Here is a 144,179-nt window from a genome sequence, read left to right as displayed (position 1 = left end):
CCAAATCGATTTCACAACTTGCTAATGGGTTCTAAGCAGCTGTTTAGAAAAACCTATTCTAGGTATTGTGAAAATCAGCCTTAATTTGTTTATTCTAATCTGGGTGAGAATTCTGTTTTTCTTCTTGTATGAGTCTCAGTCACTTTGCAGATGGTCCATATCCCTCTGCTGCTCCCCCATCATCCCCCCCAATCCTGGTATTCTTCTCTCTGTGTAGGGGTCTTTGCTTGTTTCTCCAAATCAGATTAAAGTGACCAATATGTGTTTTGGACCAGCTTCAAGCGTGCATCATTATCTTGATCCCAATCAGCATCGAAGGTGGGACTAATTAATTTAAACTGGTGGCAGGAGCCACTTAGCTCCCTGTTTATTTAGATTATGTTTGAATGGGAGGGTGACTTTTCACATAATATGGGGACAGCAGGAGTGCCTGTGCAGGTCACGTGCCCCAAAAGGACGAGAGAGAGGTGGGGAAGATACCCCTGTACATTTATTGTTCAGAAACGCAATAAATGGTCAGTAGAGTACAGCTCTTTGCATCCAACGATGTAAGTAAGAGCACAGCCCCATGGCGGCGACCATCACTGTTGTCATTGTCCTTATCATTGACATTTCCCTGCCTTGCTGCTGCTTCTGCTTCATCTTTTCCCCCTCTTTGTCCTTCATTTATTAAGCATTTGTCAGGTTCAGTAAAACCAAGTTGATCTTAAGGTGCACTTGAGTAAGGCTTTGAAGAATCACACATGTAACTATAAAGGGCAGAACTCTGAGTATCCTGGTCACAAGATACAGAGGGATAAGGATCAGCCAACACCTTTGAGGAAGTAGCTGTTTGGCTGGCCTTGGAAAGAGGTACCAATTTGATGTTATCATTCGGAGAGGTATCTATATGTGTGTAGGCTGTGGAATAGGCAACATTCCAAAACCAGGGAATGGGGCAAGTAAATACAAGATAGTTGGCTTTTGTTTGAGTCAAGTTGTAAAAAATAGAGTTGTACATATATTTTTAAAAATAAATTTATTTATTTATTTTATTTTTGGCTGTGTTGGGTCTTTGTTGCTGAGCACAGGCTTTCTCTAGTTGTGGTGAGCGGGGGGGCTACTCTTCGTTGTGGTGCGTGGACTTTTCATTGCGGTGGCTTCTCTTGTTGCGGAGCACGGGCTCTAGGTGCGCGGGCTTCAGGAGTTGTGGCACGCAGGCTCAGTAGTTGTGGCTCCTGCTTTAGAGCACAGGCTCAGTAGTTGTGGTGCACGGGCTTAGTTGCTCCACAGCATGTGGGATCTTCCCGGACCAGGGCTTGAACCTGTGTCCCCTGCATTGGTAGGCGGACTCCTAACCACTGTGCCACCAGGGAAGTCCCAGAGTTGTACATATTTTTAATCACTGGAATCAGACTCAGTGCCTTGAGGTGTAGCTTCTTGGAGAGGCCTTAAGACCTGAGACATCTCAAAGGAACAGCAGACTCATGTCTCTGAGTTTGCAGTAATTTCCAGGCCAAAGTGTCCTGAGTAGAATGGCCATTGCTGTTTAAATGGTTATATTGCATACCCTCTCTCACTTTTATTTATTTTTATTTTTTGCCAAGCACATATGGTAATTCCTGGAAGTTATAAAAGTTCAAAGCTCTTTGTGATGCGATTGGCGTACCTTAAAGTGAGAGCACTTTAGAAGAAAACTTGGAAAGGGAGATTCAGAGCCAAATTATGGTTTACTTTGAATGTCAGACTAGAGGTTTTAGACTTGATTTTTAAAGAGCAGCAATAAGATAATAATACCTGTGAAGGAGGACCTGATCAGGCCCCTACTTGCATTCTCTCATTTAAGGCTCATACAGCTCTGTGAGATACTTCATCTTATTATCGCCATTCTACAGCAGGAGAGACTGAGACTCAGAGGGGTGATGGAGGATGTCTAAGGTCCCACGCCTGAGTTTTAACCCAGGCTATACATCCCGAAGTCACCATGCTTTATAGCAGAGGTTGAAAACTAGATGGCCCGTGGGCTGAATACACCTCAGAGTTGTGTCCTGTTTGATACTGCATTCAAAACATTTTTTTAAATGGTTGCCAACATTTAAATATGGGGAAATTTCCCACAAAATGTCCAGATTTCCACCTACTCCTGTAAAATTGAAAGCTCTGGCAGGAGCAGGCCCATACTCCTGCAGGAAACCTGTGGTTGTGATTGTGTCTGTCTGAGGGGACGTGTGTGCTGTGTTTACCGCAGTCCTGGCTCATCCTGTTCTCCTCCGGGTACGGAGGCCCAGCATCAGTTGCTGTTTATTCTTTAGTTCTTTAGACTCCTAGTCTGCCTCACCACCGGATGCTAACTGCATTGTCCCTATAGGCATATGAGTGTGAGACCCCTCTTATATAGCCTTCCGTTGGCAATTGGTGGTTAGTTTAGTGGTGAAGGTAGATGGCCAGCACCTAAGAGGAAATGAAAGTAGGTAGAATTAGGGTTTGGGGCTGGAGAAGCTGTAGAGTGAATGAATCATTTTTTGTGAAGAGAGGGAGGGATGGGTGGTGGACAAACGTATCTGACTTTTGGAACCTGGGTGACTAGGAGAACGGTGTTGATCTTAAAAGAAAGCAGAAGGTTGGTAAGAGGGGCTGGTTTGAGATAGGGCATGGCACTAGCATTGAGGTTCTGGTGGGACACAGACATAGAAGAGGGCTTACCTGAGTCTAGTGAGTTGACTGGAACCCTGTCGAATATGATACTGGAACCCTGGAGATAAGGGCTTGGAGCTGTGGAAGAGGATGGAAATGCCTTTTGGAAATGGGAAGAAGTGGGCTAAGGTCTGAATGATAAAATGAACCAGGTACAAACAGTTCAAAGTCTCTTATTGACTTTTTTGGGTCAAGTTCCCTGTCTTGCAAATAAACCAAATGTTTATCCTGACAAAGGAGTACAGTAACAATCTTCAACTTTTAAACTTGGGAACTAATGAACATCTGCTCATAGAATCAAAGGCAGGTATGCTTTTTGATGAGTGACACCTATAACTTATGTTTATGCCTATTTTGCTAAGCCTTATTTAGGTGAAAAGGATTCAAGCAATGACTTTTTCTTTTCTTTTTTTTGTTTTTTGGTACACAGGTGATAGAAAATGTTCCTGAGATGGGGGGAAAATGTCAGAGAATGGTTCAGTTTAGAATGGAATGTCGTTTTCAAATTCAGATGAGGTTTTTTTTGTTTTTTGTTTTTCCTTCTCTTGGCTTGTTTGTTTAGGATTCCCTCCAACTCATTGTTACTTAATCAGTTTAGGTCCACCTCAGCTACTCTCCTTCTTCCCTGGTTCCCTTTTAATCCCTAAGGGTCTTATTGTTTTAGGACATTCTAAGCACTGGTGGAGTGAATCTTTTTCAGATGTGGATATTGAACATGGAAATCTTCCAGAAGGACGTTTCTTTCGTTCTCATAAAGACTTTTATCTTGGACATTTCAATCTCCTTTTTGGGCCATCATACTCTTAAAAAATTTTTTTTTCAAATTGGTGTTTTTATTTCTAATACACACATAGCTTTATTTCATTACATATATATGTTAATATGGGTTCTTATAAGTTTTTTCTTAAAAATCATATATATATATATATATATATATTTTTTTTTTTGTGGTACGTGGGCCTCTCACTGTTGTGGCCTCTCCCGTTGCAGAGCACAGGCTCCGGACGCACAGGCTCAGTGGCCATGGCTCACGGGCCTAGCTGCTCCGTGGCATGTGAGATCTTCCCGGGCCGGGGCATGAACCCGTGTCCCCTGCATCGGCAGGTGGACTCTCAACCACTGCGCCACCAGGGAAGCCCCATATATTTTTATTCATTAAAATATTTTCTGTTCTAGAAACGAAATTTATGTTATGTTACATGTGCTCAAGGCAAGACTTGAAGTATAGGAAGGGTATATAGTGAAAGGTAACTTTTGTCCTCCAGCCTTCTACTTTTACCTTCCTGGAGAAAAACCAGGATTAAAACTAATTGTGTATCCTTCCAGTGATAACTTTTACATTTACAAACACATACTAATGTGTTTTTCCTATACATTGTATCATAATGTGCACATTTCAATTCTATACCTGACTTTTTAAATTTAATTTATTTTGGAAATGTTTTGCTATCACTACTGTGGAGTTTCCTCATTCTTTTGAAAGGTATTTCGTTGTGTGGATGTATCATAATGTATTCAGCCAGTCTTTCGCTTGTTATTTTAGGTAACATTATGTGTTACAATGTTGCAGTGACTATCTTTACATTTACTACTATATCTACATATTGATTTAGATATAGAGTATATGTAGATGCATCTGTCTTTCTGTCTATCTCCTGTATATCTGGGGGTAAATATCTAGGATTGGAATTGATGAATTAAAGGGTATTTACATTTGAAATTACGGTATAGGTTGTATCATGAATTGGATATTGGGTTGTGTCAGTGAAGCAAAATGGCATGGTGGAAATGAGGAAGTAACCCATAAGACTCAAGCACTACTCTGTCCTCTGGTGTAAACCAATTTTGTGGCCCAAGAAAGTCACTTCATCAACCTTTTTCATTGTGGTACTTTTCTTTCCTCATCTGTGAAGAAGGGCATATAGACTCAGCTCTTTCTAAAGTTTGATAATTTGTTGATTCTTTCAGCCTTCCTCCGTTTTGGTCCTTCCAGTAAGTGGAGCTTGGTGATTTTTTTTTTTCCCTATGCAAGTTTGAGTCTATGAAGAACCCTGGGCTTTGGGAGCCTTGCTAACCACAGCTTTACTTTGATTGTTTTAAAGCACTGGGTCTGGTTTGTGCTTTATGTTAAAAGCAGAGCTTATATGGTTGGTTGTCTCTCTCTCTCTCTTTTTCTTTCTTTTCTTTTTTTAAAATACGGTGAGTGGTAAGTAGACATTAGTGACCAAGAAACCCATATAGTCAGCTTTCTATTATTGATCAGGAATAGAGGCAATGGATTTTTAGACTTAGGGAAAAATATTTTATTTTTGTAATAGCTTTCTTAAAAAAGCAATAGGCCTATAATAGACAGTCTTTAAGAAACAGCAACATTTTGTTTTTGACTTTGGAACAGACCAGAGCAGACTGCTTTAGCTCTTTCTTTCAAAGTATTTTATAATATGAAGAAGGTAAAATAGAGGATTATTTAATATTTTGAGGTACTTAACTGGTATAGATTAATAAGATGATTGGATTTCCTGGTGGTTACCAAATTAGATGTATTTAAAAATTCAAAACCAAGTAAATAAAATGTAATATAAAATTCATGCTTATTCCCTGTACTGCATTTTTTTCTTTGGAATTGGTTCCCCTAAAATTAAGCAACATGCTTGGATTTTTTTATTTGAAAGACTTGGAAATTTTGAGCTGCTAATATAAATGTAATTTTTCTGGAAAAGATTTTGAGCCCTTGGTTACTCATCAAAAAAAAAAAAATCACTACAGCTCTTTAAGTATACAAATTTATTCAAGTCTCTGTAGAGTAGCGAAAAAGAAAAAAATGGAAATGACTTAAATGTTCTACAATAACCTGTAAAGGTTAAGTATGTATACACAAAGACTGTGTGTGTGTGTGTGTGTGTGTGTGTGTGTGTGTGTGTGTGTATGTATACTGTTAGTATATCTGTGGGGTAAATATTGAGAACAGGGACTATGTCTATCTATTACTCCCTGTGTGTGTATCCTGTCCCTAGTTTACTGCCTTATCCATTGTAGGCACAAAGAAAATTTTGGAATGAATAGAATGACCATGGAGGTTATATAAAACAACATTAAGTAGAAAAAGCAGGACACTAAAACAGTATAATTCCATATACATAAATTATGTACAATTCCATAAACATAAACCATAGTACAATTCAGGTTTGTAGTTATATACTATATGGATATAGAGAAAAAAAGACTAGTAGGAAATAAACTGGAATGTTAATAGTTATTATTTCTGGGCTGTGCGGGCCATGCATAATTTTGAAGAGAAAATCTTTAAATACAAAGAGGTGAAGTAAGTATTGGAAGATTTTTGTCACCTTGATAATATATTTTACCCTTTCAGCATTAAAGGTGGTCACCTTACCTAAAATGATGTATTACAATACTGTGGCCTTTTCTCCTCTTGAGTAAAATGTACTTTATCTCAGTAGTGTGACAAGTTTTATATCTACTTTAGAATTAAATTATGTTCTGAGAGTTGGATTTTAAAGAAACTGGTTTTAATTTCACATCAGTTGAAGGTAAAGGGCAGTGAAAGTATATTAGATCTGGTACAAGTGTCTAATTATAATTATTGACACATTTTCAAATGCTCTCTTTCTTAAGTGTGATACATAGCCCGTGATTTTGACAGCTGTGACTACATTAAACCTGCTCGAGTACTCTTTTCACAAAGGTTTGTTTAAACTTAGAATTGTCAGAAGGATTCTCCGTAAAGTAGATGGACGCAGATTTAGAGGTCAATGGTGCTGCATTTTCCACTGTGCCTGGTGATTTTAGTCTGTTAAATGTTAATCAGAAGATTATCTGGGTTTCGTTTTCACTTTGAGAAAATTGGGAATTTTATTGTTTTGTATCCTATAAAAAAATAGGCGATGATAGTCCTTTGTGGTTTGACTGTGTGCAATGATAGCATAACGATTCTGCTTGTTTCTCTTGCTGGAGATCCTCAACCACAAAACTCCAAACTGAAAATTGGATTCTGTGTAATAACCTCATTTTCTAAAAGTCTTCCCTAGACCAAGTTCATGCATTTCTTTTGTGTAGCCACTCCTTCCTTCTGTATAGATTTGTTGACTAGCTACCGTGTGCCAGGCCCTGGGAATATAAAGACAGAAAGGCTGTGAGAGAGCTCAGTTTGGGAGAGACAGAAAAATAGTCAAGCTACACCAGAGTGAAGCACCAGAATGGAGCTGTAAACATAAAGTTGGAATGTGCAGTTCTGTTTGAGAGGGCAGCAAGGTCGTCATCTCAGGATAACGATGTTCTCAAGCATCTTTGAGGGATGAGTAGGAAGGCATCGGGTGGGAAAAGGGCCTTCGAGGCAGAGGCTTGTAGGAAAGATAGAATCCTTTAGAATTGAGTGTGACCAGAGCCATGCTACTTAAATGTGGTCCTTGGATCAGCAGTAATGGCATCATTTGGGAGTTAGCCTCACTAGAAATGCAGAGTCTCAGGCCCCCCCCCCCCCCAGTACTACTGAATCAGAATCAGCACTGCAACACTGTCTCCAAGTGATTTGAGTGCTTCTAAAAATTTGAAAAACATTAGAACACAGGAAGGGAAAAGATGGGAGAGCTGGGAAAGTAGACCACTGCCAAGGAGTTCGGCCTTTTTTTTTTTTTTTTTTAAGCATGAACTTGATAATGAGGAAGTGACATTATCAGATTCACTTTTTTCCCAGAATTGCCTGAAGTTCAAGTGAGGCAACATTTAACAAAAGGTTTCTTGAAACCTCAATCATATAGTGCTCCACAAAAAAGGTCCTCATATGAGCTTGAGAAATGCAGGCTATGTCCTTCTCTCAGACACTGTAAATGACCAGAGTGCACTGGAAGTTCCGAGAAGCTGGCGTTGAAGAAAACCATTAATTTAATCATCTATCCTGGGATATCCCTGGGGTCTTTCAAGTTTATTCCACAGTGGAACCCTTTCTAGCCACACAGCTGTTCACACCCCAGGGAGAGTGGATGGTATTTGGCTGAGCATGTTTTGGGAAACGCTAGCACTCATTCCCAAACTTCAGAGGCTGCTTCATCTGAGCAGCGTGACCAGCTATCCTAGCTTGCCTGGGACAGAGAGCTATCCTAGGATTTTCAGTGCTGGAATCCTGGGCAAACAGGGGTGCCCTTGGGCACCCTTCCCATTTGTTTACCATACCTTTGACTAATTACTTCATTTTTCTTTAAATGGGCACAGCCTTTTTCCGTAAATACCTGTTTCAGGCTCATTCTAATGGAGTCATTCCCAAATTCTCCGGCACATTGGAAGCAGGTGGGAATTTCCAAACCTGATGCCCATCCCCCTGCCCAGGGGGATTTAATTGGTCTGGGATGTATTTTGAAAGGTCCCCAGGTTATTCCAGTGTGCATGGAAGTCTGTTCAAAGCAACTATCCTTGTGGAAATGTGGTCTCGATGTGCACCTTAAGAATTTATTTTAATATGTAATAGGAAAAACATTAACCATTGGAAAGAAAAATAAATTAAGAACCATGACCACCAGTAGAACATGTCCCACACTTCGGGGACACTCACGTGGAGGCAGGGGAACAGCAGTCTGGTCAAGAAACAGTGACAGCTGTGGCTGGAGAGGACAGTAGAGATTTCAGGGCTGTTGAGGGAGTTGAGCTGACTGATCTCTTTGTGGTGAGGAGGAGAATCTCAGGTTGCAGCGGGGGTGGGCAGCGATCACAGAACAGAATAGGGAGGCGCAGGGGATGCCAAAAGGGGACAGGCTCAATTTGACAAGTCCTGCTTGAGCGGCTCTGGGACATCCAGGGGGAGCTGTCAGAAGAAAAGTGGTAATAGCTCAGGAGAAAGGGCTGGGCTGGAGACCACTGAGAGCTTCTCCAGGTCTGGGCATGAAGTTCAAGGTGGGGATCAACCTGCCTGGGGAGAAAGGCTGAGAGGGTGATCTGCCCCGGGGTCCACGGGGTGAGTGCAGGGAGAAGGGCCGAGTCTGGGAATTGGGGGAGCGGGAGGGACGTCAAGGGGAGTGTCTTCTTCATCCACCTGGAGGAAGGGGAGGTTCTGTTCTCCCAGGGAGTCTTGTGACCCAAATGGATAAGGGTTCTCCAGGGCAGTTTGTTTTGGTAATTTAGGGTGGCATTAGCCCTGTTTGTGTAAGTTTAGCATGAGGGAAGAAATGAGATTAGAGTGGGTTGAGAGGGAGGAGACTTGCTAGAGCAAATGACTCTAGAAGTTCTAACTGCAGAAAAAGCCTGGCATAGCATGGGGCCTTAGGGAGTAAATCTGGGTTTGTTTGGGGAGTAGTCATCTTTGTGGTTACTCATGGACGTGACTTCAACAAGGAATAACGATTACAAGGAATATTCAGATATTCACAGGAAAATTGCCGGAATTCTCTGGAGCCCCATGAAACTGCTTTACTTTCAAGTCATAGCCGTAAACCTTTTCTCCCCTCCTTTTCTTATTATTCCCTGGACACAACAATGTCAAGTTCTGAATTTATATGTTTATAAATGTTACTAACTTGTTTTTATGGGTGATGATAAGGCAGCATGTGATCAAGTATTCAGCCTTTGTTCCTACGTAGCTCACATTTGTGGAGGGCTTTGCAGTTTACCAAAACACCACCACATCTTATGTGAGCCCCTAAATAACCTTTGCACAGAAGGCAGGGCCAAGATTAGTATTTTTCCATTTTACAGGAAAAAAAAAAAGAGAAAACCCTGAAGTTTAAATGTATTGAAGAGAACCTGCCCAAGATTAAAGACTTGGTGATGGATCAGTCAGTGATGGATGCTGTATGGAATCCTGGTCTCCTGGTGCAATACTTCTTCCATTATATTTGGAGAGGGATGGGAGTGGAGAGTGTGTCTTCTTTTTTTTTTTCCAACTAGTTTGTAAATTCCTTGAGGACAGAGACCTTATGTTCACTGTTGAGTTGTTTACTGACTCTTCCACTCACTGCTTTGTGGGGACCTTGGGAGGCGGTGGTGGACACGAGCGCCCATTGGTCCAAGCGTCCACTCTCAAGGGCCTTCACATTGGTCTTGACATGACTTTTGAATGATAGAGCCCCAGAAATATACCAACAGGATTGAAAGGAGGCATCCTGGATCATACAACTTTGGACTTGTGTCTCATTACTGGACCGTGTAATTATCTTGAGACCAGCCCAGTAATATTGCCTGGCATGTTTTGTAAATATTTAAAACATGCACAGTTTTTGTCACTCTGTCTTGACATTTCTTTACATAATACCAGAAGTCATCACAGTGGAAGAGGCCCAAACCTCTGTGGACTTCAGAGGGGCCCTCCTTTATGTATGAGATGCTCTGATGAGCTAAGTGGAGGGACGTGGGGATGAATCAGCTCCTCTCACAAAGCTCACAGCTTTGTTGAAAGCTGATCTTGTTTGGTAGCCCTTACAGGGCACACAGTGGGCCCTCAATAAATACTTGTTATTTTGAATCAAGGGAGCTGTTATTTTGTGTTACGCATTCTCTACCGTATCACAGTGGACCACTGTCAATTTTTTTTTTTTTTATGATCTTTTCCATGAATCATTAAAGATCCGGTGTTAGGATTTGGGGAAGGGGAATGATGAAAGAGAGTAAAGAAATAGAATCAGCAAGCTTTAGGACGAGAGAGGAGAGGCTTCGAGTGAGTGGTGAAAGTTGAAAGCAGGAAGGAGTCGCTCAGGGGCAACTGGACAGATGTGGAGGCTCTTTTGAAAGAGCACACCCAGGGGAGATGAGGACGAGACAGGAGTCATTCGAATCTGATGATGTCCTAGAGGGGAAAACCGAAGGCCTTTTCAACCTTCATTGTAGCCACAGGACAAAAGCATATTAGAGCACTTTTTTTTTCTACCTGTTCTAAGGGCTAGTAGTGGATAATCTCTTTTGTAGAGTCATGTCTAAAAATCTGCTCTTCGGATTACATTAAAGTTTATTATTTTTTAGGGTGTTGTGGGTTGAGGAAGAAGCATAAAAATTTGACTCCCTTTCTTGTATTTACACTACAGTTTCAAGCTACTGGTTTATTATGAAGCAAGGAACTTTTTAGTCATTGAGCAGATTTCAGCGGATGAGTTAATGTTTGGTCATCGGAAAATGTATCATTAGAGCTTGTTTCTCTTGAGAGGAGAAAAAGGCAAAATATGAGTCAGATGCAGCATCAAGTCATTTCCCTCCTCTTAATTAAGCCACCCTCCTGCCGAAGGACCATCACCCCGCAAGGGTAATTCAGACGGTAACAACCGCTGGCCTTTGTAGTGGACTTTACAGTTTATAAAGCACAGTTTTGCTCTGACTCCTGTATATAAAGTTGGCATTTCTGATGAGGGAGGCTCAAGTGAGTTGTTTTTCTAGGGAAGATGCTTTAATCAATTTATACCTAAAAGTGCCATCTGCAAGTCTGAATGAGATGTTTTGTTTGGTGAGGGGTCCACCAGTTGTTCATTGGCATTTATGAAAAATGTTAAAAGGTAGTAAGCTAACCCGTGACATTGGGAGAGTGTAAAGTTTGTTTTACAGATAAACACTCTGCTGTGTGTTCTGTGTTTGCCTATCCTATTCATTCTCTTCCTGTCTCTTTGATCTTGACTCTGTAGTGATTTCTATGTTGTGTTCCATTTTGCTGGTGACTGAGATAATCACCAAAACTTTGTGCAGATTTCTGACTAACTAGAAATATGTCTGTGGGAGACGTGAAATGTTGGGAATAAAAAGTGCTTCCATCTTCTTTCGTTTTCTTTCTTCAAACTCTTTTATGGTCTATTTGATCCATGTTTTTATCTGTTCTTTTTTTTTTTGGAATACTGACTGTGTGTTAGGTCTTGTGCTGATGACACAGGGACCAAAGGTGCTATTCCTGGCCTCAAGAGAATTCACAGCTTAGTAAGGGAGACACATGAATCAGCGGTTCAAGTACAGCTTGGCAAGTGCTGTCTATCACAGAGGTGGGCAGGAGATCCAGCAGTGAGTCCAGAGGAGGAACACCTAACTCGCTTTGAGGGGAAGGGTGTAGGGAAGGTTCTGACTCAAGGAGGTTATTAAGTGCACACTTTAAGAATAAGTGCAACTAAGCCCGGCAATGTAGAGGCGGAATATTCTAGTGTAGGGGACATTCAGTCTAAAGGTAGAAGGCAAAAGGAGAGTGTGGTGCATGCTGGGAGTGGCAGGTAGTTTAGTTTAACCATAGCTTAGGGTACATGTGGGAATTGATATGACATAAAGCTGGAGAGGTGAGTGAAGACTACATCGTGAGGACTCCTTATTCTGTGCTGAACAATTCAGATCCTACTCCCAAACTATGCTAAGTATTAGGGAATTTTAGGGAGGAAAGGATCTGGTTAGATTTGGATTTTGGAGCAATCACTGGCAGCAGTTTTTGAGGATGATCTTGAAAAATGTTATCTATCTGTGCTCTGGACTGAATTACGTGTGTTTCCCCCAAATTCATATGTTGAAGCTCCAACTCCCAATGTGATAGTATTTGAAGATGGAGTCTTTGGGAGATAAGTAGGGTTAGATAAGATTATGAGGGTGGGGCCTTCCTGATGGGATTAGTGCCCTTATAAGAAGGCACACCAGAGAGCTTGCTGTCTCTGCCACATGAGGACACAACAAGAAGGCAACCATCTGCAAGCCAGAAAGAGAGTCCTCCTCAGGAACTGAATTGGCCAGCACCTTGGCCTTGGACTTCCCAGCCTCCAGAATTGTGAGAAAATATATTTCTGTTGTCTAAACCAGCCAGCATATGGTATTTTGTTATGACATTCTGAGCAGACTAATACAATCTATTTTATGTATTTGGGTAATTGTGAAACTAGGAACAGGAAGGATATTACAATAATTCAAGCAAGTAACAGTCATTTGGCTTAGTCTGTTTTGGAAAATATTTGACTGTGGAACTATTCATGTTAAACTTAAAAAATCTAGTTTTGAGATATTATTGTTAGAACATCACTTCTGTGATAAGTCTTATGGGAGAATTTTCTTAAACATCTCAACGTACTACCTTTTATTAAAGTAATCCACTCATGCCTCGAATTTTTTTAAATTGTCTTTTATTTTGCATATTGGTACAGCCCAATTATCAGTACCTAATGCCTCAGGGTTAAGTCTGTTGGACAGTCCTCCCCTGCTTCATCTAATTTTGATACTATGACATTTGGACTATTTTAAAGGAATCTTGATGTTTGTATGGTTTTAGGAATTCCATGCAAGATTCCATGATCTTCTATCATTTAGAAGATCATGGAACTATGGCAGACTGTGATCTTTGTTGTAAAACTGGTACCAATCTTGGGTGTGTTTGCATAACTATTTAAAAGAGAATAATTTTAAATACTTTTGTTTGTACGTGTGAGGATGTGTCTTAAACATGTTATCCAGCACTTAACTCTGTGCCAGATATTTTCAGGTTGAGTCTAGTCTCCTTTCCCAAGGTCTTGCTCTTTATTTTTTCTCTGCCCTTTCCCTCCAAGCTCCTTCAATTTATCCTCTTTGTTGGCTTTTTCCCTTGAGCTTAGAAATAGGCTTACGTCTTTCCTGTCATTAAAGAAAATGTTTTGAACCCTATGACTTTCATAAGCTGTTTCCTGAGGAAGCATTTTAGAAAACGAATCTGCATTCATCGCTGCTGCTCCCTCTTCAGCCCTGGCTGTCTTCTCCGAAATATAATGTCCTTTCTCTCCCTGTATTCTTCTCAAGTTGCTCCCATTCATTAGATGTTTCTGAAGAGATTGTGAGTGTCTCAGGAGTGTTAATCCTTTTCCTCAGTGGCCTCTTCTTAGTGGTAGAGTCACAAGGTTGGGAGGAGTTATTTAATCCAACCATCCAGGGTCTGCAGTGCTCTGCATCATACCCTCTGAGTGAACCCCCAGGCTTCGCAGAAATTCTGCAAAGTTGAGGGATGCAGTTTCTACTACGAGCTCATTCTACCTTTGGACAACGCTGACTGTCAGAAGGTTGGGTTTTTTGGTCTATAATAAGTGCAGCGTCTGTTTATCTTTTGGTCATAGTTCTTTTTCCAGCTATAAGTAAGAGAGTACAATACTATATTTACATATTTACATGATTAGACCTATCACGTTCATCCTGATACTCTTTTATCTGAGCAAAATCTCTCCAGAGCTTTCCAGTGGTCACCGCCATCCTGCCCACCTTTTTGCCCATGCTTCTGTTTGGTTGAAAGCCTTTAAAAATTGGTTTTTAGAACTGATTGCAGTATTCTTGAGGGGGTTTTCTCTCCTCTTAATTTTTTTTTGACTTCCATGCTTGTACGCATGGAAACTGCTGTATTTCAGAGAACCACATTGTCCTACTTACTGAGTTGACTACCCACAGAAATCTCAAAGTTTCTCATATCATATCTATCTCATATCATAGATGCTGCTGTTTTCCTCACATTCTCCTTGTCTACTTGTGTCCTTGTCTTTTATTTCCTTTACTATATGTAGGACCTTAAATTTACCTTGATTAATCTCTAGTTTGTCAGGTCTCGCCCATAGCACTAGCCTGTTGAATATGTTGGATTCCATTTCTATCACGTTGGGAAGAGATGAGTTCTCCTTCTGTACCCTTTGAATGCAGTAACTCATGGATACATTGGCTTATCTTTTTGACCATCTTGACCACAGATATTTCATAAGATACTTTGTCAGCTGCCTTGCTAAAATCTGTGTTTCCTTGCACTTCTAGTTTGGGAATCTTACTGAAAAAGGAAGTTAGGTTCATCTTGCATGACTTGCTCTTAGTATTGAGATCCCCAGGAATTATCTCTTGCTAAGTGTTTGAAATGCATTCTCAAATTCGCCTGGGACTTTGGTCTATGTCTGTAGACCTTGACATTTTCCCCTCACTTTTATTTTTCCAAAACATCTATTGATCACTTAATCCTTTCTGACTTGGTTTTTGCTGACTTCCTTTCCTTTTCCTCCCAGTTTTGGAATTTCCTGAGATAGCTTGTTTATCTCTTTTTCAATTTCTATCCTCTAAGGTTCTTGATACTTGCATTGCCCAGGAGGCAGCCCCTAGCCACAATCTACGTAAAGATTTTATTGGCTCTAAGAAAACTACTGACTGCAAGTTGAAAGCCAGAGCAGGAAACGCTGACACATGGAGTAGAAGGTTAAGGTTGACTATTCTGGGAATCCAGGGAAGAGCACACGGAGAGAAGAGGTCACGATTTAACCAGTCGGACATGTGTGTTGCTATTGCCAGGTTATACTTGTATAGTGTGTTCGTGGCCCGACGACTGCAAACAAAGATTCATTTTGCGAATAAACGTTGATAAATTTTTGTGTAGAGTATTTTTTAAAATAAAATCCTATGTGTAGTGTGCCAAGAGATAACATGTTTTGGAAGCAAAATAAGTCCTTAAATTGGCTATTTTGACATGTGATTCTCCATAGTGCTGCTAACCTTGCTAGGTTATTCAAATACTATACAATAATGTTTGCTGCCATTATCCAGTGTCTGAGTGTTTTCTGTATGCTTCAGTTTTTGTAAATACTACTAAGCATTCTTAGTTAAACAATTTTAAAAAGATACTCACAACAGTAAAGAGTGAAGAATGTTGGTAATATTTTAAAAATGATTTGTGATTTCAAGAATTCTCAGGAATTTTATTTTCTCGTTCCTACATCCCAAAGATTGATATCTGTAGGGAATTTGGAAATGGTAGCCCACAGTGCTTATCCCAAGAGGTATTTGTATCTGATCTATTATGTGATAGGTACAGAAATCGGGTTTATGTGTTCAGAAACTGTTAGGGCACTTTGACATTGCCATGATTTAACATGTGATCAGTGGACCCAACTCACTGGACAGGGTGTTTTACAGAATTATTCTTTGATTATGGATGGTAAATTTAGTTGGATAATCACTGGTCTAGGTGAGAGATAGTGATGGCTTGGACCAGGCTTGGAGTTATGAGAGGAAGTTGGTGGGAATCAGGATATATTTTGAAGACAGAGCCAGTGGGTTTTGCTACTGAATTAGATGTCAGATTATTCTAGATGATCTTCACCTCTCAAGCACTTCATTTGTAAAATGGGGACAATTAGGAGATCTACACTTAAGATTATCGTATCTATGTCAAGCGTTTCTCTGAGCTTGCTGGAGAAACTGCTGCTAATATAACTTCCTAATCCAGTCATATAATTCCCTTGACCTTCAGCCCTTCAGCTGCTCACCAAGGCATATAGAAGAAATTTTAAACTGTTTAGATTGACTTCAAGATATGTGGCATCTTCCTTCAGACTCTTTTCCATGGTTATCTTCGACCACGTCCTCTTATACCCTTGACTGTACTGTTCTGTTCCAGTCGATCTATTGCTGCATGGTAAACCGCCTCAAATGTAGTGGCATAAAACAAAACCCATTTTACTCTACTCACAGTTTAGCAAAGCAGGGATTTGGAAAGTGCACAGCAAGGACAGCTTGTCTCTGTTCCACAGTGTCTGGGGCCTCAGCTGGGAATGCTTGAAGGTTGGGGGCTGGAATCGTCTGGAGGCTCATTCAGTCACATGTCTGGCTTGTGATGCTGGCTGTCAGCTAAAACACCTACATGTGGTCTCTCTACATGGGCTATTCTGAGCTTCCTTAGAGCATGGCGGCTGAGTTCCAAGAGCAAGTGTTGCAAGAGACAGGAAATGGAAGTTGCTAGTTGCTTAAGGCTTGGTCCTGGAGACTGGTACGGTGCCACTTCTCCTGCAGTCTGTTGGTCAAGCGGTCACAGAGCCCAGATTCAAGGGTGGGGGGGAGGGGCACACAGATCCCACCTCTTTTCTTTTTAAATGGAAGTACAATTGATTTACAATGTTGTGTCAGTTTCAGATGTACAGCAAAGTGATTCAGTGTATATGTGTGTGTGTGTGTGTGTGTGTGTGTGTGTGTGTATTCTTTTTCAGATTCTTTTCCATTATAGGTTATTACAAGATATTGGGTATAGCTCCCTGTGCTATACAGTAGGTCCTTGTTGTTTCTCTATTTTATATATAGTAGTATGTATCTGTTAATCCCAAACTTCTCATTTATCATTCCCCTGCTTTCCCCTTTGGTAACCATAAGTTTGTTTTCTACGTCTGTAGGTCTGTTTCTGTTTTGTAAGTAAGTTGATTTGTATCATTTTTTTAGATTCCACATTTAAGTGATATCATATGATATTTGTCTTTCTCTTACTTCACTTTGTATGATAATCTCTCGGTCCATCCATGTTGCTGCAAATGGCATTATTTCCTTCTTTTTTAGGGCTGAGTAATATTCCATTGTGAGCGGGCACGCGCGCGTGTGCCACGTCTTCTTTATCCATTCGTTCATCTGTCAGTGGACACTTAGGTTGCTTCCATGTCTTGGCTATTGTAAATAATGCTGCTATGAACATTGGGGTGCATGTATCTTACCGAATTAGAGTTTTCATCTTTTCTGGATATATGCCCAGGAGTAGGATTGCTGGATCATATGGTAACTATTTTTAGTTTTTTAAGGAACCTCCATACTGAACTCCACAGTGGCTGCACCAGTTTGCATTCCCACCAACAGTGTAGGAGGGTTCCCTTTTTTCCACACCCTCTCCAGCATTTATTATTTGTAGACTTTTTGATGATGGCCATTCTGACCAGTGTGAGGTGATACCTCATTGTAGTTTTGATTTGCATTTCTCTAATGACTAGCATAGATTTCACCTCTTTTTTTTAATTTTATTTTTTTTAAACATCTTTATTGGGGTATAATTGCTTTACAATGGTGAGATTCCACCTCTTGATGGCAAGAGAGCCAAAGAATTTGGGGGCATGTTTTGAATCTGCCACAGCCAACTATTTATTTGCCAGCTTCCTCTGTACATTTTTGTGTCTAAATGCCTCAATATGTCAACCGCTTTCCCCCTCTACTCTCTACCCTCTCCCCAGTTCAAATGCCATTTCTTTCTCCGTACAGCCTTTGTCATATCTCATCTTCTGGCTAAAAGCAGTTTCTCCTTCCTTAGTGTTCCCACAACATTACTGTTTGTAATTGCTCTGTATTTTTCACTTTTTTTTCTTTATTGGTAGATTATAAACTCTTTGAAGGTAGGGATTATATCTTGTTTACCTTTTCATATCTCATAACGTATAGGTTCATTGAATTGAAGATTCAATATCGAATTGTCTCAAAATTGGGATGCTTATGGCTGGGACTTGGCAGTGGTTAAGAAGAAAATTATTATTTTTTTTAATTTTATTTTTTTTGGCTGCATTGGGTCTTCGTTGCTGTGCGTGGACTTTTCTCTAGTTGCTGTTGTCTTCGTTGTGGTGCTCGGGCTTCTCATTGCGGTGGCTTCTCTTGTAGTGGAGCAAGGGCTCTAGGCACGTGGGCTTCAGTAGTTGTGGCACACAGGCTTAGTTGCTCCACGGCATGTGGGATCTTCCCGGACCAGGGCTTGAACCCATGTCACCTGCATTGGCAGGCAGATTCTTAACGACTGTGCCACCAGGGAAGCCCAAGAAGAAAATTTTAATGAGCGTATTAAAAACTTTCCTTTTAATACAGATTGTTTCCTTTTTTTTTTAAAGCTGACCTCCCTTTTCTTTACCTGGATCAACCCTATTTATTTATTTATATTTGGCCACACCATGCAGCTTGTGGGATCTCAGTTCCTTGACTAGGAATTGAACCTGGGCCACTGCAGTGGAAGTGCCGAATCCTAACCACTGGACCACCAGGGAACTCCCAGGTTGTTTCCTTTTAATACAAATTGTTTCAAAGCTTTTTTTTTTAAATTGGCTCTCTGTTGTAAAGTAAAACTTTTAAACTTTTCTCCCCTGTAGCCATAAAATTAGAGGAGAGTTGCCTTTTGATGTTATCTTCCTGTCCAGTTGAACTCCTGCTACCTGGGCCTTATTGTTTTTGCAAACTGGGTTGCAGTCTATTACTGGATCAATTTACTGAGTCAGACTCAGCGTTAGAAATAAAAGTTTTAAATAAAAACTCATGTGTTGCAATGGTAAGAAGTACTTCATGAAATTTTAATTTCAGTTTTATATATGTATGGGTGCAATGAGTTGAAATGTAACATTTTTTACTACAGTTGGGGGTCAAAAATTTTTGGAAGGTACTTCTATGTAGATTCTTTCTAAATGCTTGGTATTTCTAGTTCATTTCTTTTGTTTCTATATTTTTAGTTTATTCCTTTTGATGTCCTTTCTAAGGGCTAATCTGTAGGTCCTTTCTGGGGACCATATATACACTTTCTTTTGTTTTTTTTTTGTGGTACGTGGGCCTCTCACTGCCGTGGCCTCTCCCGTTGTGGAGCACAGGCTCCGGACGCGCAGGCTCAGCGGCCATGGCTCACGGACCCAGCCGCTCCGCGGCACGTGGGATCCTCCCGGACCGGGGCACGAACCCGCGTCCCCTGCATCATTAGGCGGACTCTCAACCACTGCGGCACCAGGGAAGCCCTACACTTTCTTTTATGCTCAACTTTTTCTTCACCCATCCAGCCTCTTTTTAAAATAAACCTCAGTGGCTCTGTGGGACAAATGTTTCTTTCCCTCTTCTTATTTGGAGACTTTAAGCTTACTCTTCCTGCCCTCAAGAGGAGAAGAGGTGGAATCAGCTTTTTTTTTTTCTCTTTTATGTTTTTATTGAGGTATAGCACACATACTGTAAAATACACAAATGTAAACCTACAACTCAATGCATTTTTTCATCTGTGTTCACCATATTAGCATCACGCGGATGAAGATAGAAAGCATTTTCATTGCCCCAGAAGGAACCAGCTTCTTCTTAAATTCCTTCTGGAACAAGATGGGTGGGTAAGTAAATTACTAGGTTCTCTCCACCTCCCTTGTAGGGCATATACTGGTAATAATGTTGAGCTGTCAAGTACACAGAAGTCTAAAGCAGCTCAGGAGGTGTTAAAACAGAGGATGCTGAACGGGAACTTCGGAAGAATAAAATGGGACCAGCTTGGGTGAGCCGGGGGGAGAAGCAAGAAAGGGGAAGAGTTCAGGGGAAGAAAGGTTTATCTGAATTTCATGGGAGGGAACATAAAACTTAGTTTGCTGTTGCCACTGTGACAAGGCATGATACACTTTTAATATCTTGAAACAACGTAAATTTATCCTCATAGTTCTGGAACCACTGAGGAGAATCTGTTTCCTTTGGCTTGTAGCTCCTTCCTCCAGATTCAAAGCACGTGGCTTCATTGCCTTGTCTCACACTGTCTTCTTTCTGCAGTAAACCTCCCTTTGCCCTCTTCTTAAAAGGACCCTCGTGATTACATCCTACCCGCCCCCCCCCCATAATCCGGGATAATCTCCCCATCTCAAGAGCTTTAATTTAATCACATCTGCAGAAGTTCCTTTGTCATATAAGGTAGCATTCATAGATTCTGAGGATTAGAGCGTGGGTATTTGGTTTCTGTTCTTCAGGAATCTTTCTTCACAAAAGGATACCCTGCTGGATATTTGTTTCTAGTTCAGCCTGCTTTTTAATATTAGATTAATTTTCCTCAAACACCACGTTGTACATTTTATTCCCTTGCTCAGACGTCTTCGGTGACTCCGCTATTAGCTAATAAAATTAATATGACCTAGATAGGCATTCAAGTTGCTGTTTCATCCAAGTACATTTCAGGCTCCTCTCTCACATTGTTCCTCCACCCGTGGCTTGTCTCTCTTGCCGTGTACGGTCTCTCCCTCCTGCCTGCCTGCCTGTAGGTCCTTGCCCCTGCCCTTTAAGGCCTTCCCAGCGGCATTCCCCTCACCATCTGTATTATATTCCTAGGGCTTCCATAACAAATCGCCACAAAACATGGTGGCTTAAACCAACAGAAATGTGTCCTTTCATGGTTGTGAGGACCAGAGTCTGAAATTAAGATGTCGGGCCTGGCCAGGCCCTCTCAGAGCGCTCTGGGGGAGGGCCCTGCCTTACCTCTCTGGTCCAGAGTCTGCTGGCTGCAGGCATTTCCCGGCTTGCGCCTGTATTACTCCAGTCTCTGCCTCCATCTTCACATGGTCTTTCCCTCTTCTTTCTGTGATTCCTTTGTGTGTCTCCTATAGGGACACCTGTCATTGTATTTAGGGGCTACCGGGATAATCTAGGACAGCGGCATTTCGGGATCCTTAATTTAATTATATCTGCAGAGATCCTTTTCCCAAATAAAGTCACATTCACAGGTTCTAGGGGTTAGGATGTGGAAGTATCTCTCGTGGGTGGGGAGGGAGCATCATTCAACCCAGTACAGCACCTCAGTCATCAGTCATGGTTTATTTCTTTGACCTCGTGACATCACTGTCATAATTACATAATTTGGAACCCCTCATCTCTGTTCTCTTATTTTGCATGGCCAGACTCTAAGCGCTTGAGGGCAAGAAGGCTCTTTTGCTATGCAACCCTTAGGTACTGGCAGGGTGCTTAAGAAACCGATATAAAGATTTTTTTTTTTTAAATAAAAAGTGGCATGTAAAAATGTTGGCATAGTGATTATCGGGATACTGTTTTGAAAGTGCTTTCTCACCTCAAGTTTTTTCTTAATTTCTGGTACTCTTTTTGGGGGCGCTTTTTATTTCTCAGGAACCTTAAGTGAGTAGCTGGGAGAGAGCAGAGCTGATAGTGGAATTGCAGAGCTGAAACAGAACAGAGAAACGCAAGGGCAAGCCTAGTGGGCGACAGTGGGATTGGAGGTCGGCCAGGGAAAGCTTTGAGGCTGATTGTGGCAGATATGTCTCTGTTGGTTGGGTCTGCCTGGTCTCTTGGAAGTGTTGCTCTCCACCGGAATCCTGTCCCGTGGATTTTATAAACCTGGAAGACAGTTCTTATAGGCACCTGAACTTGATCTTCCTCGGCACAGTGGAGGGCCATGCCAAGGGCAGCCCCCAGCCTTGCTTTCCCTGAGGAGATGCCTTCACAGGGTCATCGGCCCTACAGGCTCATTTCTCCCTGGCCTTGCCCTGTAAGCATAGCTGCGTTTTAAAGCGTAGCAGTGAGCACAGGTCTTAGGCTGTTTTCCCAACTGTTTTCTTCATTTGGCTTAATTTCAAGGTTATCTGATAATAATCTTTTTTCTTTCTCTTTAGTCTCAGTCTTACCTTGAATGGATGCTGGCAGTCTAACCCTATTAAAGTTTGAGTGGCGCTCTGATGTTTTTTGTACTAAACATTTGAAGGTGACTGCTTTTCGGCCTTTTTGGTATTTTCAAGCTGGTGATACCTTCATCTGGAGTTTTATTATATCCACGAATCCTAATAAAACTGCTTGAGTCTGTGAAATGTAGCCATTGCTTTTAGTGATAGCGTTACATAGCAGGATTGCTCATAAGTTGCATGTTAATCTTCTCCCATGATATCCTGGCTGGAAAGGAACGCAGAGACTTTAAGGTAAAATGGTTAAGAATGGCTGGTGGTGTCAGGCAAGTGTGGGTTTCAATTTCATTCTGCCACTTTTCCAGCTTTGTGACATTAAGGAAGTTACTTAACCTCTCTGAGCTTCAGTCTTATCATCTGCAAAATGGAGACAGTAGTTCCTCTTTGTATGGTCATGCATGCTGGGAGGATTAAGTGTGGTCATATGCATGCAGATGTCTAGTATAGCAGTGTCTGGTACCCGAGAAGTGTTCAGAAAATTGTGGCTGCTGTTATTATTTACTTTGCAAGGAAAATCAGGACACGAGTGGTATTGAGGAATGTTTCCATGTTACCCACAGTCAGATTCTAACTCTGCAGGATTTAGTAAACAGTCCAGCATGTGGCGGGGAGGGGGGGGTAGTGTAGCATTGAATACGTCAGTCATTGCAATCTGTATGGTATTGATTTGGCTGGTTTGTGGAAAGAAAAATGACAGGAATAAAAACACACTTAGTGACTGTATTCCTGAGCTGACACTTTGATCATGTTTGCTCTGTAAAGCTACACCTCTCAGTAGTTTAAGGCTCCTACCTCCAAACTCAATGGGAGGATAGAGTTTAGAGTATGGTTTAATTAGTATTAAATTTGTATTTTTAGCAATAATTTTGTGACTGTTAAGGTCTGAGAAGTTTATTCCGTATCACTTTATCATAGCGATTACAATACCTTGTTTGTACTAGGAAACCTTGAATTCATCTGCTGCCTTGCTGGTTTCCAGACTGAAGAAAAGAAATCATAGTAGATGAGCCTTAGAACAGTTTCCTGCCCAGAGGCAATATTTTGGATTAAAATTCCTTCCTCTAAGCCCTTCAGTGTATCAGATAATTTCAGGGCTGGTGGGTGGGTGGGGGGAAGATAGGGCACAGAATGCTACAAATAGAGTAAATTGGGCCATCAGCTGACATTGAATATTGGTTTTGCGACTAGAAGTCAAAGACTTTTGCCAGAGTTATTTGGCTCATGAGTTAAAGTACTCCTTATATAGGGGCATGTGTTCTTTTTTTTTTTTTTTTTTTTTTTTTGCGGTACGCGGGCCTCTCTCTGCCGTGGCCTCTTCCGTTGTGGAGCGCAGGCTCAGCGGCCGTGGCTCACGGGCCCAGCCGCTCCGCGGCATGTGGGATCTTCCCGGACTGGGGCACGAACCCATGTCCCCTGCATCGGCAGGCGGACTCTCAACCACTGCGCCACCAGGGAAGTCGGGGGCATGTGTTCTTATAATGGAGGGAATCTTCTTGGATTTAGGGCCTTATAGCAGGAGATACATGGTTACATGCATGAAAGAACATCTACGTGGAGTTTTCTGCCTGAATGTAAACTGCACGAGGGTAGGAACTTGGTCACATTTGCTGTCATACCTCCACTGCCTAAAACCGAGCCTGGCTCCTTGTAGGTGCTCAGTACCTGCTGGTTAAGTAGACGAATGGCTACGGGGAGGAAAGGCAGTGAACTTGGTAGGGTTCAGAATGCCCTTTTTACTCTATGCAGTTTATTTCTAAATTGGCCTTTCCTAGGGGTCAAGAAGTTGTTTGGAAGAGAAATCCCTCCATGCTGGGGGCAGTTACATGTTGGGACACCAACTGTGTGCCAGAGCTGGGGAGGAAATGGTTCAGAAGACCTTACCGGGATCTTCTTCAGGATTTGCATCATAGTTATGGTTTCTGTTTCACAGCAGTGGAGGTAACAAGAGATATTTCCCTAGAATGACCGCTCCTAAAGCACTGGGGTGATGTCTGCGTTCAGGAGATTGGACAGATCTTTAACCATTGAGCGTAAGTCAGTCCTGAGAATTTTGCTCCCTGAGAAGCAGCTGGGTAATTGTGGTCATTTATTTATTTACATGATTTCCCTGTCTTAGTGGCCTTCTGTGCTTTTTTCTGCTCCCCCCCCATCCCCTGCCTGCCCCAGGTGGGGAGTCAGAGCAGGTTCATCCCTCACCCCTATCCCGCCCCCTTAGATCCTCAGATAAAAGAATGAATGTAAGGGTCTGGAATTCCTTAATGAGCTTACGATGAAAAGGGAGTGAGAGTGAGTTGGCCTTCTTATGCCCTCCCTCCCTCCCTCCCTCCCATCACAATTTTGAGCCTGTGTGTTCTACAGTTTTTTCTGAGCACCAGGCTGAGATCTTACGTGATTTTCAGCTTTAAAGTCTCCTTTTTTGATCTCTGGGGATCAGAAGCCAAGTATGGACAAGAGCGGGATGGGAAACAAGGTTTGCCCAGGGCATTGAGTAAGCTCGTTTGCACGTTTCGTCGTTTTTGCCATACCTGGTTGGTTGTGCTGACTTTCTTGGGGGAAAAGGCCTGCAGTTCTTTTACCAACAGGGAGAAGGCATTGTGGTTGCTGTCGGGCGGACAGCCAGGAGGATATTGATAGTCACAGTGAGTGGCTGTGGACCCACCATGGTTCTGGATACGCCTCCTGCCTTAAAGTTCCCGGTGTTCTTGAGCTGAACCCTGCCCTTGTTGGCCAGACAGTGGTTAATGATAAAACGGACGGCTGCAGGATGTGGTGCGCAGGATGACCTGGGCGGCTTACAGCCTGCAGGTGCTGGTGCTTTGACTGACCTGAACCCTTAGGGGCAGAGCTGGTGTCCCCCTCCCCCTTCTGGTCAGGGCTGCGAGGGGTTCCTGGCCTTTCCCTGAGTTGGCTTCATTGACGTGGCACTGATGCGACCATTCGCTAACTAGAGTCCACTTTCTCTATGCCACACGGGCCAGGTCATGTGAAGATTTATGACACCAGAAGAAATTGCGGATTGTGATTTTAGCTTCCTCATCTCTCCTTGAATTCAGGTCAGATATTTAGACTTGCCTTGCAGAGGAGGCCAAAATCAGGTGATGCTTTGCATGTGTTAGCTCACATTAGGGTATAAGGACTAGAAGGGAGACGTGAAAGAGTAAGTTCTCATAGGAAATGACCAAAAATGCAAATTTTTTTCTTGTTTATGTGGTAAGGTATAGCATAAGCTTTTGTGTTCACTCGTGGGTGTTCTTAGGATGGCATTGTGGTTCATCTATTAGTTTGCATTTGCGAGGGGCAGAAAACAACCGAGGTTAGCCTTAGTAAAATGAAAATCTAATGGTGGCCATCCTGGGGAGTCTAGGGTAGGGTAGGTTTTAGATCTGGGTTGACCCAGGACTCCAGCAGTGTCCCTGGGACGCTGTTATTTCCCCCCTAATTCTTCTTCATCAGTTCCATTCTCAGGCAGGCTCTCCCTTCTTGATAGCAAAATGACTATGGCATATTCTCCGAGGTTCAAGTGTAATGGGAAAATCAAACTTTCTTTTCTAGCAGTTCCCGTAAAATCCCAAGAGTCACTCTGATTGGACCAGCATAAGCCACATCCCACACCTCAGTAGAATGCAGTGTGCTGGTCGGTCTAGTCGCCCTGCTCTACCATCCTCTCAAAATAGGAGGAGCTATATCCCCAGCCCAAAGTCAGGGGTTGTTGCTGGAAGGCGGGAGGCGGTGTGGACAGAAACTGGGGAGGCAAACAATTCCTACAAAATGCTTCTATAAATCACATATTGGGGGCCTCACGGAAGAGTATTGTTTTTCCATCTCCTGGATTGTTACTTGACGGTTACCACCTTCTAAGTTCTGGGTGTGTTTTCTAGGTAAGTCTCTGACATCCCCTGGAAGCACAGGGCCAGTGATTTTGCTGATGCCCCAGGGATGCTCACTGCAGGGTATCAAATTACAGTAGGTCTTAATGGATGCCACACTTGGTAGTTCTATGGTGTGACATTAGCACAATTAGCTTTCCCTGTATGCCATTACATCAAAGATTGTAGCTGGACAGCCAGTCTTGACATATGTTTTGTTTGTCCCTGAAAGCACGTGTCCTGTTTCTCTCTGGCCATTCACATTCATTTTGGGTGACGGCCTTGTCAGCTCAGAGCTGGGGAGAAGTGAGGAGAGGCTGCATTTTGGCAGTGCTTCAAGCCCGGAGCAGCGTCCTGCAGCCAGGCACCATAAGCTGGATAATTTGTCCACAGAGGCCTATGCATTATAGAAATGAAAATTCCTTCTCTGGCAGCATTCACTGCTTAGCATGCAGCAATTTGGCTGTCAGAAACAGCTGGCCCTGCAGGGTGGGACAATGGAAAGGCGAGACCCGAGAGAGGCCAGTGCTTACTCAAGTCTCCCACTGTGAGAGGATCAGGTTACTGAGACTGTCATTAACAGCAGACTGCCAGGGGCTCTAAGGCAAAGCTTCCAGTGAGCGGGGAGCCTGCGGCTCAGACAGTTGAGTGATTTCCTCCTTTTTGCTGAATGGAATGAAAAGATAAATTAAAAATAAACTATTAACCTTTGCTGACACTCAAATTTTGGTTTTCCTTAAATGTTCTGTTCTGATTGTGTCTTCTCCTTGGCGATAAGCAAGTCTGGGGAAGTAAATCCCTTCTAACCTAACTAGAGTTGTTCTTGGTGCATTCTAGAAAACTCAGAAAGGAGTAGGGGTGAGGTGCATGATGGGTTGCTAGACATCTGCATATTTAGGTCTGTAACTTTTAGGTTGTGGTTATGTAGAAGCAATGCTGGAAGGACCACCATTGGAGACCCCACGAGGCATGTTCAAGCGTGACGTAGAAAGCGGGTGTGCATTTTCCCCAGATGCACGTGCCAGGGACAGGAAAGGGACAGAGGAGCTGCGGGGGCTTGAACCTGCTCTATTGTGTGAATTTGCAGTGTGGCTGGCTCTTGTGCATTTTCCTGTATTGATTCCACGACGCACGGAGCATGATCTAAGCAAAAAACGCACTTAAAGGACAGAGGAAGACAGCTGTCTGTTACAGGAGGACATGTTTTCTGGCTTTAATGGCTCCAGTTTTTTCCTATTAGTTTGTATACTAGAGATGTACTCACCAGTAATGTCTCATAAAGGGTCTTTATTTTTTTTTCCTTTTTGGAAAAAAGTTCATTCTTTAAAAAATTATGTTCTAAATGTGATTCTTTTATTTCACAAGTGAACTTGAGGAAAGCAGCAATAAAATGTTCTTTTTCCTTTTTTTTTTTTCAAAGCTACATGTTGGGAATTCCCTGGTGGTCCAGTGGTTAGGACTCGACACTTTCACTGCCTTGGTCCGGGTTCAATCCCCGGTCGGGGAACTAAGATCCTGCAAGCCTCGAGGTGCAGGCAAAAAAAAATTTTTTTAATTTAAAAAGCTACATGTCAAAATGGGATATTTTCCATATAGTGCAGGTCAAGAGGAGGTTTAAAGTAATGTGGTGGAAAGTACCTTGCCTTTTGAAGTGAACAGTGTTTTCAGTGATAATAGGTGTCTCCAGATAAGCTTGGCTGTTGGAATTTGGTTGTTGTTCAGTGTGGCTGGAACTGTACTGCCCCCCACCCTTTCCCTCTAAATCTGTTTCCCTTTTATGTGATAGAGGCTAGAGTTCCCAGATGTTGTTTGGATTAAAGAGTGTGTGTGGAGAAGGAAAAAAAAAGCTTTCTTAATGATAATAACAGAGTCAGACTGGCTGGTACTGTACTGACAGGAAAATGGAGAGATAAAAACTCCATTAATGGTGTGTGCACTGCCTAAGTAGCCAATAAAACAATGCTGTCCTCACTGGAAGCTGGTCCCAGACTGGCAGCACTTCATGCCAACTGCGGGAGACAACAGCTGCAAAGAGGGGCAGAAGTGTTCAGTCAGGAGTCTGTGTAACAGGGCTGGCTTGGGGGCAGTTCTTTTGTTCTGTTCCTCCCCCTCCTCCTCCCCCCTCCTCCTCCCCCTCCTCCCCTCCTCCCTCTCCTCCTCCCTCTACTCCCCTCCTCCCTCCCCTCCTCTCCATCTCCCTCTCCTCCTCCCCTCCCCCTCCCCTCCCCCTCTCCCTCCTCCCCTCCCCCTCCTCCCCTCCCCCTCCTCCTCCTCCCCCTCCTCCCCCTCCTCCTCGCCCCTCCTCCTCCTCCCTCCTCCCCTCCTCCTCCCCTCCTCCTCCCCTCCTCCTCCCCTCCTCCTCCCCTCCTCCTCCCCTCCTCCCCTCCTCCTCCCCTCCTCCCCCCTCCTCCCCTCCTCCCCTCCTCCCCTCCTCCTCCCCCTCCTCCCCCATCCCCCCACCCCTCCTCCTTTTCTTCCCACTTTTGCCCGCTTTCTTTGAGGAGCCCTTCTTAATGCTCACTGTTGCAGAAATTGAACCGCAACCTGATTAAAACTTAATGGTTACTCACAGAATGAAGTTGGCTGGTAGTTTCCAGGCCTGTTTGTCTGGGCTAGTTTGGGTTTGTGACAATAGAAACTTGTTAATTTATATAAAATGCATCTAAGTGTTATGATCCTTAAAGTTTGAGAGTTCTACTTAAGAACCAGGAGAAGTCCTTGGTCACAGATGTAATGCTCTAGTTTCCCCACAAGTATCTTTGAATTTCCATGCTCAAACTTAGCAAAAAATTAAAGTAAAAAAAAATCTCATTTTGGAGAGTGGCAGAGACTTGGTTTACTTACATTCATTCTCTGTGTACTTTCTGAGCCCATTCTCTGAGTCACACCCTCTGCTTGGACCCTGGGCCAGGCAAGGCTGCGAGCAGGAGACCGACTTTGGGCACTTACTATCCCACAGCCATGTAAGCCCTGGGGTCTCCAGAGAAGCGAAGGAAGGAAGTGCTATGTGAGTGGTGTAGAGAGCAGCTCTGAAAATTCAAAAGAAAAGTTCCGATGCCCTAGTCCTGTCTCTGTTTCCTGTGAGTTTGAAATCTAAGTTACTCTGACTCTTTAATGTATGGTGTATGATGGTGAGGGAACAGATATTTAGGTGTTTACTTTTGTGCCAAGTCTTATGCCGCAGACTTTACATGTGTTAGGAAGTTGATATCTGTAGCCTCATTTTACAGGTGAAAGAAACATAAAGCTTGAGGAATTAACTTCCTTAAGGCTGCTCCTGTTCTTTGGTGCAGCTGGAATGAAACAAATTATAAAGAACCAGTGATTTGGTATTTATTGTGTATTGCAGTGGGCATCCAGAAGAGGAGCTGGGGTGTTCTTTATCTAGACCTGTCAGAATGGGGGAGGGTAGGGGTATACAGTGCTTTTAAATCCAGGAAAGCTCCGTGGAGGAGGAGTGACAGTCAGTTATTTTTTAGCACACTTCCTTGACTGCATGCCCTGTGCCAGGCACCATGCCAGGGCCTGGGGACTCAGAGCTGAAGAAGGCAAAGTCCTGCTGGCAGAGGGTGGCTGTCGCTTCCTGGTGGGCAAAGCCAGGGCAGGGCACGTGTGTCCAAGCACCCTGGGGGGAGTGAACCTTGACAAAAACACCTGGTGATGGCTTGGCTGGGAGTGAAGCTTGCCCAGGTTACCCTCCTGAAATGGAGGGCTTTGATCGCAGAGTGAAGATGTTGGGTAAAATGTAAAGGGAAGAGCAGTAAGTCATGGCTTCAGGTGCCACCTGTGTTCCCCTTTTGGAAACTCTATGTGGATTGTGAGTGGTCTCAAGGTTCCTGGCTGTAGACCTCTCCCTCCAGGCCACTTCCAGGCCACACGAAGTGGCAGTGGCCATAGTATCTCAAGTATGGTTTCTTCTCCTGTGACTAAAGTAAGATCCACGGGCAGACTATGTTCTTTTAGGTAAGCCTTCATGTTAGGCATTTTTTTAAAAAGAAGTGTGTGGTCTCTCCTAGTATAGTTTTTATTTAGCTGGCAAACTAGAGAGACCATTTTGAGGAAATACGATTCCTCAGTGATTAATGCTAGATATTGAACGGCCTTTATTTAACATGTCATGCTTGCACTGCTGCGCCAGCTTGTCTTTTTCTAAATGTCGGGGCATCACTGTGTTAATTTTATATGTTTGAAGGACTTGGGTAAGTTCCAGATGTGACACTTTTGTTTTCATTTTTAGATTTTATAGTATAAATGACTCCATAGTGTTCTTGATAGATGTTCACCTATGCACCCCTATTGAGTAGTACGTGTACTAAATTAAAGATGTCAGTTGGCTGGTTGGTTGGCGGTGACTTGCTTTTAGTGATCTCCTCACTAGATAACCCTTGGCGGATGGAATCTGCATATTCATTGTCAGTGTGAAGGTTTCCCTTTAGTCTACCAATAAACGCTATTTTTAGAGTTTGAGGGCTCCTTGGACTTAACCATTCGTTTTCAGTCCTGCCTTGCAGCAGAGCTACACTGCAGTTCATTGTGAGTATTGCAGGATTGTTCTTGAGGTCAAGAAGTTCTGATGTCCGTTAGAGCCATTTCAGTACCACCCTCCCCTGTGCATTCTATTAATGTCTTGCAGAGTGAGAGAAGACGGGAATTCAAAGACAAGTCAAAGTCTTTACAAGCCAAGTCAGAGTAACACTGTTTTTTAGTCCTTAAAAGGTAAGAACTATTGAGAAAAACAAGGAAGTGAATATCACAAAAGTCAAGATTCTGGTTCTAATAATAAGAACAGCATCAATAATAGTGATGGCTTACCCTTTCACGGTGCTCCTGGTTGAGGTTCTGCCCTGAGTGCTTTGCATATATTCATTCATTTAGCCCTTACGATTATTACTCTGTGAAGCGGGTCCAATTCTTTTTATCTTAATTTTACAGATGAAGGAAATGAGTTATGTGCCTAAGGTGCTAAACGTAGCAAATGGCAGGGCCTGAAATCTAGCTCAGGCAGTGCGGCCTCCGTTCCAGGTTTTACCCACAGTGTAGGAGAGAGAAATGATGGAGGATACCTGAGAACGGGGTAGGGCATGGAGTGCTGGTAATTTCCTTAAAAAAAAAAATTAGAGCCTTCACTAAAGGTTGTAGTTGCATTTTTATTATATATGGATTGATTATATATTCATATAGTATGTATTAAATGTGGATATATATACATATCCATGAATTCATAGTTATTTGAGAAATGACAGTAAATGTGTATGAGATACTGAGTTTCCTTAACAGTCTTTTTTATTTTTATTTTATTTTATATTTTTACGCATTATGTGGGCCTCTCACTGTTGTGGCCTCTCCCGTTGCGGAGTACAGGCTCCAGACGCGCAGGCTCAGCGGCCACGGCTCACGGGCCCAGCTGCTCCGCGGCATGTGGGATCTTCCCGGACCGGGGCACGAACCCGTGTCCTCTGCGTTGGCAGGCGGACTCTCAACCACTGCGCCACCAGGGAAGCCCTCCTTAACATTCTTGATGTTTGATGTACAATAAACCTCAGAGTTGGGAACCACTCACCTCTCTTTAGAGAGAGAATATATTCACATATAGAAGCTATGGAAGCTTTTCCCAACCTGACAGGCCCCTATTTCTATGGAATATTTATATTTATTTGCTTTTTTTTCCCCCTAAATTATCTTACGTATTGGATCTTGTCTTTGCTAATGGCATGAGGAGTTGACTGCAACTCTGAAGTAGCAGTTAAAGCATGGTGTGTGTGTGTGTGTGTGTGTGTGTGTGTGTGTGTGTGTGTGTAGGAAAGTTCACCATACAAAATTATGTTTGAAATAAAATAGCTTCTAGACATGTATCTGACCCACTCTTCATATGTCCGAAATGAAAAACTGTGGAAGGACACCTTCCGGTTGTGTTAAGCCCGTCTAAATTTGGCTATAAATCTAGGAGATTCAGTTGAATGTATGCTAGAATGTGTTGTCTTAAGATAAACCTGACTGCACAGCAATGCTAGTAGAAGCAACAAAAATGCACCTGAGACAACTGAAATCTAAAAAAAAGAAAGGTTATTATCTGAGAGGTCCCTCCCCTAATACTTAACACTTTCAAAATTAGAACTAACAGAAGCTAGCCTTTTCTTCCTTCCAATTTTAGAAACGAAGCCATTCTAACACTTATAGAACATTATCATTTCCCTCTGGGATTTAAAAAGTAAAAAAGCAAAATCAGGAGACAAATATTTATGAAATGGACAAGGGTTTAGTGACCTGAAAAAGCTCAGTGGAATGTTTCTCAGAATTGTTGACCGTGTGGAGGGTAAACAGAGACAATTACTAATGTTTGGTTTTTTTTTTTTTTTTTTCATACTAATCTCCTGGCGCCTTAAAGTGCTGCTGAGGAAGACTAGTTTGTTAACCTGTTGGTCTCTCGAGCAGCTTGGAGTGAAAGAATTCAGTTGGCTGTGGTGTAGGCTCTACTTGCGGGGAGGACAGGACAACTTGCTCATCTTTTTACCTCTTCTGGAATTGCTTTTCGATGGTAGAAACGTGTGGCGTAAAGTTTATATGTTTTTAAAAAATATATATGTGTATGTGTGTACATACACATGGACATATATACACACTATGTATATATGTATACATATAATTTTTTCTTTTAATTGCCGCTTGGCAAATAGTGCACATTTTAAATGAGAATGATGTTATTAAAACCACTCTAAAGACTTTCACATTAGAAATTCTGGCCCAGTTGGGAATTTGTGTTATTGATGGTAAATATAGATTGTTTGTATTAATTGTCAGGTGAGTTGCTTCTTAAGAGTTGCAATACCACAAATGATGGAAGAGCTGAAGTTTCAGCTTGTGCTGATGTACGTTAATCACAGGTGTGGAATCTTGAGGCTTGCGATGAAAAGACTGCTAATACACTCAACTTCAGGCACGTTTTGTTGTATAGAATTAATCTATAAAAAATGAATCCTGGTGGAAAGCTATGTGTTCTAATTAATAGCAACGCAAATCAAGAGGTTATAATTCCATTAGTGGACTGAATGCTTAATGACACGTGAGGAGATGAAAAGTATAGAAAATGTCTCTGCTTTGTGGTTACTCGTATAAAATTACTTGAGTAAGAATCCTGAGATTTAAGTATCCATAGATAAGGTAGTCTTGATAATAGCGCTTGCTCTGCAAACAGCCCTATCCTCACCCTCCCACTTCACATCACCACCACCCCATAGCATCATTGGAACCAAAAGGAAGATTCCAGAAGGGTTTGCCCTAATTCTAGGCAAGGCTGGCTTTGGTCCTGACTCTGCATTTGCCACATCCTTCCGGCTTTTGCGTGTACCCTTTTGTCTCATCCCCGACATACATCTTTTCTTAGAGCCCATCCCATTTTATTTTCTGCCAGTTACCATCAGTCTGAGCTTGGTGGTGATTTGTAGATTCACAGTCCTCTCATCTGATAGGTAGGTAGTGTCTGCTTGTTTTATAGCTGGGCACTGGGGCTCAGACAGTAATGTGCTCAAGATCCCAGAGCCTGGGAAGTGACAGAGCTAGGTTCAGTTCCCAAGCTGTGTGTTTCCAATGTTTCGGCCCTTTCCACAAAATGAATCGGGAGACAACGTATGCCCATGCAGTTAGCAGGCACTGCACAGCATACACGCAAGGTCTAAGTTATATAGAAAAAGGCGTAAGAGCTTTAAGAGTGATTTTTTAAAATAAGAGTTTTATTGACTTAGTTCATATACGAAAACATTCACTCTTTTGTGATGTACAATTCAGTGGCTTTTAGTATTCAGAGTTGTGCAACTGTCAACACTATCTAATATTAGAACATATTCATCATCCCCCAAAGAAACCATCAGCATGTAAGACTGATTTTGAAGCTAAGATCATTGAAGTAGAAGTTGAAGTTTGGGCTCCCAATCATCCTGTGAACTAAGTGAGAGTAGAAGCCAAGTTCCTGGACCAACCCCCTGGTTGACACCAGTTTTTGTTGACAGAATCCTCTAGAACAGTGAACTCTCAATCTTTTGTTTTTTAAACCTATGTTCAATTTTGATAAACTAAGAAATCTCAAATTCTTCTGCCCGTTTGTAATGAGAAAGCAACAAGATTAAAAAAAATTTTTTTTTAATTCAAATTTTTTTATTGACCTATAGTTGATTTACAGTGTAGTGCCAATCTCTGCTGTATAGCAAAGTGACTCAGTTACACACATATAGACATTCTTTTTTATATTCTTTTCCATTATGGTTTATCACAGGATATTGAATATAGTTCCCGTGTGGTATACCTTGTTGTTTATCCATTCTAAATGTAATAGTTTGCATCTACCAACCCCAAATTCCCAATCCATCCCTCCTCCTCCCCCTTCCCTCTTGGCAACCACAAGTCTGTTCTCTATGTCTGTGAGTCTGTTTCTGTTTTGTAGATAGGTTCATTTGTGCCATATTTTAGGTTCCACATGTAAGTGATATCATATGGTATTTGTCTTTCTAACTTCACTTAGTATGATAATCTCTAGTTGCATGCATGTTGCTGCAAATGGCATTATTTCATTCTTTTTTATGTAAAAATTTTCTGAACATTTATTTATGGTTTTGATTTTCAAAATATGTCTGCCACCCCCCTTATTTTGATTGGATAATCATCTGCGTCTCAGGACTTCTAGGTCACCTTCATCGCAGGTTTGCTTGAACACATTAAATGAATCAATACATCATGATTTGAAATGACTCATGCCTTAAGCAATTTTATGTGTAAACTTCAAGTGATCCCAGACAGCCAGTGCTAATAACAGGCAAGCTTGTTCTCGGCATCTTCCTTCTCTTTTCCTTAGCGTTCAACTTTGGCCATGGGCTCCTTTCTCTTACCTTCTTTATGCTTACTAAGTTCAGTTGCATTATATAGCAATTTATGTATTTATTCTTTTCTTCCTACTGTGCGGTGTAAAAAGGTTGAGGTTGGGGAAATGGGTTGGCTGGGGAGAACCATTAAGAAGGTAGCATTGTCATGGTTAAGAAGGACTCATCTTTTTCCCACTCTGGCCCCCAGCACCTTGACTGAAGACATCTGGAGGGAGGCCAGTGAGTGAGAGCCTAGCTTTGGGAATTGTGTGGAGGCCTGGCTCCACATGGCCACCTTGGGAATAATTTTCTCGGAAAAAAAATTAACATTATTCTTATAAGATGAATCATTTCCCTTCTTACATTTTATTGACATCTTAATTTCCAGTAATGTTACAGGGTTAGCATGGTATTTGAGTGTAGCTCTCAAGCTATTTTTCTGTATATATGTAATTTAGAAAAAGATTATGGTCTAAACTGTTGGAGTAGGGAATACTTCCTTGTTTTCATATGTAAGTCAGTAGGAAGCTATGGTTTAGTGTATACGTTTAGTTTACGTACTGTCTTTTTGTATGAAATAAACACTTTAGTTCTCTCTTAGTCTCTTTAACCTAGGATCTGGGGGAGTTTTTTTGCTTTGTATGAAAAGCCATGACAACCCTAAACGTGTGTTCTGGTAGGCCTACCTCCTTTTTTCCATTAGCATAATTATTTCTCAATTTTTACTGTTCATATTTCCCTTAGAGTGTTCCTCTTCTGCTTTGAATCCATTATCAGGGTTCACCCATTCATTCATAAGCATTTATTAAGGACCTTTTGTTTATAAGACTATCCCTGATGATTCAGAAATGAAAAAATACTACTTATCTTTGAGGAATTCACAGGCTCATTAGGCAGTGAAATAAAAAAAAAAATTGAAGTGCCGTGGTAACAACAGATGGGGGTGCATGTATCTTAGACAGGGTGTGGTTGGTCATGGGGGCTTCAGGGAAGATTTCAATAGGGAGATGATTCTTTTTTTTTTTTTTTTTTGCGGTTTGCGGGCCTCTCACTGTCGTGGCCTCTCCCGTTGGGGAGCACAGGCTCCGGACGCGCAGGCTCAGTGGCCATGGCTCACGGGCCCAGCCGCTCCGCGGCATGTGGGGTCCTCCCAGACCGGGGCACGAACCCGTGTCCCCTGCATCGGCAGGTGGACTCTCAACCACTGCGCCACCAGGGAAGCCCGGGAGATGATTCTTGAGCTGATTCTGAAGTATACGAATTGACAGATGTAAAAAACATTTCAGGAGGACAAGTACAAAGGCAGAAGGCAAACAAGATGGAGGCGTCCTCAGGGAGCTGTAAGGTGCAGTTAGGGTCAGAGTGCCTGGGGAGTGGTAACTGGATGAGGTGGGAGAAGTCTCAGGCCAGGTCCTAGAAATCAGGAATTTGCACATGCTCAGAAGAGCCATTGTTGGCACTGTTGGCAGGTTCTTAGAAGAAATCACTGAGAAAGAGTTGGAGTGCTGCTGGTGTGAGACAGGAAGGGCTGGGTGGTTCCATTGCATGAGATAGGACATAAACGAAGGTTAGCAGCTTGGGTGGTGGGTGATGTAGACACGCTGACTTGAGTTTTGTTAATCCAGATACCTTGTCTTGGGAACTGGACATATTCCCATACCCCTTGAGAGACTGGCCGTGATAGACACCGCCTCCCTCCCTGCACCCCGCCACTGTTATTCAGCACCCTTTTGTGCATTTTCTTACTCAGTTATTCTTCAGTTGGCAAACAAATTATTGGTAGGCAAATTAAATTAAAAGCAAACCTCGGTGAGTTAAGAACTAAATTGCTAAATTAAATGAAAAATGTTATTATTTTTTAATGAGCGGGTTGGTTCGCATTTCAATACAGGAGTAGATTGGAAAACCATCTTTAATTAAAGAGGTAGCCTTTCCTGTTAGCATAATTCTTGCGGAATCCTGCTAGCAATTGGAAAAGAAATATCTAAACAGAGAATCTTTGAGGTAGGAGGAAACTTACCAACTTGGGCCACCACTCTCAATTTCTAGGTAGGAAAAATGGATGCCGGAGGACACAGGTGACTTACCAGTGTCACACAGCTATGGTGCAGGGGTGTGTCTAGCTCATTCATGTAATGTTTTCTCCACTGTGCCTGATGACCCCCTGCAATAGTCCTATCGAGATGATAGAGCAGGCTTTGAAGAAACCTAATGTTCAAGGCTGCTCGGTGAGTGATAGACCCAGAGTCCCCTGGATTCCTGACTTTAATCTTATTTTAAATTAATCTCATCATTGTTCTTCAGTCAGCAAGTATTTGTTGATTCTCCAGTATTGAAGGGATGGTACCCAATTATTATAAAGCTAAACAGTAAATAAGAAGCTATTTTCCTCTTCAAGAAGCTTGCATGTTAGTTTTTCAGATAACTCACTGCAGGTCTGGCAACTGCTTGTAAAATGCATAGCTTGTCTGACATAATTATGGATATTAGTAGCACACAACAAGAAAACACAGCCATACAAGATATTGTTCACTCTTAATTTTTTTAAACTTTACTGGATCTTTTTCTGTTTGTTACCTTGTTCTGTCCGCAAGACAGAACAGGGGGCAAGAGGTTTCCTGCCTAGCCTTGGAAGTGCCTATGGGTAAATAAAAATTAAACCAAACAATTAGAAAAAGAATGTTGATTGCCTTTTTAAAAAAAATTCTCATTGAATCTTAATTAGGGAGAATGATCTGGTGAAAATTTTATTTAGGTTGGTAATTGACATAAATATTTGCAAGAGGGCATTGGAAGAATGGTTTTTAAAAGCATTAGTTCTCTGTTCTTTATTTTGGTGCCCCTCTTTTGTAATAACCCCCTTCAATGTTTCTGGAAATTTCTGTAGATATGGTTCTGAAAAACTTAACCTTAATGTGTAGTAGTTGTTTGGTGAATACATGTACTAGGAAAACTTACAGCCATTCTAAAATGAAGACTGGTTTTATGAAATAGTAACTTCTATAATTCTTTATATGTTTTTTTTGTGTGTGTGTGTGTTAAGTGGGCCTCTCACCATTGTGGCCTCTCCCGTTGCGGAGCACAGGCTCCAGACGCGCAGGCTCAGCGGCCATGGCTGATGGGCCCAGCCGCTCTGCGGCATGTGGGATCTTCCCAGACCGGGGCACGAACCCGTGTCCCCTGCATTGGCAGGCGGACTCCCAACCACTGCGCCACCAGGGAAGTCCCATTGGATTTCTTTTATCGAGCTACCAGCTGCTCTACAAGGCCTGCAGAAAGGCTTGCCATGCAGCTGGTAACATCAGCTGACCAGAAATGCTGTGTTTCCTTCCCAAAATGGTTAACAAAACTCACCTTTGGGCCTTGTGTGGGGAAAGAAATAAGGAAAGAAAAGGAGAGAGCAGGAATGGAGAAGGAAGAGAGAGAACAAGTGAATTACATGGGCTACGTGTGAGCGAGGGTGTGTGTGTGTGTTTCTGTCTTTCTGTCTGTCTCTGTTGAATCTTCTCTTCCCTGAAGTCACACCTCCTATCTGGTGAGGAGTTGACGAAGGTGTTTTCTATTTTAGTCTGTAGCCTTCCCATCTGGTGTCTGGATTTCTTCTAAGGTGCCACCAGTGGAGGAATGAGTATGGGGTATTAGTCTTCCATGTTCTCTCCTTTCAGGCTTCTTTTATAATATTTATTTTTAAATTACTAGTTTTATGAGTCAAAGTGGTCAAATTTTGGCAATTTCATACGATTCAACCTATTAATTCAACCCTTGTGATTCTCATTCTTCCTCACTGTTTCCTCTTCTTTACACCTGCTCCTTAAATATTAAATTTTTATTAATAGCTATCATCTATTACCACCCACCGCATGCCGCGTACTTCACATATGGCCACTCTGCAGGGGCGTCCTGATGCCCATTTTGCCTGGGAGAGACGGCAGCTCAGTTGGCCCAAGACTACCTGTGTAGTGACTGACAGGGCTGGGATTCAGCCCAGGACTCTGTGGTTCAAGTCTGGAACCCTCTTGCTGCTACTCTATCCCACTGCCTTTGTTTCCTTGAGTTTTATTATGATCCTCATGCTTTATATTTCTGGCACAAATAAATGAGCCTTTAAAAGGCTGGACAGAGAAATGGGATTTTGATAGGGTTCCAAACCACTTTGGATGAGGATGTTTGAAGTTATAATTTATAAGCATGTTATCTTCAGAAATATAGTCTGGTACTTAATTGCACTCACTCCTGTCATGGTCCACAGTAGATGCCTCTCATCTTAGCCAAATGATAATTTAAATTCTGGAGGAGAAAGGTGCTCTGAAATTTGGACCTTAAATCCATCCCAGGGGCCAAAGCATTAGGAAATCTTGCTTTCTTCCTGTCTCCACTTTGGTTGGTCTTCTTCCTAGGCTTTGAGACAGACCTTAATCTTTTCCTTGAGGCATCCTGGAGACTTGGTTCATCCTCATGCTTGCCTCTTCTCCCCAACTCTTTTTCTGGTGAGTTGGATTCCTACTCAGCATCTAAATATACACCTGAAGAGAACAGTGCTTTCATGGTAGAATTCCTTCCCAGGATTTCTTGGGACATTTATATTTTTCCAAATCCCCAGATAAATCAGTTAAGAAAAAAGGTAAATGGGAAAAAGTGTTGAAATTCTCCTGTGAGAATGAAAACAATCAACATAGAGACATAAGTACATGAAAGGAATCCACTGATGTCAAGTTGAAAGCTAGCCTACGGAACTGAAGGATAAGATTGACATTTCCCAGAGCCAGGTCAGGATAGGAGCGTAGAGGAGAGAATTGGTCATGATTGCTTGTAGCTGTTGCTATGTTATAAATGGTATTCGTGGCCCTGTCTGCTGCTACTGGTGAGTCATCCTTGCAAATAAAATAAATATAAATTTATATGCATAGCGTGTTGTTTACAAATCCTGTGAGTGGTATTCCAAGAAATACGTTTCCAAAGCAAAATAAGCCTTTAAGATGGCAGTTTCAACATGCGATTCTGTGTAGTGCTGTTAACCTGCATTTGGATCTACGAGGAAGGTTATTTCAGGGATCAACAGACCTTTTCTCTAAAGGGCCAGATCATAAATATTTTAGGCTTTGCAAGCCATATGGACTCTGTCACAACTATCACCTCTGCTGTTTCGTGTGAAAGCAGCCACAGACTATACGTGCAATGAACAAGTGGGGCTGTGTTCCAGTAAAACTTTTATTTACCAAAACAAACTGAGGGCTGGATTTGGCTTGCTATTGGAATGCTATTAATGCTCCAGTAATGCTCACTGACATTCTCTAGCTTTTGAACATTTGTTACAGACTACAGTTCTTTGGAAATACTGTTAAGTTTATTTCTTATTTATTTAACCTTTCTTTTAGATATCCATAATAACGAGTAAAGGGTGTTTGGAAGTGTTTGTTGAATAACTTACAACTTGGGGAATTCTGGGGAACTTCCTGGACATTCCCATTTCTCATTCCCAAATCCCAAAGCGTAATGTCTACAGGGAATTTGAAAATTTCTGGAGAAGGAGATTTGCTGTATCCTTGTGCTCCTCTCTGCTTCCTGATTCAATCAGCATTTATCTTTCCTCAACTTATGTGGCTCTCCTTGTTCTTTGAGCTCTGTGGTGTCCCCCAAGCTTGTCTAGGGTGTGTGACCTATTTTTTTCCCCACTGGGAGATTGGGAATCTTGGGAACTGGTTGATATCTCTGTTGCCTTTCTTCAGAATTACTGATAGATAATACCCAGTATTATCTTGCCCACGTATTCAGGTATCTGGAGTAGATTATTCTTCAAGGGTCCTTGACGTTTATATGCTTGGTTGTAGCGTTGTTATTTTAGAGCCAGAACAAGAGGACATTTGTAGTATCATGTGGATGATTTGTGTTATTGTTTGGGATTGGTATACTTTATGCTTTTCTACCATTGCTGCTTTAGCACTTCTGTTATTTTAAGAGGTAGAAAACAGTAAAGGGACCTAAGAATATTTACTACAAGAATTCACTTCAGTTCTTACAAATAGTCAAGATACAGTTTAACTTACAGGCAATTAAGAACACAGATTTTGGACTCAGCATAACTTGAGTTGATTTGTTTTACCACATATTTCAAAAGCGTGGTCTTGGGACAGTTTTACTTAACCTCTCTATCACTGGTTTCTTATCTTTCAAGTAGGAATACTAATACCTTCCTCTCCATTTTTGTGGTGTTAGGATTAAATCAGATAATGCAATTGTGTGGTTAGCACAGTTCTAGAACTAAATGATAATTGGCATTATTACTAACTCTTAAAGATGGGAGATATTAACCTTGTTTTGTGGCAGAGGAAACTGAAACAAACGGGTTAAATGATTTGTATAAGATCACATTTACTAGGTTAGAAAACTGGGTTTGGCTCTTTCCTAAGTCCATGTTCTTGCTATTATACGCTACTTAAAGTAATTTCAGTTAACAGTAATTCTATATCAAAGATACACACACCATGGTTTATTTGGGTTATGAGGCTGGGTGGATAGACGGGGAAGGTATGAGATGATGTCTTTTGTCTTTTTTTTTTAATTGAGGCATAATTGACATATAACATTATGTTAGTTTCAGGTATACATTGCAGTGATTCGATACTTGTGTATATTGCAAAATGATCACCACATTAAGTCTCATTAACATCCATCACCATACAAGGGATGATGTCTTGAAAGAGCAAGGATTTGTAGTATTTGAAAGCCACAGTTTCTAGAAGCCAAGGATATAGTTATAATTAAAAAGTTGAGAAAACTTGCCCCGATTTCCCTGTCGCTTAGCTGCTGTATTGACTGCCAAGAACATGTTAGATTTTAAGTACCTTTTATGCTTGCCTGTTATCAGTCCCATCATATCACCATGACTTTTAAGAAACTATGCATGTTATCTTAAATTGGATGAAAGAAAAATGTACTACTATGTTAAGCCTGCAGCTGGAGTTAGAAAGTTTTTTTGTATTTCTCCTTTCCCGCTTCCTCACTCCCACCCTCCACCACTTCACAGGAATGTGCCTCTAACCTTTATGGGTCAGATTTTCACATGGCATGGTTAGTTGCCAATAATTAAATCTCCATAGCTAAACAAATAAATTGGCCAAGGTTTTGGAAAAACTCAGCTCAGTGAAAGTTTTGTGACAAGTTGCTGCAGTTTGCTGTATGCACATGGTCTCTGACTTACGATGGTTTGACTTAACAATTTTTCAGTGTTAAGATGGTGCGAAAGTGATACGCATTCAGTAGAAAGTGTACTTTGAATTGTGAATTTTGATCTTTCCCCGGGCCAACGACATGAGACATGCAGTACGACATGAGACATGCAGTACGACATGAGACATGCAGTACGACATGAGACATGCAGTACGACCCTCTCTTAAGAGGCAGGGCAGCGGCAGCTCCTACTCAGTCATGTGAGCACGAGGGTAAACAACTGATACACTTCGAGGCATTCTGTTCTTCACTTTCTGTACGGTATTCAGTAAAGTACATGAGGTATTCAACACTTTATTATAAAATAGGCTTTGTGTTAGGTGAGTTTGCCCAACCGTAGGCTGATGTAAGTGTTGAGCGAGTTTAAATTAGGCTGGGCTCAACTCTGAGGATTGGTAGGTAAGAAATAGTGAATGCATTTTCAACTTACAGTGGGTTTATTGGAATGTAACCACATCGTAAGTCGAAGGATATCTGTATAGATATTTATTTTATCTTACTGATTTTTTTTTTTTTTTTTCTTTGCTGTACGTGGGCCTCTCACTGTTGTGGCCCCTCCTGTTGCGGAGCACAGGCTCCGGACGCGCAGGCTCAGCGGCCATGGCTCACGGGCCTAGCCACTCCGTGGCATGTGGGATCTTCCTGGACTGGGGCACGAACCCATGTCCCCTGCATCGGCAGGCGGACTCTCAACCACTGCGCCACCAGGGAAGCCCTACACCACAGTTTTGACTTCAATCCATGGGTTATTTGACAGGCTGATAATTTTAAGACAAATATTAAACTATGCTTAATTTGAAGGCTTGATTTTTATCCAGTAACTCTTGAGCACCAACTGTATGCGAGTCGAAGAAGAAGAAAATGTGATCCTCGCCTATTTTTTTTTTTTTTTTTGAGACAAACCCATTTCAAGGAAGAGGATTAAGTACCAGGTCATATAGAATTGAGTCCTAGAGCATATTAATACAAGAGGAATTAGCATGGAAAGATCCAGAAAATGTGAGAATCATTAGGGAAGGCCGAGCGAGGCAGGAGAACCTGAGCACATTCTTGAAGGAATTCTCTGCAGGAAGGTGATAGAGCTGGGAAGTTGGAAGGGAAATTAGAAGTACTTCTGTAATTAAAAAAAAAAAAAATCTCTGATTTTTAAAAAGAATCAGAAAAATATGCACCAGTATTTCCTTCTTTTCTTGCTTATCTAAAGCTCTTCTCCAAATAGTACCTGTAACTTGAAGGCATGGCTGGCCCTAGGCAGAGCGGCCGCCAAGGCCCCTTTGCACTCGCCCCTTCTAAACTGCAGTTAGTCTTCGGCAGATGGGGAGGCACCTTCCGCGTGAATCTGCCAAATTCCCCTGTCCCGGCATCTAGGAAAGCACCAGGATTTCCACAGTTTGCTCTGAAACTCAAGGGTTGTGGATGCTGCTTAGCTGAAGAGTTTGTTTTTAAGAATGTCCACTCTAGAAATGGCTTTTTACTCTTTAACTTCACTAAATGATTGCTGAAAATGTCAAGCTTCTGGTTGACCTTTCTACGGGGGGATATTTTTATCTGTCTTATTTTAATGTCTTATTTTTTGTGTGTCTTATTTTTACATTCGCGATTCTCTTTTCAAATTGATTCTGAGGCTCAATTTAAACTGAAGCGAGGCAAGTTTTGATATTATTTGTCAAGCATTTCCCTTGAATTTCAAGGTTGATGTGAATTTTTTTTTAGTTGTGTGATTTTACTTCCAAATAATTATTGAGGAATGCTGTATTTTGGATTTCTTTCCTGCTTTTTTTTTCATTTCTTACATGAAAGTTTTCTTGGCAAAGTGTCCCTTGAGGTTAAAAAATAAAAAGGTGCTATTTTCCAAAAGGAGTACGTTTTTCAGTGTTTTGTGTTGCTCAGCTATTTGAATGGGAAAGTTTGGTTCTAATAAAAATTTCCTCTTCCTTTGACAAATGTTGATGTTTTTAAAGTCTTCCTAAAGGAAAAAGGAGCTTGGGTGGCTTTTTGTTTTTTTTGATAGTTATCTAGAGCCCCCTTCCTTTCCGCTGTGTGATCCTAACCCCACCATTGTTTTATGAGTCTTTGAACTAGATCTGTCTACAGCTGAGAGTGGTGGTTGAAAATGGACCCAAACCAGGTTATTTTTGGGTGGATACATGAGAAACTGGTTACTGTGGTACATGGGGTGTCTCTAGGAGCAGCCAGGGGTCTGGAGAGAGACTTTCATTCTATACTTGTGGACGGTTTGAACTTTGTTTTTCCCAGGTACATATCATAGTTGATACATGCAAAGCCTTTGTTTTTGTAATGGCTAGAGTACGTGGTATATGGACTTTAAAGGAGCTTGATTTTGAAGTTTACCAACTGCAGATTCCACTGGGTTTTGTGTCATTTAGAAAAATATTTAAGATCGGTACGGACCTGTGACCTCAACTGACCGCGCGTGTCTGTTTTCCAACCCTTTCCATCCTTGCTGCAATTGTAAATCGGCCTTGGTTTTGTGGCCTCAATTGAAAGGCTTGTCAAGTGTGCACTTCCTTTAGCCTGCACGTTCACAACTACAGACTTTTCTTCTGCTTAGCTGGCTTTCTTTCTTCTTCCCCTCCGCAGCCCCGAGCCGCTTGTGAGCGTCACATTGCCAGCGCGAGAGCTACTGGAGAATTCTCATTATTCCAGGAGACTCTGGGAGCGCCTCTCCCTCCAGGAGCAAGTGAGCGGAGCTCTGGGGAAGAGCCACTGCTGGAAGGACTGCGGGAGGAGATGCCCCGGAGCCGGCTCTAAGGTAGCCAAGCCAGCTTTTTACCTAGGAGCTCTCAGTGGCCTTGCCGGGGCCAGCAGCAGAGACATTTCAACAAATCACCTCTTTTAATGTTCCTTGGCAGAGATCAAATTGACACGGTCAGTTCTTAGTCACGATGATCATTTCGTTGTTTTGTATGAATCCAACATAAGAGAGATAGGACCAAACCCAATGGTTCTTTATTTTTGCATTACCTTGAATGTAGGCTCTTTTTGGTGGAGTTGCTCAGTTATCTTTGAACTCTGGCCAAGTTGTTCAAATACCACCAACATTTCCCTACGTATAAAATGCTTCTGCCATTCTTTTCACCTTCTAGGACCGCTTTTAAAATTTTTTTTTCCCTTCTAAATAGGCTACGTTTTAGAGCAGTTTTGGGTTCACAGCAAACCTGAGCAGAAAATACAGAGAGTTCTCATAGGCGCCCCTGTTCCCCACACACCCGGCCTCCCCCAGACTCTGTCTCCCCAGCAGAGTGGTCCATTTATTGTAGTAGTTGATCCGCACTAACACATCATTATCACCCAGAGCCCATGATTTACATTAGGATCTGCTCTTGTGCATTCTGTGGGTTTGGACAAATGTATAGTAATATGGATCCCCCTTTATAGTACCCTACAGAAAAGCTTTACTGCCCTAAAAATCCTGTGCTCTATTAATCCCTGCCCCGTACCCACTCCTTGGCAACCACTGATCTTTTTATTGCCTCCATACTTTTACCTTTCCCAGAACTACATTTTCATAATATGCTTCCTTGGAGTACTTTGAAATCTCTGTAAAGAAGTCTTGCTCTCAGGATGAAATGCTATTAAGGTTGTGTTAAGCTACGGGGGTAACACAAATACCAACTTTAGAATAGTCTGTAAGATGTTTCTATGAGGGGAGGCCTGAAGTGCTAAATGTATGTGGGAGTGTCTCTGAGTTAAAAGTCGGGATTGCCTGGATATGGTTTGAAACTTGTACATAGAAGCATGAGGTCTCTGTAGCTTCTTTAGGTTCAGAACTTTGGGGGAAGGTCTCTAGTAGCTGTCAAGTGCTTTTTTTTTTTTTTTTTTTTTTTTTTTTTTTGCGATACGTGAGCCTCTCACTGTTGTGGCCTCTCCTGTTGTGGAGCACAGGCTCCAGACGCCCAGGCTCAGCGGCCATGGCTCACGGGCCCAGCCGCTCCGCAGCATGTGGGATCCTCCCGGACCGGGGCACGAACCCACGTTCCCTGCATTGGCAGGCGGACTCTCATCCACTGTGCCACCAGGGAAGCCCAAGTGCTCTCTTTTTTAAGGAAAGTCTAATTTATTATTTTCAAAAATTTTATTCTTTTATGTAAAAGTTTATTTTTGATTATTTAATTTCAAGTAGTACGAAACAGTCTAAAGATAAAATTTTCTCCCTTCATTTTCTCTTTTACCCACAGCTAATAATTTGGAACACACAATTTTTCACATACAAACTTTTCATAGACACACAAATTATGTGTATTAATTATGTTTAAAAATTGATGGAACGTGGCTACACATTTGGTTTTACAACTTGCTTTTTCCTTTCACTTGATATGCTTTGGATATTTTCCCTTTTAAGCAGAATCTCAATATAAGTAATGACTTCTTCGTGTTCCTTATATGGCTGTAACATAATAACAATCAGTCCTCAAGTGATGGGGTTAGCCTACAATTTAAAGGGGGATATGGGGGGGGGTGGAGACCTTTCACATTAGGGAAAAGACAAAAGCCGTGACTGTTGACTTTGAACTCTTAGTCACTGAGGATGTGAGTTTTTATTTTCCAAGGCAGATGATGCACAGCTTTGGGCTGTTGCCGAGGTGTCAGTTATGTCAGGTTTTTATCTTCTGGATGCCTGGAAGGAACATCCTTGGCACTAGGCTGTGTTAATGTATTAGCATAGTTGTTAGTTCTGGCTACCATCCTTGGAGCACTATGAGATATTTTCATGCCCATTTAAGGTGGCATGAGGTTGAATGAGTTCTAAGAGAAAGTAATGAATAACAGGGGTGGAATTAAGAGACTGACTTTATTTTGCACATATATTTATTTGAGGGAGGAGGAGGAGATGATGGTGTTAGTTAATTGCTAACCCTGTGATTCTTAATTATGAAACAGGGTTAAAATTGTTCAGCTCAATAGCTTCCTAGTGTGGTTGACAGCGAGAGTCGCCAGACAAGTTTTTAGATATCTGGGGCCGATATGAATATTTGTAGTTATTATTTTATAAAATATTTATTTCTAGGAAGGTAATAATATAATCAATGTTTATAAGGTTTAAAAGGTACAAAAAGAGTGAGAAATAAGTCTCCCTCCTCCCTCTGTCTCCCAGTTACCCTTCCTGGAGACAACCATTGTTACCAATTTCTTAATATATTCTTTCAGAGATTTCAGGCATATACCAGCAATAATCTAAAGATTATTGCAATTTCTTTCTTTTTTTTTTTAACCCAAGTGAAAAAGCATTCCACTTAGAGATGGGCTGGAATTTATTTAACCAGTACTATATTGATGACCATATAGATCATTTCCAGTTTTATTATCATGAACAAGGCTGTAGGGAATAACCTTGTACATATATCATTTTAAACATGTTTGTGAACGTATCTATAGGATCCATTTCTAATAGTGGAATTGCTGGGTCAAAGGATATGCACATTTTAATTTTGGTAGAAATATTGCCAAATTGCTCTGTTCATAGAGCTTGCAAAGTTTTAGATTCCACCAGCAATGGATGAAAACTCTGCTTCCTCATACCCTTGCCAATCACAGTATAATTGTCAAACTGATAATTTCTTCTCTGCCAAATCTATAGGTGAAAAATGACAGTTTTAATGGAGCTTTAATTTGCATTTTTTCTTATTTTGATTGACATTGAGCATCTTTTCATAAGTTTAAAGGCCCTTTGTATTTCCTGTTCTGTTCCCTCTATGTTAGTGTCCTTTGTCTATTTTCCTGTTGGGTTATTGATCTTTTTATTATCAGTTCACAGGAGCTCCTATGCATTAACAGATTAGCACCCCCCCCCCCCCCCCCCCCCCCGCTTTCTCTCCTTGTGATATGTGATCTTTTACTTGGTCATTTATGTAAAAATAATTATTTTGCAGTGTGGATTATTTAAAATTTTGTATACTTAAATTTACCAGTTCACTCAACAAATATTTATTGAATGCCTCTTATGCTTTAAGCACTTATTCTAGGCAGTAGGTTATACAATAGTGAAGAAAATAGATCCCAGTTCTTGCTCCATGGAGCTTACGTCCTAGTGGAAGAGACAGCAGATAAAAGACATTTAAAAATATTAGTTATAGAGGGAATTCCCTGATGGTCCAGTGGTTAGGATTTGGCACTGTTACTGCCAGGGCCTGGGTTCGATCCCTGGTCGGGGAACTGAGATCCCACAAGCCATGCGGCAACCCCCCTTGCCCCCACCGGCTCCCACCGCCTCCCCATAATATTTATAGAGATAAATATATATTTAGCCTTTTTGTGGCTTCAGGACTTTGTAATACAGTTAAAAGACCTTTTCCATTCTTAGAGGTAAAAGCTTATCTTTCCTTGTGTCTTGTGGTTCTTTTTTTAGGCTTAAATCTTTGATCCATCTGGTATGTTAGGTATGAATCCAACTTAATTTTTCTCTGGGTGCTCTATTAATTAGGGTAAGGCTGAGTTGCTGTAACCAAGGGACTGAAATATGCTACGGTTCAAAGAACAGAGGAATTGACTTTTTTCTTCACTTAACAGTTCCAGTGTGAGCAAAGCAAGTCAGCAGAACTGCCCGTATCCACGTTGAGAGTCAGGTTCCTTCTGTCCTGTGGCTCTAGGAATTGTCACTGCAGTTATCTGCATGGTCATAGCTGGGTTGCTACCATAGCTGGGTTCCCTCCATGTGAAGGACGAAGGAGAAGGTTCGGGGCAAGTGATCACATGTCACTTCCTGCTTCCATTGGTGAGAACATAGTCTTGTGGGCACATCTGGCTGTGAGGGAGTGTGGGGAATGCAGTCCCTGCTGGTCAGCATGTGGCCAAGAAGAAGTGAAGAAGGAATTTTAGTGGAAAGTAAGCAGTCTCTGTCCCATTGGCTAGTCATTCCAATTTTACTGAATAGTCCCAAATTTTCCCTTTTGATTTCTTTTGTATTATAAATTCCCATGTACATTGTGGTCTATTTCTGGGATATCCATTTAGTTTAATTGATCTCTTTGCCTGTGTGTGTAGTAGGATCACACTGTTTTTCTTAAACTCTTGGAGCTTAATACTTTTTTTTTTCTTTTGTAGGGGTAATTCCATTTTACCGAATTTTCATATTTATTTTACGTTCCCTTTTACAGAACTTTAAAGTTTCATTTTACAGAATTTTCATATTTATTTGTGTGTGTGTGGTTTGTAAAAAAATATATGAACTTTAAAATTATCATATGTAGTCACCACTCCCTCCCTGCTAAGAAGCAAACCTGTTAGTATGATTATTGGGATTGTGTTAAATGTCCAGATAAGTTTTGTGAGGGAGGTTTCACAATTTTATGGTGTTAATTTTTCTTATTTGGTGATAATGTTGCCCAGTGTTTGGGAAACATTGATCTGGACTCTCCAGTCTTTTGATATCCTTGACCCATGAAATTTATGTAACTGAAGTGGGAGAGAGGAAGGACCAACTTATCATAAGATGCTGTGTTACTTTTTTAGTTTAATACTTGATTTCTGATAATGACTAGGTAAGTGAAGCCTATTTCTCTATGAAAAATTAATAAACTTGTAACTTGAAAAAACAATTTTCCTGTCTGAAGGTAGAAAACAGTTGACATTTCAGAAGGTTATATATAAACTTATTTGTAACACAAACCTGGTTTTTTGCACATATGTATGATATGCAATGCTGTTACTTCCTCCGAGTGTGTGTGTGTGTGTGTGTGTTAGTCTGCATCTGTTTTTGAACAACACACATTCCTCTTTAGTCTTCTCCTTTTTACCTTTTTATTATAAAGTAAAGCACAGATACAGATATCACACAAAGTATACATAGCTTAGTTAATTTTATAAGGTAAATGTTTTTTGTGACCACCACACAGGTCAAGAGAGTATTAGCGGCCTCCCTAGAGCCCCTTGGCATGTCCCATGACTGTCATGGTCCCTCTCTCTCTCCAGAGGTAACCACTTTCCTGACTTCTATAGTAATTGCTCCGTTGCCTTTCTGTATGGTCTTATCACCTGCCTGTGCATATCTAGCCACTGTAGTTTAGTCTTGCACACCTTTTTACGTCTTTGAAGTCTCCTAAACCTCAGGTTCCCCCTCCAGCCCTTTCCTTTTCTTACAGTTTATCTGGTGAAGAACTCAGCCATTTGACCTCTAATTTCCAACTGGCTGGATTTGGTGATTGCATCCTCATGGTTCAGTTCAACTTGTTCTCTTTCTTTTAGTGGGAAATGGTAGTTTAACCCCACAGTCTGGGTATCCGGAATGCTCAGTGCTACTGGGTAGGTCATCGTTTTCTAGGCCTTTTTAGGGGACAGAGGAAATATGTATGTATAAAATACTCAGTGAGTTCATACTGTTGCTTCCAATTCAAATTCAGTTTATATGGTTCTTACTTAACCTTATCTGAATTACATCTCTAACTCCCTTATTCCACGCAGAAAATTTAGGTTCTCCAGAACAGCAGGGAACAATAGTATTTGAATAGGCCATAGTTAGGCATCTGCTGTCTTCCACACATTACACACAGTATTCTCCACACCACCACAATCCCAACACCGCACCACTAGTGATGATAACTGAAAGGCGAGAAAAACAGTTCTCTTTTTGTGTGCTTATCCCCATTCTCCTCGCAATTTTCAGGGGGAGGAGTGGGGGATGTTTATAGTTGTTGAAAATGGGGCAAATTTAAACACTGATTAGCTTTTAGATGATATTTGGAGGAGGAATACTTTTAATTTTGTTACGTGAGATGTTGGTTTTATAGTTATGTTTAGAATAAGTCCTTATCTGTTAAAGAATTTGTGGGTGAAATGATGTGAGTTCTGGGATTCTCATTAAAATACATCAGGAAGAAAATGGGCAGAATAGAGGAAATAAGATTTCTTATTTTTGGAACTGAGTGGTAGGATGTGGCTTATTTTTGAAACTGGGAGGTCAAAAATAGGGTTTATTATCCTTTTTCTCAATGTCACTTGAAATGCCTGTTATGCAAAATTTTTTTAAATTAATTTTATAAACAGTGAAAAGACAAGGACCTACGATAGGGAAAGAAGGTGATAAAGAAGGCATATTCAGGGAAGTGGAAAACTGAGTAAAGAATCCCAACCTGGTGGTTCTGTTCGGCTCAGTGGCCTTGAAGCTGGGTAACATCTTGAATGAGAAGAAGGGAGGGCTGGGATGTGAGGCCTCAGGGGAAACCAGCGTTTAAGATACGAGTGGCAGAAGAGGAAACTCCCATCCAAGGAAACTGAGCAGATCCAACCCATAAAAGTAAAGATAGCAGAGAGATGGAGCCTCTGAATCCCAGCTAGGGAAGAAACTAGGGAATGGACCAGTTGATGCCACCCTCAGCGTTCTCAGCATCACCCAAATTGCTGGGGGACTGGGGGATCCCTAGGCCTCAGGTCAGTCAAATACAAATCTTGGTGGGTGAGGCTTCAGAGTCTGACTTCTGAGGAAGCTCCCCTGTGAATCTGAAGGATAAGGTAAGGTTACAAAGAGTTAGAACCTTAGCCAGAGGCATTTTGGTGATGGACCGGATGGAGAGGGGAGATGTGGAAGGAGCTTTGTGGAGTGCTCTTTCTAGAAAGTTTTCTGCGAGGGTATGAAGAGGGTAGATATGGGAGGACTTGGGGCCGAGGGAGGTGGTGGTTGCTGAAATAGTTGTTGCTTATAATACTGTAAGAGAGGTTTGCCTGTAAATGTGGAGAATGTGAATGGTTCCTTATGCAGGATGATGACCGAGTGGTCAGGCCAAGCATGAGGTTAGGCGCCCCCACCCCCACCCCCCACCCCAGTACCAGATAGGTTATTTTTATTTTTATTTTTTTGCGGTACGCGGGCCTCTCACTGCTATGGCCTCTCCCGTTGCGGAGCACAGGCTCCGGACGCGCAGGCTCAGCGGCCATGGCTCACGGGCCCAGCCCCTCCGCCGCATGTGGGATCTTCCCGCACCGGGGCACGAACCCGTGTCCCCTGCATCGGCAGGCAGACTCTCAACCACTGCGCCACCAGGGAAGACTGATAGGTTATTTTTTTGCCAAGCACGTGAGTTTTGATGGTTTGGGGAAAGCTTGAAAATGGTCATCATGAATTAGATGTTCTTTCTATTTGTTAATATTTTGAATTACACATTAAAGGAGGAGAGGTACTCAAGTCTTTGCATAGGGACCTCTGCTTCTCAAGTTCTGACTGGGCCTTTGGGCCCCTCCCCGAGGAAGAAGGAAGGAGTGGGGTTTTTACGGCTGACGTTGGCCCTGTTTTCTTATTCAGCACTCCTGCTCTTCTTCACATTCTGTTTTCTCTTTTTTGGTTTTCTTTTCTTCGTGTTCAGGTGACACTCTTATACGCGTAGAACCTCCAAGAGGGGTTGCCTGGTACAGGGTGGTGCTTTCCAGTTATTTGCTTTGGGACTGACTGTTGGAGGGATCCCTACATTTTCTGGATTTCCTAATGTCTGACTTCGAAGGTTGTGGGGAGAGGACTGAGGTGAGTACCCTGTTCCTCCTGTTTTTCTCTGCCTCCATGTCTTTGTTCTTTATAATAGGTTGGATTCATTTCTGCCCCGTAGGCTTTCTACCTCTGTGTACTTGGGAGCATCTTCTGTCTCCTAGATTTCGTTTCTTTCTCCCCACTTAGTAGAGTGCATTTATTTTTACTTTTAACATGCCATTAATTTCTAATTTAGGTCAATTGAGCATTTTGATTTTTTAAAAAAATAAATTTATTGATCTTATTTATTTATATTTTTGGCTGCGTTGGGTCTTCGTTGCTGCGTGTGGGCTTTCTCTAGTTGTGGCGAGCGGGGACTACTCTTCGTTGCAGTGCGCGGGCTTCTCACTGCAGTGGCTTCTCTTGTTGCAGAGCATGGGCTCTAGGCACGCAGGCTTCAGTAGTTGTGGCACGTGGGCTCAGTAGTTGTGGCACACGGGCTTAGCTGCTCCGCAGCATGTGGGATCTTCCCGGACCAGGACTTGAACCCGTGTCCCCTGCATTGGCAGGCAGATTCTTAACTACCAGGCCACCAGGGAAGTCCGAGCGTTTTGGTTTGGGTGGGTGGTTTTTTGGTTATGAAAGTTTTCTGGTCTCTTTCTGTGTGGTATCAGAGCCTCTCCCTGTCTTATTTCCCCTCCTCCTTGTTTTCTGTTGTGGTTACTTCGATGCTAACTTGTTCCACTTGTACACTGACCCTGTGTACACGGCGCATTTTCTTTCTCATGATCATATTTATACTTTTGATGGATATATTTAAATGAACAGCTGTGCATTTGTTGAGTCATACCACAATTATCTGATTCTGCTTTAGCTGCTCCAGGGGCAAAAGCATATTTCAAGCTAAGTTGTGAGAGAATTCCGTTAATCACATTCTAACTGGGGGAGGGGAGAGGAGAAAGACCACTATGAAAAGTCTTTTTCAAGATGAATGTTAATTAGTTGTTCAGTTATTTTAGAATAGATTGATTTGGTTGCTATTTAAGGTGTCACCTGAAGAAACTTTATAACGATGTAAATAACTATAAAGGTTTAATGATATCAGCCAGGCTAAATTCTCTGGAATTGTTGATGTGGGGATAAACTTAGTAGCTGGTTTATTTAAATAGAGTTTCTTTCCATAAAGACTGGTGTTCTTGACTCAGCATTCCTTGAATTCATTGGCTAAATATTTTGTTTTAAGCTTCCTGAACAGATAACATATGATACAGAAAATGTTACTTCTTTTTCTTCAAATCTATTAATTGCTAATTATAAGCTCTGATTGAGTCTTTGGCTTCCATCAGCCAGATCTATTTTTCTCTTGACACTTCCTCAGGGTTTTCTGAAGGTTATTAATAGGCATGGAAGCATGGCTTTCCAAATAGCGTCAATAACTGTTAGGAGACTAGTGGGGGGCAGAGTGGGGGGAGATGATATGTCAATTCCTGACTCGTAGGAGGTGTATTTTCAAGCTACAGAAGCTGTCTCAGAGGTCACTGGGGATGGCTCTGGGCAGATCAGCTGGTGTCTGCAACTAGAGATCCAAGCAGTCCTATCCAAATGGGATACTGTCCACCAGGGAGTTGTCTGCTATACCCTGAGTCTGCCAGCCGTCTTTTGGTTTGGCTGCTTCTCTTGGATGACACCCTCGAAAACTGAAATCCAGGTTACAAATGATATCTTTTCATTTATTTCCAGTACCTGGTTGCCGCTATATTACATTGAGAATGAAGAGCAGCCCTCTCCCCCAGTCATTTCCTGGCCAGCCTGTAAAACATTCCTTAAACCTCACTCTCCTCTCCCCACCCAAACCAAAGTGTAACGTAGACTAAGATGTCAGAATGAATGTGTTTTAATTTCCATTGAGTGCCTCGCATGTGCCAGGATGGCGATGTAGCCATGATCCAGGCAGAGTTCTCACTCTCACGCTGCTTAAATTTTGGTGTGTGGAGTAAGGACGGATGGGAGAGGGAGAGACATAATAAAGACCAATAAACTAATAGATAAATGACGGATGTCACGCAGCGTTAAGTGCTGTGAAGAAGACGGCAGGGCGCTGTGGGCTGAGCGTGGGGAGGTCTGAGGCAGGAATGGGCTTGAGTGTGTGTGGGGTACGGAGGAGAAGGGCCTCTGGTCAGGCTGGTGTATAAAGGGTGGTTTTTCTCACCTCCACAGAAATCTGCTCTAGTGCCTCCCGTTTTAAAAAGAGAGAGAGGAATAGACCTCCTTGGTGCTGACGTCTTTTTTATTTAATTTCCCACCCCCCCCCTTAAGATTATTACGCGTTAGTCACCTTAGCCTTAGAATTGGGACAGTTGTGTCAGATGGCAGTGCCTGAGATACCATTTGTCTGGTAACAGGAGGGGTAGGAAGGGTCTGCACTCTAGGCTAAAGGGGAAACTGCAGGCAGTGAGAAATGCAGCAGAGGGCCGAGAAGGCATCTAACTGAGGGCTTCGGGAGGAGGTGGGATTTTAGATGGACTTCACAGTTACTCATCTAAGAGTTTCACTGGTGGAGTTGGGGGTGAGGGTAGGGGGAATAACAGGGTCCTCTCTACCGGTAGGTAAAAAAAATAAATAAATAAAAGAAAAGAAAGTCCCAGTTTGTAAACTGGAGGGAGAGGAGCCCTGAGCTGCCTAAGAGAATAGAACAAAACAGCTGGGAGATGATGGGTACTATCAGTTGAAACAAAGCGGAGAGCCGTGGCTATTTGATACAGAGGGAATGAAGTGGAAGACGAGGGACAGTTTCCATGTAGTCAAGCGCGTCAAAATAAAACCGAGACTTGAGATACCAGTAAGGCATGCCGTGGGTGATCAAAACATTGGAATCTCAGAGGCTTAGCTTAGTTATTATCTTTATATTTGGTAGGGGTGTAGCAGAGTCAGTTTCGTCCTGTATACAATTAAAGTAAGTCTACTGGGGTTTCTTCGGTTCTAACATGGTAGCTTATCCTTTTACTTATTTTCATTCAGTTAAGCCTCATTTACCTACCCTTGCCTTTTTTTTTTTTTTTTTTAAACCAGATTATATTATTCTTTTCCTGGCCTTTCCAAACCATATCTTGGGTCCATCTGTCACAGCTGGAATGTTTGTAGTGTAACTCTTTCAGTCAAAACCCTTTCTTTCCTGAAATAATCTGTAATTATTTCCTCTAACTACAGGATGAACTGATCCAGGGGCTGGATTTCAGTACTATAGGACTTGTCCAAGAAGCTATTTGTATTCATCTATCTTGAAAGATCAAATTACATGCTAATATTCTGAAAGTAACACCCCACCAGAAACCCTCCCGCAGCAGTGAAGTCTATATAAAACCAAGCCCTGGCAACTTGCACATTGCCAGTTCAGACAGAGTGTGGTGTTAAAAATATTTCACAGGTCATTTGTGAACTGGAGAAAAGACCCTGACTTAACTTATATGGTATGATGCTTTGGTTTAGCCTTTCTTTGCAGCTATAACTGACAGCCCATGTCTCTCTCCACCCTTTCCAAAGTCCCAGGTAGTTTGGAGCAAGCTGTCCTTGGGTTCGCTCTCTGCTTGTTGACCGTAGAAGAGACATAACTATTGTCACATAATGGCTGATTTTTGTCCCCCTTGGAGGTGGTGGTTGTAAGTATACCTTCCCTCAAGATTGTATGTTTAGAGTCTGTCTTGCTGGATCTAATTTGCCCCCCAAATGTGCCCGACCTAACGCTAGTGCCTGTTTTTATTTTATGATGCGTCACAAGAGAACTGGGGATGGGAGGGAGGAGGTAGCAACCACTTGTGTACTAGCAACGTGGCTTGTCTTTCCTTTCACATCAAGATTCCCCCCCCCCCCCCTCGGGGGCAGGGGAGATAATCCGAGGTTACAGGGTATATGAAATTAATTTGAGGTTAGAGAAATGCAAAGACGACATGATAAAGGTGGCCCAAATAACCATGAGTAAAGATTGTTTTCTGAGAGGAAAATCAAGATGGGTAAAGCGCACAACGTGTTGAAGCTTGGATAAAATGTTAAGGAGGACTATGGTTAGTTCCATAGTTTAGGAAGCTAAACTATGGCTGGCTGGTTTAATGAAGGTTGTGAGCGTTTGTTAATTAGGACCTGAACTCTGGTCACATGGCTTTGGGTTTGACTTTGTGTGCTCGAGCAAGGTACTTCTAGCTACCCATTTTCTTATCTGTAAGCTGGGATTAATAGGAGTATTTCTTTTAGAGTGTTTTGGGGAGAGGTTGAAAGAGGTAATACATAGGATCCCTAAGCACGGCGCCTGGCTGCTTAGTAAGTGGCACTGCTGTTACTGTAATAATGATGTGCTGTTGACAGATGACCAAGGGGAAGCAGAATCACTCTACTTCTTTTCTGCTTTGCCTCTACCTTTTATATTAAAGAGAAACATTTGTTTTTTCTTATGGAAGGCATAGCATAGGCCATATAAAAGAGACGTAAAGAAAAACCTGTCATGGAACAGTTGTGATAGCCCTCACCGACGGTGAGTGAGCGACTTCACGTGGATGGTGAAAAAGTCATTCAAAATAGGGATGGGTGAACGTACAATCCATCTTTCAAGATTCTTTCTAACTTGGAGAGTGTTGGAAATTGAATTGAGAAGAGCATCAAGAAAGTCCCTATTGAACGAGTAGGTGCTCAGTAGATTATGTGTTGAACAAATGGACAAACCAAATGAGTCTAGGCCACCAGGCCAGACAAATGAACATTTTGTAGAATCTTCTGATGGGAAAGAATCTCAGGGTTCATCTTACAGCTTTGCTTTCATCCTCAGCATACAGATAACAAGTTGTTTGCTGTTCATAACTTTAGGTTTGAGAAATATCTTTTATTCTTATAGTAGATTATCAACTAGATTGCTTAATATGAGTTCTAAAGGTTGAATGTAGAAGTGCAGTATACTCCTGGTTATTCTGTGACTGACATCAAAATGCCTTGTGATTTTGGGGGGGATGTATTGCAGTATATCTGTGGCTTTATCCAGCTGTAAAATTGTGATGAGTGAAAGAAGTGCCAAACTTGGTCTCAAGCCCACATGTGTTAAAAATTGAGCTAAACGCTAGCTCCCTGACTGGATGTCAGTCTGATCTATAAATGGAGTTTGAAAAGTACCATAGGATTTGGAAAGCAGCTCGGTTTTGCCCTGGTGGTTTGCCTGTTTTGAGTACAGTATCATGGGACTGTTCTGTCTCCCAAGGGAGTAGTCCTGAGACACTGTAAAAGATGGCACTGATTTAAGACCCGAGGTCCCTAACCTTTTTCTGCATAGCTCTTTGCCATGTGTCTGAAATATTAAGATCTGTTACCAGGGCTAGAGGGCCTTATCCAGGAACAGAAAGGAGGTGGTATATACTGGCGCAAAGATTTATACTCCAAACCCTTCAGATAATATTCTGTAACCCCCAGTAGCCTATGAGTTTTTGCAGTCAGGGATTTTAGCCTTAGAATATTGCATGAGGATTTGGTTGGACCAAAAGGAGATGGACGCTGGAGTACCTTCTGATCACAGTTTTATGTCTCATTTAGAAAGTATTTCGTTGTGCACATAAAGTATTATTCCTACATGAAATAGATATCTAATGCCTTCTCCCTTGACCACTAGACTTATTGTTGACTTCCTTGATGTTAGAGAGTTTAAAGAGATTTCTGAACCTGTGGAGCAGTAACATTTTTGTCAGGTATCGAGCCAATGCCCAGCCTAAAATATCTGGTGCCATCTGGTTACCTGGTATGGTAGAAGGACTGATCATTTAAGAGTAAGGCAGTGCTTCTCAAAGCATGGTCTGAGATCCTCTGGAGTTTCCGAGACTTTCTCAGGGGTTCCACAAGGTCCTCCTTCTTCCAGTCACATACACGTCTTCATGTACGAAGTTGGATTCTCTTTTCTTCAGCTGATACAACATGTCATTCCAGATTGAATGCAGAATCATACATGAGAATCCAGTTGCCTTCTAGTAAGCCAAACATTATAGAGATTTGCAAAAATGCAAAGTAATGCCACTTTCCTCATTAGAGCTTTCTGTGGGGGAAAATACAGTTCTTTTTTTAATTTAGAAAAAATAGAGCAATATGTTTATTGTTATTTTAAAACAAATACAGTATTTAAAACATTCTCCATTTAAATTTCTAATAGAGTAAATATTGGTAGAAATAACTTACATAGACAAGTTCCTTAGAGTCCTCAATAATTTTCAAGAGTATAAAGAGATTCTGAGACCAAAAAATTTAAAAACTATTGGAGTAAAGCATCCCTGAACTATTGAATTATTGCCACTCTCTTTTCCCACTACCCGTTCATCTTTTTGGCCAGCCCACATCTGAAACTCCTTAGCCAAAAATACTTGAGTGCAAGGGAGTTGAAAATTACTTGTAAAGACAATGTTTCCTTTTTAGTGTATTTAAAAATTCCAAGTAGATCTTTGGGGCTTCAAGTTGGGACTTCAGCCTATTGATGTTCTTTATATGTAAAATATGATCGGGACATTTATTCCAGAACATTCTCCTCCCTACATGTCTTTTCCCTTCCCTTTTGAAAGTCCCATTTTTAATAGCCGAATTAACTGGTCAGCAGAGACACTCCAGACACTGAACAGAATGGCAACCAGTAGATGCTGCTGACATTTTTTTCCCAAAGATTTTTTGGCAGATTTTGAGCTATCTGTCTATAAACAGCAGATTAGTTTGGAAGACTGAATTTATACCTCCTTTTTTCCCCTGTTCTCCATTTAGGAGCCTAAATTATTGTTTTAAGTTTGCTTGCACAGTAATAATCAGTTAAAAGGTGTTCAGGGGCATGGGCTTTTGTTGGCTTTGTGACAGGAAAAACTGTCAGTGGTGATGGTCTTTTAGAATTCTTTTTTGAAATAGTGAAAGATTTCTTGATTTCGAAGCTTGAAACTTGTTAACTGCCGACTTTTATTATTACCTGAACTAAATTCTAGAGATTAGAGTTAACAGAGATGATAAATGTCTTAATCCTGCTATTCCTTTGCAGGTGTGTATGTGCTTTTGTGTTCGGGGGGGGGGGTTAATTTCTAATTCTTTGGAAATTAAAGTTAAATTGAGCCGATTAGTTCAGGGAGAATTCGAATTCAATGAGTATTAAATGTGCACCTACTTGGCTCTAGTAGCGATGAACAAGATAGACAATAGATTTTACTAACATGAAGTTTACAGTCCAGTGAGGGAGACAGATGTTCAAAAGCACACACTCAAATATGAAATTATTAATTATGATAAGTGCTATAAATAAAAATTAACACGGTGTATGAGAGTGTAATGAGAGCATATGAGGGTTTAGGCAAGCTTCTAGAAGGAGGTGACATTTAAGTTGAGGCTTGAAGGTTGAATAGGAATTTGCCAGGTTGGGTCCTGAAAGAAGGGCTCAATCACTGGGAGCTTCATATATACAGAGGTCCAGAGATAGGCAGGGAGCTGGCTAGTTGGCTAGCTCCCAGGGAGCCTGGGAGAATGGGGTGGAGAGGGGCCTTGACAACAACAAATGTAGGGAGGTGAGTAGGGGGCTTACTAGGGCTTACCATGTTTTACCCAGGTTCTGGCCAGGGGCTACCTCTCCAGCCTTCTTGGGTTTTCTCTCCTCATCACTCTTCTCTCTAGGCTCCCTATGTCCTAGCCTGGTGTTTTTTTTTCACATGTGATATATGTTTTAAGTCCTCAGGAAACACCAAGCTTCCCCTGGCCACAGGACCCGTGTAGAAGCCGAGAAGCTGTGCCTTTTTCCTTAAATGCCCTCCCGTCTCCACCATAGAGTGCTCCCCACCCCAACACAAACGCACACACACACACACACACACACACACACACACATACACAAGAGCTCACATACTCTTATCCTTTTTGTAGTACCTTCTACTCAACTTTCTGGTTCCTGTTTATATATAATCTACCCTGTTTATATATAATCTCCTCCACCCTCCAAAAAATCTTAAATTGTTTTGTTAGCAGTCTTATTTAACCATGTTTCTTTCTAACACTTAATTCAGTTTTTAATTGTGCAGTCTTTTGGATGATTATTTGACTACCACCATAGATAGATTGTGTAAGTTCTGTAATAGTAAGGACCATGTTTGTATATCTTTATCATTCTAAGTTTCTAATTTCTAGTACATAGCAGGCTCTCAATAGTTGTTGAGGGAAGGAAGGGAGGTTGGGAGGAAGGAAGGAAGGAAGGAAGGATGGAAGGAAGGAAGGACGGACTGGGAATTCAAAGATGAGACTGAGATATATAGTTCAATACTTTTTAAAGGCTTTTAATGATATATCCCATCAGTTAAAAAGTTTTTTGAGGGCTTCCCTGGTGGCGCAGTGGTTGAGAGTCCGCCTTCTGATGCAGGGGACACAGGTTCATGCCCCAGTCCGGGAGGATCCCACATGCCGCGGAGCGGCTGGGCCCGTGAGCCATGGCCGCTGAGCCTGCGCGTCCGGAGCCTGTGCTCCGCAACGGCAGAGGTCACAACAGTGAGAGGCCCGCGTACCGGAAAAAAAAAAAAAAAGTTTTTTGAGTGTGTACCCTCAATATGTATGTTTCGTATACGTTTTATATAAAGTAAAACTATGTGTTATAAGACATACATAAAATAGAAATTTTAAAAAGATTTAAGATGAAATATTTGAGGTATGGCTAATGGTAATGACATTGTATTATTGACAAAAATCTCAGGCTACTCAGGATAATGTTTATTGTTTATGATACTTGATGCAAATCAGTTTTTAATGTATTTTTGAATTCTGAATTTGGTGAGCCTGCTTCATGTCACAGTGAACTGAATGTTAATTGCTTTTGTTTAAACTGATTAACAAAGAACTGCTAGGAATAGCCATATAAGTTCCACCATTTTCTTACTCTTCTCTGGTACTTTCATTAATAACATATTCAATCTGTAGTTTCTTTAATGGATTTAGAACACTTGCAATTTGGGGAGGGCTCATTTCATTATATCTAGCCATTACAACCTGTAATTCCACTTCAGTAAACCCTCAAAGAGTATATGTAGCACATGGCTGTATTCTATAAGCAAACAATGTCCACTCTTTCACATTGTGTAACTCCCACTTCTTCTGCAAGATACCTCTTGTAGTGGACTGTCCTAAGGGACTGAGACAGAGACCAAATAAAGGATCAAGTTATTTATCACTCTGTTAGATTAAATCAGTTTTTATAAGATACAAGTTTTAGTATTTTCATCCCATAATTTAATGCATTGTCTTGTGTGGCCCTTGGATGCATGCACCCCTTTTGGGGGCAAGTAGGCTAGTGCTGGAGATTGACATAGACAAATAATTGATTTGGAGTGGTGTTAGACCAGTGCTGGGGGGTTGAAATCACTGCTGATGGAGAGGTGTTGCGCCAAGCATTTGCCTTTTGAGCTAGATCATGGATGACAGGAAGAGGGAGTTGGGTAGGAGAGAGGTGGAGGGGGAGGCTCAAGGCATCTGGGGTGGAGGGAACCAACAGTGTGTTTCTGTTCAAAGGCACAGAGATGAGATGGTGATGGAAGGGTCAGTACCGGTTATGAGGGTTCCAGGGTGAGGTGAGGCATTTGCATTTATATCAAACAAGGGCTTGCTCTAGAAAAGATCTATGTGAACATGGAAATAATAGCAATAATAACAACAACAACAGTAGAAAGGGAGTCACTCAAGTTCCATGTGCTTTTAAAAATGTAAAAGGAAGGTCCATTAAACTCTCCTTTACTCCCTTCCCTCACCTTGCTGTTAGAGAAGGGTTAGTCTGAAATACAGTTGTAGACAAATTGAAGTGAGGGATGGTAAGATAGAATAGAGATGCGGGGAATGAACAGTCAGACTCCTAATCAAAAAACTGATTTTTAAGAAGATGAGTCAGAAGGTGTCCATTCCAAACAGCTTAGATAGCAGTGGGCTTTTGCTCTTTTCTTTGAAGCTTTAAGAGTAAGATAGCACATGAACCTATTCACTAAAGAACTTGACCCGTTTTCTCTTTATTTTACCATCCAGAAAATTGCAGCTAGTTCAAGGTTTAATTGTTTAAAATTATTCTTTATAATAAAGAATTAGTATAGCCAAACTCTCATCATCTTTCCAAAATTGTATAGGAATTATTCAGATGGAAAAGTTCTTTGTTGTAACCCCTTGACTCTGAGGAACATTGAGCTTCTGCCAGTGTAGTTTTAGGGCAATATCAACTTAAAATTTATATCAAGTATCTTATTTTCTCTCTGTTATATAGTTTCATATATTAAGATTTTATATGATTTCTTCATGTCTTGATTGCGTGTATGCTTTGTTAAATTTGAGGTTAATGTAAGAATACATTGCTTTGCCATAGATGAGGGGTAAGTTACAGTTTTGTGTTTTCTTTTTTTTTCTTTTTCGGGGCTGTGTGATGATGTAGGTTGCTTCACCTCTAATCCTTTTAAAGCAAGGCTCAAACATAGTAATTGGGCTTGGATTATTCAGTCACTTAATCTTTAACATGGTGTTAGAACAGTCTGTTCGTGCTTCTTAGAGTATTTAACTTGGTGCCAATCTTGCATTCCGTGGCATAAAATAAAATTCAAACCTAAAGTCCTTTAGGAATGCCTGGCCTTACAGCTGAGAATTTTTCATGTCCCTTTTGAGTTCTTTGTAAGTGGGTAGACTCAGGGAAAGTTGCCTCAGAGTGGCCACCAGTAGGAGGTAAATCTGATTAACTCTTTAAGATGATTTATTTAGATCCATGTAAAGGGTATATGTTTAAGTGTACTAAGAAATAAGGCAGCATATGTGAGGGGGATTTGTAAGAAAGGCCTTGAATGGCAGTTTGAAGATGGTATGCTTAATTTAATTTGTCATCCTACAGTTAAATTTTGTTGTTTTACTGATATCTCTTTTTTTCCCTCCACAGTTGTACAATGGTAGATGGAGTGATGATTCTTCCTGTGCTAATGATGATTGCTTTCCCTTCCCCTAGTATGGAAGGTAAGTGGCTCACAACTATTTGGGATCGGATGAGTATACTGTGTATTGTTTGGCTTACTGTAAACTAGTTTCTTCCTAATCCTATCAGACTTAGCAATCCTCCCCTCCCCCCATTTTTAAGACTTTATTTTTTTAAAGCTGTTTTTTAGGTTCACAGCAAAATTGAGAGGATGATACAGAGATTTCTCATATACCCCCTGCCCCGACGCATGTATAGCCTCCCCCATTATCAACATCCCCCCAACCAAAGTGGTACATTTGTTATAATTGATGAACCTACATTGACACATCATAATCACCCCAGTCCCTAATTTACGTTAGGGTTCACTCTTGGTGGTGTACATTCTGTGGGTTATAATGACATGTATAATGACATGTATCCATCATTATAGTATCATACAGAGTATTTCACTGCCCTAAAAATCCTCTGAGCTCCACCTATTCCTCTCTCTCCACCTCTGCAACCCCTGCCAACCACTGATTCTTTTACTGCCTCCATAGTTTTGCCTTTTCCAGAATGTCATGTAGTTGGATTCATACAGTATATATAGCCTTTTCATATTGGCTTCTTTCACTTAGTATTTTACATTTAAGGTTCCTTCGTGTCTCTTCATGGCTTAGTAGTTCATTTCTTTTTAGTGCTGAGTAATGTCTCATTGTCTGGATGGACCACAGTTTATTTATCCATTCACCTACTGAAGGCCATCTTGATTGCTTCCAAGTTTTGGTAATTATGAATAAAGCTGCTATAAACATCCATGTGCAGGTTTTTGTGTAGATATAAGTTTTCAACTCCTTTGGGTAAACACCAGGGATTGTGATTGCTGGATTGTATGGTAGAGTATGTTTAGTTTTGTTAGAAACTGCTAAGCTGTCTTCCAAAGTGGCTGTTCCATTTTGTATTCCCACCAGCAATGTATGAGAGTTCCTATTGTTCCACATCCTCACTAGCATGTGGTGTTATCAGTGTTCTCGATTTTGGCCATTCTTATAGGTATGTGGTGGTGTCTCATTGTTTTAATTTGCATTTCCCTGATGATGTATGATGTGGAGCATCTTTTCGTGTGCTTATTTGCCATCTGTATATCTTTACTGAGGTGTCTTTAAGGTCTTTGGCCCATTTATTATTTGGGCTCTTTGTTTTCTTATTGTTGAGTTTTCAGAGTTCTTGGTATATTTTGGATAACGGTCCTTTATCAGATATGTCTTTTGCATATATTTTCTCCCAGTCTGTGGTTTGTCTTGTCATTCTTTTGACATTATCTTTCACAGAGCAGAAGTTTTAATTTTAATGGAGTCCAGCTTATTAATTATTTTTTTCATGGATCATGCCTCTAAAATGTTATTGTCATACTCAGTGAGGTAATGTAGGTTTTCTCCTATGTTATCTAATAGGAGTTTTATAGTGTTGCGTTGTACATTTAGGTCTGTGATCTGTTAATTGAATAATTTTTATGAAGGGTATAAGGTCTGTGTCTAGACTTCTTTTTGTTTTGCATGTGAACATCCCCTTTTTATACATATTTGATAATGTCCCTTGATTTTCTTGGAGTGCAACCTGTACACACCGTACCTTTCTTATAAACATAAATTTTAAAAATTCACTATAATTCGCTATCTGAAATGAAGAGAAAATTCTCTGAAAATAATATGTAATTAAATATGTCATATAATTAAAATAGTACGTATAGACAAATGTAATATAATCTAATGTAGTTGGGTATGAGTACACTAGAAGATGTAATGAAGTAACAAATGTTTGTATAAAAATATATACCTATACACACACACACACACACACACACACATAATAGTCTTTGATGTCTTAGAAAACAGAAAACATTGGTACTAGTGTATTGTATCGGTGACTTAATTATCACAAGGGATCTTGCCTGCAGTGCTTGAATTTTCTGACTTGGTGAACAAATTTTGGTAGAATCCCAACAAAACAGAGAACTGTTTGTCCTTTGATTTACACAGGGGTTATATTTTGAGAAAATTTCGTATACATTAAGACAGTACAAGACATACTTTGTATTTTTATGTATAAAAGAGTTAGGTATTAGGTTCAATTAATTATACAGCGGTTTTCATGTAAATGAATGCTTAGTGGGTGGGCCAGTGAGAACCTGAAGGGGCGCAGGGTAACTCTTAGTTGTGCGGGATCACACAGGCATTTTAGGGCCTAACTCATTCTCACTATCCTCCCTTCTCCCCATCTACAAAAAGCTACTTAGGGATGGCACTGCCTGTGGAGTCCACAAGAGATAATCAAGAGAAAAAGAAAATAAAATTTGCCTATAATTCCCTGCACTTACATGTAATTGCTTTTAGCATGTTGGTGTAAATCTTTCTAGATGTGTAAACAAACTCTTATTTTATTGTGCATTGAGCAGTTTGCACTTTATTTTATAAGAGTTGCTCCATGAGGAGTGGTGCTTACGGTGTGAATCTCAGCCTTGTGATCAGATGGGCCAGTAAGACTAATCCCCCTCTTACAGGCTCTTGGGGGTATAGTGATCAGTTTTATACACTTGATAAGTTTCCAAGGAGGCATCTAATATAAGTTAATGTAGCCAACACTGCGGAAAAATCAGTGCTTAATGTACTAGAAATCTATTTTGTTACATATTAGGTGTGTAATATTTGATCTGTTCCTCCCTCCTTCCCATGTTCATTGACATGTATTATAGTCAGGGAGCCACTTGCCACATACTGAGCACTCAAAGTGCAGCTGATACAAGCCGAGATATGCTTTAAGTGTAAAGTACACACTGGGTTTTGAAGACAATAAAAAATGTGAATTTTTGTCTGTTCCTTTTTACTACTATGAAAATTTACAATTATATAAAGCAGCTTACATTAAGTTTCTATTAAAAAACGCTATCGTCAACCACTTTAGATATCCATAGTCTATATTCTTCTCTAAGCAGTGTTGTTTGATACAGTCCAATAATATCGCAATCATTTTAATTAGTGCCAAAAAGATATGAAATAAGGATCCTGCGTGGCAAGTTTAAAGGAGTAGGAGGTGTTTAACCAGAAGAGAGGTTGGGTCCTAGGTTGAAAGAATTACTAAGAAGAAATGGGCTGGGAATATTTGGTGGGTTAATAGTAGTTCTCATCTGAGGGGTTAATTTTATCCCCCAAGGGACACTTGACAATGTCTGGAGACGTAATAGACAAGTTGCTAGGATTTTTCCTCTTTTTAGTTGCTACATAATGTGATCAGTTAAAAAAAAAAAAAAAAAAAAGAATATTGTGAAATGAAGTCCCTCCAAATTCTGTGTGCTCCCCTAGGTACAGTAGCAGTTCTGTGTGGTCAGACAATCCTTCAGGTTTCATGTGCTGTCCTGGTGGACTCTTGGTGTGGGCACGATAGAAAAAAAAAAAGAGTGGAAGAGAAATTGAGGTGGAAATGTAATACGGATAGAGAAAGGGAAGTGGGAAAGAATGGGGAAAGAGGAGGTGAAAAGGGCATTTATAGAACAGTGTTAGCAACCCAGCCATTGGTTGTTTTTTCCTGCTTTAAGCTCTTAAGCTGCCCAAAGGATCCAGCAAATGACCTCTTAATGCCAGAGTGAAGATCTGTAATGAAACAAGTTAGTCTGGCTGATGGAAATGGATGCCACTAAGGTTTTGCTATTGAATATAACACCAGCACTAGGATGTTTACAGATATGGAAAAGAGCACATCATCCTTTTGTTGCGATAGCTTTTTTTTTTTTATTTTTAAAACAATATCCAGTGAGTGCTACAACCTAGAGTACTCTGATCTTAATAGCGGTGGCCTTAGTCTTGTCTTCCCTCAATGACTCAACTCCTAGTTAACTATCAATAGCATATTCTATGAAAAGACTCTTTGTTTTTGCATATTTACTAGAAAATTTTTTTTTAAAAAACCACTGAGAACTAATTGTAATATACTCAACATTAGTCATAAAGCAAATGTCGAGTACGAAATACTTAACCGAAAGAGGTAAATAACAGGGCAAATAACTAAAAACTTTATATCAGCCTCATAGATTGTCTAGTGCAGGGCTTTAAGCTACCAAGGTTTTTGTTTGTTTTAATTAATTTATTATTTTGGCTGTGTTGGGTCTTCATCGTTGTGCACAGGCTTTCTCTAGTTGCGGCGAGCAGGGGCTACTCTTCCTTGGGGTGTGCGGGCTTCTCATTGTGGTGGCTTCTCTTGTTGCGGAGCACGGGCTCTAGGTGCACAGGCTTCAGTAGTTGTGGCATGTGGGCTCTAGAGCTCAGGCTCAGTAGTTGGGGCGCACGGGTTTAGTTGCTCCACGGCATGTGGGATCTTCCTGGACCAGGGCTTGAACCCGTGTCCCCTGCATTGGCAGATGGATTCTTAACCACTGCGCCACCAGGGAAGCTCTAGACTACCAAGTTTAAAAGGAAACAGACCCAGGTTTGATGTTTGCAGAGCAGCTACGGCACCTTATTAATTGGGCTTCAGTGGAGCTAATGACATTCTTGGTGCATAAATAAGAAAGTCATAGAGATTTTGTTCTAATATATTTTGTTGGGTATTGTACTCCTCTTAGTCTATTAAAAACAAACAAAAAACCAGAAAGCTTCTTTCCTTTCGTCTCCCCAGTTACTCCCAGATGTCTTTTAAATATTGATTAGATACAATGTCAACATATCAAATAAGAAGTCCCAAAGAGTACTTTTGGCAGAGTTTGACTAGTATGTGTGTACTTTAGAACATTTCTCAATTTCTAAATGGAATTCTAAATGCTCTGGGGCCAAAAAGACCCAGTAAATTTGGAAAATACTACATACTAGAACTATCTCTTTGATGATTTATAGGTAATATTTATTGAGTGGTTAATATGTGCCCAATGTTGTTTTATGTTCGTTATTTCCCATAATCCTCATCATTACCCTAATGAGGTACGTTAGTGGGGATGTGCTTTTGAATTGGTTAAAACTCTTGCTTAAGGTTATACAGCCAACAAAAGGTGTGTTATACTTTGAGGATTGGTATTCAAGAGTTTCAGTCATTATCGGTTATCTTCAGAATTTTGTATTTTTTGGTACCCTAAGTTAGCTACATCCGCATTCATATTACATCTGGTACATGCTAGAATGCAGCTCAATCCAGTCCATTTGAGAGGCTGAGGTGAGAGCTTCCAATAACAAATGATGAATCCCTTTTACCTGGGTTTGTGTTTTTTATTTCTCTCTCATACCAATATTCATTTTTCATGTTCATTATATATACAACTCCAGCTGCAGGAAGATTTTTATTTGCTCTCACAGAGAAGAGCACTTGAGCCCTAATTACCCGTATATCCTTCCTTTTCCTTCCCATTAATAAGACTAATCATGCTCTAATACTGCTATTATGCCACCCGGGAGAAGTCCATTTTTGTTCCAGAACCTGCTTGTTTGGTTTTACCTTTGTCCCTGTGAGCATTTGCAGGGACGACCATGACACAAATAACTTAAAGTGGAATACTGCTTCTTCAAAAATATTTCAAAGCTAAGATGACCCACATTTTATTAAATTTGCAAGCCATAGTTAGATTCTATTGCAGCAAGGAAGGCTGGACTTTTGCAGAGTTTCGTTGCAAGAGATTTCGGCCTGTCTTAGAGAAGATTGCTAAGTACTAAATTGTTTTCTGGGTTGACTTGATTTTAGTATTTCCAAAGCCATCACTACTCAGACTTTCCAGCCCAATTACCCAATGAGAGAAGGAAGGAGATCACTTCAATAGACTTTTTGTTAGGGTCCACAAAGGTGCCCCTCTTTGCCACTGGGGGTGAAGAATAGAATAAGCCTTTCTTTGAATTTCTCATTATTGAGAATTCAGGAAGTTCGTGAAGGGGTGAATGAATGTAAGAGAAATGTCTCAGTATTAAATTTGTTGCCCTCATTTCTCAGGACTATAATTTATCCCTTTTGTTCAGAATCAAATCTTTTTCGTTGACACATCATCATATGAGAGATTTGTTGGGGAGAGAGATGAGATGTACTGAGCTGTTGGCCACTATGAGGACCTAAAATGTAAATATCAGGTGAAGCTGTACACTTTTAAGATACTGCTTCTTTATTGTCACATTTTCTCACCTAACAGAATGAGTATATTACTGATGCAAGGTGAGCTGTGACAAAGCTTCCTTTCAGCTTTTCCTTTCTGGGGAATGTTTGTTTCAGCTGTGGGTAGTTAAACTAAAGCCACATCCAATTTTTTTTGTCCCAGTGAACATTATAAAATGTTCATATTCAATGCATTTATATGAGAGGAGTTAGTGGTAGGGTGTGGAGAGGACTCTAAAAATTCAATCAGGGGCTTCCCTGGTGGCGCAGTGGTTGAGAGTCCGCCTGCCGATGCAGGGGATACGGGTTCGTGCCCTGGTCCGGGAAGATCCCACATGCTGCGGAGTGGCTGGGCCCATGAGCCATGGCCACTGAGCCTGCGCGTCCGGAGCCTGTGCTCCGCAGCGGGAGAGGCCACAACAGTGAGAGGCCCACGTACCGCAAAAAAAAAAAAAAAAAAAAAAAAAAATTCAATCAGAGTCAAATATTGAATGGATGGGAAAACAAATCCAAGGCCCTAGGCTCATTAAATGGTTTCCTTGTGGTCAACAGTGAGTGGGCAGTGCAATAGCTTCTAAGCTTCTGTTTTATAAAGATGGGTCTCAAGGGGGAGAGGGTGGATGCCATCTCCTCTTTATGGAAAAACTGGTGAAGCAGGAGATTTGTAGGGATGGCATGTGTGCTACTTTTGCTCTTGAAAAGTAAACACCGAGGAAAACAAAACATTTAAAAATTAATTTGTAGACTCAAGACGTAGAAAACGAACTTATGGTTACCAAAGGGGAAAGGGGGTGAGGGAGGGATAAATTAGGAGTGTGGGATTAGCAGATACAAATTACTATATATAAAATAGATAAACAACAAGGTCCTACTGTATAGCACAGGGAAATATACTCAATATCCTATAATAAACCATAATGGAAAAGAATATGAAAAAGAATATAATGTATGTATAACTGAATCACTTTGCTGGGTACTGGAAACTAACACAACGTTGTAAATCAACTATACTTCAATAAAAAATTTTAAAAATTAATTTGTAATTCCCAAACATTACCAACTGTCCTCCAGAACTTCCCTCTGTAGCCCAGCATGACCCCAGGCAAGCTTCCATAGATTATGGTTATATGAAACAGTCATAATTACTCAGAGCTCATGTCGATTCCAAGATAGTGTAAGACACAGGGCAGGGAAGCCTTCAAAATTTTCACTGTGACTCACAGTAAGAAACATTTTAGAGTTGGACCCAGTGCATCTACATTTAGAAACATTTTGGAGTATGACCCGCATGCATCTGAAAAGAAAATTTCATGAAAGTGATTACTCTTACTATGCTAATGTACTCCTGCTTCTTCTCTTTTTTATTCTATTCAGTTTTATTTCATTTAGAAAGAATGAAAGAAACCTTGTCTTGAACCACTAAATCAATTTCGCTACCCACAAATGGGTCATAACCCGCAGTTTAAGCAAGACACCTCCAGTCTGCTCCCAAGAGCTCGCTGCCGGGAAGTCCTGGCTGCCCTCAGGTGAAAGCTCTGACGGCTAACCCAGATAGTCTCCAGCAAAGCTGGCCCAGACCTTTTTAAAATTTATTTATTTATTTATTTTTACGACTTCATGTAGCCTGACCATCCTCTCTCTGCAAGCCAGTGATTTGACAGGAGGAGGGAAGTTTACATATGTGCCTTCTCAGCCGTGGTCATAACACTGGAACAGCTGCTTGCCTGATTCTAATCAGCTGAATCTGAGCTCTGCAGAGCTGGGTGTTTCCTAGATCCACGGTAATGCTGCATCTAATTCTTTGTTATGGGTTAGAGGGGAACATGGACTTTCTGAGGATATGTATATTTGGGGCATGTGGGAAGGAGAGAAGGAATAGGAGGCAGAATGAGAAATTCCTCTTGGAAGGGGGTGGTAAAATTCACCTTAAAGCAAGAACAAAAACCTCTGCTTTTATATATATATATATATATATATATATATTTTTTTTTTTTTTTGCGGTATGTGGGCCTCCCACTGCTGTGGCCTCTCCCGCTGTGGAGCACAGGCTCCGGACCTGCAGGCTCAGTGGCCATGGCTCACGGGCCCAGCCGCTCCGCGGCACGTGGGATCTTCCCGGACCGGGGCACGAACCCGTGTCCCCTGCATCAGCAGGCGGACTCTCAACCACTGCGCCACCAGGGAAGCCCACTCTGCTTATATTTTTTATTCAAACGGTGATTTGGAGCAGGGAGTAGCCTCTTTTATTTATTTGCTGCATTTGTTTACCTTCTGAATTCTGGTATTTACACTAAGCCAGTATAAATGAAAAAAAAAATCACACCCATTTGGTAAAGCTATAAGGAAGAGATAGAGAAAAGAAAAAAAACCCAACAGTCCAGTTTAACCTTTGGCTCCTGTGACGTATGTAATGCTGCAGGATGCCATGCAGAGTTACACAGTGTTTATCTTTAACACTATGTCCTAGTTCATAGGCTTCACGCTGTCAGTTTTGCAAAGGGTTAGGGTAATTTTTGATAATTTAGTGGTGTTGCTAATCAGAGTGTCTTCTGAAGGGAAGGCTCTTGGCCATGCATAGGAATTAAGCCTTTCTCAGGAGAGAGGCAGTCAGACACCATCGTGAGCCTCCTTCTTCCTTCTTACTGTGTCTCTGTATGTGGGTTACCTGAGCTCTCAAGAGCCGTTACCGCAGAGCCATGCTTAGCAGTAGCAGAGTGGTGGTGAGAAGTCAGCCATGCAAAGTGAGGCCTAGGGTGAGAGAGGCCAGGACTTGGTGGTGGTGTTTTCTCGCTACTGTCTAACACAGCGCCTGGCATGTACTTGGTGGTCAGTGAATATCTGACAAATGAATGAATAAATAATTATCATAATACAGAAAAGGTAATAAGAGACCCAGGAACTGATCTGGGCTGGGGACAGGGTAAGAAAGGACATCATCCTTTCAAAGAATGTATTCCAAGTTTTGGAAAAGAGAATCAGTGATAAGACAATCTTACATTCTTGCAGTTGATAAATTACCATGAGCACACGGGGTAGGCACTGGTGATGTCAACATACCGAGAAGGGGTTTTTGCTGTCAAAGAGTCACAGTCTGGTTGGAGGAGACAAAGGTTACAAGCACAGCACTAGGGGTGTTGGCCGGAAGGGCCTTCATGGCACACCAGGCTGGGATTGGGGACAGGCAGGGTTTGGGAGGATGAACAGGCCTTAGACCAGCAAAGGAAGGACTGAGAAGGACTTTTTAGGCAGGGGAAGGGCCAGGCCCAGAGAACTGGGGGGGGGGGGGGGGGGGGGGTACAGGTCACCACCCGGGTGGTCCAGCATGGCCAGAGCAGCCTCCCAGAAGGCATTTGGGTTGAGATTTGAGGCCCTACTAGCCTGGCAGGGCCTTGTGCATGAGGCGTTTGTCTTCGATCCTGAGGGCAGCGAGAACTATTGAAAGATTAATTAGATGCGCTTTGTGTGCTTTGAAAGAATTTTGTGGTAGAAGTGGTTCACAGGCTACAGCAGGATTAGAGGTGAAGGGACAGGAAAAACTAGTCCCCCTGCAGGGTCGGGGCAGACAGGCCCACGTGCTGCCTTTTCAAAGGCATCCCAACTATAGCAACTTGACGGTGGCCAACAAAACAAAAACAAAACAAAAACAAAACCCTTAGTTCCCAGAGAAGACCTCTGTTGTAGGTAGCTCACAAATTATAACAGCAGCAGTGAACGACAATAATCTAACACTAATTTCCGTTATGAAAACAGAAGGTTGAGCTGCTGACTTTCTTAGCAACTTTTACAAGACATTTAAATCCCTCTAGCTGGTCCTTTGTTCCTGTGTTGCCATGGAGTGTCAATAAGCCCAGCTCAGAATAACCCGGGCAGTGACAGAGAGGTGCAGCTTGCTCGCTGGCATGGTGGCTGGCCAGGTTACGCTGTTCTCGTTGCTCCCGTCTTGGGAGGAGGACCGAGCAGCTGGTTGCCCGGGCAGCTGTGAAAGGTGTACGTCTCTTGGCTGCCCAGAGTTTGAAAGGCAACCAAAACTTGCCTGCCTCCTGAGCATGTGCAACTCGCGTTTGAGCAGATAGCACCTGAAAATAGCCCACTGCACACCTGTCCCTTGTACACCAGCCCCTGGCCGACTGCCATTTAGGACAGTGTGGGCTCCCTGGGTGGACAGGTGAGGGGCTGAGCGGATCTCAGGGGTTCTTAGGAAGATCCTGGGAACTTTGGCCCTGGCTTAAAAGGAAACGAAAAAGCAGCAGGCTCCTCTGAGCAGTTCCACTGGGCACTTGTGTGGTTAGTGGGTGGCCGCAGTGCTTGCATACGTGCGGTACGTGCTGAAGAAGCCATACCAGTTCTCCATGCTCAGCCAAACTGGGGTCCGACAGACAGACTGAGAGGTATATGTTTTCTCCTGGAGGGAAAGGCTTTCCTAAAACACTCCTAGACAGTAGCCGTCATGGAGAACCCTGCCTCAGTTTTAGAGAGGGGAGGCACTGAGTGAAAACTATCTTGTTTGATTTTCTACGTGCTCCTTAATCCCCAGTGATTGTCAGTAGATCACTTCTACAAGGTGGCTCTCTGCGAGATTATTCTTTCTCAGCAGTCCAAATGTGGGCACAGAATAGAATCCGCATGTCAGGAGCTGTCTGTTTCCCTTTGGGACTCTTTCCATGTCCTTCCGGGCTTTCATCTCTGCCGCGGGCTTGCCATCGTTGGGCAGGCTTGGCACGCCGATGTGGATGGAAGGCACTGGAAGGAAATACTTCTGAAATGACTGGTGGTACTCAAGCTGCTATTTAAAAGTGACCCTTCTTAGAGTCTTGGGTTATCTTTAGGCCGTCAGTGCTCTACAGCCACAGGAGCCAAAAGGGAGTCTGTGGAAACTCTGGCCTGTTGCTCTCGCCTTGGTTTGTGTTTAGATATCGTTGCTCCTCAGCCAGTGGCCTCGTGACACATCTCAGATTTAGCTGCCTTTCTTCTGCCAAGGTCCAAGATTATTGTGGAAGCTGGGAACGGTGTGCTGTGCCCCAGAGGCTGGGGTGTGGGGGGAAGGCATGTGTGTTTAAAAAGCCAGCTCTGGTTCACAGCATTCTGAAGAAAGTCTTCCTGTTTCTACCTTGAGTGTAGGCACCTGGGGCCTTTCTGTGGGCTCCGGGGTGAAAAAGAATAAGCTCAAAATGACCTACACTCAACTGTCTTATGGTGACTGTAGGATCTTTCATCTCTGATGAGGAAGCCAATCTTAAGCGTGTTGAACTTGGGAGTTAATGAATTCTTGTGAACCATATTAATGAGACTGATGGGATAAAGAAGATAGGCGAGACAAAGATCAAGTTATAAAGGCTGGAATACAGATGCACAGGGCATGTACTCATGGGACTGAAGACATGGGATTCCTTCTTTCTTTGACCTTTCATGGAGATCTGGACCTGGTAGGGCCTTGGGACATGACTGGGAAGTTGGGAGATAGGGAAGCAGCAATATCAGAGGCTTGAGCTCTGCCCCAGTTTTTCACCCTTGGATATCTTGATCTCTGGCTTCATTTGGGCTGGAAAGAAAATAGTCTGGAAATTACCTTGTTCCCTCTGCGCTTTGGGATGGGGTAGGGTAGGGAGCTAGAGAAGAAGAATTTAGCTGAATTTAACTAATTCTAGACATTTTCGCCTTTAGCTCTGGGTGCCACGATGCCTAGAGGCTGGCATTCTAAGACTGTTGTTAACAAATTGGAGCCGTGCCCATCTTTTGAAGGGTTTATCTCTGTGATTTGAAAGCTTCCGGAAAGGGTGTGGGGATGTGGTGGCGGCTGGCGGATGGTAAGCAGAGCAAAGGTTGGCGTCTTGGAGGTTCTGTCCCTGATTCCCAGAGAAAAAGGTCGCGTAGGGCAGTGGAGGAGAAACAGAAGTGGGAGCTGGGCCTTCTCTGCTGTCCATTCCCGTGTAGAGCCCTCGTTTAGGGTGTCCTGTAAAACCAGAATTTTCAGTGTAGAGCCTGGGTAGGAAAACCTTGCTGGAGCAGCCGTGCACTCCCCAGATATCCCGGGAGGAAGGGGAGACAACCAGAAAGAGTCAGGAACACCTTTTCCCACACTGTGATCGGAGCTTCTAGCCTAAGACATGCTATAGATGGTACCACATCACTGGCTCTCCTGAATCTGAACAAGGAATGACTTCTCTGAAATGTTTATAATTCCTCAGCTTTTTTCCCCTTCTTCAGTCTGTGGTCCTCTCTGTTACTCTCCCAACAAGTAGAGCTTCACTCAGATGCAAGAATTGTCAACACTATGTGGGGTGGGCTGCGGTGGGGTGCTTTTCATTAGGCCTCGTAATCATCTGTTTCTCTGAAGCGACGATTCAAGAAGTTTGAAGACAAAATGAAGAAAGGGGTCATTATTTCCCCCCTTATGAAGGAGTCGCTTCACAGACATGGCATATGTGTTAAAGCTAAGTCTTTGCTATGTTCAGGGAGTCATAAAAAGCATGGAAGAGACAGACCGGTATCGTCTTAGGTCATACCCCACAGTGCTCTTTAACTTGTTATTCATTTAAACACAGACTGAGTTTATGGCTTTGAAATAGAAGGTGAGACTGCTGCAATAAGGCTTAACTTACACGGATTATTTCAGAGACCAGGAGTCAGCCCAGCCACAAAATAAACAGATGGAATTCTTTTTTATTCCCCCCCCCCCAGCTTCAGCAGTTCAAATGCAGGGTGACTTAGGACTCCTTATCACCTTCAGCAAAGCAAGAAGGGGAAAATGATGTAATTCACTCTTCCTCACTCCCTGCTGCAAATGCCATTGTTTTCACTGATAGGAGAAAAAGGGCAGCAGAGACCAGGGGCATCTTTTTTCCCTGCTGAGCAGGCAAGTCCTGCAGGACCTCCCGAAACTGGCTGAAGCCAAGGCACTCGTTGTGTTTTGGTCATCCTCATCACCGTAGCATCATCGTAGCCAAAGGTCCTCAAATCAGTCATCCAAGGAAGGACCTCCCATAAAAGCCTTGCTGTTCTATTGATGTGTTAAATTATGCCTTGTTTTTGGAACTCTTGCATTGTACCTCTTTCTTCCAACACACAAACAAGCAAACACAAAACCTACCACACCACAGAAAGTACTAATTTTCCACACTTGTAAGCCCGAGGAGGTGAGCAGGTGTGACGCTGTGGCGAGCTCCTGTAGGGAGAAGGGGTTTGCACAGACACGCTGGCTTGGTGACTAAGCCTTGCCTGAAGATCTCTGCTGACATTTAAAGACTTTATAGGCTCAGTCTTCTCTGAAAACCAGCATCGTGTCTCTTCCCACCTCTGAATCCTGTCTGTGAAGAGAAAATTCATTCTGAAACAAACATTCATCGGGCTTGTCCTCCTGCCAAGTGCTGAGGCAGCTGCAGAGAGCGTAGCAGTGAGCAAAGCAGGCTCAGTTCCTTCCCTCATGGGGCTCACAGTCTGCAGGGAAGACTTGGACGGTCGGCAGCCATGCAGACACACGTATGTGAGCATAGACAGGTGGCTGCTGTGTGAACAAACGCTTCTCTGAGGAGGTAACAGGTGAGGTGAGATCTCGGGGGAAGATGGGCACACACTGGGTGGATGGGGGCGTCGGTAGGGAGAGAGCCGAGCATCCCACGTGGAGGGAATTCCACACCTAACGGACCTGAGCTCCTGAAGCAGGAGGAGCCCTTCCCAGAACTGAGGGGATCTGAGGCAGAAAGCAGGTCAACCAGGGCTTTTGTAGGCCGGGGTGACCACTGTGTCTCCCCCCTTTTTTTTGTGGCAGCTTGCACAGCTTGAGGGATCTTACTTCCCTGACCAGGGATTGAACCTGGGCCACGGCAGTGAAAGCACCGAGTCCTAACCACTGGACTGTCAGGAACTTCCCTGCATCTCCTTTTTTAGGGTCGTGGAATCAAGCTTGTTCATCTGAGTGGGGGTGAGTCTGGTCAGCTCAGTGAGGGAACACTGGAGGAAGAACACATTTGGAGTGGAGGCATGATGAGTTCAAAACCGTGGAAACCCTGCCATCGTTTTTGGTTGTCATTATTCTAATTTGTACGTGATCCTACTCAAGTGCCTCTATTCTCTCTCTCAACTCCTGGAACATATTTGCTTCTTGGCTTTTACAGCTTTACCAAGTATCAATCTCTGATCAGGGAAAAAAAAATATGATTTGGTTTCTCTAAGTGGATGTTTTATTATAATGAGAGCATTTAGGTACTTGGGTGTCTTTTATTTCTGGGCATATAGCCGGCCTTCTTGCCAGGCCATCACATGCCCTTCACTAGGCATTCCGGACAGACCTTTGTGTTTCCGTCTTAGGAGCAGGCTTGCTGGCAGTGATACCTGGCATTGCAAAATCCTTCCGTAAGCCTTTGTTTAATGCCAGAGATCTCAAATGCTTTCAGATTCTGGAGAGGTGCCACGCTGCACTCTCGGATTAGGAGCTGATGGAAGGACTCCCATATCTATGAGCCTAATATAAGCTGTCATTTCAAATGAATGAATCGTTTATACTGTTGGAAAGAGTCCAGGGATGTTTGGGGTTCCTTTTTTAGCCTATAAAGTTCTGAGCTATTGGACTTTTATAGCAGTAGTCTAATAACTGCCTATTATTTGTGCTGCTTTGAGATGAGCCTAAAAGAGATTCAGCCTGTTTCTTTTGCTGACTCCTGGGATCACGGCTACAGGCTGGTTGACTTGGACCATTTTCTCATTTGTCTTTTCTGTCAAGGACTTCAGTGGGAAACATGGGGTTTTGTTCACCATTTAGAATGATAATCAGTTTAAATGCCTTAGAGTATTCTGGAGTGCATGACTGGGCAGGTGGGCGGGAGAGCATGGAGAGCCGTTTGTAGCTTGTGCCCAGATTGCTCCAGTCCCACTTCAGACATAAATGCGGGTACTCTCACTACGAGGCACGAGGTTATCCCAAACTGTGGACAGTCTTAAAAAGGTCCTCAGTGCTCTTTGCTCCGCCTCCTTCTCTGCCAGTTTAGGATTGGGCTGTGAGAGTAGGTGTGTCCAGATGGTGAGCGTATCGCCCAGAACAAGAAAAATCTTTTAAAAGTTTTGGCTGCGGTGAACCCCTGGGATTCCGAGCCTGTACCTCTGGTTGCAGAGCCAGCCCTGGCTCCTTCCAGGTGGTGCCGAGAACTCCCTGCTGCTCCCAGCCAGACGCGGGCTGCGAGTGTGTTCACACGGGCCTGGTTCTGGGGCTACAGAGGGCACAGGGTGCCAGCCATGACACTGAGTAATGCCGGGAGGTGCCTTTAGAACAGACAGTGTGGGTGAGCACCGCACACAGGGAATACCTCCGGCTTGACGTTTCAATTACTGCATTATTTAAATGAGTGTCAATTAGGTAGCGTAGACTGGCTGCCTTCTGCCAGGGCACCTCCTAGTTATTAGCACAGGCAAGTGTAAAATGCTTCATATCAGATGTGGTGCTTCCTGGCTGGACTGTTGAAAATCAGTCACAGAAGGTGATTATCCTTCCTCGGCGTTCCCTGATGTGTAGAGTATTTATATCCTGGCCTGAGAGATTAGAGGTCCACAGACCCTTGCTTGGGGCCCTAAAAAAGCTTTGTGATAATTCTCACACCTCCCTGACCCACCATTGCTACCCCAAATAAGATATCACAGGCCCACACATGTTACGGTTATTCCTAAATTTTAACAAGACCAAAACAGTGAGTCATAGGCATTTGGGGGGCCTGCCGTGTTCCTTAGGCTTGTGGATATTAAGATCTGAAAATGTTACTACCTTGCTTTTAACCTGCTTTGTTGAATTAGTAATCCTAGCTCAGAAAATCCTTTTGGCATCCCTTCGACTAATCCACTCTGTCGGATGAAATTGCCAAAGTGGCGTTTAACTGGTGTGTGTGCGTACGTGCAGACACGTGCATGGGTGTATGGGGTCATTCTCGTGAATTTAGGGTCTTCACTTATATATCTGGCTGTATATAAAAGAATTGATTCACGAAGGGCTCTGCTAATTAGTTATATGGGAGTATACAAATTAAGAAGATTAAATGTTGGTGAAAAGCAGAATAGGAAGCGAAGTTGAAGGTTTTGTACTTTCCCATTTGCTAACTGCTGAACTGGGCTTATAGCCCTTCCATAGCAGGGATTGAGTTAATTATTACATATTACTGAGCTGTCTTTCTTCCTTTTTTTCCCTTTTTCCTGATTGTGGTGGGGAAGATATATATGAAAACCTTGGTTTTCGACTTAGTCTATGACCCCACAGGATAAGATCTGATTAAGATCTATACCTCATTAAGCCTGGATGCACTGCAGAGTTGCGTGTAGTGGGCTGAATCTTACTAAAGATGATATTTACTTGAGGCTGCTCAATTCTGGCAAAATTCTCTAGGCTACAGTTTAAACATCTGTCAGACAGTCCCCACATCCTTTCAAAAGCTAGAGACCTTGGAAAGGCAGTAGGCCTCTTGCACCTGTGCACCTAGAGTTCAGTTTGGGCTGGAACTTTAAGAGCAGAGTTCACTCTGAGGGCACACCAGAGAAGTTATTATTGTTGTTATTTTTTTTAATTGACAGTTTTTTATTTGAACCACAGAGTGTCATTAATTCTTTGGTACCCTGGACCATCCATTCCCATAGGATCAGTGATGAGTGAACCCTGTGTGGTCTACAGTTATTGTTTGCTGTTGTTCCTGGGGGACCGTAGGTGCAGTGAGTGAATGAATGATTCATACTCCTCAATTCATTATCAGCCTGTGATCAGCTCCTCTCCTATATTATTCTCACTTTACCCCTTCATCCTAACACTAACCTCACCTCCCCAACCCAGCATCGATAGGTACAACCTCCTTAACGTGTTAAGTATGTATTTTTGGATATCAGTGACCTTTAACAATTATTTAGGGTTTTGAAGTACATGTTTGTGTGTCAAATTTACATAAATTGCTTTATTGCCCAGTTTTTGAATATAGTCTTTTTAATTCTCTGCTGTGCTCACCACTAACTCTGTCCCTCACCCCACCCATCCATTTCCCTCCAAAGGATCATCACCTGTTGGGCAGCATAGTTGGCAACTCTCAGCCCAGCTTTGTGCCATTTGAGAGTGGCAAGCCTGTCTAGACTCCCTAGAAATATTATCTTTCAACTTGCTTTTGGCAAGTGTAAACTTTTTGCTGGATTATGTCAACAGATATATATGTTTCTCATCCTCATAGAAATAGCTTGGTGCTGGAATTTCTCTTGGATTTCTCCAGGCAGGGAGAAATAAAGACCGTCCCTGGGCTCATTAAAGTTATTGCTCATTAAAAATGTCTGCGGGCTCTTGATCCTCGGGGGTGAGTCTGGTGACACACATACACTGTCAGCGGCTATTTTGGATTTTCTGCTTTCGGGCATGTCTTTGCTCTTGGATGAGCCCCTTGTGGTTTTCAAAAGACCTAGCAAGTCAATTATAAATAGAAGGCTCGTGTCTGTGTGTCTGCATGCCCTTACTCTGTGGGACAAGGCACCCACATTACAGTGGGCAGTGAACTATTTTTCACTCCTTTGAAGAGGGAAGAAGAAAGATGAGGAATGCTTTTTCTCTTTCTGAGATAACCCACACAACTCTACACACACCCACACAAATCTGTGTAAATGAACTTGACATTTTCAAAGACCTTACCTTAAGGTCTCCTCTTGAAAGCACAGCCATCCAACCTGCTATATTTTAAGAAAGCAGCAGTTCTCTCACAGACCTGCTACAGAGGGTTCAGGGATTAGAAGGCAGCCTGTCTGTGCTGTAGACCTTCGGAGGGAGTTTTGAGAGCTGACTCTCTTTATATGAACAGTGCTTTGGTGAAAGTGGTCTCATCACGCTAATCAGTGGCCTCTGGGACTTGGCTGTTTACATTCTGTCTTCACTTTCCTTCCCTGCTGGTGGAAACTGTTGGGACCCGCAAGTCTGAACTAATTATTCTAACAAAAGAGGGGAAAAGAGAGAGTGATTTGAAAGGTGAAACTGCAAACGAGTGATTTCAGAAAGAGGCAATTAGGAGGTCTGGTTCCGTGTGATTCCCTGATGATCCATCTTGCACCTTGGACCCACCTGTGTGGGCTATTCCTTTGGTCCCACTTGTTACCTTACTGTTCAGACATTGTTTTATTCCCTTTGTCTTTTTGCGCCCTCATCCTCAAAAATTGGTGCCAACTTTTTCCTGCCAGTTGAAAATGTTTAAAGCAGTGTTTAGTCTCGTAATTAATGTGGAAACTTCAGTGTTGTACTACTGAAAAATTACTCTAGACATTTAGCTGAAAATATTGATAATATGGATATGTAAGTATAGACCATGCATCCTTGGGAACTCTTACTATACTGATGTGTTTCTGAAGCAGACAGGTGACGGCAGCAATGTCAGCAATCCTGTATTAGTAGTTGATGGAGGCTCGTGTGGAGGTAACGGGAGCTGCTATTGACAGACGCCATGTATTTAGGAGCCTTGTTTTAAAACACAAAATAAAGGTGATGAGCATTACGTTCTGGTAAAACATTTTATTTTGGTTCAAGAATCGGGATGTGAGAGCCCATCAGACCAAAGATACCATGAAAACCACAGTGGGAGAAGTTCATTTTCAGAAACCTGTGGACAGATCATCATCATTCTTTGGCCTAGTATAGGATATAAAAGAGTACCCAGCTCATATCAACACATTCATATCTTGAGACGTGATTATTATTTGGTGGTTGGTCAGCTGAGAGTTACAAGACAGCAGAAATATGGAAATCATGGCCAGTGGTGATACTTCACCTGACTTTGGTTAACGTGTTTGTAATGGTCTTGGAGAGACTGTATCGTTCCCCCAATGGGGTTAAAACGCATGCAGTGATTTCTTTTTTGTTTTCCTTCCTCTCTTCCCTTTGCAGATGAGAAGCCCAAGGTTAACCCTAGACTTTACATGTGTGTGTGTGAAGGCCTCTCCTGTGGAAATGAGGACCACTGTGAAGGCCAGCAGTGCTTTTCCTCGCTGAGCATAAACGATGGCTTCCACGTCTACCAGAAAGGCTGCTTCCAGGTCTATGAGCAGGGGAAGATGACCTGTAAGACCCCGCCGTCACCCGGCCAAGCTGTGGAGTGCTGCCAAGGGGACTGGTGTAACAGGAACATCACCGCCCAGCTGCCCACTAAAGGTTCCCATGGACTTTTCTGTTTCTAGATCAGGGGTTTTTGTTAGTATTGTCCTGATTCTGTGTGGGTTAAAGGTGTAAGTAGCTACGAGGCTTTCCTCCTGCTCTTCCAACAGTGGGTGACAAGGGAAGTCCCTCTGGTGAGGAGGAGAAAGGCATGGCCTTTTGGAATCTACAAGGAGGATGGATGTTTTTGGGAAAGTGAGCCAGGTGATGGCTACCTTGGGGATGGCTTGGCTGACCAGATCTCTCTTGGTGGTCATGAGCAAGTGAACAGCTCCTGACATCCTTTTCTGAAAGGAGCTATGATGTCATAATTTCTGAGACAGTTCTGCTTTGTAAATGCTCATCTCTGTGTTGAGTGTGTAGGGAGGAAAGTGGAACATAAGATTCTGATGTCTGAGTGGAATACCTTCCCTTCTTTATGAGGAAGGAGACAACCCGTATGCCCTGCAATCTACCACCCATCTGATGCCCAGCAATCTGTCACCGAAACTTGAAGCTGGGTGAGATTTCACATCAACCTTGTAGTTTATGTGGAATCTTCTCCGTATTATAGTCAATATGGATTTCAGTCCTCCTCTGAAACTGTTTCCTCATAAAATGAGCCCTAAATTGCCCTCTCAGAGTCCCTACAAACATGAATGTACCTCGGTCTCTGTAGACTCATTCCAAGCCAAATTTACTCTCTTAATATATAGTACATTTTTAATAGACATACTTAACCAATTTTGCACTCACAAAAGAAGAAATAAACGGTAGGAGAGGCTACTAAGAGCATCCACGGCGAGAAATGTCAGCCAGAAAGGGAGGAGACAGAAAAATGTAAAAAACTGATACAAGATCATGTTCCATAATTCATAATTTTTGAAGTTATGGTGAGGACCTTAAGGCATATAGAAAAGTCTGATAAACAAATAGGGTTCAATAATAAAAGAGAGTTTTTGATAAAAAGAGATGTTTTTATAAGCGAGGTCAAGTATTTAATGGTTAAACCTAAAAGGGTACTTGATGGGATAAATTCTTAAACCTTGTGAGTTTGTTATTAATAGAGTGGGTGGACCATGAAGAAATGTCTGCATTCATGTAGAAATGATACCTGCAGGGTGAAAAGTTTCTAATCTGCAGAACACTCTGCCAGATTAGAGTTGTGACACAGAATTTATTTTCTTAAGGAATTTCTGATTTAATTAGGGACGCGCAGTATTCATAATTTAATGCTGTACATAATTAGCTTTACACTTTATCATACAAGTGACGTGTGCCAAGTTGTTGATTAATTTGGATTTGGAAAGTTAAAAGAAATTTATAAAGGAAGTTCGGCTTGAGATTGGATGGCTGAAGAGGCCAGGGACGTGGAAAGAGTAAGGCCTACGTGGGGAACAGGGCTTGGTGACGTGATGTCAGGAAAGGGTCTGAAATTCAGAGGTGATTATCGCCTTGGGATCTTTTAATTATGGACCTTCACTATGCAACTGAGAAACTTTGATTTAACTCAAAAGTGAATATTTGCTCGAGTGACATGCGAGTATTCGAGTGAATGCACAAATGTTTGAATGGGTATGTAATAATGTCTGAGCCAGAGAGTGAATGAGTGATTAGGTGAGTGAGTGAATCAAGGATAGAACGTTTTGAGTGAGTGAATGAATGTTGAATAAGCGAGTTAGAGAACAGGTGAATGAATAGGTTCCTAGGCAGAAATCATGATGTAATAGCAATGAGAATTCAGCAGTAGACCTCCAAGATACATTGAAGAGAGGAGAGAGACCACAGATTGGATCTTTGGTCTTAACTCAGATAGCACTTTCTCATAGGAATATTACAGCATAGTGTCTGAACGTAAGGGCTTGATGGTAAAACATCCTTACAGATCAAATCCAGGTTAATAAGGATAGTATCAGAGATTTGTGTAGTACTTTATATTTTAAAAACACTTTTCACATAGATGCATTAATAAATTGGTTCTCAGTGGAATTTTTTCAAACTCCTATTGTGTCTAAATGAATAATGGTTAAATGACTGGGCCGTTGGCCAGGTATTAGGAAGTCTTTCAGTTTCAACACTTCGTGGCTTGTGAGACTGTGTGGTCAGGGTCAGGAGCGAGCTACTTGTCAGGCATTGGTTATGCTAAATAATACGTAAACAATGAGCCTTACGGCCAGTTACCCTTCTCTCTCCCATCTCCAGGGAAATCCTTTCCTGGAACACAGAATTTCCACTTGGAGGTTGGCCTCATCATTCTGTCTGTAGTGTTTGCAGTCTGCCTTCTAGCCTGCCTGCTGGGAGTTGCTCTCCGAAAATTTAAAAGGCGCAACCAAGAACGCCTCAACCCCAGAGATGTGGAGTATGGCACCATCGAAGGGCTCATCACCACCAATGTCGGAGACAGCACGTTAGCAGTGAGTTTGTGGCCCCAGGGGACCCCGAGCATAACACAGATGGCTGAAGATGCTTTCTTATTTCAAGCACGAAATGCTAACCAGTAACTGGTGACTGGACAGTGAGTGCACACATGCTACTGGTCACTTATGTCTTCAGCAAGTATATGCCGGCACCCCTATGTGAGTTCAGTCTCCTCTACATGAGAACATTTATTTTAGACAGACATTTACATTAAATGAGGGAGTGGATTTATTTTAGTCGATCCTTGGTAGTTATTTTTCTTTTGGGAGTAAGGGGACAGGGACAGACAGTGGTTGCCTATAATTTTGATGGTGGGGGAGGGCTTGGAATTTATGGTACTCAGTTCCTCTATTTTTAGCAGTAAAAGTGCTTTCAAAAAAAGCACCTTTTGCTTAATATTAAAAATCACTTTCCCTTCTAGATTATTTCAGCGCCCTGTAATTTAAGACTTTTAAAACCTGACATCCAAAAAAAGCAGCTATGAAATTTTTCGTGCTCCTGTGCCGCCCCCTTGTGGACTGCGCTCATTTGGTTAAACCAGTGCTGTCCAATAGCAATACGTGCGGCACATCTGTAATTTTAAATGTTCTAGTAGCCATCTTAAAAAAAGTTTAAGAAAACCTCACAGGTGATACTAATTTTAAGAATATACTTAACCTAACATATATAATTATTATCATTTCAACATATAATTAAAGAATTATTAATGAGATATTTTGCATCTTTTTTTTTAAACTAAATTTTAAAAATCTGTGTATTTTATACGTACAGCACACATCGGTTCAGATCAGGCACATTTCACTGTCTCAGTGTCAGCGTGTGGCTAGCAGCTACCCTAGCACAGGGTTTGGAACCATCGTATTTGTATGTTTTAAAGTTACTCTTTTGCACATTTTAAAATGATGAAATCACACATTGAAAGCAACTGTCTTCCTTCTTTCACTTTTTAAAATTGTTCGTCAAGTGTTAATTTTAAAGCACCTTTAAACTTTAAGTGAGAAAAGGGATTGCATGCTATCGAATAGGTTACCATCGAGTGCCGAAGGGAGAAGTAATAACATTCTACAGGGACACTGTGCTGGGTAGGATGCCCCCTTTAAAAAAAGGTGAAGGTTTGTGTTAGAAAGATGTTAAAGTCATGCCAGTACTAAATCGAGACTCTCCTTGTCATTGGCTGATGAATTGAAAGACGGTCAAGGTGGTAGCTTTTAATGTGATTCAGTGTTATTTAATGCCATCACGTAAGATCATCTGTATTAAGTCTTGTTCTGCTAGACGACAGACTTAAAAGTGTCCGGGAGTTCTGCAGTTAAGCCTTTTTGCTGGAGAAGACTTGCCCTCACCAGTCATTGTAGCTCAGGTGCTACACCTGGACTACTACCCTTGGCGAGTTATTAAAACATTTGATGGTGGCTGATACAGGCTGGGAAATATCCCGTCCTACTGCCTTCCCCATGACTGGACCACAGTCAAGTGTACTTTTTTTGTATGAAAATAAAGGGGAAGGAACCTTGTTTAGCTTCCTTTTACCTACCTATTTAATTGTGCTACAGTGAAACTGGGAAAAGAGGAGAAAAGGACATTTCATTCAAAAAGTAGAAAAATATAGTTTTTCTTTAGAAGTGTATTTAGAAGTTTGTTTCAAGTTTTAAGGCAAATTAAATGAATTCATTGAGTTAGGAGCAAGGACGATACAACGCTGAATCTTGACAAAACTTTAGCAGTAGTCAGAACTTTGTTCCTCAGAACTGCTAACATAACTAATCACATTGGGCACTGATAGGAATCTCTAGTGTAAATTATTATTTAAATGGCTTCTATAATTTTGAAAGCAGAATGCTTTCAAATATGCTAAAGTAGTCTTCTCAACTCAACCGTTTTAGATGACAGTATATCACGATATAATGACACAGTAAACAACACTATTTAAAAACAAGTTGTCATTATTGGTCTACATACTTGCTTATTTAAGTGATATTCTCATTTATATGACTCAGCAATGCGTACCTTACTAAACAGCTCTCCTACACTGAAAAAGAAGTCTTGGGATCCAAGAGTTGAAGTAGATGTTTGTTAGTCTTTGGTCGATTCCGCCTGCCCTGAAGTCTATGAACTAGGTTTAGAACCAGGATTGTACATTATGAAAAAACAACACATTAGTTCTACAGTAATTTCAGAATTATTCTCTCAAAAAAATTGAATGAATAAAGAGAAAAACGAACAGCAAAAGAGATAGGGAGATGTGAAACTCTACTTCATCTACATTCAGTTTCTTGTTGAATATCCATTTTGCGGCTTTTAAGGATTCTAAATGTCTTCCTTTAGATGTTCAGGTTTTGGTAATTTTGCTGATCAACAGTACTTCACAGTGGTGCTCAGAGTAAGTAAAAGACAATGAAACTCAAACAAGGCAATGTATTCATGTAACAGGCCAGCTAAAATGTTTGGGAAAGGACAGCTTTGGGGAGTGTTAGATCAACATTACTGCAACCTTCCCACGATCACCATGGGCACAATATTGTTTATTGTAGATAATCCGTTCCTGATTCAAAAATGCTTCTGCTTCTTGGCTTGCACTGAGAGTAAGAAGGGAAAATTTATGAATGAACTAATTGGGAATCTTTTTTGCAGTGTGTTCATTTTTAGAAGTAGATTTGGGGCATGGTTTTATGTTTCAATGAAAGTCGTATTTTTTCTCTCTGCTTTGTGGGTAACTGACATTGAGAATGACGTACAGTATATGAAATCACGTGTGAGAAACTTCTGAAAATTGTAAAGCACTATAGAATTTAAGAGTCTTTCAATAAAAATAATTTTTTTTTTTAATTAAAAAGTAGACAACTGTTAACAAAAAAAGAGAAATGACATAGAGGTGTTAATTTTGTGATTCTTGTTCCCCACCTACCTAGTAACCTCCATCCAGGTAGCCCTCTCTGCTTGAGTGTACCAGTCTGAGGACTCAGATGGCCACTGGAGTCTTTACAAGACAAACAACATTAGAGTCATTTGGTTCTTATTCCTAATTTGTTTGTTCCTTATTAGAGTTCCTTGGCATGTCAACTAAAGTGCATCCTTTGATAGGTATTCTGAGCAGGGCCGAATATGGTCAATTTTGCTCAGCCTTTGGACTTGAAGGCCTTTGATTTTTGCTCCATTTTCTCTTCTAGCTACTGTTTCCCCTTGGGCTCAGCCCTGCATGTTGGACTTTTAAATTTACATCTTTGACTTTGTCCACTCAGCTTCTTTCTTTATATATTTTCTTCTAAAACTCTGGATACAAGAAAGGACTACTCATCCCTCAGGAAAACCCTATCCCATATTAGGGAAAGGGCTAGCTTCTGGTTTTCCTAAGAAGTGAAACCAGTTCTTCCTCCAGTGGGGCTTTCCACGCACACGAACGGGCCATGTGGCCAAGACCACTGCCTCCATGCCAGTTACACCCACGTGCACGCTCACACTCTAACCTGGGAGCAGTTCCTCAATACTTTCTCTTTCTCCTTGTTTTGAACCGCAGGATTTATTGGATCATTCGTGTACGTCCGGAAGCGGCTCTGGTCTTCCTTTTCTGGTACAAAGAACAGTAGCCCGTCAGATCACACTGCTGGAGTGTGTTGGTAATTCTTTTTTCCCTTTCTTTGCGGGTTATGTGCCGTGGTTCTAGAAGTAGGATGGACCTTGGAAAATCTGCTTCGTGTTGCCTCTTGCTTGTTTAAACGTCAGGAGATGTGAGGTAGCCATGTGGTAGTATGCCTCTAATCTGTGACTTGTGTTGGAGCACTTGAACTTGGTGAAGTTCTTGTCAAAGAACTAGTATCCACTAGGCAGGATACAGAGTGCCCAGTCAAAAGATTTCAGTTTTAAGTAGACCCTTCCGGATGATGGGAATGCTTGAAAATGAACTAACATGGCTGCTCCAGACCATAGGCATTGGGGAATCTGGGGTAAGTCGGCTTTTGGACAGTAAACTTGATTATTGTAATTTTATACTTCCTCACTCTTCCCCTGCCTTAAAAAAAAAAAAATGAAATAAATGTACCAAAGCTACCCTTCATAACTGCTTTATTTAAATAAGAGCTGTGTACATTTCTCTGTGGCCTCTCACATTTTTTCCCATATTGGAACATATTTGTATAGAGATATAATCATAGTGTGTGTATAATTTGTCCCTGTTTTCAGTTTTAAGCTCACACACATTTTCATGTATTTGTACACATCACAGGTATTTTAAAGATTATGTAATTGTCTATCGCGTGATAACTTTAACAATACTGTTTGAAAATGGTTTGCACATGTTGCTTCTTTTGAGTACGCAGAATAAATTTCTAGGAATTGGGGTTCCTGGGTCAAAATTTGTGACTTTTTATGGCTTGTCTTATATATTGCCGGATTGCTCTCTAGGAAGGTGGTGCAAATGATTTTTTCTTTAAAGTCCTGATTTTTATTAGTTTTAGTTTTATGAGGTGGGCATTTGCAAGTCACATGACAGTTTTCATTAATTTCTCCTTTAGATGGCATGCAGGGATGGCCACAGTAGCAAATGATGGATTAGAAACATCTCCATACTCTCCTGGTTCTCCCAGTTTTGGGGGGCTGGCTTTGCAGCTCTTGCCGTATCATCTTTTGCTTTTGGGAGGTGACGGGCCAACATATAGGCTGCCTTCACCACTTGGCTGCTATCCTCTGACTTTTCTTCCTGTTTTCATGGAAACCAGGACACCCCCAAATGCAGTAGTGGAAGGGGGTGGCGGGCAGAGGTAGTAGAAGTGACTGCCACCTTCAGGCACACAGGTGGCCAGCAGGAGCCTGTTGCCTTTTCTCTATGTCTGTAGCTACTGCAACTGTTTCTGAACTCCAGCTTCCTGCTTCCTGCTTCTCCTCCACGGTGGACTGTGCGTAGAGAAACTAAAAATGGAAAAGCCCCCACTGTGCTCACTGCTTACAACCAGAGTTGTCCTCTTGTACCAGCTAGCATCCTATTTGATTATGAACAAGGGTACCTGGGTAGGGGTAAGAAGTGAAGGGGGACATTCCCCCCCATCCTCCTGTCCCATGGCCACTCACCATTCACAGAGCAGCAGCTCTCATGACCGGTCCTCAGAGATGGACCCCAGAGTCCAAAGGGCAAAATAATACTGCACCTTTAAAAATGCATACTGTTTCCGGTTGTATAGATGCTCTTCAGCATATTTTGAAATAGCTTATGTTCAGTTATAGCGTTTTATTGGCTCAGTGCTAAAGAGCCGTGCCTTTCAGTAGCATCCTGTTGGTGTTCATGTAGTACAGGCTTGAAGAAAAATGTATGTAATGAACTGTTCGGATGTTACCATTTTTGGTTGAAAAACATGAGAAGTTGGACTAGATACGTTGTTACAGATGGTGATCAATGAATCTCCAAATTTTAGGTGCTTTAGGGGACCCCCCCCCCCGTTTTGGGTCTCCATGGCCAGGACTTTTGGGCAGCTCTGCTTCTGTTTTCAGAGACTTCTGCATAAGGTTGCATTTGCGAAAAGCATTTGACAACTTAACAGCCTCTGAAAACCATTTAAGTAGGTTTCTGTTTCAATTCTGTCTACTTACGCTGACATCTATCTCTGTTTGCTCTAAAACAAAGGATTTAAGGCAACTGTATAGTAATGTCCACAATGCTCTGGGATATTTTTCTCTCCTTCCTAATGAGAATATGAGGACAAAGGGCAAATAAAGATACAGAATGGAACCAAAGGCAGGAATAGATGAGCCTTCTCTTTTGTAGCAGTTGATTTTGTAGATCTTAGCACTAGCCTTCATCTTAAACGACAAATGCTGGGCAATTGCTATGACTTTATTCCAATTAATCCTGCACTAAATACTATTTTTGTGACAGTGGCCCACAAAAGACCACTTACTGGCTTCATTTAACGCTCTTTTGGATTAGTCACTGGTATTTAGTAGGGACATTGCTTGTCGTAAGGGAATCTAGATTGAGCGGTTTTGATTATGTTTTGATTATGTCCAGACATAATCTCCTGGACAGCATGCTTTCTCTCTCCATGTTTGGGTTCTCAGCGACTTAGTTTTCCAGCAAAGAGCTGCATTCCTGTATATATAGGTGGTACTGCAGCAGCTTATTACCAGCTGGGATTCCCAGCAGCCACTTGCCTTGGTAGAAAGCCCCGCTGCCCTGCAACTCGTATCTCCTGCTGCATCGTTTTCCAGGTGCCGCGTCTGCCTTCACCTTGATTATACCCCGTGTCGATCCCCCCAGTCTCGCGGTAATTCCCTCCTCCTCCCAACCTGCCTGATCACCTACCTGTCATTAAGGAGAAAAACGGGAGCAGACATAATCAAAACATAATCAAGGGCTTCCCTGGCGGCTCAGTGGTTGAGAGTCCGCCTGCCGATGCAGGGGACACGGGTTCGTGCCCCGGTCCGGGAAGATCCCATGTGCCGCGGAGCGGCTGGGCCCGTGAGCCAGGCCGCTGGGCCTGTGCGTCTGGAGAGGCCACAACAGTGAGAGGCCCGCGTACTGCAAAACAAAAACAAAACATAATCAAAACTGCTCAATCTAGATTCCCTTATGATAAGCAATGTCCCTACTAAATACCAGTGACTAATCCAAAAGATTAGTAGTTGTAGTTGACTGTGCTGGGGCTGCAGGAGGGGGCACGAACTCCTCAGATCAGATCACAACTCGTCACCGTTTTTTGAAAATGTTTTCTCCAGGTGGCCTTTTCCGTGTCACCCACTTGTGGCACCACAGGGACTGTCTTGCAGGCGAACACCCATGACCAGTGTCAGAAATCGGGACTGTTCTGGGATTATGTGTTTAAGACCTTGCAAATCCTCTTTTGAAATATATCCTCCGCCAAGAAATCCTTTAAGGACAGCAGTGGCTGTCTGTCGATCTCCTACACAGCATTGCTCTGTGTGTGTGTGCGTGTGTGTGTTAATCCTTCAGAGCACATATCTCAAACTCAGTGATCTCTTTTGTGAAAAATATAAATGCATATGTAAATTCACACATGTGGACTCTTAGAAAATGCCGCTGTTGATCCTTTATTAAGGGAAGGAATCAAGTAAGTTACTCAGTTAAGCCCCATACACGCTTTTTGGCTTTCATCAGCATTGAAATCTAATAATCTGTACCATTTTCTAAGTTTTACTAACTTTCGTGTGCTTTTACAAACCATACGCATTTCATACCTTTTCATAGAGGAATGTAAAGGTAAACTTTGTAATTAGCAGCCCATTGTACAGATGCAGATTCCGAGAGTGTTTCATTCGATAGCACAGTAGGGTGGCCGGGAGGGGCAGTTTCCACCTTATTTTTGGATGTCTTTACAGGCAGAAAGTAGTGGTATTTATACCCCTGGGCTGTGTTTTTCCATGGGAGGGGTTAAGAGTTGCTAGCATGAAGTTCGTTGGCTACCTGTCCTGTTCTACCGTCCAATGTCACCTCTGTGTTGCTTTCCACAGGGAAAGGCAGGTATGGTGAGGTGTGGAGGGGCAGTTGGCAGGGGGAGAATGTCGCTGTGAAGATCTTCTCCTCCCGGGATGAGAAGTCATGGTTCAGGGAAACAGAGTTGTACAACACTGTGATGCTGAGGCATGAAAATATTTTAGGTAAGTACAAAATTTATAATTTTTTTCCAGGAAGAAATAATTGCCTGCCTTTGCCCTCTCAGATTTGGTGTGTCTGAATTCGCAAGTCTCTCCTAAAGGGTGACATAGGGACCATCAGCATTTATACGCTGTTTAATTTTCTTTCCACATGAATTGCTTGTGTTAAGTCTGCGGAGAAGCTAAGTTTGAAGATTCTCTGGATGATGAAAAGGAAATTGTTATTGCTAAGTCTTCCTCTGCAGGTTGTTACTTAAATAACAAAAACTTGCCCCATATTGTTCACTTCAAGGCTTCCTCTGTAGTTCTGCTTACCCCACCCTTTTTGAATATTTATTACTTGAATCAAACTAAGAAAGATCTTTGGACGATTTCCTAGAGATTCATAGCTCCCAGGGATATCGTAATTAAATGCACATTCCTTCAAACAAGGCATCGTTTTTAAAGCCCAGATTTAGAGAAGGATTTAGCATACATTTTAATTTGGAAACTAAAGCTTGGAAACATTTGTGAAATATGTGAAGAGCCCATTGAAATACTGCTATGGAAGTATAAAGGGTTAGAATATTCCTTTAGCCCGCTGACTTCTTTGTCTTTGAAAAGTTTTTCTACATGTGTTTATACTAATACATATATGATGAATGCTGCCTGGGGTGCTTCTTTAATAGTGGCTATAAAGTTTCTATAGAACTGGACTATTTATAGGATAGTGTTGGCCACTGCATGGCTATGGGATCAGGTCTGGCTTATAGGAAGGCCACTGCCAGAATTTATTTCTACTCCAGTATTGCCAGTTGAGTATTAAGCCTGAGTCAGGTTGTCTACAAATCATGGTTTGACAGTTGTCCAAAGGTTTGCTTTAACAGTTTGGTGGTATGTTCCATCTCAGACTTGTCTCAGTTGCTGTTGTCATTTTCTCCCCTGCCCTTCCCCCTTGGGCCCTCACCATCACCTAGGCCTCCTCACTTGTATCGTTGCTATGGGTCTCCCCTCTCCAGTCCATCCTGCCACACTGAATTATCTTCCACTGGGGAGCTGAGACACTTCTGCTCAGAGTGTCTTTGATGACTCCCACATCGCTTGCAACATTTATGACTTCTGAGCCTGGCATTCCAGACTCCCTCTTTTGGGGTCCCAAGAGGACTCTGCTACTTCCTGTACAAATATGCCCACGTGCAGTCAGTTCCAATATTTGTCACTCCTTGGGATTGCCCTTGAACATTCAGCTGTCTGTGTCTTCATTCATGTTGCTCTTGGTCACCCACTATCCCCATTCCACCCTCTACCCACTCCTTCCTTCATCAAAACTTCTTAGTTCCCTTCCAGACTCTCCCAAGGGATTTACTTGGGCTTTTTTGCACTCCTGCACTTTTTACCTCCTATATAACTCTTATCGTGACCGGCTTGTATTGCAGTTAGATGCATGTGTGTTAACGGCAACAGTGACTGTAGTTACTATGCGGTAAGCACTGCTTTGTGTCATGCACATTTTCTCATTTAATCTTCACCATGACCGTAAGAGGGCAGATATTCTTATTTTCCTGGTTGTAACTGATAAGGTAACGGAGGTACAGAGAGGTTAACATCACCCAGCAGGTTAAATAATGGAGCTGAGAATCACACCGGATGGTCTAACTCTTGACCACATGGTAGTTAGCTCATGGAATTGCTTCTTAGATTCTAGAGTCACAGTGTGAGGTGAAAATTCATCTACAGTCAAAATTACCTTTAAATGTCCCAATATTTCCTCTGACACTGGAACAGACTGAGGTTGGGTAACAGATAAACCACTGGCTATGTTAAAAGTCAGGATGGGGAAAAAAAAAAAAAAGTCATAATGTACAAGAAGTACTTATCTTTACACAGTAGCAGTACTCTTTTTTTTTTTTAACATCTTTATTGGGGTATAATTGCTTTACAATGGTGTGTTAGTTTCTGCTTTATAACAAAGTGAATCAGTTATACATATACATATGTTCCCATATCTCTTCCCTCTTGTGTCTCCCTCCCTCCCACCCTCCCTATCCCACCCCTCCAGGCGGTCACAAAGCACCGAGCTGATCTCCCTGTGCTATGCGGCTGCTTCCCACTAGCTGTCTACCTTACATTTGGTAGTGTATATATGTCCATGCCTCTCTCTCGCTTTGTCACAGTTTACCCTTCCCCCTCCCCATATCCTCAAGTCCGTTCTCTAGTAGGTCTGTGTCTTTATTCCTGTCTTACCCCTAGGTTCTTCATGACATTTTTTTTTCTTAAATTCCATGTATATGTGTTAGCATACGGTATTTGTCTTTCTCTTTCTGACTTACTTCACTCTGTATGACAGACTCTAGGTCTATCCACCTCATTACAAATAGCTCAATTTCGTTTCTTTTTATGGCTGAGTAATATTCCATTGTATATATGTGTCACATCTTAGTAGAAGTACTCTTAACGGGCAGGTGCACGTACTCTGAGAAGCACGTGGGGTCTGAGACTCACTGAAGGAAGGGCATGTTCAGGCAGCCCCTCTCTTCTCATGGGCTCATGGGCTCATGGGCTCATGGGCTTATGGGCTCATTGATCAAAACGCTCTAGATGTTGCCGTGCTGTGCAAGTAGTCACTTTATCCGTGCTCTTGAGTTAAATGACCTGTGATACCACTCCACTGTACACCCAGTACAAGAATTATTTCCATTGTTTTTGCTTTCACACCCAGTCCTGAGGACAGTTCCCTGCACGTGGTAGGTGCTTAGTAAATATTGATTAAATTGGATTTAATCACGCAGGAAATTTGAAAGTCACCTTTGCAGAATGATTCATGTGAGAGAAGTTAGGGTCCCTTAGTGTGATCACAGAAGGCAAAACATTGTCCACTTCTTATTACATAATGATCCCTGGAAACTGTGAATTCATGAGATCTTGTTACTCTCATCATAATTACAGCTGTATGGATTAATTTTACTGTGTAGTCGGTCCTCTTAGTTGAGACAGCTCGTAGAAATGTACCACCTTTTTTTTGGTTAAACTTCTTTCCCTGCCTTAGCAGTGTTTTTGGATGTAGAGACTTTAAGGTTTTCTGTGACATTTTCTTTTCTATCAAAAGATTGTTTTGAATATCAGATCATGATTTCCCCCACCCTTGAGTACTGCTAATTCTAGCCCCCTCAAAATACATAATTAAATTACACACACGTATAAAATTATGGGCCCTCATTGTTTATCCCCTCCAAAATGATATCTTTCCAATGACTAGTTTGGATTTCAGCTGTTCCTTCTGCTGTGTCTGGTGTAGAAGTCAGCAGATAAGTGAATGACGGGAGGCTCTGTTTGGTGGTTGGAACAGTGTCTGGGAGTTTGGGAAGCCAGTTTCTATTCTCAGCATCATTAGAGGCCCACTCTGTGACTTTGGGCCAAAGTTGTATGTTTCTGAGCATCCTTTTCCTCATGACTGAAACCAGGGAGTTTCAGTTAATATGACAGTTTCACTCCAAAGTCTCATCTTACACTCTTTAAAAAAAAAAAAAATGGTACATATGATATCGCTTATATCTAAAATATGACATAAATGGACTTATCTGTGAAACAGGAGCAGACTCACAGACATAGAGAACAGACTTGTGGTTGCCAAGGGAGAGGGGAGTAGGGGAGTTCAGAATTAGCAGAGGCAAACTAATATATATATAGGATGGATAAACAGCAAGGTCCTACTGTATCGCACAGGAATAGTCAAGATCCTGTGATAAACCGTAATGGAAAAGAATATGAAAAAGAATGTATGTATATATATATATGTATAACTGAATCACTGTGCTGTACAGCAGAAATGAACACATTGTAAGTCACCTCTACTTCAATAAAATAAATTTTTAAGAGCGATTATAGCACTAAAAGAAATGGTACAATATCCATTAAGTTGACCATTTGAATCATATAAGCGAGATTTAAGTGCAGGCATATTGTGCAACCATCACCACCCTCCATCTCCAGAACTGCCACATACTCTTAAAAGGTACTGCTTAACCATTTAATCAGTCGGAATTCCTTGAGACCAATCGGAAGTGAAGGAAACTACCTGAAAAAGATATTAAATTACAAACTTTGGGGCCGTAATTGAACCCAGGACTATTTTGAACTATAATAGTAAGCAGCTACTCTTGAACACTTACTGTGTGGTAGGCATCATATGAAACATTCTACCTACAATAACTCTTTATTTTCACAGTAACCCTTTGAGATATAGGACGGTGCTATCCATATCTTATAAATGAGGAAACCAAGGTGACGATTTTATGTGACACATGTGGGATCACCCAGCTCAGGATGGTGAGCCGTGTGGATGCCCAATAGTCTGGCTCTGGGGTCCAACACTCTCAAGCCCTGTGCTCCCCAGCATGGTGGCCTCACTCCTCAGGTATCAGAGCTGCCCAGCACCTGGTTCCCACGAGAGCTGCCAGTGAGAGGCTTACAAGGGCACTGCTTACCTCACTTAAGATTTGAGGCACCTGGGAGGATGACTTTGGCTGTTATGTGAGAGGCTTTTGCCCTTATCATGTTCTCTCAGTGTTATGAACACGTCCAATGGCTGGGCCAGGCTTCCAGTGTATGGGCACCTGTTCAGTCTCCACTAACAGTAGAGTGCTTTGACTCAAAATACAAAAGTCCCATAAAAATGGTCTAGCATGTTGAAGCAAATGTAGTTGTACAATTCACACTTGAGTGGTAAATAGTTTTATAAAAAATCTTACTTATTTAAAAGTCAGTTTTCTTGAAGGTCTAGAGCCTAACTAACGGGACAGACAAAAATCCTTCTCTAAGAACTTGGGGACTCAGAGAAGGTGAGAGAATAAATTGTAGTTATTTATTTATTTAATCAATCACTCAGGGAACCTACCTCAACATAGTAAAGGCCATATATGACAAACCCACAGCCAACATCGTTCTCAGTGGTGAAAAACTGAAGCCATTTCCTCTAAGATCAGGAACAAGACAAGGTTGCCCACTCTCACCACTATTATTCAAAATAGTATTGGAAGTTTTAGCCACAGCCATGAGAGAAGAAAAAGAAGTAAAAGGAATCCAGATCGGAAAAGAAGAAGTAAAACTGTCACTGTTTGCAGATAACATGATACTATACAAAACAGAATCCTAAAGATGCTATGAGAAAACTACTAGAGCTAATCAATGAATTTGGTAAAGTAGCAGGATACAAAATTAATGCACAGAAATCTCTTGCATTCCTATACACTAATGATGAAAAATCTGAAAGAGAAGTTAAGGAAACACTCCCATTTACCACTGCAACAAAAAGAGTAAAATACCTAGGTATAAACCTACCTAAGGACACACAAAAGACCTGTATGCAGAAAACTATAAGGCACTGATGAAAGAAATTAAAGATGATACAAGCAGATGGAGAGATATACCATGTTCTTGGATTGGAAGAATCAACATTGTGAAAATGACTATACTACGCAAAGCAACCTACAGATTCAGCGCAATCCCTATCAAACTACCACTGGCATTTTTCACAGAACTAGAACAAAAAAAATGTCACAATTTGTATGGAAACACAAAAGACCCCGAATAGCCAAAGCAATCTTGAGAAAGAAAAATGGAGCTGGAGGAATCAGGCTCCCTGACTTCAGACTCTACTATAAAGCTACAGTAATCAAAACAGTGTGGTTCTGGCACAAAAACAGAAATACAGATCAATGGAACAGGATAGAAAGCCCAGAGATAAACCCATGCACATATGGTCACCTTATTTTTGATAAAGGAGGCAAGAATATACAATGGAGAAAAGACAGTCTGTTCAGTAAGTGGTGCTGGGAAAACTGGACAGCTACATGTCAAAGAATGAAATTAGAACACTCCCTAACACCATATACAAAAACTCAAAATGGATTAAAGACCTAAATGTAAGGCCAGACACTATCAAACTCTTAGAGGAAAACATAGGCAGAACACTCTACGACATAAACCACAGCAAGATCCTTTTTGACCCACCTCCTAGAGGAATGGAAATAAAAACAAAAAGAAACAAATGGGACCTAATGAAACAAGCTTTTGCACCATAGAAAGCAAAGGAAACCATAAACAAGACGAAAAGACAACACTCAGAATGGGAGAAAATATTTGCAAACGAAGCAACTGACAAAGGATTAATCTCCAAAATATATAAGCAGCTTATGCAGCTCAATATCAAGAAAACAAACAACCCAATCCAAAAATGGGCAGAAGACCTAAATAGACATTTCTCCCAAGAAGATATACAGATTGCCAACAAACACATGAAAGGATGCTCAACATCACTAATTATTAGAGAAATGCAAATCAATACTACAATGAGGTATCACCTCACACCAGTTAGAATGGCCATCAAAAAATGTGCAAACAGGGCTTCCCTGGTGGCGCAGTGGTTGAGAGTCCACCTGCTGATGCAGGGGACACGGGTTCGTCCCCTAGTCTGAGAAGATCCAACATGCCGTGGAGCGGCTGGGCCCGCGAGCCATGGCCGCTGAGCCTGCGCGTCCGGAGCCTGTGCTCCGCAACGGGAGAGGCCACAACAGTGAGAGGCTCTCGTACTGCATAAAAAAAAAAAAAAGTGCAAACAGTAAATGCTGGAGAGGGTGTGGAGAAAAGGGGACCCTCTTGCACTATTGGTGGGAATGTAAATTGATACAGTCACTATGGAGAACAGTATGGTGGTTCCTTAAGAAACTAAAAATAGAACTACCCTATGACCCAGCAATCCCACTACTGGGCATATACCCTGAGAAAACCATAATTCCAAAAGAGTCATAGACCACAATGTTCATTGCAGCTCTATTTACAATAGCCAGGACATGGAAGCAACCTAGTGTTCATCGACAGATGAATGGATAAAGAAGATGTGGCACATATATACAATGGAATATTATGCAGCCATAAAACGAAACGAAATTGAGTTATTTGTAGTGAGGTGGACGGACCTAGAGTCTGTTATACAGAGTGAAGTAAGTCAGAAAGAGAAAAATAAATACCGTATGCTAACACATATATATGGAATCTAAAAAAATGGTTCTGATGAACCTAGGGGCAGGACAGGAATAAAGACCTACATAGATGTAGAGAATGGACTTGAGCACACGGGGAGGGCGAAAGGTAAGCTGGGACGAAGTGAGAGAGTGGCATGGACATATATACACTACCAAATGTAAAATAGCTAGTGGGAAGCAGCCGCATAGCACAGGGAGATCAGCTCGGTGCTTTGTGACCACCTGGAGGGGTAGGATAGGGAGGGTGGGAGGAAGATGCACGAGGGAGGAGATATGGGGATATATGTATACGTATAGCTGATTCACTTTGTTATACAGCAGAAACTAACACACCATTGTGAAGCAATTATACTCCAATAAAGATGTTAAAAAAATAAAAATAAAAGACGAATATCATGTGGTTTAAAGTGATAAAGCGGAAACATTTTTTGTGTGTGTGCGGTACGCGGGCCTCTCACTGCTGTGGCCCCTCCCGCTGCGGAGCACAGGCTCCGGACGCGCAGGCTCAGCGGCCATGGCTCACGGGCCCAGCCGGTCCGCGGCATGTGGGATCCTCCCGGACCGGGGCACGAACCCGTGTCCCCTGCATCGGCATGCGGACTCTCAACCACTGCGCCACCAGGGAAGCCCGGAAACACTTTTTTTAACTGAAGTACAGTTGATTTACAGTGTTGTGCCCATCTCTGCTGTACAGCAAAGTGACTCAGTTATATACATACAGACCTTCTTTTTTCTATTCTTTTCCATTATGGTTTATCTCAGTATATTGAATGTAATTCCCCGTGCTATACAGTAGGACCTTGTTGTAGCAGAAACAGTTTCTTTAGCAAGAATAAATAAATGTCTAAGTGCACATTTTGTTTGATATTATGGCCAGCTAAAGGTTCTAAGAGAATCAGCTATGGGGAGACAGAGGCAGGTGGGATAACAGGGAAGAGTGAGAGACTAAGTCTGGCTGTGGGGACCAGCTTAGAGGAAGAGGGAGAAAGAGATGGGGATCAAGGTGTGGAAGTGTTATTCGGTTCACTGTACAGATATCCCGCAGGTACAAATGTCAGATTGTCCTTCTCGAGTAGAAGCCAGCTTGTTTGAGGGCAGGATGATACGGTGGGTAAGAGTATGGGTTCTGGTGCCAGATTGCTGGGGACGGTTAGTGACCTTAATGTCAGTGATGTAATCTACCCCCTTCATGTGGTGGTTGGAGGATTGCATGTAGGATTTTTAGAACTGTGCCTGGCACATTGCTGATTCTCACTAATTATTAGCTGCTTCTGTTGTCGATGATGATGATGATCAAATAGGGAAACGTTTCTTTGTTCCCAGAACTTTCCTATGCAAGGTATGGTGTATCAGAGAGCTGGTACCAAATTTGGAGTTGGTAGCAACGTAACAGCTGTGTGATCATTAGCTGTGTGGTCCGTGGCACCTCCCAGCAGCAACTTGATCATGTGTAACATGAGTATAATATTTACCTTTCTGGTCTACTGAGAAGAATTCCATGAGAAAATATTTGTGCAAGTGATATAAATTTTATATAAAGTACTTTATATAAAGTACGGCATGCTTATGTATTCTCCTTTTCCTTTACACTTTGACAAGTCATTTAATTCTTCAAGCCATATCTGTCTTTAAAAAAAAAATCCCCTTGTATTTCTGAGTTCCAAATTTCACTGTCCATATGGGTGTCTATAAGGTATAGATCTATAACGCTAGGAAAGCACCTCCGTAGCAGGAAAGACAGGCACACACATTACCATTTATTTCATAGGTTAGGAAGTGCCTCTGACTGCGAGTTCTTTCAGTGTGCTGAAAAGTCCCCTTAGAATGTCTAGAAAATTTTCTTCCTTCCTCTTTATCTACATCTTTCAATATCTCACTTTTAAAAAAAATTTTATTGAAGTATAGTTGATTTACAATGTTGTGTTAATTTCTGCTGTATAGCAAAGTGACTCAGTTATACATATATATTCTTTTTCATGTTTACAGTTTATCACAGGATCAGTATCTCACTTCTTTTCAAGACGACTTCAGTTGTCACTTCATGATGGAAGCCTACTGTAACATCTAGTCTGAATTATTATGATTCCCTGCTCTGGGCTCCTGTTATCCTTTGCACATATATATTACAGGACTTTTCACATTATATCATAATTTTTCCATTTTAACTCTGTCTTCTTTTCTAGCCAACAAACACCATCATCTTGGTTTTCCTGTGTGACTGACAAAGAGCATCCTAGGTGCCTGTTATATTTGATAGGTTCCTTTTTTAAATCGGTGAATCAGTCACATTTAATATAAACTCACTCCTTGATTTTATAGCAGAGACAATCCAAAGAGCCCAAATGAGTTGCCTAATGTTATAAAGCAGATCACAGGCAGATCAAGACTAGAACACAGGTGTCTAGGTTCTAGGCTTTGTGTTCTTTCTGGGTGGTTGATGAATGATCTATGCCTGGAATGTCAACATGATAAAGGGTTTAACACTCTCATTATGGGTAAACACAAAGACACCATTTCTATCTGAATCTTTTTTTTTTGCCTTACGAGGGCCTCTCACTGTTGAGGCCTCCCCCGTGGCGGAGCACAGGCTCCGGACACGCAGGCTCAGCGGCCATGGCTCACGGGCCCAGCCACTCCGCGGCATGTGGGATCTTCCCAGACCGGGGCACGAACCCGTGTCCCCTGCATCGGCAGGCGGACTCTTAACCACTGTGCCACCAGGGAAGCCCCTTCTGTCTGAATCTTAATGCAATGTAAGAAAAATTTCAAAGGATTATTTACAATGGAAATGAATATGAAAATTTCCTATTCACTAGCAGTGTCTTCTTAAGGTATAAATACATTATTTTTCTCTGTTGATGCCTCTGTAAACCTTCTTTTATGGCAGTTGGTAAGTTTAATTATTTTTTGTTATAGGTGATCTCTACTGTATGGGTCACTATTTCTGTATAGTAAATTAAGCTGGAATGTGAAATTCTCACATGTCTATTAATTTTGTTCTTGCTGTCTCCAGGTTTCATTGCTTCAGACATGACATCAAGACACTCCAGTACACAGTTGTGGTTAATCACACATTATCATGAAATGGGATCGCTGTATGACTACCTTCAGCTTACTACTCTGGATACAGTGAGCTGCCTGCGAATAGTGCTGTCCATAGCTAGTGGTCTCGCACATTTACACATAGAGATCTTTGGGACCCAAGGGAAACCAGCCATTGCTCACCGAGATTTAAAAAGCAAAAACATCCTGGTTAAGAAGAATGGACAGTGTTGCATAGCAGATTTGGGTAAATTTTTAAAAAATATTTTTAAATTACTGTTTTAACTTTTGTCTTCTTCTCTTGTTTAGCCAGGTTGCATCTTTTTCCCTCCAAACACTTTGTTATGAAAAATTTCAAGCATGCAAATTGAAAGGGCTTCACGGTGAACACCTGTATATTTACCACCTAGATTCTCCCATGAACATTTTACTGTTATCACATATCCAGCCTCCATTTATCTGTACAGCTTAATCTTTGATACATTTCAAAGTAAATTGCAGACAAAAGAGCCCTTCCCTCCAGTGGCTTCAGCATACACACCAATATATCATTCACTGGAGTTCTTTACTTTTTTTCTCTTTTCAGGTAAAATTTATATTTCACATGAAATGCACAGATCTTAAGTACACACTCTCAGATTTTTGACAGATGCTGTAAAATCCAAATCGCTGTCAAGATACAGACCTTCCCATTACTCTAGAAAGTCACCTCGTGCTGGTTCAGTCCGTTCCTGCCCCAGCCCACCCTGAGAGGCAACCAGTACTGTTGCATTCTGATTTCACAAGCCTTACACAAAGTAGGTACACAATGAAATAACCTATGGAATGAATGTCTTAAAAATGGTTTATAAAGTTGTTCTGTAACCAAGGCAAAATTATCAATCAAAGAAAGAGGGAAAAAAAAAATCCCCAAACTAATTTACCATTTGCCCTGCTGGCATATCTCATTCTTATGGTGTTAGGGTGATGCTTAATGTAGCTTTAATTGCATTATAAATAAGATTATTTTCATTTATAGTGGCATTCTCTATAAAGCCTATTCATCCTAGACCCCTAGAATATTGGCTGAATAATTATGCTAACGAGAACTGAATTGTAATTTCGGTTATTCATTTCAGTGGACTACTGAGGATACTCACTCCCCTTGAATAAAAAATGGTTGCTCTTATTTTCATATCATTATAGTTATTGTTACATTGATAAACGTTTAGGCAGTGTTAGCTCTAATTACATAGATGATAAAATTGTTTTTAAACACAAGGGATTTGACATATCAGGAAAATTTCTTTCAAATAAATTTTTTTCAAATAAAAATTTTCTTTATCCCTTTAAAGTCCTTGTGTTCATGTTGAGAAATTATTTTACGGTGTTTTCCAAGTATAAGGAGGCATGACCCTAACGTTTTTGTTGTGGTGTAGAAGACTTTTATGGCTGTGCCATGGCTTATGGAGCTAAGGTGATTTGAGTTTCCCAATTATTGACCCAGTATTTTTTTAATTAATAAATTTATGTTTGGCTGCATTGGGTCTTGGTTGCTGCACGCGGGCTTTCTCTAGTTGTGGCGAGCGGGGGCTATTCTTCGTTGCGGTGCGCGGGCTTCTCATTGTGGTGGCTTCTCTTGTTGCAGAGCACGGGCTCTAGGCGTGCGGGCTCAGTAGTTGTGGCTCGCGGGCTCTAGAGTGCAGGCTCAGTAGTTGTGGCGCATGGGCTTAGTTGCTCCACGGCATGTGGGATCTTCCCAGACCAGGGCTCGAGCCCATGTCCCCTGCATTGGCAGGCAGATTCTTAACCACTGTGCCACCAGAGAAGTCCCTGATCCAGTATTTTTGTACAGGTTTTTTCATCTTTTTACCTGCCCTAAGTGCTGACCTGCTTACACTCAGGGCAAGGGTAAGGGGCTTAGCAAGGGGGACTTCAGCGTTTGACACCGTGCCTTGAACGTCTCTATTGTTTGAAACTTTTATAGTAGTGTGTTTATGTATTATTCATGTTATTAAAAGTCAATTATGCCCACCTCACACAATTCTTGTAAGATTCAGAAATTTTATAAATGCTTGGTAAATAGTCATTCAAATGGTAGCTGCTGTTACAGTCCTGAGGCCAAGGGGAGATAGACAAACTAAGGCAGCTGTTGTTGGTTTTGGTTTATGGGACTTGGGGGGAATTAGCAAATCCAGCTAACTAATTATTTAATTACATTTATTTTGACCTATAGCTTTCCAGCTGGATTCACGGTTTCATACAGAAATCTGTGTTAAGGGGTCATTATTCAGGGAAGTAGACTGGTAGTACAGGAAACAGCTCCTGTAAGACTGCAATTTATATTAATTTTTTACTTTATACCTAGAAATTAAGGATCACTTGTTAGAAATTATGTCCTATTATTAATACTGTAAAACTTCCAGTATTTTAGCAAAAATACCAGTATTGTATTTTCCTAGTTTTTGATCACAGAAAAATTCAAGCATTAAGAAATTCATATCCACAACACCTAGATTCAACAGTTATTAAAATGTTGCCAAATTTGCTTTATTTGTATGTGGCTGAGTGTATATGTTTGCAAATTCATTTGAAAATAAGTTGCAGGGCTCCCCTGGTGGCATAGTGGTTGAGAGTCCGCCTGCCGATGCAGGGGACACGGGTTCGTGCCCTGGTCCGGGAAGCTCCCACATACCGCGGAGCGGCTGGGCCCGTGAGCCATGGCCGCTGAGCCTGCGCATCCGGAGCCTGTTGCTCCGCAACGGGAGAGGCCACAGCAGTGAGAGGCCCGCGTACCGCAAAAAAAAAAAAAAAAAAGAAAAAGTTGCAAAGTCACAACTCTTTACTACTAAATACTTCAAAGTGCATCCCCTAAATATACTTCTCTTGCATACTCACAGTTTATCACACCTAAAAGTTATTGATTATGCTTTAATATTATTTAATAGCCATTTTTAAATTTTTCCAGTTTTTTCAAACAAGAATTGAGGCACGTTGCATTTGGTTGGTCTCTTTAGTTAGTGTAATAATTAGGGATTACTGGGAAAGAAATTACCTCTAAAACTTAGAAGCTTGAAATAACACAAATTTATTATCTCATACAGTCGGTCAACAGTCTTGGAACAACTCAGGTCTGTGGTTCTGGCTCAGGATCTGACAGGGGTAACAGTCATACCATCAGTCAGGGCTGCAGGCATCTGAAGGCTTGGTCGGGCCTGGAGGAACTTCTAGGATGGCTCACTCACGTGGCTGTTGATGGGAAGCCTCAGTTCCTTGTTCATGTGGTCCTGTCCACTGGGCTGCTTGAGTGTCTTCATAACCCTATGAATGAGCCCAGCGGGAGCAAACAGGAAGCCATATGCCTTCTATGCCCTAACCTTAAAGATACACACACTCTCCTGCCATATTGTTTGGTAGTCCAGCCCACGCTCAAGGCACGAGGAACTGAATTTCCCCTCGTGAAGGGAGAAGTTTCAAAACACTTGTGGATGTATTTTTAAACCACCACAGCTAGTATTTCTATTCTCTATTTAAACTTCACCTTTTTTGTATTCTGTTATCTTTACTCTGTGGTTCTGGAAATGGTGGAGGGGGGCGTTATGGTTTGCGAAATGTTCGTAATGGCCATAGAATCTTAGGGTTGATTATAAAAATGAGAAGAGGAACCAGTCTGATTTAGTCAAACGCAGTTGCCAGTATCTTTGGTATTGAGGCTGAGATAACATACGTGCTATCTCCCTTGCTTTATATGGAGTCATCATCTCACCCATGCAAAGCCACGGAGTGGGAGGAGAATCATTCTCCATAGATGACTTGAGGGATCCCCGCTGGGTTACAAAGGTGTACATGGTCTGCTTGCTCCAGTTTGGCAATTTTCATTATTTTGAGTGTTACAGGAATCACTTTCAGTTGGTCTGCACATGCATCAAAAAGCAATTCCATTCTCAAATAAACCATGCACGTATCTGTCTATTACCCTTGCTCTGTGAGGAATGCTGGGTCTCTCTAATTGGCTGAGGAATTCGGAAATGAGTCATGGTTTAAGATAGTGCGTCAAAATCATTTAACGTGATAGTTGTGCTTTGAATTGAGGGCCAGCTTAATGTTCTCTGTACATGTGGCTGCAGAGAAAGAAAGCCCTGTGGGTTTGGTCCAGGTTACTGTTCAGATGAGCGGCCCTTTTTTAGGTATGGAGCAGGGCCCGGGGCAGTCGGCCCTTTATGTAATGATAAATTACCTCAAAGTCCCTGCCTCACATGGTTTGAAGTTTGTGTTTGCAGTCTAGTGGGAGCTGTGCTGGAGCCTGAGAGCTTAATTTGCTCCTTGTTATTTAAGCCACTTGGAGGCTCCCATTTAACAAGTGAGTCTGTTTTCCTGTGGATTTTGAACACTGGCCTCATATTGGTTTGGTGTATTAGTTTATTATTTACCCGAAACTTTTTGTCTCTGAGGTTCATCTATTAACCTAAGAGCCTCAGAATGTTTCTGGCATCAGCCCTATTTCCTGCTCTCAACGGAAGTCATCACAAGGGTACTCCAGAGATGACTCTGGGTGTAATGCGGCAGTCACCATGGATGCCACAAGAGGGCGCTGTTCGTTGGGTTTGGTTTAAAATCCTTCAGCAGCCGTCTGTGGGAAAGGAAGGGAGCGGATTGACAATGTTGTCTTCTTCCTTTCAGGCCTGGCAGTCATGCATTCCCAGAGCACCAATCAGCTCGACGTGGGGAACAACCCCCGTGTGGGCACCAAACGCTACATGGCCCCCGAAGTTCTAGATGAAACCATCCAGGTGGATTGTTTCGATTCTTATAAGAGAGTCGATATTTGGGCCTTTGGACTTGTCTTGTGGGAAGTGGCCAGGCGAATGGTGAGCAATGGTAGGTATCTGATCTCAGATAATATTGCCCTTGTCCGAGTCCTCTTGATTCTGCTACCTTTAAAAGGCAAAGGGAATATTTAAGTACACATTGTTCCGTGAATCATGCTTGTGAAGCTGTTGGCATTTATATTTGCTTTATGGCTGGTAGGTGGAAGGCACGTAATGGCAGTCTGTTTTAACTGCAGGAGGGGAAACTGTGGTGGAAAAAGTATTTCTGCAAGAGACTACTTATTCCTTGGTTTGTTTTTTTTTTATCAGTCCGTATTTTATTTTTCCTTCCTCCGTCCTTATTCTGCCTTTTTTTCCCCACCCTTCCTCCTTCTTTGCTCTTTTCCCAAGTGAGTTTTATCGTGAGAGCCTCAAGGAAATCTAAGGGTGAATTCTGCTATTATAGATATTTTTTACTTCTTAAGTTTGGATTACTGAGAAAAGATTCAGGTTGCACACTCAGAATTCACTCGTTTGTAAGAAGCAGGCTGTACCTGCAAAGTAAGTGAAGTTTACATTCAGGAAGCCCTGAATAGGAAGCTCGTGCTGGTCCTCTTATAAGTAAGCTTTATGAAACGGTGTTGCCTTAGCAGCTAGGGAAGCATATGTCTATCGATAATTTTTTACCCATATTCCCTACAGTGAACTTTCACCTCCATCTTTCAAATCAGCCACAAATACATTGTTGAACTTTAAGTTCACTGTATTCTGAAAGCACTACATATCCTCATTCAAATAGCACATGCCCCATCTACCCACAAAGTGGTTATTATAGCAGAATCTCTCGAATCGACTAAATCGACCTCTTCATACCTTCACAACTGGAAGTCCTATTTCACAAAGAATGTGTCTGAAATTGTTCCAGGAAAATAATAGAAAATGCTATATATTTAAATTAATATTCATTTTCAGGAGGTATTTTACCCTCCTGGGACCCACTGGAATCCTAGATTTGAAGTATTAAAGAAATAATGCATGAAGTCACTGACATATGTGCTCCATCCCACCTTCCACTCATAGTTTCTTGTAAGGATTGAAATTTTGGGGGTAACTTACAATTTTCAAGAATAATAGCCAGAGAGTAGGAGGTTCTGGTTCTGTGAGCTAAGTGAAATTGGGGTAACAGTTTTAGTGTGCAATAATTTAAATTGGCAAAGCCTTTGTGGTAGGTTTTTTTTCCTCCCTAACAGCAGCAGAGTGTTTGCTTTTAACACTCTTAAGGGTATCAAAGACAATGTTTTAAATTAAACATAAACATACATGCATTGTAACCAGACAGTTCTTTTAAAGTTTTTGTTTTTGTTTTTTTTTTTGGATGGAGTCATGAACATTTTCTTGGTAACTGTTTCTCAATTGTTGAGAGCTACTGACTTGCATTTTGTGCCATTCAAGTGCCTTGAGAATTGTTTGCAACAGAGTGATTGTTTTGCTGATTTATCAAGTTCTGAACTTTGCCTGAAATTGCACAGAGACTTCATTTCCCCATCCCTAATAATTCTTGAGTGCCTTAAGAGTTGAAAATCAAATTCTAATTCGTTTATTTTAAACACTTTAGAGAAGGATTAGTGTCATTATAAACGGTGTGGTGGGGAACTTGCCCCAGACGAAGAGGAAGTTAATATTCCAAGGCCAGGATAGTCCAGTCCAGCTATGGGTGCTGGAGCCATGCCAGGCAAGCCTGCGTGATGAAAGGCAAACTTGGCAGAAACTTGGGCTTTGGGCTTTGTAAGAACTCATGTTGCAAATTTGTTCCCTGTGTCGCAGGCTTAAACCCAAATGGCTTTCAAAGATCAGCTGTGATTAATAGGAGTCAGTTGGAGAATAGAGCCGTCAGTTTAAAATATAGCTCAACAAATAGTTTTCTTGATCTATCCTGTGTTTAACATTATTTTTGGAAAAAATATCGTGAAGGGTAGAGGAAGAGAGACTATTTTGGTTGCTTTCTGATTTACTGATCTCCCCCTTACGTCATGGTTTAGATTGCTCCTAAAATTTTGTGGGTTGAGCTTCTGTTCTGTGGTGTGGTTTGATTTTTAGGGGGAGGTAAGGGTATGTCATGTCTCATTTTAAATCAGCCACTGTCCCTTGGCAATGACTAATTTGATATTTCCCCTTCTCTTTCTCTAGTCCTCCTTCTTCCATGAATATTCACAGGCACGCACACACACACACACACACACACACACACACAGAAATCAGTTTATCCAAACTCAAAGTGTTCAGTGCTGCTTGCATACCTGTTAATATTTTCGTTATTACTATACCCCCAAACAGAAAAATGAGTAGAAAGAAAGATAAGAAAAATTTGCCTTTACCTTCCAGTATTCATGTTTCTTTCCCCTTCTTTATGCAACCATGTACATATTTTTTTACTTAGTTGTAATCATAGTGTAAATATAATTCTGTATCATCTTTTTCATTTGTGTTTTTTAAATGTTGGTCAGTCTTTTTATTTTAGATGGTCTCATGATATTTCATTAATTTAACCATTTCTATGTTGTCAGACATCCTTTTTCCTCCATGTAGACATCTTTGTTCATACAACTTTTTCATTTGGGGAATTATTCCTAATCTGAAGAAAAGTGACCTATTTGGTCAAAGAATTTGGATGTTTTTATGGCTTCACACATAACTGCCAAATTGCTTTCCATAACGGTTGTTCTAATTTACAATATCCCGCTCACCCCAGGGTGTGATGTACCTATTTCACTTTCTTACTAGCTTTAAGAACTGACATTAAAGGATATATATATTTGAAATTATTGCATACTAAATGTACCTCATTATGAATATCTTAGGGAGGTCATTATAATTATGCATCTTTGAGTTTCTGAGTCCATTATAAAAATTGATGACCAGATAGTTCTTTTTTTTTTTTTTTTTTTTTTTTTTTTTTTCTGTATGCGCGCCTCTCACTGTTGTGGCCTCTCCCGTTGCGGAGCAGGAGCACAGGCTCCGGACACGCAGGCTCAGCAGCCATGGCACACGGGCCCAGCTGCTCCGCGGCATGTGGGATCTTCCCGGGCCGGGGCACGAACCCGTGTCCCCTGCATCGGCAGGCGGACTCTAAACCACTGCGCCACCAGGGAAGCCCCCAGATAGTTCTCTTGGAGTAATACAGTCCTCAAGTGAACCATGAGTAAAAAAATAAGTCGCATTTTGTATTTTCATGGGAATTTTACATTTCTTTGCTAATAATAATAAACTTCCTGCTGTGTCTGTACAGGAAATGAGAGTTAAGTCCATTTTCACATCTGAAAATTTCTCAGTAGTGTCTTTTGGAATTTACTGTTTGTGTTTAGTTGGACACTGAATTTGGAATTGGTTGGAAGGAAAGTCATTTTCTCACCATTTCCAGGTGAATTTTCTATATGAATCTAAGGCAGGGGGTTTGCTTGAATCACTAGTTCTTAAGCCAGAGAGTATGCAGCAGAATCACCTAGAAACACAGAGTACTGAACCGTCCCCAAGAGTTTCTGATTTAGTAGGTCTAGGTTTGGACCCAGGATCTCCCTTTCTAGCAGGGCCCCAGGTGACGCTGTGCTGCTAGGTCAGCGACCATACTCTTGGGATCTCAGGTTAAAATGGAATATGTCGGTCTCACCCAGGCCAGGAAATACAGACTGTCCCTGGGATGCTGACACAGCCCATCTGAGCAGGATTTCCTGATTTGTGTTCTTATGCTTCAGGTGAAGCTTCCTCTCTCTTCCAAGCTGAAGGGGGGTCCCTTTCTCCTTTGAGTCTTGTAGCTAGGCCTTGGCCTTTCTTTCAAGATTTTTGCTACTTCTCTGCCAAAAATACTTTTACAGTTCTACAGACACACTGGTTTCTGGTCACCTGGGTTCAGTGTGGTGTGAAGACGGAAAATGACACGTGGATTCCACAGATAAATGGGTGCATCATGGCTCTTCACGTGTGCCATTTAGCTTTGGTCTGATCAGAAACTTCTAGTAGCCCCATCCAAGCATCCTGCAGCAGTTCCCTCTTGAGATTAGAAGTCCTCTCTCTGGAACCTCAGCCTTCGGTGTCATACCTTGTTTGGATCCCTGTATGCAGAAACGCCAGAGTTGTTTTGCTTTAATACTGTGGTCCCATCTGCTCATGGATTTAAAAGCTAACTAAAATGACCTTCCCTGATCCTCCCGTAGCACATCTTTGACTGTGGCATCATGCAGGCAGCGTGAGCCTCTGCTATACCCTTCACGTGTCGCCTCTTTGCTGCCCACAGGAGGGCTATGTGGACATACTTTTGTTTCACTGTGACTGGCTTTGGTTATTCCATTTTGTGATGGAATCCAGTGTTGAAATGTGTCAAAAAGCACTTGTATCTCGTTGAAAAAACCCTGCTGGCTGAGCTGCATCTCTTAATGGGGTGGGGACTAGGGAATACTTGTTAGAATAAGCTTATGTTTGGCGCACATACTTTGGAAAACCTCTTTTGATGAGCCCTTGGGCTTGCTAAGGAATGGCGTGTGCCTCAAGTTCCTGAGCACAATGGGCTTGTATATGGAAACCATGACAACTCTGATTTTCTTCAGCAACTTAGTGTCCAGTGTGTTTCACGATTTTATTTCACTACCTTAGTGTATATTAAGGTTTGAACAAAGGGAAGACTCATATTAGGGAAAATTTTTAGTATTCATTCAAGCAATTTCTTTCAGGTTTGTTTTATTTCGTTTGAGCTTTTAGGTGAGTGGTTGGGGGCAGGAATATGGAGGTGGGATTTTTCTCTCACTGATTCCTGGAATTTCGTGTCCCTGGTTTAAAGATCTAGACCAAAGGAGGGCAGTCAACTGACCTCACGACAAAATAACCAGAGGCCAGCAGAACTTTACTGGGTATTGTTCACTGCTTACTGGTCTCTTTTCCCTGACACATCTTTAACAGCAGGTGTCTCCACCAAGACAAGTATCTGTGGTGTCAACCTTGTAACAGCCCCAGTATCCAGTGAATGATACATTCTTCTTCTCATGAGACCTCTACAGATAGCAAACGCTTGGAAGTCTTCTGGAGCTTCTCCCTCTAGGTCTGAGGGTGTGTGAGATGTAAGGCGTCTTGTCAAAGCTTAACTCAGAGCATGGCTGTGCATCTCTCCTAGGCTCTTTGACCTAGGCCCTTTGACCTTTCTTCTGACAACTGTCACATTAATAAATATTTTTAGTAGGGCCTGACTATGAAGCAATCTGTGAACCATTTATTTTGGCTATGCCACACTGCTGAGAATCCCAGTAACAGAAATTACTTTTAACAGATTTCAGATAATGCATTTAGTCTTGATTTGAATAATGTGCATGGTTCCATATGCTCATGGATTGTAGTGGGGATAGCAGGATGAGGTCATCACTGCCACACAGATACTTCACTTAGCAGGGAACAGAGCTGTCCTGCCAGCTCTGTTCCTGTTTCTGAAAGGAGTCAGGGCTTCCCAGCTAGTGCGCCTTGTTGGTTACAGGAGTGCCTGAGGTACTGGTTCTCTGAAACCTCCAGCAGCAAGGCAGCACCAAGGGCCACCAGAGCCCCCTAGGCTGTCGTCCCCTCTGCTGTGAACAGCTCCATCCGTTTATATATTAGTCATTTTTGATGTTGGCCGTGGCTTGAAAACTGTGTTTGAAATCCTTCTGTGAGGAATGTTAAGCAAAGTGACACAAATAGTTGATATACCTTTTTGAATCCTCTTCCTACCAGGAAAAAAATGCCTCTCTGAAAACAGTGTTTCCCAAGATTCTCTCATACACATACTACCTTTATGATTTCTTTTCATATCCAAATGCCCCTTGTACCATTATTTTCTTAATCATTTAAGTCAGCTAACTTTTTCAAACATTTCTGTTTAAAAGGAAATTAACGTCACTACTGGAAGTGGGAAAACCAGTTATCCCATGGCATTAAATGGAAGGTAACGTTAGTAATACATACACAGTTATTTAATAAGACATAAAAGTTTTGTGCTTGAACCGTATCTAATTTTCTCACAGGCCACCCCCGAAGGAAACACTGTATTAACTTAGAGTACTATCGGAAGCCCAACATGAACCACTCTCATTCTCTGTAAAGTGGCTTTAGTCGTAATGTTCCAATCTCTGAAGGGCTTCATAGTTCCTGTAGGAGTTCACTGTTAACGGCAGCTCTCTGCAGGGATGCGGACGCTGGGGAGCCTGCCCTCCTTGCCTGTTACCTGGGTGTCCACCCAAGCTGCGGTGCAGTGAAGAGAGACCGCGGACATGAAGTGAGCAGGCCCCTGTGACGAGATTAATGCATTATTCCATTTTGGGCTTGTTGGGAAGAATTCTAAATACAAACAGGGAATTGGATTCAGGTTAATGTTTGTCATTAGGTAGCTGTGAACTTGGACAAGGACGTTTCCCCTGGGTGCTCCTCAGCTTCTTTTTCTGAAGGAAAGGAAGGCTGTGATCCGCATGATTCTGACATCCCCTGCATCTGTCTTTGCCTCACCTTCAGATTATTCAAATGATGGCCAAGTCCACAGCCCCTTATCTGCAATTGAGAACTCCCCAAAGCTATTGGTTTGGGTAGGGAGGGTCATGAGGAGGCCTTGTTTCCAGAGACTTCCGTTTTTAGAAAGACCCCTCTGGCATTTCATGGGGTTTGAAGGTTGTTTCTAGGTTGTTCTTATTAATCTGCACATTCGCTTTGTGATGTGTACTTTAAAGGTGTTGGGACTAAGGCCTGGCAATTAAGGGGTTTACTCAGAACCATGCAGCAAATTAATGATAGGGATATTATTGGTAAAGATATATTTGCCCCAGAGAAGAGAAAACTTTCAGTTAGACACATGTCCAGGAAAAAAAAATTGTATAAATCAGATACACATGCCCAAAGCTGTGGGGAGGAGGTTATGAATAGTTTCTCTGATTCTTTCTGCGGCCCTTCGAGTTGCAGCCCCTACCGTGGAAAAGCGAGGGCTGGCACGGTTCGTCCTTCCTGACCACTGTTTAAGAGCCCCTCTTCCACTGCATTCCTGGATCCTCTGTTGCTTGTACCACTCCTTTGGCACTCGAAGTCCTTTGTATTTTTAGTCGCTTTTCCTGAATTCACGCTGTTCTGTTCACTGGCTCACAATTTGGCAGTTGTTGGGTGCTGTTGTAAAAGGACCGAGAGTCCACTTTTTCTCTGGCAGAGTGAGGAACAGTTGTAAGTAACTTCCTACCTTGACAACACAGGTAATTTCACAGTCTGACCCTGACCGCTCACCCTCTCCACCACCGTGTGCACTGATTTCAGCTACAGGGAGTTTCCCTCCTCTCCAACATGGGAGGATCATTTGTAACCCCTTGTCTTTGTCCCACATCACCGGCCCCCAACCTGGATTGCCCCCTCTCCTTGGCGTATTCTTGTCCCATCCTCTCCTCTTTCTTGAAAACTCATCTTTCTATGTTCAGCCAGGCCCTAGCTCCCAGAAAGCTTACTTGTGCTTCCATGGCACCTGGTTTATATCTGGTATTTAAACCACACAGGTGTTTAGTTCTCTGAAACCCATTGAACACCATGCCCCCCCACCACCTCTTCTCCCTGGTCCTACTTTGTAATTTTTTTTCGTGTCTTCCTTTCCCATTATTCTCATCACCAACATCACATCTTTATTTTTATATCCCTAGTGCCAAGGACAACCTCTGGCTCATACAGTTTAAGGGACCAAAATGGTTTTTGAGCCAATTTAGGAACTCGCAAGTAAAACTTAGTGAGAATTTCCAATCTATCTTTGCCTTTCAAGATATAAAGTATACAAAGGGGTGAAAAACATTTTTGAGGTTTTTTTTTTTTTTAAACAAGATTTCCATTATCTAAAGTAGAAAAGAGAGGGACTTGTTCTCATCTTCCACTAGACTTTGAGTTCCTTGAAAACTGAGAGTATGTCTTATACTTTTATCATCCTCAACATTTAGAATGGTGTTCCACACATGGTCAGTATGTAATATACTTTATATTGATTGAAATAATTGCTTTCCTTGACCAGAGGGTGTTCCATATATAACTGCTGGAGTTTAATACCAGGTTTATTTTATGCTGGGAAAGCATGACCAACATCAGATGGAAGCAGTCAACAGTTTGACCAATGGTTGACAAAAAAGGCATAAAAGGCATGACTAAGTTCCAGGCATGATCAATTAAATGGTCTTTTTAAACTTGATTCCTTTTGTTAAAACATGGCAGTATTTCGTAAGATTAAAATATGGGAAATATAAACCCAAGGGAAAACTTCATCTTTGTTTAGTGAATTTTATTGTTGAGTCTCCCCAGATCCTATGTTTTAAAAATCCAGCCATGCTTTTTTTCTTTTGCATTTATAGAAAAATTGATGTTCCCATAACCCTTCCCAAGCTAGCCAGGCAAATTACTTCAAATAGCTGGCTGTTATGCTAGATTTTTAAAGACTGAAGCCAGGCTATTAAATATATTCTCCTTCAGAAAAGTTGAGAGGTGGTGACGGGCACAATCCTACTGTTTCTTATAAGTTCATGTGGCCCTTATAAAGGTATAAATTATCTTGCTGGTCTGTGTCCAGCTGTATTTTATGTGATGTCTCCTAGTAATACAGGTACTGAAAAGAATTAAAATATTGTTGAATGCTTCCTGGGGTCCTTACAAGAGAAGTAGGTAAGGTCTCTGAGATGAGGTATCTCAAGACTTCTGAAAGCAGTGGTTTATGCCCAGTCTGAACTGTTTACCATTTGTCAGGAAAGGTTTTACTCCACTGACTAATACACATTACAAACACAGTCAAGCAATGTGGGTAAGTTAATGGTAAGTCTTAATATCAACTAGAATTTTTAAATTTAGACTACATTCCATTTTTAAAATAAACTCTTGAATCTATGTAGTTTAACAAAACTGTAGTATTTAACAGATGTTCCTTATCATTACTAATCTTTTTCATAAATGGTTTGTCTTTATGTGGGATTTGTGAGAACAACTTCTGTTAATCTCTTTGATAAATGAAAAGGCGATTGAAGCTTTTCAGGTAGCTTATAGGAGCTAGAAAAACTTAAAAATTATTAAAACAGCCTCCTCCCACCTGTGCCAACAATCACTCTGGTAGGTATTTAGGAACAGAAGAAAGTTACGTGGAGGAAGGAGAGAGGGCAGTAAACTAATCCACTGTCCCTCATTGTTGAGGCCTTTGATGATGAGAGAAAAATAAGGGATTTTCTGGGTCTCGTTTCTATAAAGGAAAGAATCAACTTTCTAATTCTAAATTATTGCTTTAAATTTTTCTCTTTGTGGAACTACTTTCTTTGTGAAAAGTAAGGAACTGATGTAATTTTACTGGGAAAAAAGGTTTCTAAGGCATTGGAAACCATGCAGGGGCAGAAGTTGAAATTAGCGACTTTCACGTTTGCTTGGGAGTAAGGGAAAAGTTCATTCTTTTCAGCCATTCTTCTGCCTTTCCAAAAGACTGTCCTCTGCATTTTATTTTGCGCCTTTGATCTGAGAGGAATTAATAGAGCCATCAAACAGACAGCTGTGAATGACAGAGGGTACTCAGAACATACAGAATGAATGAGTGAGGAAATAGTATTTCATATTACATTACTTGCATCCTCCCGGTTGGAGGGATTATTTTATAGCAATGCATTTTCCCCTAACCATAAAAAAAGGGGTATTTTGATGATGGCCTTGGATTGTTTGTTTGCCTCCAGCTCTAGTTGTGGCCAACTTTTTATTTCAGTTTATGGTTTGAAAACACTAGATTCATGTACCTTCTTCTTTAGGTATTTTGTCCTTTTTAATCACTGAAGGGACTCTTGTTCTGTCTCCTGTGCCCTGTTGGGCACTGCAGAGCTGTTTGTATGCACTCTTGGAGCATTTTGTTATAATTACATGAGAGGTAGTCATGTTTTCTTCTAACAATTATCGTTCCTCCAGTTCTCTGCAGGGCTTCTATTTATTGCTTTGTTTTCCACTTATTTTAAGACCTACCGGTAGCTTTCAGAATCACCCTGAAGTTTGAGGAAGGTGATCAGTACTTTTTCTGTCAACGCTGTAACCTGCGACAACCATCAGTACAACCCTGGGAACCTCTACTCTTTTGCTAACCCAGCACAATTCTTGTCCGTGTGTGTAGGTATTGTGGAGGATTACAAGCCACCGTTCTATGATGTGGTTCCCAATGACCCAAGTTTTGAAGATATGAGGAAGGTGGTCTGTGTAGATCAACAGAGGCCCAACATACCCAACAGATGGTTCTCAGACCCGGTAAGAGCAATGCTTTCTTAGTTTTAGAGCTATACTTAGCTGTTTGCTATTTGCATTCTCTTGATTTTTCAGCTGGTAGCGTTCTTGAGAGATCTGCCCTGTTTCTTTCTCTCCCTATTTTATGTAGAAGAGCTTTAGACCTAGTTGAGCAGGTTCACAAAATGGTCTCATTCTTGAAAGAGCCATTTCTGATAGATCTTGCCAATGAATGACAACACTCACAAGATTTTCTACCCTTGCTTAGCTCCAGGATTTTGGGAGACGCATTACTATGCCACTGGCCCTAGGACTGCAATTTCACATGTAAACCAAGAGACCTGAGTGATGCTTTTTAACCTCTTTTCTATCTCTGCATCTCTTCCAAACATAGGCTGTTTAATGCTGATGATCCTTATTGCTGCTGTTAAGTAGTAAGTAGCAAATCTAAGGCATTGAGAAATGTCCCTATTTGCATATTTCAGTTTTAACTCTGGGTTAGTGTTATGGCTTTTAGCACCATCAAACCATCAAACCATCAACCACACTGGTCTGTGTAACTGACTTGATAGTCAGTTGGTAGCATTAGGAGTCCAGAGGGCAGAGTTTAAGAAACTCAAGAGTGGTTTCTTTATCAGTGGCTAAGGCCTTGATTATTTGTGTAAGGAAAATGGTAATAACATCACTTGAACTTCACAAGACCTGCAGAGCCCTGCAAAACAGTTGACGTAACATCTGCCCAGCTACTTTTTCACTGTGATGTTGGTTCTTTCTCTCCTCAGACATTAACCTCCCTGGCCAAGCTGATGAAAGAATGCTGGTATCAAAATCCATCTGCCAGACTCACAGCCCTGCGTATCAAAAAGACTTTGACCAAAATTGATAATTCCCTAGACAAATTGAAAACTGACTGTTGACATTTTCACGGTGTCAAGAAGGAAGGTCTGACGTTGTCCAGCTGGGACCTAATGCTGACCTGACTGGTTGTCAGAACAGAATCCATCTGTCTCCCTCCCCAGATGACTGCTCTGACAAGGCCGACATCTTACCCGGCCGTGTGCTGGGGAGACACCAAAACCACCCTAACCTCGCTCAATGACTGTGAACTGGGCATTTCACAAACTGTTCACGCTGCAGAGACTCATGTTGGACAGACACTGTTGCAAAGGTAGGGAACTGGAGGAACACAGAGAAATCCTAAAAGAGATCTGGGCATTAAGACAGTGGCTTTGCATATCTTCACAGGTCTCCTAGACACTCCCCACGGGAAACTCAAGGAGGTGGTGAATTTTTAATCAGCAATATTGCCTGTGCTTCTCTTCTTTATTGCACTAGGAATTCTTTGCATTCCTTACTTGCACTGTTACTCTTAATTTTAAAGACCCAACTTGCGGAAACATTGGCTCCGTACTCCACTGGTCTGTCTTTGGATAATAGGAATTCAATTTGGCAAAACAAAATATAATGTCAGACTTTGCTGCATTTTACACATGTGCTGATGTTTACAATGACGCTGAACATTAGGAATTGTTTATACACAACTTTGCAAATTATTTATTACTTGTGCAGTAGCAGTTTTTACAAAACTGCTTCATGCATATGTTAAAGCTTATTTTTATGTGGTCTTATGATTTTATTACTGAAATGTTTTTAACACTATACTCGGAAATGGACATTTTCTTTTATTATCCGTTAAATTCACATTTTAAGTGCTTCACATTTATGTGTGTAGACTGTAACTTTTTTTTTCAGTTCGTATGCAGAACGTATTTAGCCATTACCCATGTGACACCACCGAATATATTACTGATTTAGAAGCAAAGATTTCAGTAGAATTTTAGTCCTGAACGCTGTGGGGAAAATGCATTTTCTTCAGAATTATCCATTATGTGCATTTAAACTCTGCCAGAAAAAAATAACTATTTTGTTTTAATCTACTTTTTGTATTTAGTAGTTATTTGTATAAATTAAATAAAATGTTTTCAAGTCAAAGTGAATTTTTTCAACATGTAAAAAAGATCTACATATTATAAAGCATTTTCTTGTGGGAACAACAGAAGCACAAAATTAACTTGAAGTCGAATTTACTTTTTAAGTCTAGAAGCACAAAATTAACTTGAAGTCGAATTTACTTTTTAAGTCTAGAAGCACAAAATTAACTTGTAAGTCGAATTTGCTTTTTAAGTCTATTAATGAGCCTGAGGGGTTCTAGGGGGATGCCTTCCAGTTTGAATTTGGTATCAGAAAATTTAAAATTTAGATTTGGGGTTTTTTTTTTTGGGTGGGGGAGGCTGTGATTTTATTTTTTTCTTGTTCAGTTTCCCCAGCTTTGAAGTGAGGGTAACAGACTTGTCTCACAAGGGATTTGTTAGTATAAGTGGAGGAAGGAGGTCAAAGCATTTTGTTTAGTATAAGGTCCTGTGTGAGAGGAAAGTGGTCTTATGCATCTCACCTTGCTGCTTTGGGAGAGTCCACTGTTGGCTTTTTTCACTTCTTGAAGTGTTCAACGGGATTGAAAATGTAGAGGTTCAAGTATCTCAGTAAGAGTAGAGGTGTTAAAATTCTGGAATTTTCACCAGAGGTAAGTTAATAACTTCATTAGTATATATTTACTAACGTATATTAGGGTATATATTAAAGTCACATTTAACTTTTAAAACACTGTGGTAAAATACACACAAATGTTACCATCTTAACCATTTTAGGTACACAGTTCAGTGGTTTCAAGTACATCCACACTGTTATGCTGCCATTGCCACCATCCATCCACAGAACTCTTTTCTTCTTGCAAAACTGAAACTCTGTCAAACCACAGCTCTTCATTTCTCACTATTTTCAATCCCTGGCAACCATCATTCTAGTCCTTTTAGTTTGTCTACTCTAAGCACCTCATAGGAGTGGAATCACTCATATTTGTCCTTTTGTGAGACTTTCTTATTTCACTTACCATAATGTCCTCAAGGTTCATCTTTGTTACAGCATATATCAGAATTGACTTCCTTTTTATAGTTGATAATACTCCACTGTATGTGTATACAACATTCTGTTTATCCATTCATCTGCTGATGGACACTTGGGTTGCTTCCCCTTTTTGGCTATTGTGAGTAATGCTGCCATGAACTTGGGTGTATAGATTTCTCTTTGTCCTTCCTTTCAATTATTTTGGCTATATACCCACCAAAAGTGGAGTGGAGTCACATTTAAAGTTTGTTGAAGTATTATATACATATATAAAATTGTACAGCTTGATACATTTTTATAAAAAAATTCTTTTTATAAATTTATATATTTATTTATTTATGGCTACGTTGGGTCTTCGTTGCTGCGCACGGGCTTTCTCTAGTTGCGGGTAGCAGGAGCTACTCTTCATTGCGGTGCAAGGGCTTCTCATTGCAGTGGCTTCTCTTGTTGCAGAGCGTGGGCTCTAGGCGTGCAGGCTTCGGTAGTTGTTGTGGTGCACAGGCCCAGTAGTTGTGGCACACAGGCTTAGTTGCTCTGCAGCATGTGGGCTCTTCCTGGACCAGGGCTTGAACCCATGTCCCCTGCATTGGCAGGCAGATTCTTAACCACTGCACCACCAGGGAAGTCCCTTATAAATTTTTATACATTGGTTGTACCCATGGAAGCAGCACCTAGATCAAGAAGCAGAACACTGACTTCTCTGGAGTGATGTCAGGACCATGGCAGCATGAGTTGTTCCTTTTTTCTCTCCTCTTTGGTGTATAACTAATTATACATCCATAACTGAACAAAAGTGCCTCTGCACATTATACCAGGACAGCAGGTGATTACTATGCTCCTCTGCATCTGAAAGTAGGTGGAGAGGACCTCAGAGGGGGCTGTGGATACAAGAGTCAGTAAGCCTGCCCCACCCCCACTCACCATGATCGGGAAAAGGGGAACCTGGAGAGTACAAAACTGAGTGGATGCTCATGGGAGATGGAGAATTTGTGGAGGTCCAGCCAACCTGATAGGAGATCCCAGGACACCATCAGAGCTGGATAGAGATGAGTTTGAAGGCAGAGGAGAGAAAGGAACCCACTGAGGCACCTGTTTCCCCCAGGGTGACACTGCAGTGCTCTACACTCTTGTTGGGGTCAGTGTCTACCTCTTTGCCAGAGGAAGTGGAAAGCACAAATGGTGAGTGACGACTGCCTGGCTGCATGGGTAGTAGCTGGAGGTACCTGTTTGTCTCCAGCAGCACTTGCATTTCTGAGGAGGGATTTCTGTGACTGGAAGGTAGGAGAGGAAGGGGAAGGAAGCAGACAAGAATGTCAAAGGGCATTGAAATAATGTGTTTCCTGCTGTCTGCTTTGGGGTTTCATTTAGAGGTCCACTCATGGATCTCTGAGAGTATCCCACTTGTGGATCTCCCTGTCAGGTCATGGGCACCCCCCAAAGCCCCAAGTGCTAAGCCCACACTTCCCAGCTTTTTTTGTGCACTCCTGAGTGCAGCCTTGAGAACTAACCCTGGTAAGAAAAAATCAAAAACTTGAGCTATAGCATCATCTTCTGGAACACAAAAGAAGCTTTTTAAATGCCAGCCTGCTGACCTGTAACAGCCGAAGTAAACACATCCTTCACTAAGAAAAGTGTCTGCAATTTCAAAAGCAAAAGGAGAGGCGCATAACCTCAAACACTATGAAAAATCAAGCAAATATGGTATCACAAAAAGAAAATGGTAATTCTCCAGCAACTGAACTCAAAGGCATAAAATATTGTGATCTAACTGACAAAGAATGCAAAATAGTTATTATGAAGAAATTCAACATGCTATAAATGAACTCGGGAATGAATTTAATGACCATAAGTTCTTTATCAAAGAGACTGAAATTTTGTAAAAGAATCAAATTCTATAGCAGAAGAATTCAGTGAATGAGATGAAGAATGCATTAGCAAGCATAAGTAACAGATCTGATGGAAGAAGCAATAAGTGACTTGAAGGATAGGAGTTTAGAAATGGATTCAGTTAGAGAGAACTAAGAATTTTAGAAAGTGAAGAAACTCTGAGAGCTATCAGAAAAGCAAACACAAGATGAATTGTACTTGAAAGAGAAGAGAGAGGGAAGGGGGTAGAGTTTATTTAAAGAAATAATAGCTGAGAACTTCCCAAACTTGGGGAAGGAATTGGACATACAGGTCCACGAAGCTAATAAAACACCCTCTTATTCCCAGTGCAAAAAGACTGTCTCCAAGACACAGTCTAATGAAACTGTCAAAAATAAATGATAAAGAATCTTAGGGTGGGGGGTGGGTGGGATGAATGGGGAGATTGGGATTGACATATACACACTACTATATATAAAATAGATAACTAATAAGAACCTGCTGTATAGCACAGAGAACTCCACTTCGCTCTATAGTAGAAACTAACAACATTGTAAAACAACTATGCCCCAATTACAAAAAAAAAAGAAAGAAAAGAAAGAAGAATAAGGCAATTAAAAAGAATGGAGCAAATAAAGATGTAAAAGCATCATTTAATTTAAAAAAATCTTAAAAGCAACCAGGGGAAAAAAGGAACCCCCAAATAAGCTATCAGTGGATTTCTCTGCATAAACTCTACAGGCCAGAAGAGAGAGGAATGACATATTCAGTGTTGAAGGATAAAAATTGCCAACCAAAAATATACAGCAAAGCTATCCTTCAGTTATGAGGAGAAATAAAAACTTTCCCAAATGAAAACTGAGGGAGTTCATAAATAGACTTGCCTTGCAAGAAATGCTAAAAGAGTTCTTCAAGCTGAAATGAAAAGATGCCAGTTAGTCACACAAAAACATATAGAAGTACATAAATACTCTGGTAAAGGTGAAAATTAGAATGAGAAAACTGTAACTTTACGTTAGAATGGTTTGTTAACCACTTACAGTATGAAGTTTATATAAAACAAAAAATAACTATAGCTACTATAACATTAATGAATTTATGGCATAAAAAAGTAAACTGACATCAAAAATATAATAGGGGAGGAATAAAAGAGTGGAACCTCTATAGGTAAACAAAGATAAGTTGGTATCAGAATAAAAAGGACTGTTTTATCTATAAGATCTTTTCTGTTTCTGGTAACCACAAAGCAAAAATCTATTATAGAGTCATAAAACATTAAAAAAAAAAGGGGTGGGGGAGACTGAGCAAATCACCAGTGAAAACCACCAATTTGCTAAGGTATGCAGAAGCAGAGGAAAAAAACCAAGGGAGATAGTAAACAACCAGAAGGCAAATGATAAGTCCTTACATAATCACTCTAAATGTAAATGGACTGAATTCACCAGTTGAAAGGCAGAGAGTGGCTGGGTGGATAAAAAAAAAACAAGACCCAACAATATGCTGCCTAAGGAGACTCATTTCAGCCCTGAAAACACACAAAGGCTCAAAGTGAAAGGATGGAAGAGGATAGTTCATGTAAATGGAAACCAAAAGAAAGCAAGCAGCCATACTTATGTCAGACAAAACACACTTTAAGCCAAAAGTGGTAACAAGAAACAAAGATCATTATATAATGATGAAAGGGACAATAATACATCAAGAAGATACAACAACCAAATATACATGCAGCCAACATCAGAACGCTGAAATAAACAGATGGTGAAAAAGATGGCAAAGTAGAAGGACCTTGGGCTCACCTCCTCTCTTGAGCACACCAGAAACACAACTAACTGCTGAACAGCCATTGATAAAAAAGACTGGAACCTGCCAAAAAAGATATTCTACATCCAAGGATGTAAAGAAGAAACCACAAAACAGTAGGAGGGGTGAACTTGCATTATAATCAAATCCCATACCTCCTGGATAAGCGATCCACAAACTGGAGAATAATTATATCACAGAAGTTCTCCCACAGGAGTGAAAGTTCTGAGCCCCGTGTCAGGCTCCCCAGCATGGGGTCTGGCACTGGGGGGAGGAGCCCCCAAAGTATTTGGCTTTGACTGCCAGCAGGGCTTGATTGAAGGAGCTCCACAGGACTGGGGGAACTGGAGACTCCACTCTAGGAGTGTGCACACAGGTCTCACCCATACTGGGACCCAAGGCAAAGGCAATGACTTCATAGGAGCCTTAGCTGGACCTACATGCTGGTCTTGGAGGGTCTCCTGGGGAAGCGGAGATGTGGCTGTGGCTCTTCCTGGGGACATGGACACTGGTGGTGGAGATTTTGGGGAGTGCTCAGCTATGTGAACTCTCGAGGAGGCAGACATCTTGCTTGGGTCATTAGCACCAAGACCTGGCCCCACCCAACAGCCTGTAGGCTCCAGGGCTGGGATGCCTCAAGCCAAACAACCAAGAGGGTGGGAACACTGTCCCACCCATCAGCAGACAGGCTGCCTGAAAACTTCCTGAGCCCATGGCCACCTCTAGATACACCCCTTGACACAGTCCTGCCCACCAGTGGGCAGGCACTGGCCCCTCCCACCAGGAAGCCTGCTCAAGCCTCTAGACCAGCATCACCCACCAGGGGGCAGACCCAGAAGCAAGAATACTACAGTCGAGCAGTCTGCAGAACTGAGTCCACAAACACAGAAATTTAGACAAAATGAGATGGGAGAAGAATATGTTCGAGACAAAGGAACAAGATAAAACCCCAGAAGAACAACTAAGTGAAGTGGAAACAGGCAATCTACCAGAGAAAAACTTCAGAGTAATGATCATAAAGATGATCCAGGATCTTGGAAAAAGAATGGATGCACAGTGTGAGAAGTCACAAGAAAGTTTTAACAAAGATTTAGAAAATATAAAGCACAACCAAACAGTGTTGAAGAATACAATAACTGAAACGAAAAATACACCAGAAGGAATCAATAGTAGCAGAATAAATGAGTCGGAAGAACAGATAAGTGAGCTGGAAGACAGAATGGGAGAAATCAATACCACGGAACAGAATAAAGAAAAAAGAATGAAAAATGAAAACAGTTTAAGAGACCTCTGGGACAACATTAAACACACCAACATTCGCATTATAGGGACCTGAGAAGGAGAAGAGAGAGTGCCTGAGAAAATATTTGAAGAGATAATAGCTGAAAACGTTCCTAACATGGGAAAGGAAACAGTCACCCAAGTCCAGGAAGAGCAGAGTCCCAGGCAGGATTAACCCAAGGAGGAACACACTGAGACACATATTAATCAAACTGACAAAAACTAAAGAAAAATAGAAAATATTAAAAGCAACAAGGGAAAAGCAACAAATAATATACAAGGGAATCCCCATAAGGTTATCAGCTGAGTTTTCAGCAGAAACTCTGCAGGCCAGAAGGGAGTGGCACAATATATTTAAAGTGATGAGAAGAAACAACCTACAACCAAGAATACTCTACCCAGCGAGACTGTCGTTCAGATTCAGTGGAGAAATCAAAAGCTTTACAGACAAGCAAAAGTTAAAAGAATTCTGCACCACCAAACTAGCTTTATAACAAATGTTAAAGGAGCTTCTCTAGGTGGAAAAGAAAAGGCCACAACTAGAAACAAGAAGATTACATAATGGAAAAGCTCACCATTAAAGGCATATAGTAAAGGTGGGAAGTCATCCACAAATATATCAAAACCAGTAATCGTGAGAAGAGAATACAAATGCAGGATATTTGAAATGCATTTGAAATTAAGAGATCAGCAACTTAAAACAATCATGTATTTATATAGACTGCTATATCAAAACCTCATGGTAACTGCAAACCAAAAATCTATGATATACACAAAAAAAAAAGGAATTCGAATACAACACTAAAAATAGTTATCAAATCACAAGAGAACAAAAGAGGAAGGGAAGAAAAAAGATCTACAAATCAGATCCAAAACAATTAACAAAATGGCAATAAAAACATACATATTGATAATTATCTTAAATGTAAATGGATCAAATGCACCAACCAAAAGACACAGACTGGCTGAATTGATACAGAAATAAGACACATATGCTGTCTCAAGAGACCCACTTCAGATCTAGGGACATATACAGACTGAAATGGAAAATGGAAATCAAAAGAAACCTGGAGTAGCAATACTCATATCAGACAAAATAGACTTTAACATAAAGACTGTTACAAGAGACAAAGAAGGACACTACATAATGATCAAGGGACCAATCCAAGAAGAAGACACAACAATTATAAATATATCAATATATGCCTCAACACAGGAGCACCTCAATGTATAAGGCAAATGTTAACAGATGTAAAAGGAGAAATTGACAGTAACACAATAATGGTGGGGGACTTTAACAACCCACTTACATCAATGGGCAGATCATCCAGACAGAAAATCAATAAGGAAACACAGGCCTTAAGTAACATATTAGACCAGATGGACTTAATTGATATCTATAGAGCATTCCATCCTAAAGCAGCAGAATATGCATTCTTCTCAAGTGCCCATGGAACATTCTCCAGGATAGATCAAATGCCAGGCTACAAAGAAAGCCTCGGTAAATTTAAGAAAATTCAAATCATATCAAGCATCTTTTCCAGCCATAATACTATGAAATTAGAAATCAACTACAAGAAAATAACTGCAAAAACGCAAACATGTGGAGGCTAAACAATATTCTACTAAACAACCAATGGATCACTAAAGAAATCAAAGAGGAAATTAAAAAAAATATACCTAGAGGCAAGTGAAAATGAAAACACGATGATCCAAAACTATGGGATGCGGCAAAAGCAGTTCTAAGAGGGAAATTTATAATGATACAAGCTTACCTTAAAAAAGAAGAAAAATCTCAAACAACTCAATCTTACAACTAAAGCAACTAGAGAGAGAAAAACAAAACCCAAAGTTAGTAGAAGGAAAGAAATCATAAAGATCAGAGCAGAGATAAATGAAACAGAGACTAAGAAAACAATAGCAAAGATCAATGAAATTAAAACCTGGTTCTTTGAAAAGATAAACAAAATTGATAAACGTTTAGCCAGACTCATCAAGAAAAAAAGGGAGAGGGCCCAAATCAATAAAATCAGAAGTGAAAAAGGAAAAATTACAACTGACATCAAAGAAATACAGTAAGTCCCCTATATATGAACGAGTGCTGTTCTGAGAGCGTGTCCATAAGTCCAATTTGTTCATAAGTCCAACAAAGCTATCCTACGTACCCAACTAACACAATTGGCTATAGAGTACTGTACTGTAATAGGTTTATAATACTTTTCACACAAATAATACATAAAAAAACAAAAATAAAACATTTTAAATCTTACAGTACAGTACCTTGAAAAGTACAGTAGCACAGTACAACAGCTGGCATACAGGGGCTGGCATCAAGTGAACAGGCAAGAAGAGTTACTGACTGGAGGAGGGAGAGGAAGTGGGAGATGGTAGACCTGAAGGATCGTCAGCAATAGGAGACAGAGGGCAAGCTGCAGTTACACTCATGCCTGACGTTGATGGCACAGGTTCTCATTCTTTGCTGGATTTAACTCTACCCTCTTGAAAAAACAATCCAGTGATGTCAGGGTAGTAGCTCTTTTTTTCTTGTCATAGATGACATGGTAGCACTGGATTGCATTCTGAATGGCTGCTGCAACCTTCGTGTACCGTTCTACATCACGGTCCTATGCCTCAAAAACTAACAGTGCCTCCTCAAATAAAGAAAATCCCCTTGCCATTTCCTGCATCACGAATCTCTTTGTTCTTCAGTTATTTCTTCTTCCTCTTGTCTCTCCTTCATCCCTTCTTTGGGCCTCCAATTCCATCAGGTCTTTGTAAGTAAGCTCCTTATGTTGCACAGCCAGGAGTTCAATGAAGTTGTTCTCTTGCACATCTATCTCCAGCTTCTCACTGAGGGTCACTAAGTTGCTGAAGACCTCTTTGGACTCCTCATCTGAAAGCATATTTGCATCTTTGAAAGTTCACAACTTGAAGGTTTGTATGTAGGGGAATTACTGTACAAAGGATCGTAAGAGACTACTATGAGCAACTATACGTCAATAAAATGGACAACCTAGAAGAAATGGACAAATTCTTAGAAAGGTACAGTCTCCCAAGTCTGAACCAGGAAGAAATACAAAATATGAACAGACCAATTTCAAGTACTGAAATTGAATCTGTGATTAAAAACCTTTCAAAAAACAAAAGTCCAGGATCAGATGGCTTCACAGGCAAATTCTACCAAACATTTAGAGAAGAGTTAACATCTATCCTTCTGAAACTATTCCAAAAAATTACAGAGGAAGGAATACTTCCAGACTCATTCTATTAAGCCAGAATCACAATGATACTAAAACCAGGCAAACATACCACACAAAAAAGAAAATTACAGGCCAGTATCACTGATGAGCACAGACGTAAAAATTTTCATCAAAGTACTAGGAAAGCAAATCCAACTATACATTAAAAGAATCATACACCATGATCAAGTGGGATTTATCCCAGGGATACAAGAATTTTTCAATATCTGCAAATCAATCAGTGTGATACACCATGTTAACAAATTGAAGAATAAAAAACATGATCATCTCAATAAATGAAGAAAAAGCTTTGGATAAAATTGAACATCCATTTATGAAAAAAACTCTCCAGAAAGTGGGCACAGAGGGAACATACCTCAATATAATAAAGGCCATATATGACAAACTGACAGCTACCATCATACTCAATAGTGAAAAGCTAAAAGCATTTCCTCTAAGATCAGGAACACGACAAGGATGTCCACTCATGCCACTTTTATTCAAAGTCAATAATCAGAAGAAAAAGAAATAAAAGGAATCCAAATTGGAAGAGAAGACGTAAAACTGTCACTGTTTGCAGATGACATGATAATATACATAGAAAATCCTAAAGATGCCACCAGAAAACTACGAGAGCTCATCACTGAATTTGGTAAAGTTTCAGGATACAAAATTAACACACAGAAATCTGTTAGATTTCTATGCACTACAACAAAAGATCAGAAAGGGAAATTAAGGAAACAATCCCATTTACCATTGCATCAAAAAGAATAAAATACCTAGGAATAAACCTACCCAAGAAGGTAAAAGACCTATACTCAGAAAACTATAAGACACTGATGTAAGAAATCAAAGATGATACAAATACATGGAAAGATATACCATGATCTGGGATTTGAAGAATCAATATTGTCAAAATGACTATACTGCCCAAAGCAATCTACAGATTCAATGCAATCCTTATTAAATTACCGATGGCATTTTTCACAGAATTAGAACAAAATTTTTAAAAATTTGTATAGAAACACAAAAGACTCCCCATAGCCAAAGCAATCTTGAGGGGGAAAAAAAAAAAAAAAGGAGCTGGTGGAATCAGGCTCTCTGAGTTCATACTATACTACAAAGCTACAATCATCAAAACAGTATGGTACTGGCACAGAAACAGAAATATAGATCAATGGAATAGGATAGAGAGCACAGTAATAAACCCACGCACCTACTGTCAATTAATCTACTACAAAGGAGGCAAGAATATACAATGGAGAAAAGACAGTCTCTTCAATAAGTGATGCTGGAAAACTGGACAGCTACATCTAAAAGAATGAAATCAGAACATGCTCTAACACCATGCACAGAACCAAACTCGAAGTGGATTACAGACCTAAATGTAGTACTGGATAATAGAACTCCTCGAGGAAAACATAGGCAGGACACAATTTGACATAAATTGCAGCAGTATCTTTTTGGATCTGTCTCCTAGAGTAATGGAAATAAAAATAAACAAATGGGATCTAATTAAACTTAAAATTTTGTACAGCAAAGAAAACCATAAACAAACAAAAAAAACCCTATGGAATGGGAGGAAATATTTGCAAACTATGCAACCAACAAGGGATTAATCTCCAAAATACACAAACAGCTCACACAGCTCCATTTCAAAAAAACTAACAAGCCAATCAAAAAATGGACAGATCTAAATAGACATTTCTCAAAAGAGGGCATACAGATGGCCAAAAGGCACATAAAGAGATGCTCATCATCAGTAATTCTTAGAGAAATGCAAATCAAAACTACAATGAGGTATCACCTCACACCAGTCAGAATGGCCATCATCAAAAAATCTACAAATGAATGCTGGACAGCATGTGGAGAAAAGGGAACCCTCCTCCCTCCACTCTTGGTGGGAATGTAAATTGGTACAGCCACTATGGAGAACAGTATGGAGGTTCCTTAAAAAACTAAAAGTAGAGTTAACATATGATCCTGCAATCCTACTCCTGTGCATATATCTGGAGAAAACCATAACTCGAAAAGATACCCCAATATTCATTGCATCGCTATTTACAATAGCCAAGACATGGCAGCAACCTAAATGTATATGTGTGTGTGTGTACACATATATACAAATATATGTGTATATATATATAAAAAACTGAATCGCTTTGCTGTGTACCTGAAACACACACAACACTGTAAATCAACTATACTTCAAAGTTTTTTAAAAATTAAAAAATAGTACTGAAATATATCAAGCAAATATCAATATTAACATATTTAAAGGGATAAAGAAACAACAATATAATAATAGGGGATTTCAATACTGCACTGTTAGCAGTGTATAGGCCATCCAGACAGAAAACAAGGAAACATTTGAATTGAACCATACTTTAGAACAAAAGGGCTTAACAGACATTTATAGAATATTCCATCCAACAGCAAAAGAATACACATTCTTCATGAATGCACACAAAACAATCTCCAGAATACATCATATAATAGGACACAAAACAAATTTTAGCAAATTTAAGAAGACTGAAATCAAACCAGCTATCTTTTCTGACCACGACAGTATAAAACTAGAAAACGGGAAAGGTGGAAAATCTACATATATGTGAATCAAACAACATACTTCTGAACAACCAATGGGTCAAGAAGAAATCAAAGGGGAAATAAATTATCTCAAAACAAATGAAAATGTAAATACAACATATCAAAACTCATGGGATGCAGCAAAAATGGTTCATAAGAGAAAGTTTATAATGAAAAAATGCATATATTAGAAAATTAGATCTGAAATAAATAACCTAAATTTAGACAAGGGAGTAGAAAAAGAAGAACAAATTAAGCCCAAATTTAGCAGAAGGAAGGAAATAGGGATCAGAACAGAAATAAATGAAATAGAGACCAGAAAATCAAAAGATCAGTGAAATTAAGAGCCAATTCTTCTAAAAGATAAAATAAACACACTTTTAGCTAGACTAAGAAAAAACAGAGAAAACTCAAGTAAAATTAAAATTGAAAGAAGAGACATTACATCTGATACTATAGAAATAAATAGGATCGTAAAAGACTATTATGAATAATTATGTGCCAAAAAATTAGATAAATTCAAAGAAATGGATAAATTTCTAGAAACACACAACCTACCAAAACTGAATCAGGAAGAAATAGAACACTGGAAAAAAGCAGTAACAATAAAGAGACTGAATAAGAAACCTCCCAACACGGAAAACCCCAGGATCAGATGGTTTCACTAGTGAATTCTACCAAACATTTAAAAAAGAATTAAGACCCATTCTCCTCAAGCTTCCAAAAAAGTCGGAACACTTTCAAATGTATTCTACAAGGCCAGTGTTACCCTGATACAAAAGCAAGATAAGGACACCACAAGAAAACTAGACTATTTCTGATAAATATAAATGCAAAAATTCTCAATATTAGCAAACTTATTTCAAGAACACATTAAAAAGTTTGTATACAATGACCAAGTAGGATTTATCCCAGGTATACAAGGATGGTTTGCCATACACAAATCAATAAATGTAATACATCACATTAACATAATGAAAGATAAAAATCGCATGATCATCTGGTATGCACAGAAAAAGTGTCTGACAAAATACAGCAACATTCCATGGTAAAACCCCTCAAAAGATGGGGTATAGAAGGAATATACCTCAACATAATAAAGGCCACATTCAACAAACCCAAAGCTCGATCATACTCAATGGTGAAAGGTTGAAAGTTTCCCTCTAAGATCAGGAACAGCAGAAGGATGCTCACTCTCACCACTTTTATTCAATATAGTAGTGGAAGTCCTAGCTAGAGCAATTAGGTAAGACAAATAAATGACATACAAATTGGAAAGGAGTAAGTAGAGTTGGTGCTATTTGCAGATGCTATTTGATTTTGTACATAAAAATGCCAAAGACTCAACCAAAAAAGTGTTGGAAATAACCAAAAATTTTATTAAAGTTGCAGGATACAAAACCAACATACAGAAATCAATTGCTTTTCTATACAGTAATGAGGAAGCATCTGAAAAATAAAGAAAATGATTTCATCCACACTGGCACCAAAATCAATACTTAGAAATAAGTTTAATTAAGGAAGTGAAAGATCTATATTTTATTATAAGACTTTGCTGAAAGAAATCAAAGAGGACATAAACAGATGGCAAGACATCCTATGTTCATGGATCGGAAGAGTTACGGTTCTAACGTCCACACTATCCAAAGCCATTTATAGATTTAATGCAAAGCCCATCAAAATACCAATGGCATTCTTCACAGAAGTAGGAAAAGCAATCCTAAGATTTGTATGAAACCACAAAAGACTTTAAATAGCCAAAGCAATACTGAATAACAAACAAAGGCAGAGGTATCACACTTCCTAATTTCAAACTGTAATAGTAAAAGCTATAGTAATAAAAACAATATGGTATTGGCATAAAAATAGACATAGACCAATTGAACAGAACAGAGAGCCCAGAATTAAACCCCTGGATATATGGTCAATTAAAACTTGACAAAGAGGCCAAGAAACCCAATGGGGAAAGGATAGTCTCTTTAACAAATGGTTTTGGGAAAACTGGATAAACACATGCAGAACAATGAAAGTGGACCCCTCTCTTATATCACTCACAAAAATTAACTTGAAATGGATCAAAGACTTAAACTTAAGACCTGATACTATAAAACTCCTAGAAAAAATGTAGGAAGAATCTCCTCAACATTGATCTTAGCAATGATTTTTTGGATTATGACACTAAAAAGCACAAACAACTAAAGCAAAAATCAACAAATGGGACTACACCAAACTTAAAAACTTCTGCACAGCAACGATTAAAAAAATGAAAATGCGATCTAGAGAATGGGAGAAAAGTTTTGCAAACCATACATTAGACAAAAGGCTAATATCTAAAATATATAAAGAACTCATAAAACTCAATAATAGAATAAAATCCAATTAAAAATACTTTGGAAGACCTAAATAGTTTTCCAAAGAAGACATCCAAATGGCCAACAGGTACATGAAAAATGCTTAATATCACTAATCAGGAAAATGAAAGTCAAAACCACGAGCTATCGCCTCACACCTATTACAACGGTTATCAACAAGAACACAAGAAATAAGGGCTGGTGATGATGTGGAGGAGAGAGAACCCTTGCACACTGTTGGTGAGAATGCAAATTTGTTCAACCACCACAGAAAACAATATGGAGATTCCTCAAAAAAATTAAAATAGATTTACCAAGGAAAAATAAGGAGGGGGATATTAAGACGGCAGAGTAGAAGGATGTAGAACTCACCTCCCCCCACAAACACATGAAAAATATATCTGCATGTGGAACAATTCTCACAGAACACTAACTGGATAGTGGCAGAAGAAATCCTATACAACCAAACCTGTGAAAAAGATCTCCATGTACCTGGGTAGGATGGGGGAAAAAATGGCATTAGCTTGGGACGTGCACGCATTGGAGTGATCTGTAAGAAAAAGAAGGTCCACACAGGTGGGCCCTCATCTTGAAGAATGAGCAGGGTGAGCTACAATCTGGGCATCCTAGTCCTGGGGTCCTGCATGGAGGAGATAAGCCCCCTTGCCTGCTGGGAAATTGCTGAGGCAGATAGAAGGGCTGGAGAAGCCTAGACTCTACTCACGAGTAGTGCACACTTGCTAACAGTCAAGGGAGAGAAAAGCCCTGCACTGGTAACTGCAATCTCACTGCACATCCCAATCTGAAAGGGTGAACACCCCAACCCTGCTCACTCCACACCACAGCCTGGCACAAGATCTGGGCAAAGATTTTGTCTAGCTATGCAGAGACAGACTGGAGCGCCTGGGGTGTGATCCGCGTGGAGGCCCAGAGCCCATTGTCAGTGCAAACATGGGGCAGTGGGTGGGGCTGCAGTGGCACTGACAGCACACACAGTGGGCAGCTCCTCAAGAGCATGCAACAACTGAGTGCTGAATCTTGGGTAGACAGGTCCTGGGCAGGAGTACACAGTGGCTTGCTTCCCATGAGAATGCCCAGCTCCGCCCACTCCACACCACAGCTAAGCACTAGATCTGGGGCAGATAGATTGGGAGAAGTCTGCCATAGAGGCAGCCTAGATCTCAGGCAGCAGTGGCACCCCAACAATTCCTGAAGCCACAATGCCCCAACTCCCAACCACAGCCTATTCCACACCACAATCTTGCACTAGATTTGGGACAAACAAAACAGAGAAAGAGATGCAACCCTGGGCTGTTCTGAGCAGAACTATGGACATCTATACAGGCGGTGCATAGGTCGTCTGTGACCGAACAGGCCTGACTTGCTTCAGCAATAACCTCCTTTGAGGTAGGGCACACACTCGAGGGCAATGGAGCCTGACTGAACCTGAGCCTCAGTGCTTCTACTCCAACAACTAGGGAGCAAACCCCGCCCCCAACAGGGCAGTGACAGCCACAGAGCAAAGTGTAAGCCCCACGTCACATCCTGCACAGGCTCTAGATACTACAACACAAATCACACCCCCTATCAAAGAGATAATGGCCAGCACACTCTGAGGAAAGACGTGGCTGGCATCCATAACGAAACCAGCCCTGTATCACAAATATTGGACATATATAATCTATACAAGGACTCTCCCACATAAAAACACCCCTTCAAGACCACAGTAGATAACTATCTCTGGCTCTATGAATTTAGGAGAAAGTTAAGTAAAATGAAAAAGCAGAGGAACTATTTTCAATCAAAAAAGAACAAGTGAAATCTCCCAAAAGAATAATGAAACAGACCTCACCCATCTACTAGACCCTGAGTTCAAAAACGAGGTAATGAAAATGCTAAAGGAATTAAGAAAGATTATTGATAAAAATGCGGATCACTGTAATGAGGAACTAGAAACTATGAAGAGAAACCAACCGAAATTAGATAACTCAATTGTCATGATAAAAACCAATCTAGAAGCAATGAATAGCAGACTAAATGACACAGAAGAACAAATAAGTGATCTGGAAGACAGAGTAATGGAAATAACCCAATCAGAACAGCTGATAGGAAGACAAATGGAAAAAAAAGAAAACAACATATGAGATCTATGAGATAATATAAAACGTACCAATCTATACATAATAGAGGTCCCAGAAGGAGAAGACAGAGTGTGTAGGGAATTGAAAATGTATTTGAAGGAATTATGGCTGAAAACTTCTCAAACCTACAGAAGGAAACAGATATCCAGGTACCGGAAGAACAGAGGGTCCCAAAAAGGTGACTCCAAACAGACTCATACCAAACACATGAAAAAAGTTAAAGAGAAGATTCTAAAGACAGCAAGAGAAAAACAGAGTCAGTTACAAGGGAACCTCCATCAAGCTATCAGCTGACTTCTCTACAGAAACCTTGCAGGCCAGAAGAGAGTGGCATAATATATTCAAAGTACTGAAAGGGAAAAATCTACAACCTAGGATACTCTACCCATCAAGATTATCATCTAGAATAGAAGGGGAGATAAATAATTTTTCAGTCAAGTTAACTGAAAGAATTCAGCAATTCCAAACCTACCCTAAAAGAAATATTGAAGGGTCTCTAAATAGAAAAGAAGCAAGACTCCACAGAAAAGGGAAAAATCACAATAGGAAAGGCAACTATATAAAGGGATTGAAGATCACTTAAATAAGCCAGAACATAGATTAAAAGCAATCAAAAAGTTATGGAAGTGATTATAACTACAATAAACAGTAAAAGGATAAGCAAGAAGATGTAAACAGGACATCAAAACTCACAAAATGTGGGAGAGGAGAGTATAAAAATGTAGATCTTCTAGAAGGTGTTTGAATTTGAATGACTCACTTTAAAGCAAGCAGATGTAGTCATGGGTCAACATACTTGATTTCCATGGTAACCATAAATCAAAAATGAACAATAGGGTCACGAAAACCAAAAAGAAAGGAGCTCAAGCATTATACAAAAGAAAGTCATCAAACCACCAAAGGAAGAACAAAAAGAAAAAGAAATTTTAAAAAAAGAACTACAAAAACTACTGGAAAACAAAGTTTAAAATGGCAATACATACTTTTCAATAATTACTTTAAATGTCAATGGACTAAATCCTCCAATCAAAAGATGCAGAATGGCAGACCGGATAAAAATACAAGAATCTACTATATGCTGCCTACAAGAGACTCACCTCAGGGAGAAAGACACACAGAGACTGAAGGGAGGTGATGGAAGAAGATATTTCATGCAAATGGAAGCAACAAGAAAACAGGGGTAGCAATACTCAAACAAAATAGACTATAAAACAAAGGCCACAAGGAAAAAGAAGGGGCATTATATAATAATAAAAGGATCAATACAGAAGAGGATATTATACTCATCAATATATATGCATCCAATATAGGAGAACATAAATATATAAAACGAATACTACCAGGCATAAAGGGAGAAATTGACAATAATACAATAATAGTAGGAGATTTTAACGCTCTGTGGACATCAATGGACAGATCATCCAGACAGAAAGTCAGTAAGGCAACAGAGGTCTTAAATGACACAACAGACCAGCTGGAATTAACTGATATCTAAAGGACACTAAATCTCCCCCAAACCAGAATACATATTCTTTTCAAGTGCACATGGAATGTTCTCTAGGATAGACAACATGCTAGGTCACAAAACACACCTCAACTCATTTAAGAGGATAGAAATTATTTCAAGCATCTTTTCTGATCACAACTGTATGAAACTAGAAGTCAGTAATGAAAAGAAAAATGGGAAAAGAACAAACACATGGAGACTAAACAACATGCTACTAAAAACCCAAAGGGTCAATGGTGAAGTCAAAGAAGAAGTCAGAAAATACCCTGAGACGAACAAAGATGAAAACACAACCTTACAAACTCTGTGCGATGCAGCAAAAGTAATTCTAAGAGGGAAGTTCTTAAGTGATACAGGACTTCCTCAAAAAACAAAAAAATCTCAAGCAAGTTAACATACCATCTAAAATAACTAGAAAGAGAAGAATCCCCCTCCACAGAAAAACCCCAAAGTCAACAGAAGGAATGAAATAATAATGATCAGAAGATGGCAGTGGAGTAGGTGGAGGTGAAGTTCATCTCTCTCCAAGAGTGCAGCAGGAATAAATCTATAGATGCATCAATTCTCACAGAACACAGGCTGAAAACTAGCAGAAGACCTTGGACACTGGAAAGTGCTATAAAGATCCCTGCATAACTGGGTAGGATGGAGGGATGGGACCTGCACCCTGGGCTGGGGGAGCTGAAGCAGAGAGATTCCCGAATTCAGGGAAACCCCCTCTCCAACAGAGAAATTGACTGGGACAGAGAGAAGCATTTGAGGCTATCAGAAGAGGGTGAAGCGGCTGATCTGTGGCAGACGGGACAGAGTGAGAAATAGTCTGTACCTCGGCCCTACGTGCTCTGGACTGGGATGTGTTCACAGGTGTGCAAGGGGCTGGGAACTGGTGTGTGGGGATTGGAGAACAGGCCCAGAGCGAGAACTGCTGTTGGCTGTGGGGAGATGGACTGAGGGGATGGGAGGGAGGAAATCCACAGCAGGGAATGCCTATGGAGGAAGATGGGACGGCTATGGAAGCAGGGCATTATTGCTGAGTCACACGCAGGAGGAGCCACTATTGTAGCCTCTCTCTCCCCACATGCCGGCACCTGCCGACGACAATAAAAGAAGCCCCCTCAGGACTGGCTCTTGCATGCCGCTGCCAAGCAATAAAAAAAAAAGCCCCCTCAGAGGTGGCCCTCATGCGTTGCTTACAGGGTAAAAAAAAAAAAAAAAAAGCCCTCTCAGGGCTGGCTCTCACATGCCTGCTGCCAGGCACCAGAAAAACCCCAGCCAGGTCTGGCCCTCATGTGCCAGAAAAGGCACTCACTAGGGCCATATCTTTTGTGCCCATGGCCACCGGCTTCCCTGTGCATTTGGTGCTGCCAGGGCTCCTATGATCCAAGCAGTAATACCACCTCTGTGCCCGGTCCACACAGGGGGAGACCCAAGAGATCCAAGGCAGCTTCAGGACCAAACTCCTGTGAGTGGACAACGTGCAGACGTGGGGATAAAACCAAAGCTGAACCCCAGGGATGCGGTGACAACGGAAGAAGATTGAAAATCTTTCCATCAGCTGTACAAGCTGCAGGTTAACCCCCTGTGATCTGCTAGGTAGACCCTATGTCTATGGAATATCTGAGTAGACAATGAGTGTTCCCACAAATGAAAACAGTTTAGCTCAGGCAGCTGTGGACTTTGGGAGCAGCACACACAGAAATTGGGCCAGATCAGATTCTGAGTGCCTCCCACAGGGCGCACAGTAGGTCCAGAGGCCAGCCCAGCGGCAGAGGAGAGCCTCTTGGGGAAGCAGAGGTGGGCTGTGGCTCATGGTGTGTGCAAGGACACTTACAGCAGAGACCCCAGGGAAACAGAATTATTACTATTAACTTTATCATGTTTTGATTCATTCTGTTGTTGGTTCTGGCTTTTTTTTTTGGTTTCTTTTTCTTTGTTGTTTGTTTGTAGTTGCTTTAGTTTTTTTTTGTTGTTGTTGTTTTGTTTTTTGTGGTATGCGGGCCTCTCATTGTTGTGGCCTCTCCCATTGCGGAGCACAGGCTCCGGATGCGCAGGCTCTGCGGCATGTGGGATCTTCCCAGACTGGGGCACGAACCCGTGTCCCCTGCATCGGCAGGTGGACTCTCAACCACTGCGCCACCAGGGAAGCCCCTAGTTTTTATTTTATTTAGTCTCTTGGGATCTCCATGTTTTATAACATATTTTTAATTTTTTCTTATATGTTTCTATGTTTACTTTGCTTTTCTGTTGTTCTGTGTTCTTTTATTTTTTTCTTTTTCTTTATTATACTTTTCTTAATATCTCCATTTCTACTTTGCTTTTCTGTTGTCCTGTGTTTTTTCCCTTTTTATTTCATTTTATTTTACTTTATGATTTTTAAAATCATTTTTATCGGTTTGTTCTGTTTCCTTGCTTTATTCTTCAGTTGGCACACTGCTTTGGTTTTGTTTTTAGGTTATTTTGCTAGTTTTAATCAAAACTGATTTCATTCTTGGGTTCTTTTGTTTGTCTGTTGTTCTCCTACTTTTTGTCTTATTTGGCTCTGTTTTTGTTTCTTTTACGTGTGTGTGTTTCCTTGTTTCTGTTTTTTTCTTTTGTTTGATTTTGTTTTTACTGTTTCTCTGGGGTTTTGTCTTTTTTTTCTTTTATTTTCTATTTTTCGTTTTTATTTCTATGTTGCTTTTCTGTTGTTCTGTCTTCTTTCCTCTTTCTCTTTTTTAAAATTTATTTTTTTATCATTTTTGTCAGTTTCTTTTGTTTCTTTACTTCATTCTTCAGTTGGCACTCTGGTTTTCTTCTTTGGTTTTGTGTTTTTGTCAGCTTTCTTTTTAAATGTTTGATTTCGTTCTTGGGTTCTTTTGTTTGTCTGGTTGTTCTCTTGCTTTTTGATTTATTTGGTTCTGTTTTTGTTTCTTTTGTGTGTGTGCATGTTTCCTTCTTTCTGTTTCTTTTGTTTGATTTTATTTTTTCCATTTCTCTGGGGTTTTGGTAGTCTTTTTTTTTTTTTTTTTTTTTTTTTTTTGCTGTACGCGGGCCTCTCACTGTTGTGGCCTCTCCTGTTGCGGAGCACAGGCTCTGGACGCGCAGGCTCAGCGGCCATGGCTCACAAGCCAAGCTGCTCCGCGGCATGTGGGATCTTCCCGGACCGGGGCATGAACCCGTGTCCCCTGCATCGGCAGGCAGACTCTCAACCACTGTGCCACCAGGGAAGCCCTTGGTAGTCTTTTAAAAAAATCCCCTTTATTGCTGGGATGAGTGACTTGTGGGGTCTTGGTCACTTGACCAGAAGTCGGGCCTGAGGCTCTGGGGTGGGCATACCAAGTCCAGGGTGCTGGATCACTAGAGAATTCCTGGCCTCAGGGAAGATTAATCACTGAGAGCTCTCACGGAGGCCTCTATTTGAATCCAAGACCCAGCTCCAACCAACTTCCAGCAGCTCCCAGCACTGGACGCCTCACACTAAACAACAGAGAAGACAGGAATGAAACCCACCCATCAGCACAAAGACTACCTAAAGTTATACTAAGCTCAGAGTCACCCCAAAACACACCATCTGACACAGTCCTACTCATCAGAGGGAAAAGACACAGCTCCACTGACCAGAATGCAGGCCCAGTCACTCCCATCAGGAAGCCGACACAAGCCACTGGACAAACCTCACCACTGGGGCAGAGAACAGAAGCAAGAGGAATTACGACCCTGCAGCCTAGGGAAAGGAGACCTCAAATACTGTAAATTAGACAGAATGAGAAGACGGAGAAATATCTTACAGGCAAAGGAGTAAGATAAAAACCCACAGGACCAAATAAATGAAGAGGAAATAGGCCAATGACCTGAAAAAGAATTCAGAGTAATGATAGTAAAGATGAACCAAAATTTTAGAAATAGACTAGAGAAAATATAAGAAATGTTTAACAAGGACCTAGAAGAACTAAAGAGCAAACAAACAGTAATGAACAACACAATAACTGAAATTAAAAATACTCTAGAAGGAATCAATAGCAGAATAACTGAGGCAGAAGAATGGGTAAGTGACCTGGAAGATAAAATGGTGGAAATAACTGCCGAGGAGCAGAATAAAGAAAAAACAAGGTAAAGAATGGAGGACAGTCTCAGAGACCTCTGGGACAACATTAAGTGCACCAACATTCAAATTATAGGCATCCCAGAAGAAGAAAAAAAGAAGGAGTCTGAGAAAATATTTGAAGAGATTATAGTCAAAAATTTCCCAACATGGGAAAGGAAACAATCAAGTCCAGGATTCCCAGAGAGTCCCATACAGGATAAACCCAAGGAAAAACACGCTGAACCACATATTAATCAAATTAACACAAAGAAAAAATATTAAAAGCAGCATGGGAAAAGCAACAAATCATATACAAGGGAATACCCATAAGGTTAACAGCTCATCTTTCAGCAGAAACTCTGCAAGCCAAAAGAGAGTGGCAAAATATATTTAAAGTGATGAAACGGAAAAACCTACAACCAAGATTACTCTACCCAGAAGGATCTCATTCAGATTCGCCAGAGAAATCAAAAGCTTTACAGACAAGCAAAAGCTAAGAGAACTCAGCAAATCAAACCAGCTTTACAACAAATGCTAAAGAAACTTCTCTAGGCAGGAACACAAGAGACTTACAAAAACAAACCCAAAACAATTAAGAAAATGGTAATAGGCACATACGTATCAATAATTACCTTAAATGTAAATGGACTGAATGCCCCAACCAAAAGACACAGACTGGCTGAATGGATACAAAAATAAGACCCATATATATGCTGTCTACAAGAGACCCACTTCAGACCTAGGGACTCATACAGAATGAAAGTGAGGGAATGGAAAAAGATATTCCATGCAAATGGAAATCAAAAGAAAGCTGGAGTAACAATACTCATATCAGACAAAATAGACTTTAAAACAAAGACTAGTGACTTCCCTGGTGGCACCGTGGTTGAGGGTCTGCCTGCTGATGCAGGAGACACGGGTTTGGGTCCTGGTCCAGGAGGATCTCACATGCCGCGGAGAAACTGAGCCCGTGCTCCACAACTACTGAAGCCTGCGTGCCTCAACTACTGAGGCCTGCATGCCTGGAGCCTGTGCTCTGCAACGGGAGGGGCCACCGCAGTGAGAAGCCCGTGTGCACCGCAACGCTCACCGCGGCTGGAGGGAGCCTGTGCACAGCAACGAAGACTCGACACAGCCAAAAAAATTAATTTATTAATTAAAAATAAAATAAAATAAAGACTATTACAAGAGACAAGGAAGGACACTATATAAGGATCAAGGGATCAATCCAAGAAGAAGATATAACAATTATAAATATCTATGTACCCAACATAGGAGCCCCTCAATACATAAGGAAAATGCTAACAGCCACAAAAGGGAAAATCGACAGTAACACAATAATACTAGGCAACTTTAACACCCCACTTACATAAATGGACAGATCATCCAAACAGAAAATAAATAAGGAAACACAAGCTTTAAATGACACATTAAACAAAATTGACTTAATTGATATTTAGAGGACATTCCATCCAAAACCAACGGAACACACTTTCTTCTCAAGTGCACACAGAACATTCTCCAGCATAGATCACATCTTGTGTCACAAATCAAGACTTGGTAAATTTTAAAAAACTGAAATCGTATCAAGCATCTTTTCCAACCACAATGCTATGAGACTAGATATCAATTACTGGAGAAAAAAACTGTAAATATACAAATACATGGAGACTAAACAATGCACTATTAAACATCCAACAGATCACTGAAGAAATCAAAGAGGAAATAAAAAAAATACCTAGAAACAAATGACAATGAAAACACAATGACCCAAAACCTATGGGAAGCAGTTCTAAGAGGGAAGTTTATAGCAATACAAACCTACCTCAAGAAACAAGAAAAACTCAAATAAACAACCTAACCTTATATCTAAAGCAATTAGAGAAAGAAGAACAATAAAACCCAAAGTTAGCAGAAGGAAAGAAACCATAAAGGTCAGACCAGAAATAAATGAAAAAGAAATGGACAAAACAATAGCACAGATCAATAAAACTAAAAGCTAGTTCTTTGAGAAGATAAACAAAATTGATAAACCATTAGCCAGACCCAGCAGAAAAAAAGGGAGAAGACTCAAATCAATAGAATTAGAAATGAAAAGGAGAAGTAACAACTGATGCTACAGAAATACAAAGGATCATGAGAGATTACTACCAGCAACTATATGCCAATAAAATGGACAACCTGGAAGAAATGGACCAATTCTTAGAAAAGTACAACCTTCCAAAACGGAACCAGGAAGAAACAGAAAATATAAACACCAATCACAAGCACTGGAATTGAAACTGTGATTTAAAATCTTCCAAAAAACAAAAGCCCAGGGCTAGATGGCTTCACAGGTGAATTCTATCAAACACGTAGAGAAGAGTTAACACCTATCCTTCTCAAATTCTTCCAAAATATAGCAGAGGGAGGAAAACTCCCAAACTCATTCTAAGAGGCCACTATCACCCTGATATCAAAAATAGACAAAGATGTCACAAAAAAAGAAAATTACAGGCCAATATCACTGATGAACATAGATGTAAAAATCCTCAACAAAATACTAGCAAACATAATCCAACAGCACATTAAAAGAATAATACACCACGATCAAGTGGGGTTTACCTCAGGAATGCAAGGATTCTTCCCTATACACAAATCAATCAATGTGACACACCACATTAACAAACTGAAGGGTAAAAACCATATGATTGTTTAAATAGATGCAGAAAAAGCTTTTGACAAAATTCAACACCCATTTATGATAAAAACTCTCCAGAAAGTGGGCATAGAGGGAACTTACTTCAATATAATAAAAGCCATATATGACAAACCCACAGCAAACATCATTCTCAATGGTGAAAAACTGTAATCATTTCATCTAAGATTAGGAAGAAGACAAGGGTACTCACTCTCATCACTATTATTCAACATAGTTTTGGAAGTCCTAGCCA

The 144,179-nt window shown here is 41.2% G+C and overlaps 1 protein-coding gene and 1 non-coding gene across 2 annotated transcripts; both read left to right on the top strand.

The window, feature by feature from the left end:
- The first annotated feature begins 44,360 nt into the window (after nucleotides 1-44,360).
- On the top strand, nucleotides 44,361-119,440 carry ACVR1 (activin A receptor type 1). Its single transcript, XM_065880356.1, has 10 exons — nucleotides 44,361-44,521; nucleotides 63,084-63,157; nucleotides 82,087-82,350; nucleotides 84,535-84,746; nucleotides 88,265-88,364; nucleotides 92,206-92,352; nucleotides 102,382-102,657; nucleotides 107,070-107,267; nucleotides 117,342-117,472; nucleotides 118,231-119,440. The coding sequence occupies exons 2-10, from the start codon at nucleotides 63,091-63,093 to the stop codon at nucleotides 118,363-118,365; spliced, it is 1,530 nt and encodes a 509-aa protein (XP_065736428.1). The 5' UTR covers nucleotides 44,361-44,521; nucleotides 63,084-63,090; the 3' UTR covers nucleotides 118,366-119,440.
- On the top strand, nucleotides 47,851-47,922 carry TRNAN-GUU (transfer RNA asparagine (anticodon GUU)). Its single transcript has one exon. It is a non-coding gene; the product is annotated as a tRNA-Asn (tRNA).
- Nucleotides 119,441-144,179: the final 24,739 nt, after the last annotated feature.

This window comes from Phocoena phocoena, chromosome 7 (assembly GCF_963924675.1).
Source record: "Phocoena phocoena chromosome 7, mPhoPho1.1, whole genome shotgun sequence".
Classification (NCBI taxonomy): domain Eukaryota; kingdom Metazoa; phylum Chordata; class Mammalia; order Artiodactyla; family Phocoenidae; genus Phocoena; species Phocoena phocoena.
This window is presented reverse-complemented; position numbering and strand designations above follow the sequence as displayed.

Coding starts and splice junctions, on each gene's coding strand:
- ACVR1 (XM_065880356.1), top strand. CDS start 63,091: ATGGTAGATGGAGTGATGATTCTTCCTGTGCTAATGATGATTGCTTTC. Junction 82,351..84,534: donor CGCCCAGCTGCCCACTAAAG/GTTCCCATGGAC, acceptor TCCCATCTCCAG/GGAAATCCTTTCCTGGAACA. Junction 102,658..107,069: donor GTGTTGCATAGCAGATTTGG/GTAAATTTTTAA, acceptor TCTTCCTTTCAG/GCCTGGCAGTCATGCATTCC.